The following is a 144179-nucleotide window of genomic DNA, read 5'->3' as shown; positions in this document are numbered from 1 at the left end:
CTGGTTTGGATGTATTCAATGGGGTCTTTCCTTTCACATATATGGCAGTCTTCCAAGTGTCCTATTTCAAACTTCCTCAATCTGAGAATAACCAAACGATCAACAGAACATAGAAAATAGGAAGAACAAAGATAGAGCTGGTTTTTGTTTTTTAGTTTTAGTTTTATAATGCTAACCATCTAAGTAAAAGACAAGGATGATTTACACAGTTGGCTCAGAAACCTGAGAGTCTAAGGAAAAGTTGGCTCAGAAAATACTATGATCAGAACAACGTTTGTCCTCAGAGCCATCAACTCCTCAACTCTAGAACCTTCTCTGGCTTTCTCAAGCTTCCAGTGCCCAACATCTTCATAGGTTTTACCCCACAAAAATCTAGTCTCAAGAAACGATGAAATACACAGATTTCATACTAAGATGTAAATTATCAAAAAGTGTTGAAAGCATCAGCCCTCCCATTGATATGTACATGTGATAGGGACTTAAAAGCATGTGATAAAGGGATGAAGCGGTATATCAGTAGTCAGCAGTTGGGGAGAAACTTTGGGCGTAAAGGACACTTTGATGTACACCCCAAATTATACCACATCTCTAGTAAGTAGTTTTTCCTCAAACTTTCACTTGCCTATATTAGAAAGTTAAAGGTGTTTTCTTTTGGGGTGCCAGGGTGGCTAAGTCAGTTGAGTGTCTGACTCTTGATTTTGGCTCAGGTTGTGATCTCACAGTTTGTGAGATCGAGCCCCACATCAGGCTCTGCACTGAGACTGCTTGGGATTCTCTCTCTCTCTCTCTCTCCCTCCCCTGCTCTTTTGCCTCTCAAAATAAATATAAATAGACATTTAAAAAGGTTCTTTCTCCCTCTGCCCCTTTTCCACTCATTATCTCTCAAAAAAAATGAAAAATAAAAAAAAATGTTTTGTGTTGCTCTGATTTGTTTTCTCAATTAGTCCAATGGTTTAACCTCTGTGTTTTTCAGTTTCTGCATAATGGGAAAGAAACACAGAGGCAATAATCAGATAATTCTTCTAGGTGATACCTCTGGGCTGAGATATTTGGGAGTGCATTTGTAAAGAGTTGGTAGTAAAGCAAACCAAATATATCCTCCAATTTCTTATTCTATTTTCCAAGGAAAATCTCAGCTGTACACCTGGAAATTTCCTCGAGTAAATTGGTTCCTATGACCACTCCCAGAATGCACTGGCTCCATTCACACGAGATAGCATGAACTCGTAGCCATAGGCAATTTGGGGGTAGGAAAAGTTGCTGATGAGTGCAATCTTCAGTGTAATGAGAAAAAGGGAGGAAAAAATAAAGGGAAGATTTTTCTTTAAAAAAGAGTAAGAAATCACTCTTCCTGGTGTTAAGGCCTATTGCCTATTACATACGTACAGCAATCAAGACAGATACACGTGATAAAATTACATAAAACTATACACACACACCAGCACACACAAATGGGTGTGACTATAACTTGTGAAATCTGAGTAAGCTCTGTGAATCATACTAATGCCAATTTCATGGTTTTGATAGTATACTATATTTATGCAAGACGATAACATTGGGGAAGGAGGGGTGAATACTGCATGAACTTCCTTGCACATTTTTATAACTTTGTGTGTATATATATGTATTTCAACAAAATTTTAAATGTAGGGTAAAAGCCCAACTCCAACATGGGGAGCTGCTGCCTTGCACTGTGGTGCAGTACCTACTAGTGTCCAGCAATAGGAAAGTTGGTTGTTGCAAGCATTAAGCAGGCAAGTTCCTTTAAAGAAACCCGACCTCGGACTCTCCCCAGGGACTGGACACTAGCAACAGCAGCTAGTCCCAACCTTGGACTTCTTTTCTGCTTCTGCTGATGCTTAAGATCAGAGCCAGAGTCAGTTGAATATACAGGCTGAGAATGATTTCCTTGGAGTCCTTGAAACAAGGAGCCTGGCAGAGAGAGGAAAAATAGCAGATCTCCCAGAATGCTGTGAGTGCTAAGATAATAGAATGGAAATGGGTCTTGGGGGCAGGCATCAGGGTGCTTAACTGAAAAAAAAAATCATAACATTTGGCCATTGCTCTTTTCAGAGACCAAGCAAAGAAAGAAAAGAAACAGAAGCAACCTATCTTACCAAGTTGCTTTTAAACTGCAAAATTATATGCCTGACTGTTCTACTTGCTAGTTTCCCCTCCTGTGATGTGAAGAAGGAATGAGTTTTTGCTTCACTGAAGACTCTATTTCTAAGTTGTGTCCTTAAGGTATTACATGTTAACAAAATGGTGACAGATCAGACAGCATTTTTAAATGCTGCTTCTTTTTTAACTATTTTTTTTTCTTAAGCAGAAGTACTGCTAGCAGCACCTTCAGTGTTCATTTCTTCAAAGGACTCTCTAAACATATCATATATTTATTGCATCTTTGGGAGTAATAATTTTCTTTCCAGCCTTCAAATTACTACATATTTGTTACTGCACCACTGAGGTAGGAGATCGTTTGCTATTAATTCCTTGTCTGATGTGAAACACTTAATTCTAACTGAAACCACTGCACAAGAAAATAAACAGTGGATTTCATATGCAAAGTGTCTTCTTTCCTCACTTGGAGGCAGTGGGAATCATTTTGACCATATGGTAGGTATTTAGTATCAGATGGTTCATGAGCTTCTCTACTGTCTGCCTCCCTTTTCTCCTCAAACGTTGGCACTGGCTCCTTTCCAAAGAAATGAGGTCAGCTTGCTTTCAAACAGAACTTCTACACCCTGGAAGCTCATCAGAATCCCCAGGGAGATTTTTTTTAATGTCAATTGCCAGACCACACCACTCTCAAGTCTGTCCCATGGGTAGGACACTTTAGTGGTTACTCTCTTGAATTCTGAAGCCAGACTGCTTGAGTATCACACTCAGCTTTGCTACTTAAGACTGTGAGTTGGTGGGCAACTTATTTAATCTCTGTGCCTCAGTTGCCTCAACTGCAAAATGGAGGTAATAATATTACATAAACCACAGAGTTATGGTGAGAGAATTCCTGTAAAGTAATTAAAGCAAAGCCTGGCTCACAGGAAGCACCTGTTAATGTTAGCTATTACCTTTACTGATGAGCACCACCAGTCTTAACCTCTATTAGGAAAACTAGGATTGGGGCACCTGGGTGGCTTGGTTAAGCGTCTGACTTTGGCTCATGACATGATCTTGTGGTTCATGAGTTCGATCGAGCCCCATGTCGGGCTCTGTGCTGACAGCCTGGAGCCTGCTTCAGACTCTGCCTCCCTCTCTCTCTACCCCTCCCCTGCCCCCGCTTTGTCTCTCTCTCTCTCTTGATCTCAAAAATGAACATTAGAAAATTTTAAAAATAGTAATAAGGAAGAAAGCAAAGATTTATTCTCCTAGAAGTTACTCTTAACCACTGAGTTTTTCCCTAGCCATTGCTGATTGACTTCAAGATGCTCCACAAAAAAAAATCAGCACGAGAGGGAAAATCCTGGGGCCAGTTTTTAAAGTAGACCCAAGACAAGGAAGGTTCGATATTTTGTTTTCCTTAGAATCAAAAATACCAAAAATGAGTGAAGCTTTGAAGAAACCTGATATTTTGTATTAAAAAATGTTAATGCGATGCCAAAATGGTTCAATATTCCAAACTTTATGTCTAAATATTTTTGAGCATCAACACATTACTAAAAGATCATATGAAGAAAAAAGAATCCAGCATTCAATGATTAAAGCATTAGATGTGTAACTATATATACTTGACAAACACAGCAAACACTATGATATTCTGTCTTATCCTCAAACTCAGATCTGGTAACTGTAGTTATTATGCATCTGTAAACTCACACACACATTGCATTCTGATGTTGTCTAGTCTTTAATCCTATAGGATGAGTTAATTCCATGGAAGTGCTATTTTCTTGAAACATGCCCTTTGGGCTTCACAAATTATGCACCGCTATTTGTCTCTTTAGATTGAAATCATGTTGCTGGTAAGTAGCCTCTTTAGTCTGCCTTTATATTGCAGACTGCCACATGTGGATGGTTTGTTAAAAATACAAAATAGGGAAGCCTGGGTGGCTCAGTCAGTTAAGCGTCCAACTCCTGATGTCGGCTCAGGTCATGGTCTCATGGTCTATAGGATGGAGCCCCACATCAGGCTCTGTGCTGACAGCATGGCCCCTGCTTGAGACTTTTTGTCTCCCTCTCTCTCTGCCCCTCCCCTGCTCACACTTTCCCTGTCTCTCTCAAAATAAATAAATAAACATTTTTTTTTAAATATAAAGATGTGGAGAAAACAGCATATTGAACAGGGCTTTGACAACTGTCATTTTACATGTGAGTTAATGATACACTCTTTTGTTCTTCCCATATCATCTAGCAGAGTGCTTTCCATAGAGTAGGTGGCCAACCAAGATTTTGTTGAATAATGTGAAGTGCTCTGTAGGTTCAGGAGGGTTTACACATATTTAACGTGCAATGTGTATGTAGTATTATTGCCAATGCCTTTGTTTTAATTTTTATTGCTTAAAAATTAAAGAGTGAAAAATCTCTTCTTCCCAGAGACACAAGATGAAGTCTTTTACTTACAGTAATTTTTGGAACTCTTCTGATTATTGCTTATTTTTTTCACCACTCATAAACAGCTTCTTTTTTTGATGTTCAACTACAAATCATAGCACTGTGCTTATTATTGCTGATATATAACTCTGAATGAAATATCATTTGATAAGCAAGTGTGAGTCACTAGTCTCCCTTATCAAAATCTATCCTTCTACATATTTCTAGTCTCCATTAGCCCATCAGCCATAGGTACTAAGCCAAATATATTAAATATATTGTCCTTCCATGTTAGAAATAGGAATGACACATTAGCAAAAAGTTTTAGAATTTCCAAATCAATTTTTATTGTCATTTTCAAAATATAGTGTGTTAAGAATACAACTACCTGTGTTTAAGTGAGGCTGTTAAAGAACTAGCTCCTTTGTTAAAAGGCTCTGTGTTTTCTACTTCTAGGCAAAATAGGAAGTTAACATAATGTAAAGTTACTAACACAGGATGTTATTTTAGCACAGTCCTGTATTATAATAAGGTTTTACATTTAGATCTTTGAGTTATTTAATACAGTATAGATTTCATTATCTTAAGAGAACTATTCACCAAGAAAAGGTGGTGAGAGGGAAGAAAGAAAGCATTATTACAATCAGGAGGCTAATGTGAAAGGGAATATTGTAAATGCTTTTCCTTTAAAGTAAAACTGGACATAGGCCAGACTGATTGTTGAAGGAACAACACTGCCATGATTAGGGGGGAGTTAATTGACTTGATAGGTTCTTTCCATATGTGATAGTCATGATTTTATCATTCAGTTCTTACAAATGCATCCACAGACAAATGGCTGTGATCTTCCCATGTATACAGTACAAGGAAACATGTAACTATCTGAGCCATGAGTCTCTCAATAAAAGAGTAATGTTGAAATTTACACATGGGGGCGCCTGAAGTGGCTCAGTAAGTTAGGCGACTGACTTCTGCTCAGGTCATGATCTCATGGTTCATGAGTTTGAGCCCTGCGGCAGGCTCTGTGCTGACAGCTCAGAGCCTAGAGCCTACTTCAGATTTTGTGTCTCCCTCTCTCTCCTGTCCTCTGTTCATGCTCTCTCTCTCTCTCTCAAAAATAAATAAACATTTTTTTTAAAAAAAGAAAGAAATTTATACATGGGAATGTCTTTTTTTTTTCATCTTTATTTACTTTTGAGAGAGAGTGAGTGTAAGGGGGGAGGAACAGAGACAGGGACACAGAATCCAAAGCAGGCTCCAGGCTCTGTCAGCACAGAGCCCGACATGGGGATCAAACTCATGAACTGTGAGTTCATGAACTGAGCTGCAGTCAGACACTCAACTGACTGAGCCAACCAGGCGCCCCCATGGGAAAGTCTTTTTACTCTGAAGACAATGTGTATTCATTTGACATTTGCAGATTCTAAGGCTACTAGACAATGAACTATCTAGAAAGCAATCCGGTGAGGTGACAAACTTCAGTCTCCCATGCTTTGTGAATTTCCAGTTCACACCAGTTCCATCTGCTAAGAGAATAACAGCTCCAGCTATGGCCCTGCAGATGTTGTCTCTGGAAATAGGTTTCCCTTTTAAAGATGAACCATCAGACTCCATTATAAGCTGCTCTCCTGTCATTTGCTTTGTTACACTTTTTGTGACAACAGATTGTGAGGCACCAAACATTTGAAGCAAAGCTCTGTAAAATTGCTATCATCCAGCAATAAATAATGCTCAACTGTTACATGATAACTATGGGTGGATATAAAGTTGGCTAACACTTGACAATAAGTGGAAAATCATTATTTGATATTCATTTTAACAAATGTGGTCAAGAGTGAACTCTTATTATTAGGATAGATATGAAATACAATTTTACGTGTGATTCTATTATATAGTACTTTCTAGAGGGAAAATCATAAAGGATGGCTGAATGAATGGGAATAATACTTCTTTATACTGTAGTCACTTGGGCTGGGGAGATTGGAGACTGTGAGTCTGAGTCTGTACTTTCACACTCATGGCACACACACACACACACACACAACACTGAGAAAAATAAGTAGTTCTCCTAGTCCTCTTTCTAATATACACTTTTCCCTCCTCTTAAGGATTCTAGAAGAATTTGCTTTTAGTGCTAGGAAACTAAGGTAAAGAAAGTTTAAGTAACTTGCCAAGCTAGAGAGAGGTAGTAGACTGGATTTGAACTTTAGGCTGCAAGAGTCTAAGGATAATAAGTTTAGTCACTATACCATGATGCTTCTTCACCAAGGGGCAGAGTCTCATTTTTTAAAAGTCCTAAAAATGCTGTTACAACAGCAGCCTGCAACACCAATAAACCTTGGCAGACCTTCTAGAGACGTCAGGCCAGAAATATCTTGGAAATTGAGCAGCTAAATTAGGTGGCCTTTCAGAAAAGACTATCACAGCAAAGCATGTAGCTCCTACGGTATGGACAAGCTACCAAAGATCAAAATACAATATTAGCAGTTTGAAAGTAACAAAAACAAAGCCTGGAGGTGGGGAGGTTACAACTTTGTTATTCTATAAGTTGGACTGTGCTCACGTATGTGTGTAATGTATTTTAAATACTTATTTAGAGAGCCCCACATTATAGTAGTTAAGGATATGGGATGTGGAGCCCAACAATTGTTTCATCTGTAGAATGGGGTTCATAATGTTATCTATACTTTAGGTTTTTAAGAAGATGAAATGAAAGAAAACATGTCAAACTCTTAACAGAACGACTGGAATAGAGTAAGCACTCAGTAAGTGATAGCTATGGCTATTTTTGTTATACCTATTTTTGTTAATTTTTTTGCCCAGTCTTCACATATAGTCCATCAGCTACTTGAGTGCAAAGGCTCTTATTATTCTTTGAAAGTCAATAGAATGCAATACTTAAAACTAGTCTTGAAAAACAGACTACCTTAGTGTAAGCACAGCTGAGCCACTTCCTGCCAGTGAGATCTTGCATAGGTTAATTATCTCTCTGCGTCTCAGCTTTCTCATCTATAAAATGGGTCTAAAGATAGAATCAATGTGGAGGAGCCAAGATGGAGGAAAAGCATGGAAGTTTTTCTTGCATCTCATGTCCATGAAATATATCCAGATCAATACTAAACCATACTGCATACCTAATAAACGGATTTGAGGATTAACAAAACAATCTGCACAAACTGAACCACAGAACTCAGCAGGTATGCGGCATGGGGAGGTGAACTGGGGGAGAGAGAAGCTGCAGAGGGGAAGGGAGCCATTTTTGCTTGTGGAGAGAGGACAGAGACTGGGAGAGAGTATGGGAAAAGCACCCCCCCCAAAAGCAGCTGGAGAGAAAGTGGAAAAGTGGAAACAACCACAGGGACTGAACAAAAAAGGGAGAAAGGAGAAAGAAGAGAGTTTAAATTCCATTAAGACTATAAACAAAGGGTGCGCAGAGTCTGAAACTCCGCAGGTCTATACCTGGTGGTGCTCTGGTAGGAAGGGTGAATCCCCAGGGGCAGAGTGAAGTCCGGGGTGTCTTCAGGCCACACGGGGAGAGACAGTTCCCCTGCTGGGAAGACATTTGGTAGAATCTGTGCGGCCATGCCAGCAGACACCAGAGGTCCGAGGAGACCCCAGAGAACAACCACATTCGCTGGTGCTGGAACAAGGTCGTTAAAGGTGAAGCGTGGTGTCAGATGTGTGTGGTGATTTTCCATAATCCCTGAAACACTTCTGCTACACAATTGCATGAACTTTTTCAGGGGCAAGCTGGCACCCAGCCACAGTCTCTGAGCATTGGCAACAGCACAGTCCCATGAAAGTTCCTGAATGTGGCAGGCACCCAGCCATCTCAGTGAGACTCTCTTGCAGAGGGTCAGAATGGGTGAAAAACAGTCTCTCAGTAGTGAGGGGTCAGGAAACACAGCCACATCTGAGATAAAACTCAGGAGGAAGGTGCTGCCTGGCAACCTGATGGCTTGCTCATGGACAATGTAAAAACTGGGAGTGGATGGAAGCTGGACACAAAGGATAGGGTGCAATTGTTGACAGGGGAGAGCAGAGTTCCAATACTAGAGACTGGGTCACTGGTTGACGCCATTTTCACCCCTCCCACGCATGTGCATACACACCTACAAGTGCTACAACAATCCACCCCAGTAAACTAAGCAGCACCATCTAGTCAAGAACGGAGCCATTGCATTATGCCCCACCCAAGTGGGCCAACCTCGCTCTTCAGGAAAACCACAAGTGTCTCCACCTGCTTAGTTTACAGACTATAAGGTGCTTCATGTTTGACTTCTAGGGGAAAACAATGTAATTTCAATCGTGTTTCGGTCTGTTTGCTGGTCCATTATTCAAATTTCTTTTTTTTTCTTTTCATTTCTTTTCTTTTTCATGAATATAGAAAGAGAAAAAAATTATTTTTATTGTCAGTTTTTATTAAAAATATTTTTCTTTAATTTTTTTCTACTATATTTAATTTCTTATAAATTTTTCAAATTCTAATTTACTTCCATAATTTCATTTTATTCTATTCCACTATATTCATTTTTTCAAATTTTCAAACTTTTTTCTTCCTTTTTTCCCCCGTTTTCTCTAATCTAGCAAGACCTTTTCAACACCCAGACCAAAATACACCTTTGATCTAGCACCATTTATTTGATTTATGTGTGTATGTTGTTTTTAATTTTTTAATTTTAATTTTTTACTTTATTATTTTTTCCTTCAAAATGAAGAAACAAAGGAATTCACCCTAAAATACAGAGCAGAAAGAAACAACAGCAAAGGACTTAATCAACACAGATACAAGCAAGATGTCTGAACCAGAGTTTAGAAGCATGATAATGAGAATACAAGCTGGGGTTGAAAATAGATTAGAATCCCTTTCTGCAGAGATAAAAGAAGCAAAAACTAGACAGGATGAAATAAAAAAAAAACGCTATACCTGAGATATAATCTGGAATGGGTGCCACAGCAGCAGGGATGAATGAGGCAGAACAGAGAATAATCAATATAGAGGACAAACTTGATACTGTCTGGAGGGGAAGATGGAGGCGTAGGAGGACGCTGGGCTCATTGCATCCTGCTGATCACTTAGATTCTACCCACACCTGCGTAAATAACCCAGAAAACAACCAGAACACTGGCAGAATGGATTCTCTCAAGCCAAGCATAGACAAGAGCCCCACGGAAGAGGGTAGGAAGGGCGGAGAGGTGGTGCGCACTACACGGACAGGCAGGAGGGAGCTGGGGCAGACAGGCAGCCCACCGTCAAAGCAAAGCCCCTGAGTCTGGCTTGCAAAAGCGGAGGGGCTGGACGGAGTGTATTCTCACATCAAGCAGGTCTTAACATCTGGAACGTTGTAAGTTAACAGCTCTGCTCAGAAAGTGGGAGGGCTAGAGGACAATAGGAGGGAGAGTTGTTGAGTCCCAGATGACAGAGCTCAGCTTGGTGGGGAACAAAGGTGCTCAACAGCGCCATCTCCCTCACTCATCCCCCAGCCAAAATCCCAAAGGGAACCAATACCTGTCATGGAACTTGCTTGCACCGCGCAAACACCCAATGCTGTGCTTCTGTGGATTCATCCCTCTGGCAGGTCTGACTCCCTCCTGGTGCCACAGGGCCCCTCCAGAAGTGGAGCACCGAATCAAAAGTGAGCTGAGTCTGCCCCCCCGCCCCCCGTCCCTGGGCACCTTGCCAATCCGCACCAGCTAATACACCAGATCCCCAGCACCACAAGCCTGGCAATGTGCAAATAGCACAAACAGAGGCCACGCCACACAACAGTGAATCCCGCCCCTAAGAGAGGGGAAGAGAAGGTACACACCAGTCTGACTGTGGCCCCAGCGGTGGGCTGGGGGAAGACATCAGGTCTGACTGCGGCCACACCCACCAATGCAAGTTATTCAAGACTACACAGGTGAAGTGCACTGCAGTTCTGCACCACTCCAGGGACTATCGAAAATGATGAAATGGAAGATTCCCCTCAAAAGAAACTCCAGGAAGTAGTGACAGCTAATGAACTGATCAAAAACGATTTAAACAATATAACAGAAAGTGAATTTAGAATAATAGTCATAAAATTAATCGCTGGGCTTCAAAACAGTATAGAGGACAGCAGAGAATCTATTCCTACAGAGATCAAGGGAATAAGAAACAGCCAGGAAGAGCTACAAAATGCTATTAATGAGCTGCAAAATAAAATGGAGGCGACCACAGCTCGGATTGAAGAGGCAGAGGAGAGAATAGGTGAACTAGAAAATAAAATTATGGAAAAAGAGGAAGCTGAGAAAAAGAGATAAAAAAATCCAGGAGTATTACGGGAAAATTAGAGAACTAAGTGATGCACTAAAGAGAAATAATCTATGCATAATTGGTATTCCAGAGAAGGAAGAGAGAAGGAAAAGTGTTGAAGGTGTACTTGAAGAAATAATAGCTAAGAACTTCCCTGATCTGGGGAAGGAAAAAGGCATTGAAATCCAAAAGGCACAGAGAACTCCCTTCAGACATAACTTGAATCGATCTTCTGCATCAGAGTGAAACTGGCAAAACACACGGATAAAAAGAAAATTCTGAAAGCAGCTAGGGATAAACGTGCTCTAACATAAAAAGGGAGATTGATAAGACTCGTGACGGATCTCTCTACTGAAACTTGACAGGCCAGAAAGGAATGGCAAAATCTTCAATGTGATGAACAGAAAAAATATGCAGCCGAGAATCCTTTATCCAGAAAATCTGTCATTTAGAATAGGAGAGATAAAGGTCTTCTCAAACAAACAAAAACTGAAGGAATTCATCACCCCTAAACCAGCCCTACAAGACATCCTAAGGGGGATACTGTGAGACAAGGTACCAGAGACATCATTACAACCATGAAACCTACAGACATCACAATGACCCTAAACCCATATCTTTCTATAATAACACTGAATGCAAATGGACTAAATGCTCCAACCAAAAGACATAGGGTATAAGAATGGATAAAAAAAAACAAGACCCATCTATTTGCTGTCTACAAGAGACTCATTTTAGACCTGAGGACACCTTCAGATTGAAAGTGAGGGATTAGAGAACTATTTATCATGCTACTGGAAGTCAAAAGAAAGCTGGAGTAGCCATACTTATATCAGACAAACTAGACTTTAAACTAAAGGCTGTAACAAGAGATGAAGAAGGGCATTATATAATAATTACAGGGTCTATCCATCAGGAAGAGCTAACAAGTATAAATGTCTATGCGCCAAACACAGGAGCCCCCAAATATATAAAATAATTAATCACAAGCATAAGCAACCTTATTGACAAGAATGTGGTAATTGCAGGGGATTTTAATACTCCACTTACAACAATGGATAGATCATCTAGACACAGGATCAATAAAGAAACAAGGGCCCTGAATGATACATTGGATCAGATGGACTTGACAGATATATTTAGAACTCTGCATCCCAAAGCAACAGAATATACTTTCTTCTCAAGTGCACACGGAACATTCTCCAAGATAGATCACATACTGGGTCACAAAACAGCCCTTCATAATTATACAAGAATTGAGATCATACCATGCATACTTTCAGACCACAATACTATGAAGCTTGAAACCAACCACAGGAAAAAGTCTGGAAAACCTCCAAAAACATGGAGGTTAAAGAACACCCTACTAAAGAATGAGTGGGTCAACCAGGCAATTAGAGAAGAAATTAAGAAATATATAGAAACAAACGAAAATGAAAATACAACAATTGAAATGCTTTGGGATGCAGCAAAGGCAGTCCTGAGAGGAAAATACATTGCAATCCAGGCCTATTGCAAGAAACAAGAAAAATCCCAAATACAAAATCTAACAGCACACCTAAAGGAAATAGAAACAGAGCAGCAAAGACACCCCAAACCCAGCAGAAGAAGAGAAATAATAAAGATCAGAGCAGAAATAAACAATATGTAAGATAAAAAAAAAAAAAACTCTAGAGTAGATCAATGAAACCAAGAGATGGTTTTTTGAAAAAATAAACAAAATTGATAAACTTCTAGCCAGGCTTCTCAAAAAGAAAAGGGAGAGGACCCAAATGGATAAAATCATGAATGAAAATGGAATTATGACAACCAATCCCTCAGAAATACAACCAATTATCAGGGAATACTATGAAAAATTATATACCAACAAACTGGAAAACCTGGAAGAAATGAACAAATTCCTAAACACCCATACACTCCCAAAACTCAAAAAGGAAGAAATAGAAAGTTTGAACAGACCCATAAACAGGGAAGAAACTGAATCAGTTATTCAAAAATCTCCCAACAAATAAGAGTCCAGGGCCAGATGGCTTCCTAGGAGAATTCCACCAGACACTTAAAGCAGAAATAATACCTATCCTTCTCAAGCTGTTCCAACAGGTAGAAAGAGAAGGAAAACTTCCAGACTCATTCTATGAAGCCAGTATTACGTTGATTCCTAAACCAGGCAGAGACCTAGTATAAAAGAGAACTACAGGCCAATATCCCTGATGAATATGGAGGAAAAATTCTCAATAAGATACTAGCAAATCGAATTCAACAGCTAATAAAAAGAATTATTCACCATGATCAAGTGGGATTCATTCCGGGAATGCAGGGCTTGTTCAACATTCGCAAATCATCCAACATAATACATCACATTAATAACAGAAAAGATAAGAACCGTATGATCCTGTGAATCGATGCAGAAAAAGCATTTGACACAATTCAGCATCCTTTCTTAATAAAAACCCTCGAGAAAGTCGGGATAGAAGGAACATACTTAAACATCATAAAAGCCATTTATGAAAAGCCCACAGCTAACATCATCCTCAATGGGGAAAAACTGAGAGCTTTCCCACTGAGATCAGGAACACGTCAAGGATGTCCATTCTCACCGCTGTTGTTTAACATAGTGTTGGAAGTGCTAGCATCAGCAATCAGACAACAAAAGGAAATCAAAGGCATCAAAATGGGCAAAGATGAAGTTAAGCTTTCACTTTTTTCAGATGACATGATATTATACATGGAAAATCCGATAGATTCCACCAAAAGTCTGCTAGAACTGATACATGAATTCAGCAACGTCGCAGGATACAAAATCAATGTACAGAAATCAGTTGCATTCTTATACACTAATAATGAAGCAACAGAAAGACAAATAAAGAAACTGATCCCATTCACAATTGCACCAAGAAGCATAAAATACCTAGGAATAAACCTGACCAAAGATGTAAAAGATCTGTATGCTGAAAATTATAGAAAGCTTATGAAGGATATTGAAGAAGATATAAAGAAATGGAAAAACATTCCATGCTCATGGGTTGGAAGAATAAATATTGTTAAAATGTCAATACTACCCAAAGCTATCTACACATTCAATGCAATCCCAATCAAAATTGCACCAGCATTCTTCTCAAAGCTAGAACAAGCAATCCTAAAATTCATATGTAACCACAAAAGGCCCCGAATAGCCAAGGTAATTTTGAAGAAGGAGACCAAAGCAGGAGGCATCACAATCCCAGACTTTAGCCTCTACTCCAAAGCTGTAATCATCAAGACATCATGGTATTGGCACAAAAACAGACACATAGACCAATGGAATAGAATAGAAACCCCAGAATTAAACCCACAAACGTATTGCCAACTAATCTTTGACAAAGCAGGAAAGAACATCCAATGGAAAAAAGACAGTCTCTTTAACAAATGGTGCTGGGAGAACCGGGCAGCAACATACAGAAGAATGAAACTAGACCACTTTCTTGCACCATTCACAAAAACAAACTCAAAATGGATAAAGGACCTGAATGTGAAACAGGAAACCATCAAAATCCTAGAGGAGAAAGCAGGAAAAGACCACTCTGACCTCAGCCTCAGGAATTTCTTACTTGACACATCCCCAAAGGCAAGGGAATTAAAAGCCAAAATGAACTATTGGGACCTCATGAAGATAAAAAGCTTCTGCACTGCAAAGGAAACAACCAACAAAACTAAAAGGCAACCAACGGAATGGGAAAAGATATTTGCAAATGACATACCACACAAAGGGCTAGTATCCAAAATCTATAAAGGGCTCACAAAATTCCACACCCAAAAACCAAATAATCCAGTGAAGAAATGGTCAGAAAACATGAATAGACACTTCTCTCAAGAGTACATCTGGATGGCCAACAGGCACATGAAAAGATGCTCAACGTCACTCCTCATCAGGGAAATACAAATCAAAACCACACTCAGGTATCACCTCGCGCCAGTCAGAGTGGCCAAAGTAACAAATCAGGAGACTATAGATGCTGGAGGGGATGTGGAGAAACGGGAACCCTCTTGCACTGTTGGTGGGAATGCAAATTGGTGCAGCCGCTCTGGAAAGCAGTGTGGAGGTTCCTCAAAAAATTAAAAATAGACCTACTCTATGACCCAGCAGTAGCACTGCTAGGAATTTACCCAAGGGATACAGGAGTACTGATCCATAGGGGCACTTGTACCCCAATGTTTGTAGCAACACTCTCAACAATAGCCAAATTGAGGAAAGAGCCTAAATGTCCATCAACTGATGAATGGATAAAGAAATTGTGGTTTATATACACAATGGAGTACTACTTGGCAATGAGAAAGCATGAAATATGGCCTTTTGTAGCAACGTGGATGGAACTGGAGAGTGTGATGCTAAGTGAAATAAGCCATACAGAGAAAGACAGATACCATATGTTTTCACTCTTATGTGGATCCTGAGAAACTTAACAGAAGTCCATGGGGGAGGGGAAGAAAAAAAAAGAGGTTAGAGTGGGAGAGAGACAAAGCATAAGAGACTGTTAAAAACTGAGAACAAACTGAGGGTTAATGGGGGGTGGGAGGAACGGGAGGGTGGGTGATGTGTATTGAAGAGGGCATCTTTTAGGATGAGCACTGGGTGTTTTATGGAAACCAATTTGACAATAAATTTCATATATTAAAAAAAATAGAGGACAAATTTATGAAGAATAATGAATCAGAAAATAAGAGGAAGACTAAGACAAAAGACCATGATTTAAGAATCAGAGAAATCAGTGACTCATTAAAAAGAAACAACATCACAATTATAGGGTCCCAGAAAATGAAGACAGAAAAAAAGGATAGAAAGGTGATGTGAGCAAATCATAGCAGAAAACTTTCTTAACCTGGAGAAAGACACCCACATTAAAATCCGGGAAGCACAGAGGACTCCCATTAGAGTCAACAGAAACCAAGCATCAACAAGGCATATATAGTCAAATTCACAAAATACTCAGGCAAGGAGAGAATCATGAAAGCAGCGAGAAAAAAAGTCCTTTACCTACAAGGGAAGACAGATCAGGTTTGCAGCAGACCTATCCACAGAAACTTGACAGGCCAGAAAGGAGTGGCAGGATATATTCAATGTGCTGACTCAGAAATAAATGCAGCCAAGAATTCTTTATCCAGCAAGGCTGTCATTCAAAATATAAGGAAAGATAAAAAGTTTCCCAGACAAACAAAAACTAAAGGAGTTTTTAACCACTAAACCAACCCTGCAAGAAATTTTAAGGGGGACACTCTGAGTGGAGAAAAGATGAAACAAAATAAAAAACAAAGACTAGAAAGGACCAGAGAACACCACCAGAAACTCCAACTCTACAAGCAACATAATGGCAATAAATTCATATCTTTCAGTACTTACTCTAAACGTCAATGGACTCAATGCTCCAATCAAAAGACATAGGGTAACAGAATGGATAAGAAAACAAGATGCATCTATATGCTGTTTATAAGAGACCAACTTTAGGCCTAAAGACACTTTTAGTTTGAATGTAAGGGGATGGAGAAACTTCTACTGTGCTAATGGTCAACAAAAAAGCTGGAATAGCCATATTTATATCAGACAATCTAGACTTTAAAATAAAGTGTGTAATGAGAGATGAAGAAGGGCATTATATCATAATTAAGGGGTCTATCCACCAAGAAGACCTAACAATTATAAACATTTATGCTCCAAATGTGGAAACACCCAAATATGTAAATTAATTAATCACACACATATAGAAACTCATTAATAATAATACCATAATAGTAGGGGACTTCAACACCCCACTTACAACAATGGACAGATCATGTATTAAAAAAATCAAAAAGGAAACAGTGGCTCTGAATGACACACTGGACCAGATGGACTTAACAGATATAATCAGAACATTTCATTCCAAAGCAGCGGAATAGGCATTCTTCTCCAGTACACATGGAACATTCTCCAGAATAGATCACGTTCTGTGACACAAATCAGTCCTCAACAAGTACAAAAAGATCGAGATCATACAATGCATATTTCAGACCACAATGCTATGAAACTCAAAACCAATAACAAGAAAAAATTTGGAAGCTAACAAATACTTGGAGACTAATGATCATCCTACTAAAGAATGAATGGAATAACCAAGAAGTTAAAGAGGAAATGAAAAAGTACATGGAAGCCAATGAAAATGATAACACCACAGCTCAAAACTTCTGGGACAAGCATAAGTGGTCATAAGAAGAAAGTATATAGCAATCCTGGCCTTCCTAAAGAAGGAAGAAAGGTCACAGATTCACAACCTAACCTTATGCCTTAAAGACCTGGAATAAGAACAGCAAATAAAACCCCAAACCAGCAGAAGATAGGAAATAATAAAAATTACAGCAGAAATCAATTCTATCAATATAAAATTAAAAAAAAAAAAACAGTAGAACAGTTTAATGAAACCAGAAGCTGGTTCTTTGAAAGAATGAACAAAATTGATAAACCACTACCCAGTTTGATCAAAAAGAAACAGGAAAGAAACCAAATAAATAAAATCAAGAATGAAAAAGGAGTGATCACAACTAACACAGAAGAAATAAAAATAAGAGAATATTGTGAGCAATTATATGCCAATCAAATGGGCAATTTATAAGAAATGGATAAATTCTGAGAAACATATACACTACCAAAACTGAAACAGGAAGGAATAGAAAATTTGAACAGACCCATAACCAGTAAAGAAATTGAATTAGTAATCAAAAATCTGCCAAGAGTCCAGGGCCAGATGGCTTTCCAGGGGAAATCTACCAAACCTTTAAGGAGGAGTTAACACCTATACTCTTGAAGCTTTTCCAAAAAATAGAAATGGAAGGAAAACTTCCAAACTTTCTATGAAGCCAGCATTACCTTGATTCTCAAAACCAGACAAAGACCCCACTAAAAACTAGAATTATACACCAATTTCCCTGGTGAATATGGAAACAAAAATCCTCAACAAGATATTAGCCAATCTGATCCAACAATGCATTTAAAAGATTATTCACCACGACCAAGCAGGATTTATACCTGGGATGCAGGGCTGGTTCAATATCCAAAAAAAAAAAAAAAAAAAAAAAAAAAAAAATCAATGTGATTCATCACATCAATAAAAGAAAGGATAAGAACCATATGATCCTCTCAATAGATGCAGAGAAAGCATTTGACAAAATACAGCATCCTTTCTTAATAAAAACCCTCAAGAGAGTAGGAATAGAAGGATCATACCTCGAGATCATAAAAGCCATACATGAGCGACCCAATGCTAATATTATACACAATGGGGAAAAACTGAGAGCTTTCCCCCTAAGGTCAGGAACAAGACAGGGATGTCCACTCTCACCACTGTTATTCAACATAGTATTGGAAGTCTTAGCCTCAGCATTCAGACAACACAAAGAAATAAAAGGCATCCAAATTGGCCAGGAGGAGGTCAGACATTCACTCTTCACAGATGACATGATACTCTATATAGAAAACCAAAAAGATTCCACCAAAAAAACTGCTAGAACTGATCGATGAATTCAACAAAGTCACAGGATAAAAAAATCAATGCACAGAAATCGGTTGCATTCCTACACACCAAGAATGAAGCAACAGAAAGAGAAATCAAGGAATCGATCCCATTTACAGTTGCACCAAAAACCATAAAATACCTAGGAATAAACCTAACCAAAGAAGTGAAAAATCTATACACTGTAAACTATAGAAATCTTATGAAAGAAATTGAAGAAGACACAAAAAATGGAAACATATTCCATGCTTCTGGATAGGAAGAACAAATATTGTTAAAATGCCAATACCTACCAAAGCAAACTACATATTCAATGCAATACTTATCAACATAATACCAGCATTCTTCACAGAGCTAGAGCAAAGATTCCTAAAATTTGTATGGAACCAGAAAAGACCCTGAATAGCCAAAGCAATGTTGATAAAGAAAAGCAAAGCAGGAGGCATCACAATCCCAGATTTCAAGCTATACTACAAAGCTGTAATCATCAAGACAGTATAGTACTGGCACAAGAACATACACTCAGATCAATAGAACAGAATAGAGAACCCAGAAATGGACCCACAAACATATGACCAACTGATCTTTGACAAAGCAGCAAAGAACATATAATGGAATAAAGACAGTCTTTTCAGCAATTGCTGCTTGGAAACTGGACAGCGACATGGAGAAAAAATAACCTGGACCACTTTCTTACATCATACACAAAAATAAACTCAAAATGGATGAAAGACCTCAATGTAAGACAGGAAGCCATCAAAATCCTCGAAGAGAAAGCAGGCAAAAACCTCTTTGATCTTGCCCGCAGCAACTTCATACTCAACATGTCTCTGGAGGCAAGGGAAACAAAAGCAAAAATGAACTACTGGGATCACATCAAAATAAAAAGCTTCTGCACAGAGAAGGAAACAATCAGTAACACTAAAAGGCAACCAACAGCATAGAAGATATTTGCAAACGACATATCAGATAAAGGGTTAAAATCCAAAATCTGTAAGGAACTTATCCAACTGAACACCCAAAAAACAAAGAATCCAGTGAATAAATGGGCAAAAGACATGAATAGACACTTCTCCAGAGAAGATATCCAGATGGCCAACTGACACATGAAAAAATGTTCAACATCACTCATCATCAGAGAAATACAAATTAAAACCACAATGAGTTACTACCTCACACCTGTCAGAATGGCTAACATTAATAACTCAGGCAAAAACAGATGTTGGCGAGGATGGGAAGAAAGAGGATCTCTTTTGCATTGTTGGTGGCAATGCAAGCTGGTGCAGCCACTCTGGAAGATAGTATGGAGGTTCCTCAAAAAACTACAAATAGAACTACCCTACGACCCAGCAACTGCACTGGTAGGCATATATCCATGGGATACAAGTGTGCTGTTTTGAAGGGACACATGCATCCCCATGTTTATAGCAGCACTATCAACAATAGCCAAAGTATGGAAAGAGCCCAAATGTCCATTGATGGATGAATGGATAAAGAAGAAGTGGTATATATATATATATATATATATATATATATATATATATATATATATATATAATGGAGTATTACTCGACAATCAAAAAGAGTGAAATCTTGCCATTTGCAACTATGTGGATGGAACTATAGGGTATTATGCTAAGTGAAATTAGTCACAGAAAGACAAATATCATATGACTTTACTCATATGAGGACTTTAAGATACAAAACAGATGAAAACAAAGGAAGAGAAACAAAAATAATGTAAAAACAGGGAGGGGGACAAAACATGAAAGACTCTTAAATATGGAGAACAAACAGAAGGTTACTGGAGGGGTTGTGGGAGAAGAGGTGGGATAAATGGGTAAAGGTTATTAAGGAATCTACTCCTGAAATCATTGTTGCACTATATGCTAACTTGGATGTAAATTAAAAAATGATAATAATAAAATAAATAGTAAAGATAGCATCAACCTCATAAATGTGCTGAGGATTACAGTATAAATTCCATGAGGACATATTTTTTTGTCTGTTTTCTCAATCATGTAACCCTAGTGTGCAGAACATTACCTGGCATGCAGTAAGTGCTCAATACAAATATGCTGAATGGCTATACATAATGCAATTAGAACGGATCCCATACAGATATATGAAAATTAGCTATCATTTACATCTGTACCATTGGAGCCTAGTGCAATGCTTAGCACAAGGTAGGCTTTCAAAAACTGTTTGTAGAATGAATAAAAGAAAGTTGTCCCTTGAGTCTGTGCCAGCCCTTCATCGTGAGAAATTGTAGCTACTTTCATGCCTATGGCCTCCCTCATCTGCATCAAATATTGTGTACATACCTTTAATAATTAAGAAAAATTTCTGAGAATCAAATGAAATAGAATGTCAGACATATAAGAGCTCAGAGATCCATGGTTCAAACCTTCCATTTTGCTAATTTATTCTTTATTCATTCAATATCATTTTACTGAGTACCTACTATAGGCTTGATCCTGCAATTGGTAATGAGACCTACAATGATATGCAAAATAGTTATGATCTCTTCCCTCATGGAGCTATGGATCTTACAACCTAGTCATTTCCCTTCTCTGTGTTTTTTTTTTTCCTCATTTTCAAAGTTAGGGAATTAAATGTTTGCTAAGGTCTCTTCCAGTTCAGAAATAAAATATAACATGCTGGCTAAAACCATGAGTCTTCAGATAAGCCTACTTGTATTTGAACCCCATTTCTGATACTTTTTAGATGTTTGAACATGAATTGAGTAAAGGCTCTCCAAGCCTCAGGTTTCTCATCTGCAAAATGGGAATAATAATAGTAAATATCTTGTTACTATGTCAGGTGGACTGAATAACAATATCTATATTTCATTCTGATGGTGCCTGGCATATACTAAATGCTCAACAAACAGTGGCTAATATTATTTAAGCTCTATCATTCTATGATGTACAACCCATAAGGCCCCATGTGGGAAGTTGCTCCCCATATGGCCAGCGGTATCTACAAAGGTCAAATAGGGCCAATCTGCACGTCAGACCTATTTTTCTGAAATGCCTTTGGATTTCACCTCCTTTTGATTGGCTTGAGTTGTCAAATGAAAAAATGAAAGCCCTCAGTCCCAGCAAAGCTTTCTTTCTGTGTCACATTGCTAGGCAGCATCTGTATATTGTGTCAGATTGTGATAAATTCTAAAGAGAGCAGAAAAACTGGGCAGAGAAAAGGGATAGTAAATATCTAGGGGGTTACTGAAACTTCAGTTAGGATAGTAAAGGAAAGCCTCCCTCAGAAGTTATAACACCACTAAGTGGCAACCCAGGAATGTGTGTTTATTTTCTTGAGGTTTCTAAATGTGCAATTTTCTTTCTTATGTGGTCCTGGGAAGGAAAGCCTTCTTGCGCTCACTGCCTTCTGACTGACGTTGCTATTTTGATCACATTACTCCTTGGTTTATAAAAGCCAGGTGCAGCTTCCTGACAAAGTGTTAGGAGGGACTTAAAACATCTTCAGCTGCCTTTGGAGGCCTCAGGAGGGATTGGTCCAGGCCAAATATTTGACCTGCCATCTGAAACTGAAAAAAAAAACAAAAACAAAACTACTGTGTTTTCAACTCACAGCTCCACCCAGGTTCAGGTTCTGGAGTCTGGCCTAGTCCTCCACACCACTACCCCAGTCTATGGCAAATGAGCATGACTTTCCCTGATATAACCTCACTAGAGAGTTCTTTGTGTCGAAATAGCAATTTTCTAAGCAAAATTATACTAGTGTTGATCAGTTTGTCTTATTGGCAACAATTACTGACCAAAAGAGTGGAAACATTTGTAAGTACTCCCTTTTCTCTTTCACCCCATCCCAGAACCTCCTAAGCACTCTTCCCCCACACCACACACATGCACAAATATACACACAAGCTTCATTTTGTCTCCAACACAACAAATTTAAAAATAAGAGTAGTGAAGATGGTGCGAAGTTAAGCTTGAGACTTATTCTATAAGGAAACACTACAGTAAACTGTAAAGACTTTATGTCTTTCAGAAACCCAGAGCTTGTACTTTAAAAAGTCAATGTACTGAAAAATTCACTGCACAAAAAAAGTTTGATCCTCAACAAGCATTCAGAAACTGATGCTTTCCCCAGGCCTCTCAAAACTCATGCCATGTTCAATGAGCTCAAGGTTGTGGGGATACATGAGGTAGAAGGGCATACATGGTGTAGAAGGAGGTTGGACATAGACTTCTTGGGAAGTTCAGAGATGGATTAATGCTTGAAGACAAGAGAAAGGTAGAGGCAGGCTAAAGAGGCAAATAATTGGCCCAATTTCTCAAACATGAGAGTAAATACTAGAATGAGAAGTCAGGAAAGAAACTGTATGAAAAACAACTATACAGCCAACTCTAAGATTCAAGCTTCAGCATTCTCCCTCAAAATGCATATGGTGTGTAGGCAATGTAAACTAAAAACTCAAATTAATGTGCTATGAAACAAGGGTACCTCTTTCTCCATGTTGCATTCTTTGAAAAGATTCATTTTGTGAAGCTGAGGTGGAGATTGAATTTATGTTAAATTGTGTTTTACATCTCATATATATGTATGTACTTATTTATTTACATACACACATGTGAGCATTATATATATGGAGAAACAAACAGGGCTTGGTTTGTGACTGGATTTTTTTTCTCTCTTCAGTGATCATGAAAAGTATTTTCTCTCATTGCTTGTTAATCAAGATTAGATGCTTCATTTGTAAGTACTTTAAGAAGAAGAAATATAAAAAATGTGAAATAGGACATATAAATAGGAGCCATGCAAGATCTGGACCTGTGAGTAAGGCACTGTATGATACTGAAATGTCTGTATTTAGAGTACTTGCTACCAGAGACAGAGTGTGGGGTGCTTTGCATTTGACAACTGGGGGATTATTTTCTGAGGGATTCACAAACTCTTGGGAATTGTAAATGAAAGTATTTGTGTACAGCACTGCAATGACAAAAGTTTAGCCGTTGCAACGGAGATTGTAATGGCCCACAAAACCTAAAAGATGTACCATCTGGCCCTCTACAGGAAAAGTTTGCTGTCCGTTGGCATACAGAGTCGAATAGAAAATCTCAGAATGCACTGCGGGTAACAAGGATGAATATTGTTTGTGAAATGTTTGTTTCAGTTATATGTGTGTGATACTAAGTCATGATGCAAACACATTTCTTACTATGGGGAGCAATCTAACAAATTGAAAAGCGCTTTCGTCCATTTTAATGAGCTTGGACTTCATCTTAAGAGAAGCCATTGACAGGTTTTAAGCAGAGTTGTGATTTAACCAGCACTGTATTTTAGTAAGGTCCTTCTGGCTTTAGTGTGAAGAATGTGATAGAGAGAGGCAGAGTAGATGAGAGGAGGCAAATTAGGAGACTATTTCAGTTATCCGTATGAGGGATACTATGGCCCAGACTACATTGGTGGCAATGGGAATGAGGAAAGCTCATCAGACACTTTGCAAAAAGCTTCCATGTATTAATTTGGGGACATAAAATACTTGTCTTGGTCTCTGAAACTCCATATTTTTCTGCTAAGGAAAAAAAAAAAAACATTAATGCTAGAATAGTGTTGGCAAAGCATCTCAGCACTTAGCATTGCATATTACTCAGTTGTCATCCAAAACCCTGAGAACTACATCCCATACTGAGAAAGTACTGGGTCACCAAGGCAAACTGGACGAGAAAACTTCAACAACAGGAATTTTAAAATGAGTTAGTCTTTATATTCTTTATATCAAAGCCTCCTTTGGGGAAGTTAATGAATTCATTACCAAAGACATTATGCATGTAAATGAAATCGTTCCTCCCTTTCTATATTTTCCTTTGACCTCACTTCAATGCTTAGCTCTATGTCAGGGCCCTTGCTGACTGAGAAAGACCAGATAAAGGTCCCTTGGGGGCCCATCAACACCTTTTCAATTACACCTGAGCTATGGGGCAGGCATGTGAACCAATTCCTAGGCCTCTGGTGGCCAAGTGCTCACAACTGACTCAGCCACTTTTCCCAACTAACTCTTGGATATCTCTCCTGCAATAGCTTAGGGTTTCAATTTATTTTTCAAGTATGCCTCCCCTACACACTACCACTATCACCCTGCTTTATAGCCCTCAGCCTCCCTCATCCTCAACCAACTTTCTGGTTCTAAAAAGTCACCAGGGCCTATTGTGAACATATATTGGGACTCACTCCAGCTGTGCTGACCTGTAACACACATGAATACAGCCTTGACAGATTGCTTCAAACCCAAAGGGACAGATGAATATAGGGTTACCAGACCTTCATTTCAAGGGCTGTTGTCTAGCTAGAGTGCACAGACTCTAAAAGGAGCCATGGTCCTGTCATGCATCACTATTGCAACTTGAAAGGCAGGCACCAGGTATAGAGAGCAAAGTGAGATGCCTATGAGGCTCATCAGAAACCCCCTGGCTTGAAAATCCCACTGTTACAATCATTTCTTTGGACCATGACATTGGGTTCTCAAAGATCTCAGTTAAAACTTCAATAAGATTTCAACATGGATAAATGACTTCAGACATTAGTATACATTGTTAATATTCTAGTAAGGAAGAACATATCAGGTTGGTTACCTGTCTCTTAAGAGTAGTTGAAGAGTAATAATTTCTAAGTAGACACACGTGGATTCAAAATGTGTAGCTCTGCTACTTAGTAGCTGTATGACCTTGGGCAGGTCCCATAAGCTCTCTAAGCCTCAATTTATGTGTATATAAAATGTGGATATCATCACCCACCACATCAGGTTACCATGAGGATAAAATGATATTTGTAAAAATTTCTGGCACATAATACGTGCTTAATAAAAGTTTGGCCCCCTTAAACCCTAGCAGAGAAAAGAACTCTAGAAAAGATGGGATACAGCTAAATGTTAGAGATAATTTAGAGTGGAAAAGGAAGTGGGGGAGAATTACAAGAGAGGAGAAAATTCTGGCTGGGGAGAGAGGAGGGCATACTGGAAAACCTGGGAAGCTAAGGAAAATTAAGGCTTTGAGCACCAGGGAAGTCAAGACACTGAAACAGAGAAGGAAAATAGGGAAATGTTGGGGCCACTGGCCTATTTCTCCTCACCCCTGGGCAAAAACAGCAGAGGTTACCAACAGGGCTCTGTAGACTCCCCGCAGTGCACTATCATTGAGAGACTGGGGTGGGGTTACAGCCATCAAGGCAATAATTGCATGTAACCAAGAGAATCTTATCTCACTTCTCACTCATCCTCCTCCACATCAAAAGGAGCACATGATGGAAGTGTGAGATGTGCAAGTAGGTCATTTGCCAACATAGAGGAAGGTTAGGACTTTAAAAGAACACCTCTCTGATCCCATCCTGGAGAATTGTGCTTTGCAAGTTAAGGGTCCCATCCCCTTGCAAGCAGTAACAGTGCATCCAAGATGCATCTCTTTCAGGCATATTTATACCCCAAAACCAAAATAATGAAAATGGGTGGTCCTATCTGTCCCTAGAACAGCTGTCACTTCTTATCAGACGCTGCCCTTTTAGGCAGTTTCCAGCATGGTTTCTTGACCCCACACACAGAAAAAAATCTATGACATACGAGATGAGTCACAAGTATTTGTTACCAAAATGAAGAAGTGTATTATTTTAATAATTTGCTTTGTTTTGTTTTATAAACTTGAATAGCTTTGAGGTTATCCTTATAATCTTGTCACTCTCCCACTTTTGGCTGAAGTACAGTAGTTGTCCATGTCCTTGGATATATTTGTGTCCTATGTATGAATGCCCTTCATCATGTGAGGATTTATTTTTTTTCTTACTCATTCCTTGAAGAATCTTATTTTAAGGAGGAGCTATCATTCATTTGTAAAGCCAAAAAAAAAAAAATGTAAATGGAAGAGGGTCAAAGAAGCTTCTTTTCTTTGCACTTTTGGTATGGGTTAATACAAAAGCACTCATAATGACATCCTATGACTTAATGGCCTCTAAACCAGTGACAAACCAGCCTCCTTCTGATACACTTTTATAAACATCTGTGACTCTGTGTGAACATCTGTACATACATCAGCATATGTGACTTCATGTGTCCCAGCATGTCTGTGCTCGCATTCTGATGTAACACCCATTAAACCGCAGCATCAAATACCTGGCTATTGCTATGGCTTTAGGGCTAATTCTGGGAAATGAGATGCAATCTTAATTTAATACAGGTGAGGAGAGATAACAGGAAGCTGTAGATCCAGGAAAACAGTGGATTTCCTTGAGATCTTTTTTTTTTTTTTTAATTGTCCAGAGAATAGGTCATGCTGAAGCAATTTAGCCTGTAACCATTAAAAGCACTATTTGGAAATGTTCTGCTGTGCTCCTTCTTTTACTCTACTGGGATTTTTTTCCCCTGCCAGTTGCAGCCAAAATGAATACTTAACAGCCCAAGTGCTAAGTCCCAGAGAATAATAGTTTGGGTAAAGAAAGTTTATCAGGACTTTTACTGTAGCCTTGTTATATGCAAAGTCAGAGCCTCTCCTGTTGCTTCACTTTCAAACTGGAAGGCATCAAAGGGGCACAGGTCATCCTTGTTTTAAATTCTCTTTTCCCCTGCTGACAGCCTCTACTATGTCTCACCTTTTTAAAAATTAATTCAGAGAAGTCCCACTGTGAAGTTGGCCTGAAATGGTTATTCTTAAAGAATGGTTTTATGCTCCTGTTTAAAGTACCACCCAGAAAAGTCTTTACCATTATGGATATGAATGGGTCTCTCCCCTCAGAAAATGGTATTAACTAGTGGGGGAAGGAAGGAAGGTTCTCAGGAAATGACAGGAGTCTGAATGAAGAATCTCCTCAGTTGGAGAGCTAGCAATTGTGTAGCGTAGAAACAGCAAGAGGAACCCTTTGGGCCTGAACACCAGTGACCCCACCAAGGGCTGGTTGCCTCCTTGGCCTGATAGCTACCCTACCCCCAAGCCAACCAATGCTCTCCAAGACACATTTTCACCCAACACTCAACAATTTTTCCATAATATCTTTTAATACTAAAATGCATTAAGTTTTTGAAGCAGAGAAAACACATTTAAAGGGGAAACAGAGAACCACCAGATAAAAGGAAACAATGTGGCAGATAATACCATTTAAAACATAACTGTAATAATTTAATAAAGCTGCTTTATCATCTTCATAAAATAGAGTGGTGATTCTTTTTTGTCTTTTTTTTTTTACAATGATTCAATCACTGTGAAAATGTACACAACATACAGATTAGCATATACAACAATTTCATCTTCATATAATCAGCAACAGAGACTGCTTAATGAGACATACTGTACTTGCATCCCTCTGTATTTCCACCCTGGTTTGACAGGTAAACAGTAATAGTGTCATCAGGCTCATTCCCCTCACTAGAGGAGTGAAGGCATAAGCCTTTTGCAACTAATACCTTAGCATTCAAATAGCACAAGGAGGTATTTGTTGCTGAATTTCTAGCTTGAGCTAGTCTGGCTCTTGGTCATTAAAGTCTGTATCCTAGCCTTCCTCAGCTGAACACCAGCCAGTGCCAGTAAAAATCTATTTAACCAGTCCTGTAATGGTGTTACCTGGTTTGTTTGCTAAGGTTGACAGCAACTTTCAATTAGTAACAAGGTCATCTTTAATTGCCAACACAGCTGGAGCACAATCAGCATCATCAGTTTTCCCTAATGACCTACAGTGCTTTCCAATCAAGATCAGGTTTTTGTGGGTTGTTCTTTACCAAGAGCACCTTACAATATATATTTCAGACAAGGTGGTTGATTTTCTTTTTTTTTACAAAAGCAATATGAGTTCTATTTGAAATTAATTCACTTTGCACAACAAGTGACCCACAGGCCAATTCCAGCCTCACAAGAAAACAAAAAGAGCTGCAACAACTTCATTAGGACAATGTGTTTTGCTCTGGAATATTTCATTATCAATATAAAGCCACCCAGTCCCATCCCCACCCCCACACTTCCCCTTTGAATATTACCCTGTTACATACTTAAACTAAAGAACAACATCTCAATACACTTCAGTGTCAGCAGATACAATTTGATTCATGAAATGACATCCTTAAATGTAATTTTACTGAGAAGGCAAACACTAGGACTGTATACAATAGACTTCTTAACCTCATGTATGCCAGGTTTTCAAAGTCAGTTAGGGTCTTATTATCCAGGGTAAAGAGCCAAGTGGACCAGACTTGTCAGGATGCTTGGGGAAACATTCGACACCAAAATGGTCCCCATAGAGTGAATTGGAATTCCAACCAGAACTGCTCTTATGTACAATAATAATCCTTTTCCCATCATAGATATCCAATTGAGTTATCCTCTACACCCCTGCCTCTCCCCAAACTGCCCTTTATCCTTGCAGCCACAAATGGACCACTTTTCTTTTGCTTATTAATGATATGATTGAGCTATATGAAAAGTTCAACTGAATTTCCATCATACAATCAGTTGTATGCTAAAGGAACACTATCGGGATGGTACTCTTGATGTTGCTAATTTTCAGAGTTCTAAGTTGTATTCCATTTAACATTTTTGATTCACGACCAATGGATCACCTTGTCAACAAACTAGTTTAAGTGAGCACCTTAGGTGCAATTAGCTCTATTAGGCAGGTTTACTATGGATCAGTGATACTTAAGGTGTTGTCCCTGGACCAGCAGCTTCGGCATCACATTGGAATTTTTCAATAGGCAAAGAGTCAGGACCCATCCCAGACCTACTGAAACTCTAAGTGTGGGGCCCATCAACCTGTACTTTCACAAGCCCTCAACCTTTCAGTGGGTATCTGATCCATATGAATTGCTAGGCCTCACTACCAGAGCTTCTGCTTCAGTTGGTCTGGATGAGAACAGAGAATGACCATTTCTGACAAGTTCCCAAGTGATGTTGTTTCTGCTGGTTAAAGGACTACACTTTGAGAACAACTGCCCTTCAGGAACTGTGGGATAGCTTGGTGCATTACCTATTTGGGCAATAAGGTGGGCCATAATTTATTCTACTGGCTTTAAGAGGATTAAAGGGATGGTAAATTTCATCCTGAACAGTTTCAAAGATTAATCAGTATTGAGAAAAGAAAAAAGAGATTCCACATAGCATGGTTCTCTTCTTCTTCCAATTACATGTATATAGCATATTCCCATATTTGGGGAAAAGCAATCAATGCAAAATAAAGCCTTTATATTGCATGAAGAAGTTTACCTGCCCAGGGATGTCCCCAATGCAGTTGTTAGAAAAGTAAGTCATGCCACACCAATTCCTTCCCAAAGGGGATATCAGAATAGATGGAATAGAACTCCCTAGGATTTAAGAACTTAAACTGCTCCCTCACATTTAAACGTGTAACATGTTTTGAGAGGGAAAAGAAAGAATATTTGGCCTTCTGTCCTTATGTGGCTCTTCATCAGACATGTTGAAAAGAAGAGGGGAAAAATATGAGCCAAAGGGAAATCTAGGATCTTTCACAAAATTCCTACTTGCAGGCATAGTCTGTCTGTAAAACCAGCTTACAAAGCCCTCCTAGGATGCACTTGTGCTTCCTAGGAGCACATGTATACATGAGTATGTATACATCAGACAATTGAAAAGAAAAAAAGACACTTTCTTAATGAGGGGAATTCTCTGATCATGCTTAAGAAAGGGTTTCAAAGAAAGAAAATATCTGACTACCCACTGAGAAAAAAAAAGTATTTTAATAAGGAAACAGGATTGGTCTATGGCTCAAAACTGAAATCTGAAAAAAAAAATGGAGGGGAGAAAAAAAGCAAAATCAATGCCACTGCTACTCTATTTTAAACTTGGTTGGTAAGAGGCATGACAGCCAGTGGCCTCTCTGGCTCAACAGCCATCTAACGTTTAATACTCCCACTTGCCACAATCTTTTCATCTCCTTCATTCGTACTGAGCATAGTAGGAAATACACCTTTACAAAAGCTGTCAAATCTGACTTAAAAGTGGCCTTGATGTGGTAGCTAACAACATAATATCAGGATGGATCAGGTGAAGAACAGTCTAAATTCTATAGGCAGGCATCATAACTTAAAGGGGAAAAATAAGTTTTAATGTGTTAATCAAACAGTCACTTGAAAACACAAATAAATACCTAATTTAAAATCTGCTAAAATGAAACGAATCAAAGAGAGAAAAAAGTATATGAGAGATAATGAAATGAGCCTAAATGAAGATGTTAAAGTAATTGATCTCTAGTTGTATCAGTTTCAGAGGGAAATTTGCAGCCACACCAATATTTTTGCATGAGGTAGTATTCAGCAGTGAATAAGAAATAAGGATTAATTTGTAGCTTCATTATACGTTCTTTTTCAGAAATATTCTCCCCTACCTAGCCCCACTCCCTCTTCAATACCTACTACCCTCCCTCAAAACCCTCCCTCCCATAAAATAAAATATTCCTAGTAATGTATAAAGCCAGGAACTTAGAGAAAAATAACTAAAACATTTAAAAGAGCTCACTTATCTACTTAAACTTAAGAAAATAAATCCTTTTTTGCATTTTAGTGCTCTAACCTCTAAGCCTTTTTTCTGGGTATTCTTGAATTTCAAAAAATGAAACGAATGAGAACAGAACCACAAAACTTGTTTCTCTAGAAACATCTTTTTTAAGACCAAGGCAGAGCAAAGGTGATGTATTTATTTAGCTTTAAATAATGAACTCTTAGGCTGTGAGAATACTATGTTTGCTAGTAAATATTAATAGACAATAAATGGGGGAGTTAAGAAATGTTAAACAAAAAAAGAACATGCATAACAAACTTGTTAATAACAAAAGGTGTATTCCTAGCCTATAGCAAAGAGTTAGCTAAATTTAAAGAATTTTTATTTTAGTATTTCCTGTTCACATTTTTAACTTTAAAAAAAGTATTAGTCATAAAAAGAGGAGTTCAAGTGTCCAAGTGTCTCCATTTAGAAGGCACAGTAATTGGATTTGTGATGCTGTTACTTGTTACCTACCTGTCTTTTCCAAAATGTACACTTTGTACTGCTTACTCCATTCCTATTTATAATCCTACAATATAGAGCAACATGGAGTTCTCAGTTCTAGCCCCCAACATGCTTTGCAGTCTAATTCTAATCATGATTGGAAACACTGAATCAGGAAGTATGTGTCTGAAAAGATGTTAATTTAGATCTCAAAATAGATTCAGTCTTTTTGAGTTTTAGATGATTAGAGACAGGGAATTTCTAAGCCTGGAAACTGATAACTTCAGGAGCTTCTTTCCCATTCAAGTCCTGAAAATTTTAAAAATTGATCTCATAAAACTTTTAGGACAGTATTTCTAACAAATGCAAATTACATAGCAGAATATCCATGAATGACTTTCTATGACGATCTATCACTGATCTGAATAGAAGACTGAAAGGCAGGAAAAATACCCTGCAACGTAGTGAGCAATCACTACATGGGTATCCTCCGTGAGTGAGTATCCTCTAAGTGTTCAATCTATATGTGTGGTGTTGCTCTTTGACTTGCCATCTCAGTTTTTTGCACTTTGTTTTTGTCTATAGTTTTATTTTTTTAAGAAAAAAAAACACCAACTTCTAAAAGCCTTTTGCCATCACCACACACATAGCAATTTGCAATATCAAATACAACAACAGCACAGCTAGCAAAAGGGTTCTTAAAGCAGGGGTGTCCATAGCAAAGTAGCATAACTGGAAAGTACTCAAGCTTCAGAAACAACCTTTTGGGGACTCAATTTCACATCACTGAATCAAGGAATAGTACACAATAAATGACCATTAACTTGTCTACACTACAAAACAGTGGCAAGCTTATTAAAGATGTCCAGAGCTTTCTTTTTCTTTCTTTTTTTTTTTTTGCTTTTTTTAAATGTAATCCTCCACAAACAATGGTAATTTATATTATGATTTTGACATAGAAAAATACACAAATTCAAACACTTAATACATAATACTTTTCACAACTGAATTTGTCTCTGTTTCCCCAACATCAAGGCCCCATGAACAACTCAAACCAAAGCTAATTTGCTCCAACTGAACACCCCTGCTGCTTGTTGAAACAAGAGGGATTGTCAAAGAATGATAGTCACTTATAAACAATACATTTAGGGAAAGCTCTGAAATCACAGCCACTCAAGAACCAACCATTAATGAGCAATTAAAACAATCAGCTCCTTCTTCTTCAATAACCAGTATGGATTCTCTCTCTTCTTCCCCTAGACTGCTTTAGAGAACGATATCCTTCAGACGCTTCATACCAGGAGATTCTTTGTCGCGACCCTCCTTCAGAGTGGGGTTGACCTCATGGATGACTTTCTCGCTGTCGGCTCCACGGGGCTCAGCTTCAGAGGGACGAGAAAGGCCATTGTTGACATACTGCTCCAGATCACTGGCAGGGGGCGCCAGGGTGTAAGACATGGAGGGCTTGGTGGGCAGAGGGCTCTTGAGGTGTAGGGGGGAGGTGATAGGGCTAACAGCCTCACAACCATTGCCCGCCTCCCGAATAGCGCCATTGAGCTTGGGGCTGCAGATGGTCACATCAACAGTTCTTCTGCCTTTCAGGGTGGGCCTCTCCTCAGCTGAGTGGTCACTGACATCTTTTCCAAAGGTTGCAAAAGTCCGCTTGGTGGGGCCGCAGTCGTCATAAGCCTCAACATCAGCAGCAGTAGCTTCAATGGACAGAGCTATGACATTCCTCACATGCTCAGGGGACTTGGACCTGGTGGGCATGGGGTTCCGGGGCATCCAGCACCTGTCAGAGTGGCCAAGAATCCTGCATTCTTCCCTGCAATGAAATCCTTCATTCTGATCTGTTTGGAGAAAATAAAATGTCAATTTCATCAGCTTTTCCCAGGAATCATTGTTACATCCCAGTGTTCTGTTTTCTTAGGTACCCACAGACCCTTCTGGGAAATGGCACTTCTAGATGGTCCTTTATTGCCTTTTGGGACAAGTGTGAAGAATTGGATTTTTAAAAGGCTGTAGATCTCCCCCTGTACACTCATGTCTTTTATTATTAGTTTTGTTGTTCCCACTGCTGAAAAAACTAAAAACCTAAAGGTAAACATGTTATGATGAAAAAATGTATTTAAAAAAAGTTTAGGTGCACCTGGGTGGCTCAGTTCGGTTAAGCGTGTGACTTCAGCTCAGATCATGATCTTGAAGTTCGTTAGTTCAAGCCCTACATTGGGCTCTCTGCTGTCAGCGCAGAGCCTGCTTCGGATCCTCTCCCTCTCTCTGTCCCTCCCCTTCTCACACTTTCTCGTTCTTTCTCAAAAATAAATAAACATTTAAAAAATAAAACTTAAAAAAGTTTATCCTGAGTGTCAAGGGGCTGAGAGTCAGCATTTTTATCAACTCCAGCTAAAAATCCACTCATTTGAAACTAGTTACAGCAGAAGAGGGAGTGGAGGAAGAGTAGGGAATCCAACAATCAGTATATCTGAGAAGTCTTGGCCATATTTTGAACAACAGCACTGCTAACCATACTTCCACCCTACTTGTCAATGACATGCCATGCTTAATTTTAGATTGGTATCATGCTCTCTTTGAAAACCCAATCACTTCACTTCTTTTTGACCATCAGTTCTGCCAGCCAATCTTCTCACTAAGCCATTTATATGACTTGATTTCCCATTAGAAGGAATATACTGATATCTTTTCCTTCCATTTGACCCATAAGCTTCAATTGACCTTGTCTACACATCACTCATAGATTGAACATCATTTAATTATATTCAACTAGCCATCCTTCCTTATCTTTCTTATCTGCAGTTTTATTAGGGTCATATTTCTTAAAATAAAGAAATCTTTTATGGATTACTTTAATCCTATCATAGAATATCTCAGCAGTTAGAATTCAGAATTTTTGGTGAGACTTTTTTTCTCTCTTCTCAAGTCAGGTTCATTCAGAGTTAAGGCTTTAATTTGACTCTTAGAGAAGCTTTCTACATGGGTTTCATCAAACCATAGACCCAGGGTTAATTTCTGCCTGTTCATTAGGAAATTGTTCATCTTAATGTCTGGTTATAGCCTTAACTTTCCAGATCCATTTTTATTTATGTTACATTCTTGTATGATGATGACCTAATGAAAATTTTCATCACATTGTACAATGCAACAAAATATGAGCAGTTTAACATTCACAGAAAACCTTGGGGTATAATCAGAGGAGATGGGGAGACAAGGAGAGGTTGCAAAGACAAAAAAAAACATGCCAAAAAAAGCTGAAAATATATTGCTGTGATTGCTTTTTGCTGGGGGAAGAAATCAGAAATTCAGGGCCTTGCCTGATATTAGTCTATATATAACACATCTTATACACTTGTATTTCTTGTTCGCTTCTTATTTTTAAAAAAATGGCATAGGAAAGAGGCAATGCTCTGACTCCTTTGTTAAAGGCTATCTTGGTAAAGGGGCACATACATATGAGGGGGGATCGAGAAATAATGGTTGAATTGGATGTATACCTCATCATTTGGAGAAAAAGCATTGGAAACAGCTAAACATCAAGGCCTAATCCAGGCTGAGTCCAGATTTCAACACAGCTCTGGGAGTGGCCTTTGACCTAGTTTAAACTACTGAAAAGCCAATCAGAGCTAAGACCCTTTCAGTGTACTGGGACACAATTTGCCAGTTTATCTTTAAGATGGACATTTTATGCTCCTTTAAGTGTGAAAAAGAAAATGCAGACCAGATGTGAATAAAGCAAAGCAGCCACTTCTGGAATTGCATAGAACTGGTAGAGACTATGGGCTTGCCACCATGTAGTATTGTGGCTAGGGATGGAGGTATGAGAGTAGAGAGGAATCATTTTATATCATTCAAATTAACTGCCAAGAGGCTGGCTCCAGCTGAAACAGAGGTCAGCTAACAATTCAGTAATTCCTTAAGATTCCTCTTATGTGCTTGTTTGTGACTCTATACCTTGTTACATCTTGGCCTGAGCATAGGCAAAGCAAAATGTAAAACTCTAAAATCCACACATAGTTGTGGATATTCAAACACATTGTCATGTACAGATAAATGAAGGTAGGTATCTTTAATTCAAATGTAAACATAATTAGGGATGAATTATAAATTTGCAAATTGGTCTTCCCTGATTCTGAACTTGTCCCTAAGATTTGGAAAGATAAATAAATAAATGAAATGCATAAGTTTGGAACAGGGACACAAATCTCAAGGCCACTCCTTAAATCAGATTTTGACAAAATTTTTTTTTTAAATATGGAGAAAAATAAAGCTTTTTTAATGTAGGTGGTAATATATATTTGTTTTGTCACAATATTTCATGAAGGACCTTGGTGAGAGAAACCTAAAACCTCTGGCAAAAACTTATATCTTAAATAGAAGGCATAATAGGCAGCAATGATTAAGTCATGATGGATAAGGAAGTACTTCAAATAGGAAAAGAAGAGAATTTGTTATTTTGTGCAAATGTTAGCAAAACTTTTTGCAGTGATTACTACCCTCCTCAGGAGTTAAACTGCTGTCTCTTCAGATGTAGGCAAATAACATTAGAAAGAGCCTACCCATGGTCCCAACCAAAGCAAAAAAGGAAAATGATGAAAATACCATCTCAGGCTTTGCTAAAACTTCCGAAGTTCTGGTGGAATAGAAGAGCTGAGAGGCTCTGTTGGGTTTATATACATGTCCAGCCACATGGATGTGTTTAATACTGCTGCAGCTCTTTATTGTGATTCAGACTTTAGGTGTATCAACTGAAATATTCCAATGATCAGAGACAAAACTCTAACACTAAAATAGTTCAAGGTAATAGTTACAAGAGCAATGTGTTACCCTCCTCAGAAGTGATCTGCAATCAATGAGGCAGAAAGGGAAAGTTAAAGTGAGTTCTAGTTCCTAAGAGCTCAAGTAGTTACTTCTAAGTAGAAGTAGTAATATAACCTGCAAGCAAGTAATGTGGAAATCAGAAAGGCTTCCTGGATTGTACTCATATACATCCACTTAGCTTAATCTGCATCACTCCCTGAACAAAATAACCTATGACCAAATTAGAAAAGCTCCCTGGATTGTACTTACAAACATCCATTTAGCTTAATCTGTATCACTCCATGAACAAAATAATCTACTACCATAGCAGGGACAATTTTGTAAGATATAATGAAAGGGATGGTAGTACCAATTATGAACAGATTAAGTGTTGCTAAAATTTGTTGTATGCATGTAATCAAGAAAACATAACTGTTAGGAAGTATCCCCTTCTTGACTTAACTAGTTCCTACTCATCTGAAGCACACATAATGAATTGCCCACCAAATATCCATACCTATATTTAATATTTAGGAAAAGAACCCCACTTTTGTTAGGATTTGTAATGTACCAGCTAAAAACAAACCCTGCATTTTCTGGCTTCCCTTGTAGATAGATGTAGCCACATAATTAATATTGGACCAATGTTATGAAGGCAAAATATCAAGAAAACTCCTTAAAAGTAGGAGGGGGTGATGTAACTGGGAGACCCTGTTGTCCTTATTCCTTCCTGCTTTGTCCTGTCTGGAATGGAGACATAAAGGCTGGGCCTATAGCATCCATCTTACTATCATGAAGCAACTCTGAGGATGGACGTCACGTGCCTATGGATAGCAGAATAGAAAGATACAACAACTCTGAGATATTGAAGATATTGTAGATCCATCTCACTAGTTCATACATGAACTTCTTTCATATAAGAGAAAAAATAAGCCTCCCTCTTGGCTAAGCCACTGAGTTATTTTCTTTAGAGAGAGAGGGGGGTCTTTATTACCAGCAGTTGAGCACTATTTATAACTGATACATTACCCATGTAATATATTTTAAATTTAATTTAAATTTAACTTTCTCAAGGAATCCTTGCCTGATCCATTAGACTAAGGTACATTGCATACCACCTTCTTTTATAGCACTCATTACAGCTGTTTAATATCTATATTCAAATGTTAGCTTGTAAACTCTAAATGAGCAAAGATTATATCTATTTTGTTCCATCCCATACCCAGAGAAGGTAGCAAAGGATCCAGCATAGAGCAGGTACTCAGTAACAGTTTAATTTAAATGGATGAAAAAGGCACAAGAGTGATAGCAATAAAACAAAGAATATTGATCAACACACCAGACACTGTGCTACTGATACAGCTCCTAAAAGTGGAAATTACTATTCTATTTAGTAGAAACACTATGAAAACCTACAAAGAAAACTATGTTGCTGTATCAGAAACAATAAAGTAAATTTATCACTTGAGAAACATTAAGGTCAAGTGTCATTTAGTCTCTGAATGGTTTCCTATATACTATAAGCAGGTCTTAAAGGGATGTATCATGCTTTGATGTCCAGTTGAAGATACATTTGTCATGTACCTTGGAGTTTTCAATTCTAACAATAGTTAATGGGGTCTATACTCTGCTAAGTTAACAACACAATAAGCAGAAGCATCAATTTTATGAAATGAATGTCCTGTTCAAATATCAAGCATTGTTTCTTGGCATCAAACACAACTGTTGTTAATTCCTATAAGATATAAACCAAAAATGGGACCTATAGTGAGCCTTTTAGACCAACTGCAGATACTGACTCCTCTGGAAAAACTAATTAAAATACGTATGGCAAAAATTAATGCTCTATATATGCCATGGAATTACCAAAGGAAATAATTATCCTGGAAAGAGTTCTTAAAAGCATTTTAAGGCCTTCAGAGTTCAGGAGAAAGAATATCCATCCTGTATCTGTAACTTAACAGAATACCAATGGGCTCAGTGAAAAGGAGAAGAAAGGCAGGAAGGAGAGAGGGAGGGGGGAGGAAGGAAGGAAGGAAGGAAGGAAGGAAGGAAGGAGAGCTGGAAACACTATGAAGGTTTTAAACATTCTGTTTTGGTTTTGATATGATGACATCTTAAGGACTGGGCTCCTTTTGGGTGTTTAGAACATCCAGCAAAAATTCAATAAGGGCTTAGGACTTTGCAAAATGACAACTTCCCAGAGCCATCCCAGGTTGCAATTCTGAGAGGAATTTACACTCACTTCCTAAAGGACCCAAAGTTTTGGCAAGAAAAGTTGGAACTCCATCTATAAAATATTCAAGGGCACATCAGTGAAGGCTGAGACCTTCCTAGAGATTCATGTACCAAAGACACTAAGCTATCCTGTAGCCACTGGAATGTAATAAGAAGTAAATCACAAATTACACTACAAACAATTACTTGTCTCTTTCTCACTCCCTTCTCTTTCTTTCAGAATTTTCTCCCATTTTGGTTCCTCCCTAATGCTTTCTTTTTATTCTCCTGTTCTCTAGATTCCTACTTGTTAGCAGCCCTTCCTATAGCACCATTGGTCTGACAGACAACAGGAAGAGAGGGTAAGATACCAGAACGGTGTGACTTGTATTCAAAACATCTATGTAGTATTATTTTATGGATGCCAAAGAAGAGCTATCCAAAAACCAGCCCTTGTAACAGAGAGAGAAATTTCCACATTTTTCATTCAGTGGGTACAAGCATTAAAAGTCCTTGTTAAGATAATCCATTACCAAATTGAGATCATTGGGTTTTCTTTGGTCATATAGAAAATCCATGGGGGGGCGCCTGGGTGGCTCAGTTGGTTAAGCGGCCGACTTCAGCTCAGGTCATGATCTCGCGGTCCGTGAGTTCGAGCCCCGCGTCGGACTCTGTGCTGACAGCTCAGAGCCTGGAGCCTGTTTCCGATTCTGTGTCTCCCTCTCTCTGACCCTCCCCCGTTCATGCTCTGTCTCTCTCTGTCTCAAAAATAAATAAATGTTAAAAAAAAAAAAATTAAAAAAAAAAAAAAAAAAAAAAAAAAAAAGAAAATCCATGGGGAAAGAGACCCAGGATAGGAGAGTTTTTATGGGGTAAGTCTACCAATATCTAGAGGTAGAGATACCTAGAAAGGGCAGAGTGGGGGACAGGGTATAGGAACAAAGTTCCTGAGACTGACAAAAGGATGTTGCCAAAAGACAGCAGATAGGCAAAGAAGAAAGACAGTCCTGATTAGCATAGCTTGGCATTTTCAGTATGGGTAACTAAACAGCACGAATCTGCAAAGTTGAGTTTTAGCTTGGGATGGAGAGGATGGCTGAAAAAACTGATGGACCCCAATCTTGTCCTAGACTATTTGACAGATCAGCATCAATTAGCAAGTGCCACTCAGCACTTGGCCTCTGTGATACCAAATGGCACATAAGCCTCTCTCCTCATTCACAGTCTATGCACCTAAAATTCACTTACTCCCAGTGCAACATGAAAATAGATTAAAAAGTTACCCCTTTCAGAATTCAAAGCAATTGAATTATCTTCAATGGAATCTTCAGTACTGAGCTTGTCAAAGAGACAAAGTTAAAACATATTGAAGTAGAAGTGTTTTAGAATTGAATATTTATCATAGATGATAGTGTTGCATGTACAGTCATACAATCTAAGTTGCAATTTGGGCAATCACAATAGTTCCTGGAGTTTTCATTTTTGTACTAGGATTCAATTAAATTCAACCCATAAAGAAGAGATTTCAAGATGTGTATAAATATAAATCATTTGTGGTGATGCAAGGGGAGTAGGAAATGAAGCAGAAGGCTGCCTGGAAAATTGAGACTAAGAAATAAGAGGTGCTCACAGTGACTGAGATAAGCAAAAATTGACTAAACTGGAACTTGTGAAGATGGCGGCGTAGGAGGACGCTGGGCTCACCGCGCGTCTTGCTGATCACTTAGATTCCACCTACACCTGCCTAAATAACCCAGAAAACTGCCAGAGGATTAGCAGAACGGAGTCTCCGGAGCCAAGCGCAGACGAGAGGCCCACGGAAGAGGGTAGGAAGGGCGGCGAGGCGGTGCGCGCTCCACGGACTGGCGGGAGGGAGCCGGGGCGGAGGGGCGGCTCGCCGGCCAAGCAGAGCCCCCGAGTCTGGCTGGCAAAAGCGGAGGGGCCGGACGGACTGTGATCCAACAGCAAGCGCGACTTAGCGTCTGGGAGGTCATAAGTTAACAGCTCTCCAAGTTTAAACTAGTACATGTTTGCATATGAATAGTGGTTCAACTTCTGCATCTGACTGGCTTTGGTTTATCAACAGTGGGAAACCTGACTCTTAAATGCTGGAGGCATTTTTTTTTCAATGAACTAATTTTTAAATTAAATTAAAATCAAAAACCATTATTTTGATTCACCTCCCAGATTAGAGCAACTGACAGCCTCATTAATGACTAAAAACAGCAGGTGGTGATGCCTTGGAACAGTTTGACTAGTCTAAATATCTTGGAACCTAAACCATTCCTCTTGTCCATGTATTAAAATGAGGAAGATTCTATTGTTCACATAGGTTGTGAACTCCACACAGGGTAAAAAAGGAGGGAAGAAAGCAAGTGGTCAAACATCTATTATTATCCAAGCTAAAAATAGAAAGGAGAGACTATATAAGGTTAAAGGTAAAGAAAGTGGCTTCATACAAATTGGAAAACATACCTCTGGCACTGTCTCTAAGTGTGCAAACTCATGGCTGCAAAACTGCCTAGCTGAAATCATTTAAGGCTACCAAGTTTTTCCAGGTGATAACCGCAGTGTTTGTTTACAGATATCTATTTAAAATGGCAATGTAATAAGTTATGCTTTTATTTAAAGCAAGGTACAGTGGCAATCCTGCATGACTTAGAGTCTAGGTACTAGACCACAAATTAGAAAGAACCTAAGGCTTAGCTAACTGGGATAGGAGAAGATGAATAAGTTTTTAAGGTTCTAATTTCCACCAAATTGAAAACATTTCCGTTAGACAAAGACAAGAACCTAAAGTGTCTCATTTACCATTGAAATGGATGTTACTAAAGTTTAAAAGAACTAACTTATGATAAAATGGCATCGTCTATTCAGATTTAACAGCTTGCAACTTTGTTGTTTATACTATTATAAAGAATAATGGAGAAGAACTATTATTTCTGATTACCAGGAACCCTCAAAAAACAAAATGCCTCTCATGAGGCCACCTCAAAAAGACAAAACTTTGAATGAGTTCAGCCACAAAAAGTTTGTTTTCAAATAAACTCCTTTGACCACTTCTGGATTTAGTGTCTTTCAAATTACCTCTGCCACAAGAAGGGCAGATTCCATAAGAGACTCCTAAAAACTGAGAACAAACTGAGGGTTGATGCGGGGGGGGGGGGGGGGGGGGGGGGGGGGGGGGGAGGGAGGGGAGGGTGGGTGATGGGTATTGAGGAGGGCACCTGTTGGGATGAGCACTGGGTGTTGTATGGAAACCAATTTGACAATAAATTTCATAATAAAAAAAAATTACCACATACCATCTCACAAATTCCTCCATCTACGGAGTAGATCTTAGATCTGCACATTTTTGAGTGATGTTCAGGGTTCACCATAAAACCTAAAATCCCACAATGTCCTTCTGACTTTGTCATCTGCACACAAATTTCCAGCCCCAAAGGATTTGCTCCAAAACAATTCTAGATACTGGTATCTCACTGATAATCTCTTTCGCCCAAGTTATGGGGAACTGCTTTGTATTCTCTCTACATGGCAGAAAAAATTGGTTAATGGGACTCCATTCTGCCCAGTTGCAAAAATATCTTCTCTGTATACCCTCCCTGAGCTGTGTGTAAATATCTAAAAAACAACTTTTCTGATGGCCCTAAGGGCCAGCTCAAACATTTTCCAGTCTAGAGCTTGGTGATTTTTCCACACTTGGAAATTTATTGGGGATAAGCCATGTAGGAAAAGAAACTGAAAAGACTTGCTTGTCAAAAAAAAAAAAAAAAAAACAACTGCAAGTAGATATGTCAAATGACCTTTTCTTGGCCCAAAGTAAACAGGCAATCACCCATCTAGTAAAGACTGAGACCAAAAATACCTGAGACTAAGACATAAAACTCTGGATGATCAAAAGCATCTATGATAAGAGAGGAAACACATCTCACAAGTATTTTTCCCAAAAAGTAAAGAAATAACACATGATTTTGGTATTCTTGAAATTGCTTTTTAAATTATGACTGGACTTGATTCTCAATATTTATTTCATAATAAAGGGGTTAAGGAAAAATGAACAGAAAAAAAATCTTCATAAATATTTAAATGACAAGTTTAGATTTATGTTTTCCCATCCTGATGGAGTTTATGATTCTTAGCCATCTTATGACAGGACAGAAATGATGTTAAATAGATAAGAAGACCCAAAGAAAATAATGGTTTTGACAGTTCAATGGACTTTTTTGAGTATGCGAAGAAACCCATATGATCTAGTCTGATAAAACAACTTGATTTGTTTCTCATCTCTTACCCTATTAGCAGTATGCCTACTTATCATGGCCTATGTAACTATTGTTTTATCATAAAGCAATTGGAGAAGATATTTGCAAATTAAATATCTGATTAAGGGTTAGTATCCAAACTACATAAAGAACTTAATAAACTCAACACCCAAAAAACAAACAACCCAGTTAAGAAATGGGTAGAAGACATGAATAGACATTTTCCCAAAGAAGACATTCAGATGGCCAACAGACACATGAAAAGACGTTCAACATCACTCACCATCAGGGAAATATAAATCAAAACTGCAATGAGACATCACCTCACACCTGTCAGGATGGCTAAAATTAACAACTCGGGAAACAACAGATGTTCCTGAGGATATGAAGAAAGGGGAACCCTCTTACACTGTTGGTGGGAATGCAAACTGGTGCAGCCACTCTGGAAAACAGTATGGAGGTTCCTCAAAAAGCTAAAAATAGAACTACCCTATGACCCAGCAATTGCGCTACTAGGTATTTACCCAAAAGATATAAAAATACAGATTTGAAGGAGCACATACAACCCAATGTTTATAGCAGCATTATCAACAATAGCCAAACTATATAAAGAGCCCAAATGTCCATCGACTGATGAATAGATAAAGAATGTATGGTATTTGGGCACCTGAGTGGCTCAGTCAGTTAAGCATCCAACTTTGGCTCAGGTCATGGTCTCACAGTTAGTGAGTTGCAGCCCCACATAAGGCTCTCTGCTGTCAGTGCAGAGCCTGCTTCGGATCCTATGTCTCCCTCCCTCTTTGTCCCTTCCCTGCTTGCTATCTCTCTCTCTCTCTCTCTCTCTCTCTCTCTCTCTCTCTCTCTCCCCCTCTCTCAAAAATAAGGAAACATTTAAAACCAGAATATGTGCTGTATACACACACACACACACACACACACACACACACACACATACACAGGAATATTACTCAGCCATCAAAAAGAATGAAATTGTGCCATTTGCAACGATGTGGATGGAGCTAGAGTGTATTATGCTAAGCAAAATAAGTCAGGAAAAGAAAGACAAATACCATATGATTTCACTCATATGTGGCATTTAAGAAACAAAACAGATGAATGTATGGGAAGGGAAAAAAGAGAGAGAGAGGGAGAAGCAAACCATAAGAGACTCTTAACTATAGAGAACAAACTGAGGGTTGATGGAGGAATGTGGGTGGAGGTGGGCCAAATAGATGATGGGTATTAAGGAGGGCACTTATTGTGATGAGCACTGGGTGTTATATGTAAGTGATGAATCACTAAATTCTACACTGGAAACCAATTTTATCATATATGTTAACTAACTAAAATTTAAATAAAAACTTGAAAAAAAAAACAAAGCAATTAGAAAACATTCACCTGGCAAATCACCCAAACAGAGCATATTTTTATCTAGCATACTATACCAGGGCCTGGCTTCCAGTATTCCTCCAAAGGGATCCCATTACACCAAAGTGTCCTTTGAAATGTATTTTGCTTTGTAGCTCAAGTATTCTTAATTTATTCACTGATCCTACTTGGTCTATTCCATACTGGACTATTTGTGCTTTTGGGCCATGAACTCCTAGAGAATGAAATTCTTAATTGTTCAGTGTGCTTCCTTTATATAATTTCCATCCTTCAATGCTTTCCAAGTGCTTAGAAATATAGAAATTCTTAGCGTTAACCAGTCAAGAAAGCCCCTGGCATTTATTCTCTTGATGAATAATGAATCTCTCTCCACAGGTAATTATTAATAATAATAAATTTTAAAGTAGACATTGAATATGAGACAACTAAAAGTTCCAAGAGGATCAGGAAAAAAAAATTATTTAAAAAGAGGGGGCATAGTGTTTCTATCTCAAAGCAGATGAACAGAACTGGCCTAAAAGAAATCTCTGACCAAAAGTCCCATGCCAAAATAATGCTAACAAACAACGGCTAACAGCATGAATGTTTCCATTAGTTAGGGACAACTTTTTATTCCAGTGACTGTCTTGCCAATAAAATGTAAATAATGCTTTGAAAGGAGTCCAATTATCTGGTGCAGCAATGTAGTTGAAATAACAAAAGCAATCACCTGTCCTTCGATTCCCACCTGCCCAGGCAGTGCTGAGACTGAGAATGTATAAAAATTGCTGGACATCAGAGGAAAAGGGAGACTGAGCATTGAATACCACTGAGTGCCTCTAAACCAACAAGGTTGGGGGCCTGGGTGGCTCAGTCGGTTGAGCGTCCAACTTGGGCTCAAGTCATGATCTCACAGTTTGTGAGTTCAAGCCCTGCATTGGGCTCTGTGCTGACGGTTCAGAGCCTGGAGCCTGCTTCTGATTCTGTGTCTCCCTCTCTCTCTGCCTCTCTCCCACTAGCATTCTGTCTCTCAAAAGTAAATAAACATTAAATAAAATTTAAACCAGCAAGGTAACTGGGCATGTCAGACATTAGACCTACCATCTTATAATGACATTAGCTACAAGTGAGCAAGAAGTTCAGCCTCAGAGCAGATATATTTAAAAAGAAAATGTTTACCGTTGTGACATTGTTCAAGTTAGGATACCAAATAAGAGTCTTTCATGATATTCTTATTAAAAATAAGACCTCGGTTGCAATAATCTCCTTTTATTGGTTCTTCTTCTTTGTTGACACAATAGTAATAAGGTTTTTAACGGTACCTGGCTCTATTCATATGATGATTTCTAAAATCAGGAACTTACTCATCATTGAGCTGACATTGTTCACTTCAGTAAACCCCAGATCAGCAAAGCTAAAAAGATGAGAACTTTCACAGTTAATAACAGCAGTAATTGACACATTCAATTCCCAGAGCCAGGCACACAGTGGGCATTGAAAAATACTGTTGAATGCATGGATAAATGATAAATAGCTATGCATGCATTGTTCCTACCTGGAATTAGACTACTGTATACCTGGGACAAGATGAAAACAGCTGAAAGTCACATATACAGATTCACTATATATGTGTGTGTGTGTGTATATATATATATATATATATATATATATATTCACTATATATGTATATATGTATGTATATATACATTCACTATATATGTATATATATACATTCCATTTTTCAAGTTATTAAACATTTCACCTGGTATATATATGCATGAGGCTGAAGACATTTTTAAAAGATTCTATATGAGGAAAACTAGGGAAGAAATAATCACATGAATTGCAAAACAGTATATCTAGTCTCAAAGATGCTAATTCAGGTCCAGGGGGATCTGTTCAACCTCTTTGTTGAAGTAAAGATAAAACTTTTTAACAGTAAATGCTATTCTGATAAAATGTAATTTTCAATTACTCTATGAACATCTGGTCCATGCTAACATTTCTGGAGCCCAGAAGCACACTACTTTGCAATGTCACAAAATATTCTCCATTGATAACTCCCTATTTTACCAAGAGATTAATTGAAATGAGTGTTTGGAAATCTAGTGAGGTGAGAGATGAGTCAGGGGGATAGGTAAGAGGATAAGGAAGGGATATTCACTCACTAAATCATAATTTCATTAGAAGAACTAAAGGAAATAAAATTACAAATTGCTGGTAGAATGTTGGAAGTATAAACATCTTAATACACCTGTGATTGAAACTAGAATATGCATAGTATGAAGCCTACAGAATATTTTCATGGCTAATTTATAATAGCAGTTGCATTGGCCACAGATCAAGTTCTTCAAATCCATGTTTTACACAACAAATATATTAAATGATACTCGGGTGATGAGCTACCAAATAAACAAGTTTAGTAAAATTCAGAAGGATTTAAACTTTCAGAAATAATGCAGTCATTATATTGCATTTGGATGCATTTGGATATAAAAGCAGATAGATGTTATTGCGAGTTGCTGTACATTGCTTCCATTCGGTATCAATTAGCAGGGGAGGGAAATTCAGTGTCGTAGTGAACTCTAAGTTAAGTGCACATTAGAGCAATTAGAGTCACCTTTTCAGTTGGTGAATTTATAATCAGTAATTAAAATCATAAAGTAAGAGAGATTGAGTATGATTTGAAACAAATTAGTTGAGCTTGGGACTAGTATGTATAGTTCTAGGACATGATTCCCATAAACCTCAATTTCATATCAGGACTACATATTTAAGTAAGCATAATGGTATATCCAAGTCATCACAAATGGCCATGCAAAGAAGCACGGAAGAGACAGAATCCTAGTAACCCCAGCACTACTCAATCCAGAAATAACTTTGAGATGAAGAGATTCAAACCCAGTGATAGCCCTAATTGTGCAATAAACCCATGAAGCTTTAGCACCTCTGACCTCTCTTCTGGTCAATTACTCTTCTTAGAGACTCTCTGCAGCAATTTTCCATAAGGCAAAATTCTTGGCCCTGCCAGAAGTTAATTTTACCAAATAACTCAAATTCAGAAAGAAAAGGCATTGGTTAAAATATTTGTGTGTGACCTCCCAAGCTCAGCACCAAATCACCTCAAGAACTAAATCAGGTAGTAAAATCTCTGAGTGACAACACTTAATTGTTCTCAAGGCACTTAGAGAGCTATAGAGAGATAGCATTCCAAAAAGTGCTATATGTGAGTAGAAAGTACAGGATAAAGAAGTCTCCATCACCTTCTTTTCTGGTAATCCATGACACTGAGAGCTGCATTACTGGGGACAAGCTGAGACATATTAATTCAAGGGCACTCAGATGATAAATGAATTTGTAATTCAGTCACCTGGCAACAAGGAAATTCAGCTCAGCCAGTTCATCAACAAACTGACCTGGTCTTAGGCATGTTGAGAGTGATACCAGGCTTGATAATAATCCAGAAAGTAGTAATTCCTATCATTTCTTCTTATCCCCACCCTGACCCAGCTCATGGATGTATCAGGTTGGAGCAATCAAAATATAATCCAAACGCAAGTGGCTAAACTCTGGGCTTTGCCCTTTGGGTGCAAAAGTCTTCCATAAGTTCTTTCCTTGGTTGAATATAGTGATTCTGGGTTCCCATCCCTAGGAATGGCCTCAAAGATGGGTTGCTGAAAATTAAGGGATTTGGGCCTTTCTTCTTAAAATCATGAAGCACCTTTGACATTCACACTGAGCATTCTTTTGCTACAGCAGTTAAAAGAACAAAACCCAAAGAGGCTTTTGGCAGTGTGAGGAAGCACATGGCCCAGATGTCTGGAAATATGGGGAACAAATACAATTTTTACCTTTTCCTCAAATTCTGGCAACACAATAATAGCTCACTGAACAACCCATTCCTTCTCAAGGAAAAAGTTAACAGATGCATAAAATTATCTTTATTTTAGGGGCACCTGGGTGGCTCAGTAGGTTAAGCATTCGAGTCTTGATTTCAGCTCAGGTCATGATCTCACAGTTTGTGGGTTCAAGCCCCGCTTGGGGCTCTCTTGAATCACTTGGGATTCTCTGCCTCTCTCTGGGCTTCTTCCCCACTCATGCTGCCTCTCTCTCTCAAAATAAATAAATAAACTTGAAAATTTATCTTTATTTTACAAATCCTGAAAGTCCCCATAAATCATGTGTCCATATATACACAAAGAAAGATGCTCACTAAATTCTACTCCTGAAACCAATATTGCATTGTATCTTAACTAATTTTAGATAATAAAAAAAATTAAAGAAAGATGCTGTACTAATATCAAAATTAGAAAACACAGAAAACTACAATCATGAAATCCAAGGTAAGCCAAGACAAAGGTATAAGGTACACTCTATTGGGTATATTTGGCCCAACTTTGGAGTGGTTCTAACAGGACCAGAAGAAATATTATCAGGATTAGAGTTAGTTGGACAAGGTTATTATAATCCTTATTCTCCAGAGAAATCTACTCAAACCTTAAGAATAGTTCAGCTTTGGATTTCAGGGCACATGAGTTTGAGATGCTTATCACAGTATTAATGAACCAAAGAGATCTGGGAATTTTTTTTTTTTTTTCCCTCAAGGAATCTTTGAGACTTTCAGTACAGGTCATAGTTTAGAGAAAATTTCATTTTCCCTCATGACCTTTCTAAATCAGTAGTCCTCAGAAGTGACAATAACATATTGCCCTGGAATTAATATACCTAGAACTATTCTAGTTAGAATAGTCACAAGATCAGGCATACATGGTAAATTTGCTCAGTGATTGTCTTTCTTTTTTTTTTTTTTAACCTTTATTTATTTTTGAGACAGAGAAAGACAGAGCATGAACGGGGAGGGTCAGAGAGAGGGAGACACAGAATCTGAAACAGGCTCCAGGCTCTGAGCTGTCAGCACAGAGCCTGAAGCGGGGCTCGAACTCACAGACTGCGAGATCACGACCTGAGCCGAAGTCGGACGCTTAACCGACTGAGCCCCACAGGCGCCCCAGTGATTGTCTTTCAACTACTGTGCCTCAGGATAAAATGAGAAACATGTGAATCCAGGATTGAGATAATAAAATGCTATAAAATGTTAATTGTTGAAATTGTTGCTGTTGCTTGAGGTAGCAATAACTGAGGTGACACAATTTATGTGGCTAGCCTAGAGTTGATTTGAGATATAACAATTAAGTATTATTATGGAAAGCTCAGAAGTACTGGGATATCACAAGTTAGAACCTGAGATGTAAGCAAGACTGGAATTCCCTCTGTACCTAAAGTTTAATGACTCAACCAAATTGAAAAAAACAAACTCTAGCTACTGCTGGAATGATGGAAAAAAATTAAGATATATACATGCAAATTGAATATTGAGGGGAAAAAAATGTCTGAAGGTATTGCCAAAATGGAATAGCAGAAAGTGTCTGTGTGCACACGCATGAGTGTGTAATCATCTTATATGTAGAAGAGTCTTGGAATAATGTCACACATTTGCTTTAGAATACTCTGATTATTATACAATTTGCACACCATATATATACAATACATCCCATTTGTAAGAAACACTCCCTCAGAAAAACTAAAATAGTCCACTGATACTGTTTTTCTAGAAAAATGTGACAAAAAATTAAAACAGATGTTGTTCTGGCCAGGGATAAACTGAAAATTAATTATGGCTATTTCCTGTTCTGCATTCACTTCATCTTTAAAAAGCATCCAACTAAAAGCCTTTGTGACATAAATGAAAAAGCACTTTTTTGAGCCACAAGACTAGTAACTGATACATACCAGTCTGTATGCTGTAACACACTACTAATCCTCTGAGAATTAAACAGTCTCTGTTTCAGTTATATAAATGTTTAATTTTTTCATCTTTAATATTAGTAAGGTTGCCCAGAAACTATATTATTTCTGTGGATGTCACCACTCACCAATTAGGGAAGACACCAATGCACAATCAGTAGTGAGCTCTATATATTATAGACTTTGACACTTGAGTCTGCTGGGGAGGGGATGGATTAGACAATTTAATAGACTCTACAGTGACTTTTTTTTCTATGAAAAACATTTTATTTTGTGAATTGTGCATTTTTTTTCCTTTGGATTCATTTATAAGACCAAAACAAAAGCATTTAATGATGTTTACAGTGAAATGAAATAGCTGAAGACCAGCACATAATCACCATATTTTGTTTCCTCATCTTTAAGTCTTTTAGCAGTGGGGCTTCCAACTGAGCTTGTGTCTAGCGTTTCCCAAGACACAGCCAAGCATTCTGAAGCTTCACTGAGCCTAAACACCAAGATGAATTCATAGTTCTTAATTGAAAAAGACAGGCTGTTTGCCTAGCATGTTTGCATCAGTAAAACATTTAAAATAACATTTGTGCCCAAGCCCATCTGAACATTCTGTGTTAGCTGAACTCTGCTAATGTTTTTATACCCTGGTTTCTGCCTAGCACAGTTTTAAATAGCTCCTCTTGCTAAACCATGTGTGGCTGAATTCACGAAAATAGACTCTTCTTCATACATGAGAATACCACTCCTGACATTTGCTTTGAGGTGTTTCTCATATGCACAGAATGCTACTTTGAGTCAGCCATACTTTCTTACCCTGGTCTGTCCTATGATCAATGACATATATTTGTGTGGTAGCTAGAGGGATTTGGCAATACAGCCCCACAGGCAAAATGGGAAGTTTGGTACTTTCTATCCTCAGTAAAGGGTATGCAATCTGTGGTCAGAGAACAGAGTCTCTCTCTGGGTAAATTTAACCAGCCTGATATGGAAATAAAACCCACCGCTTTGGTCTCGTTAGTGCTATGTTCTGTGCGACTCAACTGATCAATTAAATTTCATGTACTAAAGCAAAAAGGGGCATTTTTTCCTGGTGAGAAGGCATCTGCTCACTTTCTATGTGCTCAGTGCGTTTATTATTGAAGAGAATGTATACAATATATACATGTAGTCAGCTATGAGGGTGAAGTAGACTGGTTAGGTGTTAGGACACCTCAAAACTATATAGATGATACTCAGGCATGAGCACAGTATACACCTTGACAACACACTCATTACAGTAAAGTAGAACAAAGTACTTACAAACATTCTGGGTTCTTTGGGATCTGTGGCTGCAAATTACATCCAACCAACCCTTACCATGGTCAGGCATCTGAGATCCCATGGACGTCACACTGGTGTTCAGCACATCATTGACAGCAGTATCACAGTATAGGCTCCGCTGGACATCATGTTCACTGTCAGTCTGGTCGCTCTCTTCATGACCACTATCCTTCAGACTGTTGCCCTCTAAGTCCTTGAAGGTGGAGCTGCTGGGTTGAAGAAAGAATGATAATTTATAACTGTGATGAATCTGTTTTGTAAAATCTTTCAGAGGCAAGATGATATCAGCTCTGTGGTGAGGCCAACAGTGACTGGATTGTTCAAAAGAGTAGAAAGAGGAATTTTCTGTTTAAAGATAATTTCTGTTTAACACTGCAGAGAGGTTCCCACTTTTGGAGGCTGATGCAGCTAATACTTTCATTCACTTATCTTCAATGTATTACTACTACAGGCAAGGTGGAAGAAGGTACAAATCTGAAACCACCACTTCCAAAGAATATCACCATTTCAAAAGATTTTCTCTCTTCTTATAGAATCAAAGTAAAATAATAACTAATGTTTACTGAGTGATTACTATACATAAGGCACTATTCTAAATGCTTGATGTGAATTAACTTTTTTAATCATTACAACTATATGAGAGAAAGGTACCATTAATATTCCCATTTACAGATGAAAGATCAGAATCACGTGGAAGTTAAGTAACTTGCATACAACTCATGAAAATTTAGTAAGACCAAACCCAGGACAGGCAGTCTAGCTCCAGAGCCTGGACCCTTAACCACTATGTATGCTGCTTCTCCAAAGATGTCTACTAATCAACTGTAAAATGAAAGTGGCAGAAATTGAGGTAATGTAATTAAAATAGAAATCCGGATCAGAGAACTCAGGTGAGTTTTAACAGAGAAAGTCAGAGAGACAAATTCAAACACAAAGAGGAGAAGCAGGGACTGAGAAGAGAAGAGCCTTGGTGCATGCACAGTAAGATGAAAGAGAACCAGAGAGTGAGCTCTAATAATATTGTGGGTGTAGCTATGATAAGAATATGAAAACTTTCAGCTGAAGAGTTTATCGGCCAATTTTTCTTGTATTTGTTAAATCAATCCACCATACAATGCACTAAATATACTATCCATACTATCCAACATAGAGAATAATACATAATGTATATCCATAGAGGCCCCCACCTGCAATTTCTAATCTTTTGTAAGTTCTGACAGAATCTGCAGATGTGCAACACCATGCGCCATAAATTATGCATCTGAAATACCTAGTAAATGGTGAATCCATTCCCCAGTCAATGAGGAAGTAGCAAAGGCATACTCAAGGAAATGTGTTGTAATCTCGACAAGGGAGAGTGCCATGCTTTTGAATTAGGACAAGTCCCAACAGACCTATTGTATCTCTGAAAAGGGAGGTGGTGTACCACAGAGGTGTACCTCTGTGGAGATGATAGTGCAAACTTGTTTGCTGTGCTCCACCTTGAACATCCACCAGCCTGACTCTCTGAGGCTTTGATAAGAACATTCAGTATATATTATGAAGAGCTATGCAATGGACACAATAGATACATTGTCATTCTCTACATTGGTCAAAAGGAATCACAGCAGATTTTTAACATATGACCAACCTAGATATAGAATGCTTGCTGCCCTGAATATGAAAAGGTAAAGATCAAAAGGCCAATAACTGGAAAGCCATAATTATAAGAAAATGAAGAGCATGAGAGTAAAGCATTGACCTCTTTGCTAATTATTTTCAGAAAGGATCACTGAGCATCACCTGTATTAAAACTAAAATCATTAAATAGGCCAACTCACTTAGCTCCTCCAAATTATGTCATGCAGCTATGCAGCCCTGTGGACCCACCAGCATGTAGTTCTATTAAAAAACCAATCATCTTATATTTCCTTTACGGTCAAGAAGACCAACTGGAAACACAGGCTTTACAACGTGTAGCCATTTCTAGCTTTATGGCACAGATGTTGGGGCTTCCTGTAAATACTAATCCCACAGCCTAAACAGATTCAAATTTTATCTTTTAGGAAAAAAAAAAATTGGTCCTGGCCACATGGACTCCTGCATCTCATAAGAAAGGAAATGACCTGTCTGAATCATATATTCTTATAACAAATATTAATTTTTGACCTGCATCTCTGGTATCTGGAGCACATGAAAATTTCCTTAATTCACAACAAAAAATTGCTACTTTAAGCCAGAAACTTCAATCCTGAATTGAGTGCATTTCAGCAGTTGCCAAAACATGCTTAAGACATATGTTGAACAGGAATATAAGGACAATGCAATTAACCACCCCTTAGACCAAGGTTTCGCAACCTTGATACTATTGATATTTTGCTGTCTATGGCTGTCCAGCGCATTGTAGGATGTTTACCAGCATCCCTGTCTTCTACCCATTAGATGCTAGTAGTGCCTCTCCCAAGATTTACAACCAAAATGGTCTCCATACATTGCCAAATCACCCTCAGTTGACAAACACTGTTTACACTCTTTAAAACGCTATTCCTGTGGCATGTTAGATTGCCAGACTGTAGAGGAAAGAGCACTGTCATTAGAACAATCCGTACTCTGCCACTTTATCTATGGGACCCTGGGCCTGATATTTAATGTCTTTGAGACTCAATTTCTTTGTCTGCAAAAGGCATTTGCTAAAAGCTTCATCACAAGGCCATTTTCAAGACTCAATGAGATACTGTACATGAAGTACCAGGTACACACAAATGCTCAATACATGGTTACTGTTTATATGATCATTACTACATATGATGTCTTCATTGAGTTATAATTAAATATTATGTCTGTGGTCTTTTTATAGGAGTGATATAGGAAATATATATTTAGGAGAAAGCTTGGGGAAGATGGCAGAGTAGGAGGATGCTCGTCCTGCTGGCTCATCCTGCTGGCTTACCTCATCCTGCTGATCACTTAGATTCCACCCACATCTGCCTAAATAACCCAGAAAACCACCAGAAGACTAGCACAATGGACTCTCCAGAGCCAAGTGTAGAAAAGAGGCCCACAGAAGAGGGTAGGAAGGGCAGAGAGGCGGTGTGTGCTACACGAACTGGCGGGAGGGAGCTAGGGCAGTGGAGGGGCAGCCCATCAGGTAAGGCAGAGCCCCCAAAGTCTGGCTTACAAAAGCGGACAGGCCAGACTCCATGAGTTCTGACAGCCAGCTGGACTTAATATCTGGAATGTTAAGAGTCAATAGTTCTGCTCTCAGAGGGCAGGGAGGATAGGAGGATGCCTGAAGGGAGAGTTGTTGAGCCCTGAAAGACAGAGATCAGCTCAGCAGGGGAACAAAGGCACTGTCAAGCACCATTTCCCTCTCCCATCCCCCAGCCAAATTTCCAAAGGGAACCAGTTCCTGTCACCAAACTTGCTTGCACCATGCAAACTCCCAAGCTGTGCTTCTGTGGATGCATCCCTCCGATGGGCATGCCTCCCTCCCAGTGCTGCAGGGCCCATCCTGCAGAGGACCACCACGCCAATGCGAGCTAAGCCTGCCCCTCCCGCCTCTGTGCACCTTGCAGATCCACCCCGGTTAATACCCCCTTAGCCAGATCAAAATGAACAAGCACCACAAGCCTGGCAGTGTGCAAATAGCCCAGACAGGGGACACACCACTCCACAGTGAGTCCTGCCCCTGGGAGAGGGGAAGGTAAGGTACACACCAGTCTGACTGTGGCCGCAGCGATGGGGTGGGAACAGACATCTGGTCTGACTGCGGCCCTGTACACCAACACAAGTTTCTCCGGAAAGCACAGGAGAAATGTCCTACACTTTGGAGCCACCACAGGGAATACCCAAAATAATGAAATGGAAGAATTCTCCTCAAAAGAAAATCCAGGAAATGGCGACAGCTAACAAATTGATCAAAAACGATATAAGCAATATAATGGAGCAGGAATTCAGAATAATAGTCATCAAATTAATTGCTGGGCTTGATAAAAACATAGAGGACAGCAGAGAATCTATGCTACAGAGATCAAAGGACTAAAAAATAGTCATGAGAAGCTAAAAAATGCTATAAATGAGGTGCAAAATAAATGGAGTCGACGACAGCACAGATTGAAGAGGGAGAGGAGACAATAGGTGCATTAGAAGGTAAAATTATGGAAACAGAGGAAGCTGAGAAAAAGAGAGATACAAAATATCCAGGAGTATGAGGGGAGAATTAGAGAATTAAGTGATGCAATCAAGAGGCACAGAGAACTCCCTTTAGGCTTAACTTGAATCGATCTTCTGCATGACATATCATAGTCAAACTGGCAAAATACAAGGATAAACAGAAAATTCTGAAAGCAGCTAGGGATAAACATGCTCTAACATATAAAGGGAGACCAATAAGACTAGTGATGGATTTATCTACTGAAACTTGGCAGGCCAGAAAGGAATGGCAGGGTATCTTCAATGTGATAAACAGAAAAAAATGCAACTGACAATCCTTTATCCAGCAAGTCTGTCATTTAGAATAGGAGAGATAAAGGTCTTCCCAAACAAACAAAAAATGAAGGAATTCGTCACCACTAAACCAGTCCTACAAGAGATCCTAAGGGGGATCCTGTGAGACAAGGTACCAGAGACATTACTACAAGCATGAAACCTACAGACATCACAATGACTCTAAACCCATATCTTTCAATAATAACACTGAATGTAAATGGACTAAATGTGTCAACCAAAAGACATAGGGTATCAGAATGGATAAAACAACAAGACCCATCTATTTGCTGTCTACAAGAGACTCATTTTAGATCTGAGGACACCTTTAGATTGAGAGTGAGGGGATGGAGGACTATTTATCATGCTACTGGAAGCCAAAAGAAAGCTGGAGTAGCCATACTTATATCAGACAAACTAGACTTTAAATTAAAGGCTGTAACAAGAGATGAAGAAGGGCATTATATAATAATCACAGGGTCTATCCATCAGGAAGAGCTAACAATTATAAATGTCTATGCGCCGAATACCGGAGCCCCCAGATATATAAAACAATTACTCATAAACATAAGCAACCTTCTTGATAAGAATGTGGTCATTGCAGGGGACTTTAACACCCCACTTACAGAAATGGATAGATCATCTAGACACACAGTCAATAAAGAAACAAGGGCCCTGAATGACACATTGGATCAGATGGACTTGACAGATATATTTAGAACTCTGCATCCCAAAGCAACAGAATATACTTTCTTCTCGAGTGCACATGGAACATTCTCCAAGATAGATCATATACTGGGTCACAAAACAGCCCTTCATAAGTTTACAAGAATTGAAATTATACCATGCATACTTTCAGACCACAATGCTATGAAGCTTGAAATCAACCACAGGAAAAAGTCTGGAAAACCTCCAAAAGCATGGAGGTTAAAGAACACCCTACTAACGAATGAGTGGGTCAACAAGGCAATTAGAGAAGAAATTAAAAAATATATGGAAACAAATGAAAATGAAAATACAACAATCCAAATGCTTTGGGACGCAGCGAAGGCAGTCCTGAGAGGAAAATACATTGCAATCTAGGCCTATCTCAAGAAGCAAGAAAAATCCCAAATACAAAATCTAACAGCACACCTAAAGGAAATAGAAGCAGAACAGCAAAGGCAGCCTAAACCCAGCAGAAGAAGAGAAATAATAAAGATCAGAGCAGAAATAAACAATATAGAATCTAAAAAAACTGTAGAGCAGATCAACGAAACCAAGAGTTGGTTTTTTGAAAAAATAAACAAAATTGACAAACCTCTAGCCAGGCTTCTCAAAAAGAAAAGGGAGATGACCCAAATAGATAAAATCATGAATGAAAATGGAATTATGACAACCAATCCCTCAGAGATACAAACAATTATCAGGGAATACTATGAAAAATTATATGCCAACAAATTGGACAACCTGGAAGAAATGGACAAATTCCTAAACACCCACACTCTTCCAAAACTCAATCAGGAGGAAATAGAAAGCTTTAACAGACCCATAACCAGCGAAGAAATTGAATCGGTTATCAAAAATCTCCCAACAAATAAGAGTCCAGGACCAGATGGCTTCCCAGGGGAGTTCTACCAGACGTTTAAAGCAGAGATAATACCTATTCTTCTCAAGCTATTCCAAGAAATAGAAAGGGAAGGAAAACTTCCAGACTCATTCTAGGAAGCCAGTATGACTTTGATTCCTAAACCAGACAGAGACCCAGTAAAAAAAGAGAACTACAGGCCAATATCCCTGATGAATATGGATGCAAAAATTCTCAATAAGATACTAGCAAATCGAATTCAACAGCATATAAAAAGAATTATTCACCATGATCAAGTGGGATTCATTCCTGGGATGCAGGGCTGGTTCAACATTCGCAAATCGATCAACGTGATACATCACATTACCAAAAAAAGAGAGAAGAACCATACGATCCTGTCAATCGATGCAGAAAAGGCCTTTGACAAAATCCAGCACCCTTTCTTAATAAAAACCCTTGAGAAAGTCGGGATAGAAGGAACATACTTAAAGATCATAAAAGCCATTTATGAAAAGCCCACAGCTAACATCATCCTCAACGGGGAAAAACTGAGAGCTTTTTCCCTGAGATCAGGAACACGACAGGGATGCCCACTCTCACTGTTGTTGTTTAACATAGTGTTGGAAGTTCTAGCATCAGCAGTCAGACAACAAAAGGAAATCAAAGGCATCCAAATTGGCAAAGATGAAGTCAAGCTTTCGCTTTTTGCAGATGACATGATATTATACATGGAAAATCCGATAGACTCCACCAAAAGTCTGCTAGCACTGATACATGAATTCAGCAAAGTTGCAGGATACAAAATCAATGTACAGAAATCAGTTGCATTCTTATACGCTAACAATGAAGCAACAGAAAGACAAATAAAGAAACTGATCCCATTCACAATTGCACCAAGAAGCATAAAATACCTAGGAATAAATCTCACCAAAGATGTAAAAGATCTGTATGCTGAAAACTATAGAAAGCTTATGCAGGTAATTGAAGAAGATATAAAGAAATGGAAAGACATTCCCTGCTCATGGATTGGAAGAATAAATATTGTCAAAATGTCAATACTACCCAAAGCTATCTACACATTCAATGCAATCCCAATCAAAATTGCACCAGCATTCTTCTCGAAACTAGAACAAGCAATCCTAAAATTCATATGGAACCACAAAAGGCCCCGAATAGCCAAAGTAATTTTGAAGAAGAAGACCAAAGCAGGAGGCATCACAATCCCAGACTTTAGCCTCTACTACAAAGCTGTAGTCATCAAGACAGCATGGTATTGGCACAAAAACAGACACATAGACCAATGGAATAGAATAGAAACCCCAGAACTAGACCCACAAACGTATGGCCAACTCATCTTTGACAAAGCAGGAAAGAACATCCAATGGAAAAAAGACAGTCTCTTTAACAAATGGTGCTGGGAGAACTGGACAGCAACATGCAGAAGGCTGAAACTAGACCACTTTCTCACACCATTCACAAAAATAAACTCAAAATGGATAAAGGACCTGAATGTGAGACAGGAAACCATCAAAACCTTAGAGGAGAAAGCAGGAAAAGACCTCTCTGACCTCAGCCGTAGCAATCTCTTACTCGGCACATCCCCAAAGGCAAGGGAATTAAAAGCAAAAGTGAATTACTGGGACCTTATGAAGATAAAAAGCTTCTGCACAGCAAAGGAAACAACCAACAAAACTAAAAGGCAACCAACAGAATGGGAAAAGATATTTGCAAATGACATATCGGACAAAGGGCTAGTATCCAAAATCTATAAAGACCTCATCAAACTCCACACCCAAAAAACAAATAACCCAGTGAAGAAATGGGCAGAAAACATGAATAGACACTTCTCTAAAGAAGACATCCGGATGGCCAACAGGCACATGAAAAGATGTTCAACGTCGCTCCTCATCAGGGAAATACAAATCAAAACCACACTCAGATATCACCTCACGCCAGTCAGAGTGGCCAAAATGAAGAAATCAGGAGACTATAGATGCTGGAGAGGATGTGGAGAAACAGGAACCCTCTTGCACTCTTGGTGGGAATGCAAATTGGTGCAGCCGCTCTGGAAAGCAGTGTGGAGGTTCCTCAGAAAATTAAAAATAGACCTACCCTATGACCCAGCAATAGCACTGTTAGGAATTTACCCAAGGGATACAGGAGTACTGATGCATAGGGGCACTTGTACCCCAATGTTTATAGCGGCACTCTCAACAATAGCCAAATTATGGAAAGAGCCTAAATGTCCATCAACTGATGAATGGATAAAGAAATTGTGGTTTATATACACAATGGAATACTACGTGGTAATGAGAAAAAATGAAATATGGCCTTTTGTAGCAACGTGGATGGAACTGGAGAGTGTGATGCTAAGTGACATAAGCCATCCAGAGAAAGACAGATACCATATGGTTTCACTTTTATGTGGATCCTGAGAAACGTAACAGAAACCCATGGGGGAGGGGAAGGAAGAAAAAAAAAAAAAGAGGTTAGAGTGGGAGAGAGCCAAAGCATAAGAGACTGTTAAAAACTGAGAACAAACTGAGGGTTGATGGGGGGTGGGAGGGAGGGCAGGGTGGGTGATGGGTATTGAGGAGGGCACCTTTTGGGATGAGCACTGGGTGTTGTATGGAAACCAATTTGACAGTAAATTTCATATATTAAAAAATAAAAAAAAAGAAAATAAAAAAGAAAATTCTTCATGAATAAAATTATTCAAATTCTGACCCGTATTTACACCTTAATATATTGGAAATCTTTCCAAAAGACAAAATAATCTGAAAGGAAATAGGTCACATCTTCCTAGTAGATGACATCACATACCCAAGGAATGCCATGTAAGAATAAGAATGAGAAGGGAGTAAAAGTCAAAAGAGTATTGTAACTATATTTGGAGAATATAGGGATGATTCCACAGTGGTTCCTGTACCTCCTACCTGCATCACAATCACCTTGGGAATGTATGAAAACTGGAGATTCTCAAGGGAGGGAGCTAAAGACCGCATTTAACAAGCCTCCCAGGTGATCCTAATGCACATCAAAGGTCAGAAATTTCTGGTTTTATAGGGAAGTTTAATGCTAGTTTTCAACGGAAAAAATGCGAGATTTTCCTCAACTTCTTTCATCCATTCATTCAATAAACATGTACCAGCACTTGTTATAGACAAGGCATCATACTAGGAGCTGCAAAACCCCTAGAACAATTTGGGTGGGAAAGGAAAACACTATGTATGATTTAGGAACCAATGTTCATTTTCCTTTCTACACTGTTTCAGTACCTTGTTCATTTCCTGTTTTATTCTCTTTGAGCTACAGCCTCATGCCCTGCTTGATATTGCTTCAAAAGCACTTAAGGAGTGGATATAAGACAGCAACACAGAAAGCAAGCATGAGGAGAGAGAGTGTTGCAGTAGGGGCAAAGTGCAACCGCTTGCTTTCCTTACTCTCAGAAGATAGCAAGGAAACAAACAGCAGGAAGAAAGTCCATCCAGAAAAAAAAAAATCTGAACCGTCTTGGCTTGTTAATATGGAATTCTGATATAAGCCCTGGGTACACCTGCAGGTTTCAGGTGATATTATAAAACCCAAAAACTACAAAAATGTAACACCAGATTCCATGGTGCAAAGATTATGTGCCATATATTTTCCCTTTCCCTTACAGAAACAGTCTTTCCCCTTCTTAACCTTGATTTGGGCTGAGGGGAACCCCCTTGCTCTCTGTTTTTCTGTTAGTTTACCCGAGGTAAATAGATATGAGAGAGAATAAGAAGCCTGAATATAAACTGGACAAGTTAACAACTGCTAGATAATGCCAAAAATAAGGGTCCAAGGAGCATCCTTGGATAACTAGAAAGTGAATAGAGGAAAAGAAAATGGATAGGAAAAGTTCTGAAAATTCACCCAAAATTGTATTCAAAGTAATAGGACTTGATAGCAAAATTAAAACTGATAATAAGATTCAGATTTACTGGGTAGGAGATTTTTTCCAAGCATTTAAATGGATCCTCAAGAAACCACATACAGTGAAACCCCTTTCAAACATCACTGTGAGCTATTTGAACACAGTTTGCATGGTTTTATCACCTGATGTTACCACCCTCTCTTAGCATTTTCCACACATTTTACATTTAAAGTGGTTAGTTCTCACGAGATCTTCAATGTATTGAACAGAAAAAATATGCAACCGAGAATCCTTTATCCAGCAAGTCTGTCATTTAGAATAGAAGGAGAGATAAAGGTCTTCCCAAACAAACAAAAACTGAAGGAATTTGTCACCACTAAACCAGCCCTACAAGAGATCCTAAGGGGGATCCTGTGAGACAAAGTACCAGAGACATCGCTACAAGCATAAAACATACAGACATCACAATGACTCTAAACCCATATCTTTCTATAATAACACTGAATGTAAATGGATTAAATGCGCCAACCAAAAGACATAGGGTATCAGAATGGATAAAACAACAAGACCCATCTATTTGCTGTCTACAAGAGACTCATTTTAGATCTGAGGACACCTTTAGATTGAGAGTGAGGGGATGGAGAACTATTTATCATGCTACTGGAAGTCAAAAAAAAGCTGGAGTAGCCATACTTATATCAGACAAACTAGACTTTAAATTAAAGGCTGTAACAAGAGATGAAGAAGGGCATTATATAATAATTACAGGGTCTATCCATCAGGAAGAGCTAACAATTATAAATGTCTATGCGCCGAATACCGGAGCCCCCAAATATATAAAACAATTACTCACAAACATAAGCAACCTTATTGATAAGAATGTGGTAATTGCAGGGGACTTTAACACTCCACTTACAGAAATGGATAGATCATCTAGACACATGGTCAATAAAGAAACAAGGGCCCTGAATGACACATTGGATCAGATGGACTTGACAGATATATTTAGAACTCTGCATCCCAAAGCAACAGAATATACTTTCTTCTCGAGTGCACATGGAACATTCTCCAAGATAGATCATATACTGGGTCACAAAACAGCCCTTCATAAGTTTACAAGAATTGAAATTATACCATGCATACTTTCAGACCACAATGCTATGAAGCTTGAAATCAACCACAGGAAAAAGTCTGGAAAACCTCCAAAAGCATGGAGGTTAAAGAACACCCTACTAACGAATGAGCGGGTCAACCAGGCAATTAGGGAAGAAATTAAAAAATATATGGAAACAAATGAAAATGAAAATACAACAATCCAAACGCTTTGGGATGCAGCGAAGGCAGTCCTGAGGGGAAAATACATTGCAATCCAGGCCTATCTCAAGAAACAAGAAAAATCCCAAATACAAAATCTAACAGCACACCTAAAGGAACTGGAAGCAGAACAGCAAAAACACCCCAAACCCAGCAGAAGAAGAGAAATAATAAAGATCAGAACAGAAATAAACAATATAGAATCTAAAAGAACTGTAGAGCAGATCAACGAAACCAAGAGTTGGTTTTTTGAAAAAATAAACAAAATTGACAAACCTCTAGCCAGACTTCTCAAAAAGAAAAGGGAGATGACCCAAATAGATAAAATCATGAATGAAAATGGAATTATTACAACCAATCCCTCAGAGATACAAACAATTATCAGGGAATACTATGAAAAATTATATGCCAACAAATTGGACAACCTGGAAAAAATGGACAAATTCTTAAACACCCACACGCTTCCAAACCTCAATCAGGAGGAAATAGAAAGCTTGAACAGACCCATAACCAGCGAAGAAATTGAATCGGTTATCAAAAATCTCCCAACAAATAAGAGTCCAGGACCAGATGGCTTCCCAGGGGAGTTCTACCAGACGTTTAAAGCAGAGATAACACCTATCCTTCTCAAGCTATTCCAAGAAATAGAAAGGGAAGGAAAACTTCCAGACTCATTCTAGGAAGCCAGTATGACTTTGATTCCTAAACCAGACAGAGACCCAGTAAAAAAAGAGAACTACAGGCCAATATCCCTGATGAATATGGATGCAAAAATTCTCAATAAGATACTAGCAAATCGAATTCAACAGCATATAAAAAGAATTATTCACCATGATCAAGTGGGATTCATTCCTGGGATGCAGGGCTGGTTCAACATTCGCAAATCGATCAACGTGATACATCACATTAATAAAAGAAAAGAGAAAAACCATATGATCCTGTCAATCGATGCAGAAAAGGCCTTTGACAAAATCCAGCACCCTTTCCTAATAAAAACCCTTGAGAAAGTCGGGATAGAAGGAACATACTTAAAGATCATAAAAGCCTTTTATGAAAAGCCCACAGCTAACATCATCCTCAACGGGGAAAAACTGAGAGCTTTTTCCCTAAGATCAGGAACACGACAGGGATGCCCACTCTTACCGCTGTTGTTTAACATAGTGTTGGAAGTTCTAGCATCAGCAATCAGACAACAAAAGGAAATCAAAAGCATCCAAATGGGCAAAGATGAAGTCAAGCTTTCGCTTTTTGCAGATGACATGATACTATACATGCAAAATCCAACAGACTCTACCAAAAGTCTGCTAGAACTGATACATGAATTCAGCAAAGTTGCAGGATACAAAATCAATGTACAGAAATCAGTTGCATTCTTATACGCTAACAATGAAGCAACAGAAAGACAAATAAAGAAACTGATCCCATTCACAATTGCACCAAGAAGCATAAAATACCTAGGAATAAATCTCACCAAAGATGTAAAAGATCTGTATGCTGAAAACTATAGAAAGCTTATGCAGGTAATTGAAGAAGATATAAAGAAATGGAAAGACATTCCCTGCTCATGGATTGGAAGAATAAATATTGTCAAAATGTCAATACTACCCAAAGCTATCTACACATTCAATGCAATCCCAATCAAAATTGCACCAGCATTCTTCTCGAAACTAGAACAAGCAATCCTAAAATTCATATGGAACCACAAAAGGCCCCGAATAGCCAAAGTAATTTTGAAGAAGAAGACCAAAGCAGGAGGCATCACAATCCCAGACTTTAGCCTCTACTACAAAGCTGTAGTCATCAAGACAGCATGGTATTGGCACAAAAACAGACACATAGACCAATGGAATAGAATAGAAACCCCAGAACTAGACCCACAAACGTATGGCCAACTCATCTTTGACAAAGCAGGAAAGAACATCCAATGGAAAAAAGACAGTCTCTTTAACAAATGGTGCTGGGAGAACTGGACAGCAACATGCAGAAGGCTGAAACTAGACCACTTTCTCACACCATTCACAAAAATAAACTCAAAATGGATAAAGGACCTGAATGTGAGACAGGAAACCATCAAAACCCTAAAGGAGAAAGCAGGAAAAGACCTCTCTGACCTCAGCTGTAGCAATCTCTTACTCGACACATCCCCAAAGGCAAGGGAATTAAAAGCAAAAGTGAATTACTGGGACCTTATGAAGATAAAAAGCTTCTGCACAGCAAAGGAAACAACCAACAAAACTAAAAGGCAACCAACGGAATGGGAAAAGATATTTGCAAATGACATATCAGACAAAGGGCTAGTATCCAAAATCTATAAAGAGCTCACCAAACTCCATATCCGAAAAACAACCCAGTGAAGAAATGGGCAGAAAACATGAATAGACACTTCTCTAAAGAAGACATCCGGATGGCCAACAGGCACATGAAAAGATGCTCAACGTCGCTCCTCATCAGGGAAATACAAATCAAAACCACACTCAGATATCACCTCACGCCAGTCAGAGTGGCCAAAATGAAGAAATCAGGAGACTATAGATGCTGGAGAGGATGTGGAGAAACGGGAACCCTCTTGCACTGTTGGTGGGAATGCAAACTGGTGCAGCCACTCTGGAAAACAGTGTGGAGGTTCCTCAGAAAATTAAAAATAGACCTACCCTATGACCCAGCTATAGCACTGCTAGGGATTTACCCAAGGGATACAGGAGTACTGATGCATAGGGGCACTTGTACCCCAATGTTTATAGCAGCACCCTCAACAATAGCCAAATTGTGGAAAGAGCCTAAATGTCCATCAACTGATGAATGGATAAAGAAATTGTGGTTTATATACACAATGGAGTACTACATGGCAATGAGAAAGAACGAAATATGGCCCTTTGTAGCAACGTGGATGGAACTGGAGAGTGTGATGCTAAGTGACATAAGCCATCCAGAGAAAGACAGATACCATATGGTTTCACTCTTATGTGGATCATGAGAAACTTAACAGAAACCCATGGGGGAGGGGTAGGAAGAAAAAAAAAAAAAGAGGTTAGAGTGGGAGAGAGCCAAAGCATAAGAGACTGTTAAAAACTGAGAACAAACTCAGGGTTGATGGGGGGTGGGAAGGAGGGGCGGGTGGGTGATGGGTATTGAGGAGGGCACCTTTTGGGATGAGTACTGGGTGTTGTATGGAAACCAATTTGACAATAAACTTCATATATTCCAAAAAAAAAAAATAATAAAAAAATAAATAAAGTGGTTAGTTCACAGAAAAGCATAGCACACAAGATTTCCTGTATCTTTCCAGGTATTGTTCTTTGTCTACTCTCAATTGAGCCCATAAATTCCAAGGCCCTTGTAGTTTTCCAAATCCTTCAAGGTTCCAAAAACAGAACCTGGCAAAAATGCATGTGTCCCTGAGTTTTCAGATATTTCCTCTTCATCAAAGTGGTCCCTGGTAAAAAGCCACTATTCTGGGTTTCAGGCAACATCAGGAGATTTTTTCACCAAAAGCCTGTCAACCATTCCAGGCTGTGCAATTTGTGTGTATGCATGTGTAAACAAAATCATATAAGTAACTCATCCGAATCAGAGGTTCCTAGTGAGTCCCAAAGCTGCTGTAGACTAAATGTTTGAACATTAAGTTTTCATCTCATCGGTCTGCCTGTGCATTGGATATTCAGGGCTGACCTAAGACAGTGAGGGTCCCCAGAGTCTTAGCTTTTTGCTATGCTCTGAAAATCAGGCTCACGTTAATCGTTTAACCTGTTCGTAGAATTCCCAGGTATCCAGAGCTAGCCCAGGGGACCTGTAAGGATAAGTCAAGTCATCATTTTTATCAGAATTTTTAAAAAGGAGCTTTGAAATAACAGTCCTAAAACAGAAAATGAAGTATATTTCTGCTGCAAAATTAATCATTGCACAAGAAGAGGCGTTTTATTTCCTATTAACCAGATAATTTTGAATTCCTTAGCTTTTGTTTTTATTCTGTAGGCTAAGATAATATTTGAGATGGATTCCTCCAAACCCCTCAAAAACATTCCAAACTATGCTATGACTGGTAATGCTGGGCTATTCATTTTGATTAATGATAATTTACAATCATCACTCAAGGTCATAAGCAATTCGGGACCAATATAGATAAAACTAGTATGTTTTCAGGGGTTACTGTGCATCATGAATTAAATTAAATATGAATTGAAGTTGTTTGTTCAACCAGCCAGTTCATTCTTTGAATCCTACTCATTTGGTGACGTAAATTTATGGGATTAGAGCCAGAAAAATAATAGAACTTTCTCATCTTCTCTACTGTAGCTCTAACATACACTGCTTGCCTCTCTATTTTATTTATATTATTTTAACAAATACACTCAGAGTTCAATTTTAGCTGAAGAATAGCAACTAGACCATTCAAGAGGATATTTGCATGAAGCAGTAATAAAGGCATTATCTAAATAATCAGTACTGGTTTTTCAGTGCAGTAAATTCTCCAGTTTGTTTAGTTCTCCCTCCTTAGAGACTTCCTGAACCTTAGTGTCCATGGCAACAGAGGGAATCTTCCTTGGCAGTATTCAGCTCTGTATTCACATACATTTTGGTTCCATGGATAACTGAGTTATGACCAACCAATCACACAAATCTTAACTTTGAATGCTACATTTGAAACACTTCCAAATATTTTAAGAAGTAGTGAATCATGCAAAGATCTTTTCTTTCCCTCTCTCACCTACAAACTGTTTAAAAGGTAAGAAATTAGTTTATCTTCCATTAAAATATCTTTAAAATGATTCCAAAGTTTTCAAAACAACAGCAATCTTGAAATTCATTGAAAGTTCCACATTAAGGCCTCTCTTCATTTAAAGTGAAGAGCAACAGGAATTTTGATATGAACATGATTGTGAAAGTATATGTTTTCTAATATTAGATTTCAAAATCATCAACTGAAACTACATTTTAATATGATCCCAATTTTTTTTTAATTTGTGTTTATGAATACATTTTGATGTAAAGAAATATGGTAAAATGCCAACAGTGATTATTTTGGGGTTGTGGAATTACCATGATTTTTTATTTTTTAATGTTTTTCTGAATTTTTCAAATACCTTTGAAGCAGATAGGCATTCATTTTAAAATCCAAAAACAAAGGCATCATTTAAAAATTTAATCTAGGGGAATGCCGGAAGATGGTGGCGTAGGAGGACGCGGGGCTCACAGCGCGTCCTGCCGATCACTTAGATTCCACCTACACCTGCCTAAAGAACCCAGAAAACCACCAGAGGATTAGCAGAAGGGAGTCTCCGGAGTCAAGCGCAGACGAGAGGCCCACGGAAGAGGGTAGGAAGGGCGGCGAGGCGGTGCGCGCTCCACGGACTGGCGGGAGGGAGCCGGGGCGGAGGGGCGGCTCGCCGGCCAAGCAGAGCCCCCGAGTCTGGCTGGCAAAAGCGGAGGGGCCCGACAGACTGTGTTCCGACAGCAAGCGCGACTTAGCGTCTGGGAGGTCAGAAGTGAACAGCTCTGCTCGGAAAGCGGGAAGGCTGGAGGACAGAGGGAGGGAGAGCTGCTGAGCCCCCGGACGGCAGAGCTCAGCTTGGCGGGGAACAAAGGCGCCAGCGCCATCTCCCCCGCCCATCCCCCAGCCAAAATCCCAAAGGGAACCGGTTCCTGCCAGGGAACTTGCTCGCTCCGCGCAAACACCCAACTCTGTGCTTCTGCGGAGCCAAACCTCCGGCAGCGGATCTGACTCCCTCCCGCTGCCACAGGGCTCCTCCTGAAGTGGATCACCTAAGGAGAAGCGAGCTAAGCCTGCCCCTCCACCCCCCGTGCACCTTGCCTACCCACCCCAGCTAATACGCCAGATCCCCAGCAACACAAGCCTGGCAGTGTGCAAGTAGCCCAGACGGGACACGCCACCCCACAGTGAATCCCGCCCCTAGGAGAGGGGAAGAGAAGGCACACACCAGTCTGACTGTGGCCCCAGCAGTGGGCTGGGGGCAGACATCGGGTCGGACTGCGGCCCCGCCCACTAACTCCAGTTATACACCACAGCACAGGGGAAGTGCCCTGCAGGTCCTCACCACGCCAGGGACTCTCCAAAATGACCAAACGGAAGAATTCCCCTCAGAAGAATCTCCAGGAAATAACAACAGCTAATGAACTGATCAAAAAGGATTTAAATAATATAACAGAAAGTGAATTTAGAATAATAGTCATAAAATTAATCGCTGGGCTTGAAAACAGTATACAGGACAGCAGAGAATCTCTTGCCACAAAGATCGAGGGACTAAGGAACAGTCACGAGGAGTTGAAAAACGCTTTAAACGAATTGCAAAACAAAATGGAATCCACGATGGCTCGGCTTGAAGAGGCAGAGGAGAGAATAGGTGAACTAGAAGATAAAGTTATGGAGAAAGAGGAAGCTGAAAGAAAGAGAGATAAAAAAATCCAGGAGTATGAGGGGAAAATTAGAGAACTAAGTGATACACTAAAAAAAAATAATATACGCATAATTGGTATCCCAGAGGAGGAAGAGAGAGGGAAGGGTGCTGAAGGGGTACTTGAACAAATTATAGCTGAGAACTTCCCTGAACTGGGGAAGGAAAAAGGCATTGAAATCCAAGAGGCACAGAGAACTCCCTTCAGACGTAACTTGAATCGATCTTCTGCACGACATATCATAGTGAAACTGGCAAAATACAAGGATAAAGAGAAAATTCTGAAAGCAGCAAGGGATAAACGTGCCCTCACATATAAAGGGAGACCTATAAGACTCGTGACTGATCTCTCCTTTGAAACTTGGCAGGCCAGAAAGGCTTGGCACGATATCTACAGTGTGCTAAACAGAAAAAATATGCAGCCGAGAATCCTTTATCCAGCAAGTCTGTCATTTAGAATAGAAGGAGAGATAAAGGTCTTCCCAAACAAACAAAAACTGAAGGAATTTGTCACCACGAAACCAGCCCTACAAGAGATCCTAAGGGGGATCCTGTGAGACAAAGTACCAGAGACATCACTACAAGCATAAAACATACAGACATCACAATGACTCTAAACCCATATCTTTCTATAATAACACTGAATGTAAATGGATTAAATGCGCCAACTAAAAGACATAGGGTATCAGAATGGATAAAAAAACAAGACCCATCTATTTGCTGTCTACAAGAGACTCATTTTAGATCTGAGGACACCTTTAGATTGAGAGTGAGGGGATGGAGAACTATTTATCATGCTCCTGGAAGCCAAAAGAAAGCTGGAGTAGCCATACTTATATCAGACAAACTAGACTTTAAATTAAAGGCTGTAACAAGAGATGAAGAAGGGCATTATATAATAATCACAGGGTCTATCCACCAGGAAGAGCTAACTATTATAAATGTCTATGCGCCAAATACCCGAGCCCCCAGATATATAAAACAATTACTCATAAACATAAGCAACCTCATTGATAAGAATGTGGTAATTGCAGGGGACTTTAACACCCCACTTACAGAAATGGATAGATCATCTAGACACACAGTCAATAAAGAAACAAGGGCCCTGAATGATACATTGGATCAGATGGACTTGACAGATATATTTAGAACTCTGCATCCCAAAGCAACAGAATATACTTTCTTCTCGAGTGCACATGGAACATTCTCCAAGATAGATCATATACTGGGTCACAAAACAGCCCTTCATAAGTTTACAAGAATTGAAATTATACCATGCATACTTTCAGACCACAATGCTATGAAGCTTGAAATCAACCACAGGAAAAAGTCTGGAAAACCTCCAAAAGCATGGAGGTTAAAGAACACCCTACTAACGAATGAGTGGGTCAACCAGGCAATTAGAGAAGAAATTAAAACATATATGGAAACAAACGAAAATGAAAATACAACAATCCAAACGCTCTGGGATGCAGCGAAGGCAGTCCTGAGAGGAAAATACATTGCAATCCAGGCCTATCTCAAGAAACAAGAAAAATCCCAAATACAAAATCTAACAGCACACCTAAAGGAAATAGAAGCAAAACAGCAAAGGCAGCCTAAACCCAGCAGAAGAAGAGAAATAATAAAGATCAGAGCAGAAATAAACAATATAGAATCTAAAAAAACTGTAGAGCAGATCAACGAAACCAAGAGTTGGTTTTTTGAAAAAATAAACAAAATTGACAAACCTCTAGCCAGGCTTCTTAAAAAGAAAAGGGAGATGACCCAAATAGATAAAATCATGAATGAAAATGGAATGATTACAACCAATCCCTCAGAGATACAAACAATTATCAGGGAATACTATGAAAAATTATATGCCAGCAAATTGGACAACCTGGAAGAAATGGACAAATTCCTAAACACCCACACTCTTCCAAAACTCAATCAGGAGGAAATAGAAAGCTTGAACAGACCCATAACCAGCGAAGAAATTGAATCGGTTATCAAAAATCTCCCAACAAATAAGAGTCCAGGACCAGATGGCTTCCCAGGGGAGTTCTACCAGACGTTTAAAGCAGAGATAACACCTATCCTTCTCAAGCTATTCCAAGAAATAGAAAGGGAAGGAAAACTTCCAGACTCATTCTATGAAGCCAGTATTACTTTGATTCCTAAACCAGACAGAGACCCAGTAAAAAAAGAGAACTACAGGCCAATATCCCTGATGAATATGGATGCAAAAATTCTTAATAAGATACTAGCAAATCGAATTCAACAGCATATAAAAAGAATTATTCACCATGATCAAGTGGGATTCATTCCTGGGATGCAGGGCTGGTTCAACATTCGCAAATCGATCAACGTGATACATCACATTAACAAAAAAAAAGAGAAGAACCATACGATCCTGTCAATCGATGCAGAAAAGGCCTTTGACAAAATCCAGCACCCTTTCTTAATAAAAACCCTTGAGAAAGTCGGGATAGAAGGAACATACTTAAAGATCATAAAGGCCATTTATGAAAAGCCCACAGCTAACATCATCCTCAACGGGGAAAAACTGAGAGCTTTTTCCCTGAGATCAGGAACACGACAGGGATGCCCACTGTCACCGCTGCTGTTTAATATAGTGCTGGAAGTTCTAGCATCAGCAATCAGACAACAAAAGGAAATCAAAGGCATCAACATTGGGAAAGATGAAGTCAAGCTTTCGCTTTTTGCAGATGACATGATATTATACATGGAAAATCCGATAGACTCCACCAAAAGTCTGCTAGAACTGATACATGAATTCAGCAAAGTTGCAGGATACAAAATCAATGTGCAGAAATCAGTTGCATTCTTATACACTAACAATGAAGCAACAGAAAGACAAATGAAGAAACTGATCCCATTCACAATTGCACCAAGAAGCATAAAATACCTAGGAATAAATCTAACCAAAGATGTAAAAGATCTGTATGCTGAAAACTATAGAAAGCTTATGCAGGTAATTGAAGAAGATATAAAGAAATGGAAAGACATTCCCTGCTCATGGATTGGAAGAATAAATATTGTCAAAATGTCAATACTACCCAAAGCTATCTACACATTCAATGCAATCCCAATCAAAATTGCACCAGCATTCTTCTCGAAACTAGAACAAGCAATCCTAAAATTCATATGGAACCACAAAAGGCCCCGAATAGCCAAAGTAATTTTGAAGAAGAAGACCAAAGCAGGAGGCATCACAATCCCAGACTTTAACCTCTACTACAAAGCTGTCATCATCAAGACAGCATGGTATTGGCATAAAAACAGACACATAGACCAATGGAATAGAATAGAAACCCCAGAACTAGACCCACAAACGTATGGCCAACTCATCTTTGACAAAGCAGGAAAGAACATCCAATGGAAAAAAGACAGTCTCTTTAACAAATGGTGCTGGGAGAACTGGACAGCAACATGCAGAAGGTTGAAACTAGACCACTTTCTCACACCATTCACAAAAATAAACTCAAAATGGATAAAGGACCTGAATGTGAGACAGGAAACCATCAAAACCTTAGAGGAGAAAGCAGGAAAAGACCTCTCTGACCTCAGCCGTAGCAATCTCTTACTCGGCACATCCCCAAAGGCAAGGGAATTAAAAGCAAAAGTGAATTACTGGGACCTTATGAAGATAAAAAGCTTCTGCACAGCAAAGGAAACAACCAACAAAACTAAAAGGCAACCAACGGAATGGGAAAAGATATTTGCAAATGACACATCGGACAAAGGGCTAGTATCCAAAATCTATAAAGAGCTCATCAAACTCCACACCCGAAAAACAAATAACCCAGTGAAGAAATGGGCAGAAAACATGAATAGACACTTCTCTAAAGAAGACATCCGGATGGCCAACAGGCACATGAAAAGATGTTCAACGTCGCTCCTTATCAGGGAAATACAAATCAAAACCACACTCAGATATCACCTCACGCCAGTCAGAGTGGCCAAAATGAAGAAATCAGGAGACTATAGATGCTGGAGAGGATGTGGAGAAACAGGAACCCTCTTGCACTGTTGGTGGGAATGCAAATTGGTGCAGCCGCTCTGGAAAGCAGTGTGGAGGTTCCTCAGAAAATTAAAAATAGACCTACCCTATGACCCAGCAATAGCACTGCTAGGAATTTACCCAAGGGATACAGGAGTACTGATGCATAGGGGCACCTGTACCCCAATGTTTATAGCGGCACTCTCAACAATAGCCAAATTATGGAAAGAGCCTAAATGTCCATCAACTGATGAATGGATAAAGAAATTGTGGTTTATATACACAATGGAATACTACGTGGCAATGAGAAAAAATGAAATATGGCCTTTTGTAGCAACATGGATGGAACTGGAGAGTGTGATGCTAAGTGAAATAAGCCATACAGAGAAAGACAGATACCATATGGTTTCACTCTTATGTGGATCCTGAGAAACATAACAGAAACCCATGGGGGAGGGGAAGGGAAAAAAAAAAAAAAAAAGAGGTTAGAGTGGGAGAGAGCCAAAGCATTAGAGACTGTTAAAAACTGAGAACAAACTGAGGGTTGATGGGGGGTGGGAGGGAGGGCAGGGTGGGTGATGGGTATTGAGGAGGGCACCTTTTGGGATGAGCACTGGGTGTTGTATGGAAACCAATTTGACAGTAAATTTCATATATTAAAAAATAAAATAAAATAAAATAAAAAAAAAAATAAAAATAAAAATAAAAATAAAAATTTAATCTATTTTTCTCTATATATTAAATCAAGCTTAGTTGTTGAAAGAGGCAAGCGAATCAACATACCTTTTGATTAAATGGGCTCGGCTGTTCACATAGTTGGAGTCAAAGGAATAGTTTTCAGTCTGCAATGGGGAAAAAAAGATTAAAAATGTTACATAGATGATTCATGGAAAGAGCCAAACTGTCCTACTTATGAGGAATTTTTCTACTGGATGAGAGGCAATGAATGAATCAGAAACCAAGGCCATAGCCAGGTAACACCCTGAGGAATGCCTGCTGCCTGCTTAGGGCTCTGAGGGCTCTGTAGAAGCAGCCCTCACTTACAGACCAAGATGAACTTTACTCAAACATCCCCTATAATATGGATGGCTACTGACCATGCAACCACTTAGAGGAAGATACAACATGACCTACAATCTTTACAGAAACTAATTGTTTTCCATTCCCAGTGGATATAATTCTGTGCCTATCAAATTGACTGGAAGTTCAAAGGTATTTTTATTACTAGTACATAATTAACATGTTAAAATATATATTCCATAGATATGGAAATGCAGACAAGCTAATCCCCTACTGTGGATTTAAACTCTGCACTTCCTTTTGTTTTAAGTCATTTTGCTCAGCATTGGTTATGCAGGAAGGCCTTCGTTTTATCACAGATATAAAGGCAAACAACTATTATGCCTGAAACTGGATGAAGGGCAGTCCACAGGGAGTGCCAAAGCCTTTCATGTGAAACATGAAGCTTGCAAGCAAACCCTGTCTCAGCTCCTATCATTAAAACACCACTTCCTAATCTGGTTACAGTAGACTGCCTGAGCAACAGCTTTACAAAAACAAATGCAAAATACCTGCCAGATGAATGAGATGGGAAAACAGTTCATGAGCACCGAAAGGGAGCAGCCTTAGAAGGTGGGAATGCAGGGAAAAGTTGACACTGAAGTAACTGAAAGTTCTAGTACAGTGGATCTTACTCCCAACACTGAAGTTTTGTTCTGACTGAGCCATCGTACATACTGGAAAATGCATAAACACATCTCCACCCTCCTGCTCTTCTACCAGAAATCATTTCCATCCCCACCATTCCCATCATTCCTTAGGACCTTCTGAAATGACTTCAACTAAAAGTGCCTGGAAAAGGAAACACAATAGCTGTCTAGCTACCAAAATACCAGATTCCTTTCAGATGACTACCTGTCAGACATTAACTGTGCTAGGCTCTTAGACACAACTTTTGGTTGCAAGGAACTGAAAGTTTAGTAGAGGAGAACAGGATAGGTGATAGTAGATGCAACTACCACATGAGCATCAAACAGCCAACAGTTAGGGTAGAGACCCTAAGTATCTACAGTAGGTGGGGATGGGGGGTGGTAAGTAGGCAGGAAAAAGGAGGAGAGAATATTGAGAAGGAATCTAAATCCCATCATTGTTTTTACTTACTCAGGCATGCTCATGCCCTCTGCATGCCCCTCATTTGAAGATGGGCTCTATAATATCTATTCACACTACTTTTATGTACAGGTTAAAATCCACTTTAACATAAATCACAAGTGATTTTTGGTTCTGTTGTAAGGAATGGAGTGGGAGAGTAAAAAATAAAAAGGATCAGTTCATTTCTAATTTGTTCATAAAAATAGAACTACCTATGAGCCAGCAATTGCACTACTAGGTATTTATCCAAGGGATACAGGTATACTGTTTTGAAGGGACACATGCACCCCAATGTTTATACCAGAACTATCAACAATAGCCACAGTATGGAAAGAGCTCAAATGTCCATCAATGGATGAATGGATAAAGAAGATGTGGTATATATATACAATGGAGTATTACTCAGCAATCAAAAAGAATGAAATTTTGCCATTTGCAACTGCATGATGGAACTAGAGGGTATTATGCTAAGTGAAATTGGTCAGTCAGAGAAAGACAAATATCATATGATTTCTCTCATATGAGGACTTTAAGATACAGAACAGATGAACACAAGGGAAGGGAAGCAAAAATAATATAAAAACAGGGAGGAGGACAAAACATAAGAGACTCTTAAATATGGAGAACAAACAGAGGGTTACTGGAGGGGTTGTGGGAGGGGGGATGAGCTAAATGGGTAAGGGGCATTAAGGAATCTACTCCTGAAATCATTGTTGCACTATGTGCTAACTAATTTGGATGTAAATTAAAAATATAAAATAAAATAAAACGGATGCTGAAATTGTTACAAATATAACTACAGGAAGAAGAGGCAAACTTGAAGCTACATTGGGAATACAATGCTAGAAGTATTGCTGGAAGAGGTTATCCATCAGTCAGTCAACCAACAAGCATTTCTTGAATTAATTTATTATATCAACATAATAAACACACAATATGCTGTGTAAATGTGCTCTTCTATGATATTCAATACATATTCTATTAACAAGTAGAAGTTCCCCACCTGCCAAAAACACCATGCTATCCAATTAAAACAGGAAACTGATTAAGTACTAAGGAGTTCAATGTCTAGTTTCACCATGAAACCTTAGGTAAATTACTTAATTTATGCATGCCTCACTTTCCTCCTATGTAAAATAAGGATAATAGAACATGAATCCAAAGGGGAAGTTCAACTGAATTTATCATGACTCATGGTAGACATGGTGGGAAATCCTTTATCCCCTGCTTTCTACAGAACCCACAACCCCAAATAGGATCGAGAATTTGACCTCACTCAGGCAATAAAAGAGTAGCATGAACACATTTCATTTCAGTTTCCAAACTTACTTAAATCATTTTTTCAAGAAAGTTAATAGACACACAGAAGCAAAAGAAGGAAAATGTGATGATACTGGCTTTGCAAAAAAAAAGCATTGAGGAGCATCCCAAGATACTGTCATGTTAAAGAAGCCAGTTTTCAAGTAGAATATTTTGCATAGCTTTGCATATGAGGCATCCAACCTGTGTGCAATGTGCATGGAATATGGAGCTCTTTGGAGACCTGACCTCCAGCCATTGTGCCAGAACTTTATGTATGGGCAAATAAACAAAACCATACAAATTCTATCCCTGGTGACTGTACTACTTCTTGATCCTAATGGAATAATATATCTCACCATGAGAATCCCACTCACAGGCAATGAGTTAAAAGAAGAAATAAGTCTAGAAAGCTTGCTTATGGAGACTTTATCAGTGCTCTGTCCTCTCTGGGATACAGATTGGTTAACCCGGGCAAACATGCCAGCCATGATCTGCCACTGTAGGTAGGAGAGTATCACTGAAGCTTATATCACCTTCCTATCTTTCTTTCTCCCCCCCCCTTTTTTTTTTTTACTCTAAAAGACTAAACCACTCATTTTTGTGGGTCCAAGTGTAAATATTCCATTCCCCAAACTGGCACAAACCATAATAGGCAGGTGTCCCATGCTGCACCCCCATCAAATTAGAAGCACTAGTCATAAGGTAGATTCCTAGAACCAATTTTCCCATAGTGGATAGGGCTATGCTGAGTCATCCACTGTCTTTTTGTTTTTATATTCAGTCTCAGGTCTCTGTGAAGCCACTTAATTGGAGTTTGGAAACAACCTATGAAACAGAATTATTCTAAATGATAGGACACACTATTCTGGCCCCATTAATACTGCATTCCAAACAACTGAGGTAATTTGCTATCAATAGCCAATTATGAGTCTATGTATATTGACATCAAGTGTTCTTGCTCATAGTGATTCAAGGTATGTACTCAAACCCAACTCCTGTGCATTGAAAGCGTATATTTTTTTCCACACTTCAGATGGAGTAAAGAGTGAGACTCAGACCACCCTGAAGAAAGAAATAATATTTTCTTAATGAATAGCTTGCATGTCTTAAGCCAGTGGTTCTCAGCCCTAATGCATATTAGAATCAACTAGGGAATTTGGGTTTGTTTTTTTTTTTTTTTTTAATACTGTTGCCAAAGTCCCACTCCAAGAGATTCTGAGGTAACTGGCCTGGAGTGGGGCCCAGGCATTGGTATTTGTTTAAAACTTTCCAGGTACTTCTAATGTACATCCAGAGGAGAGAACTGTCCTGAGCAAAGGACCGACCACAGGCTTTGACCCGGTGTGCTGTGTTTTCTAATGCAAGCCCAGCTATTTAGAAGATGGCATCCCTTCTGTCAGATTATTTGCCAAGGCCATCTCAATATAGACTAAATAATTAGAGCAGAAATACACGTTTTAAGAAATGATAAAAGAGCTTTTCTTTTTTGCATGAATGTATTGGCTTCTGGTTAGCCTTATTTAATCAAAATTTGCTTGACATTATTCCAATCCCCTCTCTAAGTATTCTAAATGGCAAATAACATGAAACATTTGAGAGGGGAAATTTTCTCTAAATGTCACATTAATTTCACTAGGAAATGTCCCCATGTCTAATGAGACAGCAAAGTTAACACAGGAACGCAGTAAAAAGACAAGAACAACATTTGCTTCTGGAAAACCTAATTTTAACATAAAAAAATGGGTCTGCAACAAACTCTTATTTCTAGTGTCAATGGAAAATAAGAGTCACTTTCCTATCATTTAACATATTTATCCCAAATCCTTTCCTTAATTAGAAGTGTTTATCCTAGAAACTCATTGAGAACAGACTTGTCACTTGGCTTAGGTTTAATAAAACCTTGATTTTCTGAAAACCTAAAGAATAAATACTTCTAGGTAGCTGAGTTTTTTAGACAGCTTAGGGCTTTCCTCTGTAAGGACTAAAACACTGATTTAAAATCCTAACCATTCTACCTTGTTTCTGAAGGGAATCATATAGTTGTTTATTGGTTGCTTAGGAGCACCTTTCTAAACATAAATCACTGCACCATGCAGGCTTTGCCTGTACACTCACTGACCCCAAAGTGCTGTGGTTTTTGAGTTCTTGTCTTTAATTTTTAACATATGTCCTTCACCACGTTGCTATCAAACACTCAGTATTGTTACTTCTCCGTGCTATCAATATATCAAAAACAGCTCCTCTTCCATTTTGAGTTTGATACTTCTACTCTACTGTGTTCTTAGAAGCTAATTATATTTGGCTAGAAAATAAGACTTAAGGTCTGGGTGGAGAGCTGAAATGTTGTTTTAGAAGGGAAATTACATGATTTTTAATACAGAGACTTTGTGTAATGTTTTGGTTCTTGTTGCTTTTTGGTTTCTTTACCTGCTTTGGAGCCTTCTCTGATGACTACTTTCTATTCTGAGCTCCCTCCCGGATATGCAGATTTTCCAGTGAGACTTTGGGGTAGGTGGTATGCTATTATGTCTCTATGTTAATAAGTCTGGAACATCAGAAGTCAAATGTTTCCATTTTGTCAGGCCTCCAAGGTACAAGAATGCCCTACTTTAATTATCATTTTGCATTACTTTTACAGTTCACTGAATTTTACCCTTTTCTCTGAAAGAGTGACTGTGACTCTCTCAGCACCACATTTATCACCAGGAGAGACTTCAACCCGAAGGAGAAAGAAATCCAATAAATGCAGATATCTAGGACTAGAATCTTTGCCCAGTATCACAAATCCACAGGTCACTACACAAAGCTAAAAAAGGTTGCAAACACTGAGATTAAAACAGAGATTCCTCAAACTTTAAGGTCTTCATTTGAAAATGAATAGCCATTTAAAAATGCACTTTAAAAGTCCCATCAAACTGAAAAGCATTCTAATTGCAATTTGTTACCTATTATTTTGTTTTTTTAACTCTTAATCATTTTAGCAATACAAACAGGAAAACTGGAATCTCAAATCAGATGCACAGCAAAGTGGTTTTAAAATGCTAGTCCTTTTTTTTTAACTGCTGATGTCTAATAATGATAATTGTGCTTATTGATCAATGATGAAAAGACCCATGACCTTTTCTAAAACTGATTGCTATTTTAGATGTTCAAATGACATCTCTTCTCATGGGCATTTTTAGGAAATGAATTGCAAATGGCTTTTTCCTACTTCCTATGCCCAACACATAAAATGAAAATGTAAATTCTATATAAAAATAAAATGCCAATATGCCTCCAGCTAGAATGTATATTCAAATACTCATCCATCCAGACCTCAGCATCTGAAGCAGGAATTAGTGAAGATGGAATAAAATGCACCATTCCTAGAGCTGCCATCACTAGAAAGCTCATATTTACCCTGAACTGGAAAACAAGCCAAGCCAAGTAAGCTCCCAGTAACTATGACTACACATATCTCAGGCCTTATTCTCATTCTCTCCCCCACCCCCATCTCCCTCCTTCCCTCCCTCCCTCCCCCATCTTACACACACACACACACACACACACACACACACTCATACATATCCACTTTGACTGTAGTGATCAATACAGTTTAGAGGGATGACCTGGGTTCTCTCCCTATGTTTGTCACTGACTCACTGATGGTATTGAATAAATCACTTAATCTCTCTTGAAGTCTTAAGTTATCTGTCTATAAAATGAAAATAATAAACTAAATGATGTCAGTATTCCCTTTAAGCTACAAAAATTCTAGGATTCTAAAACAAAAGGTTCTTATTCATTCATTCATTCATTCATTCATTCATCCATTCAATAAACATACACCTGCAAGGAGGTCACAAACTAATGGACTTCTTACCAGGGATGGTTAAAACGTCAGCCATTCAGAAAAACATGAAAAATACACACATACACACACACACACACACACACACACACACACACACACACAGAGTGGCACGTGCTCTCCTGCAGATACATGCATATACTTATACACAGGCTGCTAGAATTCAGCTTTGAAAATTACACTGCTACTTCATAGAGATAAATAGTACCATAACGGCTTGATGAACATAGGTGACTTACACGGGAGGATTTGGACTTTATTTTTCTTACACATATAAACTCACATCATAAATAAAGGCAACCTCTCTCTTCTATGAAATGGGTTATAAAATTCTTAAATTTTTTAGAAATAGTGCATGTATATGTTCCTTTAGCTCCATTTCCACAGCCTTCACCTTGTGACACCATTTTCTCATCAGTATTTGCCTTTTGATCTAGCCCATTCTGCAAAACGCTATGTGGATAATCTTCCTCAACCACTGTTTTCATCACAGCACTTCTCTTTCCAACGGCTCAAGAAACCCTTTCCAGGGGATTCTTGATGGGTTTAGCATTAAATCTAAACTAAATCTTTAACTGAATGGTTATAAAATATAAGTCCTCTACTTCCCCCATATCTAATTTCTCTCATTTTTAATATATCCACATCACTGGTCATCCCACATTGCTTAGCATTTTCTCAGCACTGTGTACAGACTATGCAATGTAGTTATGCATTTCCTTAGGTTCTATGATTATTTCATGTGTAGTATGTAAGTCAATTCATTTTCCAACTGGACTGGAAGCTCTCTTTTGAGTTCTTTTTTTTTAAGTCTATTTATTTATTTTGAGTGGGGGAGAGAATGAGCAGGGGAGGGGCAGATAGAAAGGGAAAGGGAGAATCCCAAGCAGGCTCCATGCTGCGAGCGCAGAGTCCCATGTGGGGCTCAATCTCATGATTCGTGAGATCATGACCTGGGCTGAAATCAAGAGTCAGACACTCAATCCACTGAGCCACCCAGGCATCCCTCTCTTTTGAGTTCTCAGTGCCACAATGTTGGACACTTACCAAGTATACATATAATGCATCAATGAATGAACAGAGAAGAGATGGAAGAGGCTAATAATGAGGCTACTTATTACAATTAAAGCAGATGACCAATTCTATTAGGCCAAGTGGTCCTGCTTCTTCAGAAAGCATCCATTCTACACACTGCTTTCTGTGGTTACAATTTGTTCTCTGTCTTAACTCCCAACTAGTGCCTTATAAATATACAGTAGTCTAGATAGAACTGCCAGGGATAAGCTGACACAGTTTGGTGCTTTCTACCCTTCTATCTTTTTTAATGTTTTATTTATTTTTTGAGAGAGAGAGTGCAAGCAGGGAAGGGGCACAGAGAGAGAGACAGAGTATCCGAAGTGGGCTCTGCACTGACAGGCTGACAGCAGTGAGCCCAACACAGGGCTCAAACCCACAAACCATGAGATCATGACCTGAGCCAAAGTCAGACATTCAACTGACTGAGTCACCCAGGTGCCGCAGCAACTCTTCCCTTCTAAATCTATCAGTCCTACCACATCTCTGGGAATGACAGAAGTGACACATGATAGTGCTTCCAAAACACTTTGGATACTTTAGATGAAATTTCTGTAAGAAGATAATGCTTTGCCACATTACAAATCTCTGAGTCACAGATTGATGCTGCAGCAGCTACTTTTCTACATGTGAAAGAGAACCCTAGGATTCCAGTGGCTTTCAAGACAAGGCTAGCTATGGGAAACACAGGCCATGTGGTTAACATCCAACAAGTCAAGTTGAAAGAGTTCCCCTCTTGGTGGCCTTTCATCATCACTCCTAAAATTTCACTGGCACTATCAATGTGGTCAGACTACCTATAGGTGACAAAGGCAGCCTAGGGAAGGTGCTTTTCTCTGCCTTCATCTTTGATTGGGTCAAAGAGGTGCCTTTAGAAGAGCAGCCCAGTTGCAAATTTTACTACAAAGACTTCCTTGAGAAATACAGCAGTTTTCTGCAGAAAACTGCAGGAATCCATGCAATTCAGAGGCAAAGAGCCTGCTGAAAGACCAGGCTAAGTGCCATACCATTAAATAGATGAGCACAGGTTTCTGAATAAGACTCTGGGATCTTTTTCTAAGTGTTTTGTGGGCTACTGTGTACTATAAAATAGTATGTGCTTGTAAACAGCTCTCAGGAACAAGTTAATACCTATTCTAGGTACAAATGCTCTCAGGAACCAGTTAATGGCTATTCTAGGTACAAATGAAAAATCAACAAGATCTCAGTGTGAGTAAAAGTAGCTGAAAAGTGAATAAGATGAATCCAATCATGTGAACCATGCTATCTCATCCCACATAAACAAAATTCAACCTGAGAAGTAAATAGCTATCAATCACATTCACCACTGGAACAAATGCTGAAGTCCAATCACCATCTCCAAATATGTAACTACAGCATATTAAAGCTATTTTGCAGGCACAGAGTGCCTTTCATCCCCAAATATCCAAGTACTTTACAAGCAGGTGCTGTAATTCCCCCTTTAAACAGCCAAGAAAAACAAACACACAGGTTAAGTGCTACAGCCATGTTAAATACCAACTCAGCTAGACCATGCCACAAAAACAAGAACAATAAGAAATTTTCCCAGGAGTGCTCTTCTTGGCATTACCAACTACTGAGACAGAAAGCAAACACAAGATGGTAACACCAAGGAAGTCACTGCTTTATACCTATTTTCCTCAAAATGACTTTCTTAGTTACTTTAAGTGAGTGAGTCAGGAGAGTATAGTCTAGCAGTTAGACAAAGATAAATTTGGCACACACTAACTGAAGATACTTCTCCAGTCCCAGCTGGACAGCCCAGTCACATAGTCCAAGGGATCCAGGAAAGAGCCACTTTCATTCCTAGACTTTAGTGACTCTCTGACAACCATCTTTACAAAGTGACCTAACATAACTAGTGATGACTTCATGGGGTAGCTCTAATTTCAGAAATTATGACTTGGTAAATCTGGTCCAACTGACAATAAGAAACCAATATAAGACCTCCTACAAGCCTGGGGATCCACAGTATGAGCTCTCCTGAATACAACATGCGTTTGAGCCCTTCTGGCCCAGAGAGGCCCAGCATACCCTTGGGACCTGAACTGGTCCATTCCTTTCTGCTAAATTCTAGTTTATTGGTGCCTCAATTCTCTGTTACTGAGCAGCTATGGAGCCCTAACTTCCTGCAGAGTGCAATTTCTATTGTCAGCTGACAAGACTTAAAATATTTGGAGGGAAAAAACAGTGGGTGGCCCTGTGCATATGAGCCAAACAATACCCCCAAATCCAGTTCCAACCCCAGTCTCATTGTTTATACTATACATCACTTAAAACCCAGTTGCCTCCACAAGCTTATTTAAAATTGAAGGAGTGAGCCTTTGGCATACCATTCTAAATTCATTTCCTTGTAGGAGCTTGTTACTCGAGCTTGTAATATTTGATCATGCTGACAAAAAACAGTCAAGTAATATACCATCTTAGAAACAGTGAATGTGTTAGCCTTTAATATTGATGTTTTCTAATTAGATTCAATACAATAGATCATTTTCTTGTTTCTGGTCAATGAAATTCGCCACAGTTCTCTCTTGGTGCAGCTATTTTGATTACTGCCATGGCAAACAAAGGGGCGTCTCAGTTTAGTGTAATGTGTAGTGTCAAAGATGTGCACACACAGCATCCACTTATATTTACTGTCACAAAAATATAAACAGGTTATTTATTTCTGATCTTTTAAGTACTAATTTCAAATTTAATGAGGCATAATAAATATTTCTCAAAATCAGACTCCATGGTTGCTTAACATTGGCAGCCCTTTAATTATGTCTGTAGTTTAAATAAAGGACATTAGGCACTGGAGGAAATCCACAGTAGCCTCCAGTTTTGAGCAACTTAAACAAGCATTGCAGCAAATCAGAGCTGGAAGCAAGATAGAGATCACATTTTAGTATCACTTCATGAACAATAAATGAGAAGCAATACGAAGAGTATTCATGAAAGTAATGGAAAAGTTTACTCATTCTCTAAAAGCCCCTACCTGTCCTCCCACGTCCTAATAGACTTTCTCATTTTATGCAGGGTGTGAGGTAAGGTCAGATTAGAATTTGACCTGATTTCAAAACAGAGATTAATCAAAAGGCTACTATCTGACATAAAGTGCTGGGAACCAAGCATAGTAAAGCCATAATTACACCTCACGAAGTGGCTCATGTTATCAGCAGCTTGAAATTGTCAGACTATTAGAAATATGTAATGCAGTTATGCAATGCACCAACAGAACAATTACTAAAGCATCTTGCACTTACATGGAACTTACTATCAGAAAGAGTTCTAGAATAAATGCTTAACAGGCTGTTATAAAAAGGGATCATTTTCTCAAACAGCTGAAACAAAATAGTCATGTTGCACTGGTAACAGTAAATAAAAAGGGTTTCAGGAGAGAGAAAAATTACTAAACCTTAGAGAAGCCATAAGGGAAATAAATATTTTTAGACAGGCAGAAAATAGACACCCAAGTTGGAACTGGGGCTGAAGGTAGCTACATTTTCTACAGAGCTCATGGCACAGAATTGAAGAATTTTGCTTCTTATCCAGCCAGCAAGACTTCCATGAGGTGCTTAATGACTGTGATGGAGCAGATGCCTTCTATTAATATCATCCTGTAAAAAGAATTAGCATTTGGAAATGGACATAATACACAAAAACTTACCATTTCTTTTCTCCTTTTTTTTTTTTACCTTTTAACCAACATTAACTACCTAATTCTCCGCTACTATTATGAGCTAAATAAATATTATTAACTCCACTAACAGCAAAACAGAACAGGTTAAGAAATTTGCCTTCTGCTAGAGAGAAGCAGTGTCACAACTGCAGCTAGAATTCAAGACGTTTTATTCTACATCCTGCACTGACACCACTAGGCCAAATCTCATTAGAATTCTAGAAAATGCAATGAAATACAACTAATTAGGACTGGCTAACTGGGTGTACCATTTGAGAGGGGAAAAATCATCTAGCCTGCTTAAACATGACAGGTTCAAGGGTGGTAAACACAACTAGAGCAATTTCCTCCTGCAGGAAGATTTACATATAATGAGGGGAAATTCAGTGAAATCCCTATCAAGATTCCAATGGCATTTTTTTTTACAGAATCAGGAAAAAATCCTAAAATTTATATGGAATCACAAAACACCCCAAGTAGCCAAAAAAGTCCTGAGAAAGAAGGACAAAGCAGGAGGCATCATACTTCCTGACTTCAATGTATACTGTGAAGCTATAGTAATCAAAACAGTATGGTACAGGCATAAAAACAGAGAAATAGACCAATGGAAGAAAACTGAGAGCTCAGAAACAAAGACAAGTATAAAAGGTCAACTAATATTTGACAAGGAAGCAAAGAATACCCAATAGGAAAAAATATTTTCAATAAATGGTGCTGGAATAATTAAACATTAACATGTAAAAACTGAAACTGGACCCATATCTTACACCACTCACAAAAATTAACTCAAAATGAATAAAAGCCTTACATATGAGACTTGAAACTATGAAACACTTTCTATGAAGAAAACATAGAAACAAAGCTCTTTGACATGGGTCTTGTTAATGATTTTTTGAATATGACATCTAAAGCATAAGCAACAAAATAAAAAACAAGTGGGACCAGATCAAGTTAAAAAGCTTCTGCGAAGAAAAAAAAGACATCAAGAAAGTGAAAAAAAACCTCATGGAGTGGGAAAAATATTTGAAAACCATATATCTGATAACAAATTAATGTCTAAAATATATACAGAACTCATAAACCTCAATATCAAAAATACAAATAATACAATTAAATAATGAGCAAAGGACCTGAATACACATTTCTCCAAATAAAATATATGAAAGGCCAACAGGTATATGAAAAGATACTCAACATCATTAGTCATTAGGTAAATGCAAGTTAAAACGACAATGAGATATCGCCTCATGCCTGTTAGGATGTCCATCATCAAAAAGGCAAGAGATAATAAATGCTGGCATGGATGTGGAGAAAGGGGAACCATTGTGCACTGTTGGTGGAATTGTAAATTAGTACACAGCCACTATGGAAAACAGTATTGAGGATTCTCAAAAAAATTAAAAATAGAACTACAATATGATCCTGCAATTCCACTTCTGGGAATATATCCAAAGGTAATAAAAATTAACTTGAAAAGATCTCTGTACCCCCATGTTCAAAGAAACATTATTTACAATAGCCAAGACATGGAAACAACCTAAGTGTCCATCAATTAATAAATGGATGAGGACGTTGTTTTATACACATATACACACACAATGGAATATTATTCAGGCATAAAAAAAAGCAAGGAAATCCTCCCATTTGTGACAATATGGTTGGACCTTAAAGGCATTATGTTCACTGAAATAAGTCACAGAAGAACAAATACTATGTGATCTCACTTATATATGGAACTAAACAGCACAACACCAAATTCACAGAAATAAAGATCAGACTCAAAGTTACCAGAGGCAGAGGGTGGGGGAGGGGAAATTGGAGGAAGGCATTCAAAAGATACACAAGATACACAAGATGAATAAATACTAGGGATGCGATGTATAACATGATAACTGTAACACTGCTGCAGATTATATAGGAAAGTTAAGAGAGTAAATCCTATAAGTTCTCATCACAAGGAGAAAATGTGTTTTTCTTTATTTTCTTTTTTATTATATCTATATGAGAAGATGAATGTTAACTGAACCTCTTACGGTAATCATTTCACAATATGTGTGAGTCAAACCATCATGCTGTATGCCTAAAGTTATAGTGATGTATGTCGATTATTTCTTATTAAAACTGGAAAATTAAAAAAGAAAAAAATGGGAAGCAGCATTTCACTCTCCCTCTACCATCATACCCCCAGCAGCAAAAACCAGGAACAATCCCAAACTTAACCTGTCAAAAAAAATAATAAACTAACACTGTCAGAAATATAATACCATACGCTACCAGGCAGTTATACCTCTTTAACCTATGCAATTGATTTCTACCTTCCCTTCCCTACCCTGTTTTCAGTTTCCTCCCTCCCCAGCTTCCTCCTGGTCTTTCAAATACTCTTAGACATCTCTTTCTCCATTTATTCTTACATATACACGCACCCTTTTATCAAAGAAAACTGGCACACTCACTCTTCATCCTGGCCTTCTCAAGAATGGTTCTACTTGATAACAAAGAAACATTTTGTTTGAGGTTAAAGTACAAAGAGGTGTGGGCAGTCATGTCTGAATCCACACACACATGCACACACACACACACACACACACACACACACACACACACACACACATTATACATAACTTTGGTGAGGGAAAGAACGTTGTACCTTTGTGTTTTGATATTAGAAAGCCCTTGTTCCTGGTAGACCTCACTTCAGTTAGGGTCACAAATTACCCTGGCAAATGTTTTTGCAGTGGTTATAAGCTTAGAAAACATCACAGAATATTCAAAGGGAATCCCTAGAAAGCCTTCAAATACAGAGCCCTCAAAGTGAAAATAGAAAAAGTTCTTACCAGCTATGTGACCTTGAAGAAATCACTGAAACTCAATTTCCTAATCTATAAAATGGAAATAACATCTGTCCTAAGTATCTTACAGAATTATTTTTAGTATCAAATAAACTAATATGTGTACAGGTACTTTCTAAGACTGTGTATTAATAGACAAATGATAGGTCTTCTGATCATCAGGTCATAAATTTGATTTACTTTGCATATTTATTTCCATTTCCAACTAAATTCCCATTGAACATTATGAACAGTTTTCTTTGGAGTTCCCTACTAGGACATTTTATCTCATTTCCGCCCCCCCATCTGTTCTACCAAAAAAAGAAATAATGCAGTGAACAGTCTTGGATTTGGCATGAGAGATAAAAAATATATATGGACCTAACTTTTCTAATTGCTGATTTAATAGGAATAGAAGGAGCCCAGCCTCCAACAGCAGACACCTTAGCTGGTCCGTGTGTGTGTGTGTGTGTGTGTGTGTGTGTGTGTGTGTATAAGAGAGACAGAAAATTCAGCTTAAATACAGTTGAAATGACCTCACACCATCTGAAATTATGTGAAAATCAAGATTTGAGACATTTTAAAAGCCTTAATTTCCCTTCACCTCATTTCCTTCCTTTGTTATGACTGAACTATCATGGAATCTCTGTTCTTAAATAAAGAGGGGGGTCATGGGGGGAGAGAGAGACAAAGGAAGAAAGAAAAACCTCATTCCAGGGTTAAGTAAAACAAATTAGCATGCATAATTCAGAGCTGTCAGCTGGAAATGAGCCATTCAAAAACTAGTGTAGTGTGTGACTAGAATAATAGGGATAAAGGATGGGAGCAGCTTGACCAAGGCTTTCTAAGATCCAGAGCAAAAAGAGAGATTCCAACTCAGGACTGCCTTGGACCCTGACTGTGGGCCCACTCTACCACTCCTTAGGGCTGTGCTATCCAATGGGATAGACACATGTAGCTATTTAAATTTAAGTTAACAAAAATAAAATTAAAAATTTAGCTCCTCACAGTAGCCACATTTCACATGCTCAGTAGGCAAATGTGGCTAGTGGCTACCATATTAGACAGCACAGATATAGAACATTTCCATCATCACATAAAGTTCTATTGGACAGTGCTGCCTTAGAGCAAGTCTGTTGGCCTGTGACTTAGGACTCTCCAGTTCTAAAATGTGAGGCACTTGGTGACCTAAGGAAATATAAGTACACTTATCTTTATCATATCATATAACACATTGTATTGTCTATTTGTCACCACCACTAGGCTGGAAACTCCTTAAGGGTAAAGACCACATCTTTAGTGTATATATCCTCAGTGCCTGTCACTGTTCCTGGCACAAAGCAGGTGCTCATGCACTGTGTGTTAATTGAATAACAGTGGATATTAGACATGTCCATGAGATAGAGAGAGCTCACTCATGTTTTTCATACATTGATTCAGATATGTAAGATTTGCAAAGCTCTTTTTAAAAAGGCCACTGTGCTTCCTAGACTTGTATTTATTTCAATATTTCTCAAGAATTTAGACAGTAGGGAGAAATGGCTTAGTAAAAAACTAACTTTCTGTCTTCCCATCTTTCTATTCCCATCTCTTTCATTTATCCAGAGTACGATATAAACCTAAAAAATTAAAATACATGTTTATTGATATTAAGACACCAGTATGTAATATATATTATATTGAACATGATGCAATCCACACCTTTAAAGGGGATGTTTACAACTGAACTGAATGAGAAACACCTATAGAGCTGTGTATCTCAGTGGCCCAATTTAAAAAATCATTTTCTGGGGCACCTGGGTGGCTCACTTGGTTAAGCATCCAACTTCAGCTCAGTTCATGATCTCACAGTTTGTGAGTTCGAGCCCCGCATCAGGCTCTGTGCTGACAGTGCAGAGCCTGGAACCTGCTTCAGATTCTGTGTCTGCCTCTCCCCCACTCATACTTGTCTTTCTCTTTCAAAAATAAAATAAACGTTAAAAAATTTTAAAAAATAAAAAAAATATTTTCTTAAATAGTACCTTGTATTGCTGTGGCAATTGTTTTTCACAGAGCCCTCACTTACACCCTCTCCCAATAACTACAGCAGACTTAAGAACTATATAAGTAAGTTATCATTTCCCCTTTTAAACAGATGTAAAAACTGAGGCCCAGAGAGTTTTTGAATTCAAGATCAAATAGCCAAGTGTTGGCAGAGTCATAGCAAGAAACTAAGACTCCTGCTTCTTGAACCAGGGGACCTTCCACCCAGTCTAACTTTACAGGCATCAGGAAATGGAAGCCCAATTGGCTGACTTACTGCTTTTGCTTTCAATCTATAATCTCTTCTGAGATCCATCCTTTATAAATTAAAAAAAAATCCTTTTATGCAATATTAATTACTTCTTCAGATCATGAGAGAGATTTCAGTTGCTTTACTGCAAAATGTGGTCATTTGCAAAGGTTGTTCAAATTATTAGTGCAATCTGACAATGCTATGCTGTCCACTGCAAGCTTTGAAAAATTTCCTTTTGAATTTATTACCATCACAAAAGCATATACCCACAGAGCATTAAAACTCAAAAAGACCTTTGGGAGTCTCTCTCTCTCTCTCTATTTCTCTCTCTCTCTCTCTCTCTCCCTCTCTCTCTCTCCCCCCCCCCCCCCCCCCCCGTCTCACACACACACACACACACTATTTGGAAGACCAGAAAATGAGCCAGGGAACCTCACAACTACCCCCAAGAAATACAACTGGTTAATACACAGGCATGGGTTTAGAACTCAGCTCTTCTGACATCCAAGCCAGGTCTCATCTTTTTCAACTTTCCCAGCTCCTTCCTATTATTTCTCCTAAGAAGTCCCCAAAGAATAAAACTAAATGCTTTAAGTTCTGTCAACTAGATTTTTCACAGGAAGAAAAAGTGAAACTTAATGTAAATGATGTTTGTAAATCACTTCTTACCAATATCTTATCATTAAGAAAAGTAAGTGTTCCTCAGTATACTGTAGAAAGAGAATGTATGATCCACCCAAGGAAACAGACTGTCTTTAGCTGAGTGATCCAAAGAAAGTCGAATGATAAAGCTCTGTGAAATATAGTCTCATTCTAGCAAATGACTTGCTTTCTTGCCACTTAAATTACTCATCTATAATTGCTAGAGATAAACTGCATTCAAAATACAGTATCTGGTATTAGTCTTGCCCACTGGGGATTGTTTGATCATAGGGAAATTATCCAAAAGGTAAATTTGCTCATTTTACTGCCTCAGTGGAAATTGCCATTAGACTATGGAGTGGGGCTAGAATGATGGCAAATATTGCTTCCTTCTAAGGGGGCTTTTCTCTACTCTAAATAGGATTGAGGAGCTAAATCTAAGCCCCTGCCTCTATCACTAACATCTAAATAGGAAAGAAGGAATCTGCTCTCCCCACTTCCTCAAAGCATTATTCTCAGGTTTACTGGTTTTCCCGTGTTGGAATCACATGTTTGCAGTTCAGACATCACTAATTCATACTTAGTGATCATTCAGATAGAGCTTGGCTGCTGTATCTATTTTTTTTTAAAGTTTTGCTGGGCAAATTAAGGTGCAAACAAGATTACAGGAGAAATGTTTAAACTACTTAAGAGAATAAATTGTTTTTAAGCACTTTGGAAGCAATTTAGAAACAATAAATATGTTAATTGCACATATTTCTTACTTATTCATTAAAGCAGGTCCAAGGACTTCTACTTGGCAAAACATCCTGGCAAGGGCTTTGTTAGTCTACTTCTTATTACTCTATGAACTTGAAAGTAATAATATTGCATTTCTTTTCTATCTATAATTCTGACTGGCCTACCCTCAAGTTAGTCTCAATCAGATTTGACTGTACTATGTAAAAGCTGAGTAAAATGACAAAGCCATCAGTTACAGGTCAAGACATAAAAGTCACAGAAAACCCTGCACTATGTTTAAAACCATTCTTTGCACAAACTATAGGTAACCAGTAATGAAAACTAGTAGATGGGAGCAATGAGAAGAGGTAGAATGAAAAGCAAAAAAAGATCATTCAGAACCCTCCCCACAATTGAAAAGATTTGATTCATGCTCCCTGGTTGTCCATGACTGCCTGTTGCAGAACAAATGACAGCTAGTATAGCTCAGGGCCGAAATTGTTTAATTCAGTTCAACAGATACTGTTAAGACTATGTGCCAGGCCCTATGGTAGATGCTAGGGATATGGAGATGAATTAGATTTCTTCTCCTGCCCTCAAGGATCTCACATTTCTAGTGTTAGGGACAAGCAAGTGAAGACACAAATATAATGTGGCATTGCAATGCTATGTCAATGGTATATATGTGTGGAGCACAGAGGACAGAGGAACCATGAAGGCCCCTCTGGGTAGCACCTACCATCAGAACTGCCTTTAGACACATGAGATCTAAGGGGGGATGGAAGTAGGGAAAACATTTGTTTGGGGGTAATAGTTTGCTTCTCTCTAGCACTAATTCCTTGTTTTGCAAGTTATGTATGAGTGTCAGGGGAGCGAGAGAGAGAATAAGCCATGCTTAATAAAATCGAACAACTTCCCTACAGCCACAAATCCAGCTTGATTTGGGTTGGCTCTTCTGTAAAGTTTGGAAGATAAGTTACATGCAGAACAAGTGCTAGAAAAATCAATGTCCAAATGGGAAGCTAATTAAACCACAGAGACTGATTTTTGAGCCAGTAAAGGTTTTCTCCAGTGGTCAGATGTTCATTACTTCCAAATTCTTTTTTCAGCCATTGCATAAAGATGAATCCTAAGCAAGTCAACTCTAGCTTGGATAGCTTCTTACAACTTCCCCTAGTCCACTTAGAGGTAAAAAAGGAAGATCGAGTTCTTTCCTGCAGCAGCCTATAGGTGGAGACCTTCATTTTCCTCAGCACCTCAGACCACTCACTCTCAGCCCTACAAAAAGAGATTACCATAAAATTTACATGCTTGATGGGGAGGAAAGCAGACACTTATTCTCCTTTCATAGAGTCTAAAGATGTGGATTTAATGCTTGTTCCATTCTTCTTCTTCTGATCACCTGACACTGTGACTTTTCTCCAGAAGCTGAAAGTTCTTGGGTAACCCTCCTGGCTTCCAGATGCTGCCTGAGCCCTAGTCTCTCCCTATCGCTTACTGGCTAACTGTATGCCATCCCTAGAAGCCTGATCCTATACAGAGCCCAAAGGGAGAAGAAACAAGGGAAATCTTGGCTTGTTCAGAAACATTGTCTCTGCTCTAAGAACAATGTTTCTATGTCTTCTAACAGGGCATGGATGACTCTGAAGCCAGACTCTTCTGTCTATTACAGCCCTTGAGCCAACAAAGTACACATTGTGTTTCTGTGCAAAGACGACTTTTATCTCTTGCCTCACAAACTTTTCTTCCCTGTGCTTTAAAAAATAAATAAGGCATGGGAAGATAGAGAATAAATAAAGGTATGAGTGACCTCTCCCAATGTGTTCTAAAAATAATGAAGATACAATGGCAGTCAACCATTTCATAAAATTTGCTTTTAGAAATTTTATTTTCATAAGTTAATATTTCTTCTGTCATTTGAGCTTATTATTATGAAAAGTGCTTTTTGGAAAAAGAATCTATAATACCAGAAAAATCTCAAAATTTCCTATCACATGTTCATCTTTTCAATATTCCTAAGAGGAAAACAAGCCACATCCAAGGCTTTTCAAAGATATTAACTTTTTCCTAACTCCACACAAAGCACACCACTACAAAGCTGCAAAGGGGTCAAGAAGATGGAAGGCAGCATACTAGCCATAAGTCCATCCTTTCTACAATCTTGCCTCTGGCAGTGGTGATTATCTGTTCATTAATGATGAGAAGATTAAATACAGAACATTCTACAAGGGGTAAAGAAATGTTCCTAATCACTCAATGATCCATCAGGTATTGACCTTACACCTGAGAACCGATTTTCCATGCTGCATATGTGAAAGGTTTTGTGCTAGTCAAATAATTAGCTGGTCTTGGATTCAAACAGTATACAGGAATACCTTTTTTTTTATTGTGCTTCACTTCATTGCCCTTCACAGACACTGAATTTTTTACAAATTGAAGGTTTTTGCCAAACCTGCATCACACTAGTCTATCACAGCTATTTTCCCAACAGCATTTGGTCGCTGAATGTCTCTGTGTGACATTTTGATAATTCTCACAGTTTTTAAGGCTTTTTTATTATTATTGTATTTATTATGGTTGATCAGTGATCTCTGATATTACTATTCTAATTGTTTTTGGACACCACGAACTGCACACATATAAGATAGCGAATGTAATTGATAAATGTGTATGTTCTGACTCCTCCACCAACCTGCCATTCCCCCATATTTCCCTCTCTCCTCGGGCCTCCTATCTCCTGAGACACAACAATATTGAAATTGGATCAATGAATAACCTCACAATGGCCTTTCAGTATTCAAGTGAAAGGAAGAGTCACACATCTCTCACTTCAAATCAAAACTTAGAAATGATTAAGCTTAGTGAGAAAGACATATAGAAATCTGAGATAGGCTGAAAGCTAGGCCTCTTGCAACAGTTAGCCAAGGAAATTAAAATTGTTACTCCAGTGAACACATGAATGATAAGAAAGTAAAAGAGCCTTACTGTTGATATGAAGAAAGTTTTAGTGGTCTGGATAGCTCAAACCAGCCACAACATTTCCTTAAGCCAAAGCCTAATCCAGTGAAAGGCCCTAAGTCTCTTTAATTCTATGAAGACTGAGAGGGGTGAGGAAGCTACAAAAGAAAGCAGAGGTTGGTTCTGAGGTTAAGGGAAAGAAGCCGTCTCCTTAACATAAAAGTGCAAGGAGAAGCAGCAAGTGCTGATGTAGAAGCTGCAGCAAGTTAGCCAGAAGATCTAACTAAGATAACTTATGAAGGTGACTACACTAAACAACAGATTTTCATAACAGCCTTCTATTGGAAGAAGATGCCATCTAAGACTTTCATAGCTAGAGAGAAGAATTCAATGCCTGGCTTCAAAGCTTCAAAGTTCATGCTGACTCTTGTTAGGGACTAATACAGCTGGTGACTAAGTTGAAGCCAATGCTCATTTACCATTCTGAAAACCCTAAGGCCCTTATTAGTTATGCTAAATCTACTCTGTCTGTGCTCTATAAATGGAACAACAAAGCCTGGATGACAGCACACCTGTTTACAGCATAGCTTACTGTATAATTGAAGCCCACTGTTGAGACCTACTGCTCAGAAAAAAGAGATTCCTTTCAAAATATTACTACTCATTGACAATGTACCAGGTCAACCAACAGCTCTGATGGAGATATACAATGAGATTAATGTTGCTTTCATGCCTTCTAACACCACGTCCATTCTGCAGCCCATGAATCAAGGATTCATTTCAAATTTCAACTCTTATTATCTAAGAAATACATTTTGTAAGGTTATAGCTGCCATAGATAATGATTCCTCTGTGAATCTGGGCAAAGTAAATTGAAAAACTTCTGGAGGGGTGCCTGGGTGGCTCAGTCGGTTAAGCATCAAACTCTTGATTTCAGCTCAGGTCATGATCTCATGGTACATGATTTCAAGCCCCACATCAGGCTCCACGCTGACAGCATGGAGCCTCCTTGAATTCTCTCTACCTCTTTCTCTGCCCCATCCCTGCTCACATGTGCGTGCTCTCAAAATATGTACATACATACATACATACATAAAATAAAATAAACTTAAAAATTAAGTTTAAAAAAAGAAAGAAAATCTTCTTGAAAGTATTCACCATTCTTGATGCCATTAAGAACATTCACAATTCATGGGAAAAGATCAAAATATAAACACTAACAGATTTTGGAAGAAGCTGATTCCAGCCCTCATAGATGACTTTGAAGGGTTCAAGACTTCAGCAAAGGAAGAAACTGCAGGAGTGGTAGAAATAACAAGAGAATTAGAATTAGAGGTAGAACCTGAAGATGAGACTGAATTGCTGCAATCTCATGATAAAACTTGCTTTTTATGGATTAAAAGTTGCCCCTTATAGATGAGCAAAGAAAGTGGTTTCTTGAGATGCAATCTATTCCTGGTAAAGACACTGCGAAGACTATTGAAATGACAACAAAAGATTTAGAATATGACATAAACATAGTCGATAAAGCAGCAGCAGAATTCAAGAGAATTGATCCAATTTTGAAAGGAGTTCTACTGTGGGTAAAAGGCTATCAAACAGCATTGCATGCTGCAGAGAAATCATCTGTGAAGGGACGAGTTACTTGATGTGGGAAACTTCATTGTCTTATTTTCAGAAATTGCTACAGGGGCCCCTGGGTGGCTCAGTCAGTTTAGTGTCTGACTCCCGATTTCAGCTCAGGTCATGATCTCACAGTTTGTGAGATTGTTTAGGTCATGATTTCATGGTTCATGAGATCGAGCCCCGAGTCATCAGGCTCTGCGCTGACAGTGTGGAGCCTGCTTGGGATTCTCTCTCTCCCTCTTTCTCTCTGGCCCTCCCCAGTGCTTGTGTGCACATGCACTCTATTCCTCTCAAAATAAATAAACTTCAAAAAAAGAAATTGCCACAGCCACCTCCTTCAGCAGTCTCCACCCTGATCAGTCAGTAGCAGCCATCAATACAGAGGCAAGACTCTCCACCAGCAAAAAAATTATGACTCACTCAAACGCCAAATAATGGTTAGCATTTTTTAGCAATAAGATATTTTTAATTGAGTTATATACGTTGTCCTACATAATACTGTTACATACTTGACATACATATTGACATCCTTTATTGTGCTGGTCTGGAAGTAAACTCACAATACCTCTGAGGTATGCCTGCATATTTTTATGCAGACTAATTCACAATCCAAACACTAAAAAGAAGAAGGTTTGATGCTTCTGTGATGTTTTAGTCTCTTCATTTCAACACATTTGCCCAGCACAGCCCAATGATAATGTTGGCTTCATGAAACTTTTTTTTAATGTTTATTTTGTATTTATTTTATTTTTTATTATTTTTTTTAAATTCACATCCAAGTTACTTAGCATATAGTGCAACAATGATTTCAGTAGTAGATTCCTTAATGCCCCTTACCCATTTAGCCCATCCCCCTCCCACAACCCCTAAAGTAACCCTCTGTTTGTTCTCCATATTTAAGAGTCTCTTATGTTTTGTCCCCCTCCCTGTTTTTATATTATTTTTGCTTTCCTTACCTTATGTTCATATGTTTTATATCTTAAAATTCTCAAATGAGTGAAGTCATGAGATATTTGTCTTTCTCTGACTGACTAATTTCGCTTAGCATAATACCCTCTAGTTCCATCCACATAGTTCCAAATGGCAAGATTTCATTTGCTTTGATTCCCAAGTAATACTCCATTGTGTGTGTGTATATATATATATATATATATATATATATATATATATATATATACCACATCTTCTTTATCCATTCATCCATTGATGGACATTTGGGCTCTTTCCATACTTTGGCTATTGTTGATAGCACTGCTATAAACTTTGGGGTGTATGTGCCCCTTCGAAACACATGCAACTGACTTTTTGCATCCATCATAATTAATCAATATAAATGTTGTTGCACAAGTGATGTGGTCTCTAGGCCCTTTACCAGTTTCTTAACCTTCTCTGAAACTTACTCCAGTCTGTCAGTGTGCTACTTGAAATAAGGCATTCAGAATTTAATATAATACTCCAGATGTCTCTGAGCAGCAAAGAGTTCAGAGGGGTTAATACATTCCATAATCAGGAAGCTATATTTCATTAATGAAGCCTAATATTATATTTGTTTTAGCAGTTCATTACCTCAACTTTCTTCCCTCATAACATTTCTGTCCTTCCCAAAGATTCCTCCATTTGGCATTACCAGTTCCACTCCACATTAGCATTGGCATTGGGCTGGAATTCCCAAAAAGACCACCAGATAGACATGAAGAACCACTGAAGGAAGAGTAGATCCAAAAAGTAACAGTCCTCCAAAACAAGACATTCCACTTAAAAGGAAAGGGAACAAGCCAGCTAACAGCATTAACAATGCACCCAGATACAGAGGACACTTGAGGACTGCCAGAGATCGTGGTATGGAGAAGAATATCACAGATGTGCCTAGTGCACTCTTTGTTTGTAAACAACTAATTATTCCTGCTCACCAAAGTGATACTACATCATACATTAAGGCAGAAATCAGCACAAATGACCAAACTATTGTCTACTTGAACAATAAACTCAAAGTAAAAAAAAAAAAAAAAAAAAAAAAGCTAAATTGTGTTCCCCAGATGTCAATTTGAAAGTCATGCCTTCTTTTGCTCTTCTATCCTCCCCCCACCAACCTCTCTGCACTATTAGAAGTTTTGTAAATATATTCAATTATTCTAAAAGATGCCAAAACTCTCATTTCAACTTGTTTCCCAGTTAATGTACCATATCACAGAATGAATTGCTATTACAAGAAACTAAAAATAAAAATGTTTCAGAGTATATAATTGTCTTGTCTTGTTGGACTTTTTAGGGAGCCAAAGTACCAGTTCAAGGCTATTAGCCCTTGGTTTATAGGAGACTAATATAATATATTTCCTTATTAAAATACTTTGCTATCAATGGTTCAAAAATAAAATGATGCATTTTATCCTACAATCTTTCATTTTAGGGGGTTTTGGAGCTTTGGAAGCACAATGAAAGGAGAACAAACAAATAGGAACTCTTCTCTAAAAATTAGCCATTAACGTCACGAATGCTTCCCCTTCTTTTGAGTCAGTTTTCTAGCAGGCCCGCAATTCACCACATGAAACAGTCATTTATTTGTTTCTCAGAAAAAAAGATAGCCATATATGTCTGTGTGTTTAAAATAAAATGTCAGTAATTAGCTGGGTTTGAAGCAAAAGGTATCTACATGCAATTATGGCAATAGGACATTTGAAATCACAAATTCATGGATCCCTTGACACAAACTCAACCAAATGAGACTTACTGTTTTGTAACCATGTCATCATGGTCCTTCCCACAGAATCCAATGAGACTAAATTTTGTTCAGTGGTCTCTCTGTGGCCTTTATCCTAAAAGAATTAGTATATGTGTACTGTCCTCCATGCATGGTACATGTTAGTACCTTGTACTGCTTTTCATCACACTTATCATGATTACAAGTCATTATCTGTGTAATAATTTTTCACTGTCTATCCTCAGCACCATACTCTTGGCTCCATAAGGATAGGAGCAATGTCTGTTTTCCTTTTAAATGTGTATCTCATGCCTGGTAAGATACAAAGGTAGGTGGAGTAGGCACTAATGAATGAACTATCAGCCTGGATGGAGAAGAGTCTGTGTGTGAAATGGTAAGGAATATAATTATATCACATTGACACCTTACCTAACCATCCTATTTAAATATGCAAAATCTCTCCAATACTCACAATCCCCCTTTTCTACCTTATTTTTCTTATAGCATTTATATTCTAAAATACTACATATTTCACTAATTTTTTTCATTATTTCTTTCCACCTACTAGAATGTTAACTCCATGATGTTAGAAATTTGTGTGTTTGGGGTGCCTGGGTGGTTCAGTCGGTTAAGCATCCAACTTTGGTTCATGATTCGTGAGTTCGAGTCCCACACTGGGCTCTCTGCTGTCAGCAAAGAGCCTGCTTTGGATCCTCTGTCCCCCTCTCTCTCTGCTCCTCCCCTTCTTATTCTTTCTCTCCCTCTCTCTCTCCCTCTCACTCTCAAAATAAATAAATAAACTTAAGGAAAAAAATTTTCTGTCTATTTTGTTCACTGCTCTTCCTGGAACCATGAAAACAATACTTGACATGAAGTTGGTATTCAATAACTATTTGTTGAATGAATTAATGTTTTTTTATGGACTAGGCAAAGCTACACAAAAAAAATAAATACCACAAGTATAATACTCCTAAATTTTGTAAGCATACACCAGAAAAAAATGGGCCTAGAATAGCCCTAAGGTTTCAAATTTGGTCCTGTTTTACTAGGACAGGGATACCCAGAGGACCCCACCCACCTTCATCTCCCATGTGTCCTGTGTAGCCTCCAAGCAGTACCAAGTCACTTCAGACAACACAAAGCCTTTCTTATAAAATAGAGGGTGCCTATGTGGCACTCTACTGTTAAGTGTCCGACTTCAGCTCAGGTCATGATCTCTGTGTCGCGCTCTGTACTGACAGCTGACAGGCTCAGCTGGAGCCTGCTTTGGATTCTGTGTCTCCCTCTCTTTCTCTTTGTCCCTCCCCCACTCATGCTCTGTCATGCTCTGTCACTCTTTGTCTTTCAAAAATGAATAAATGTTAATTTTTTTTTTTAATAGAAAAGGAACCTGCTTTTTCCTGATCATGAGATTCCAGTGTGACATGGGAAGGAAGTGTTATGGACATTTCTAAGGTATTAGCCTAATGACCTCTACTAAAGACTTTTTACTAGAATTGTCCTCAAACTCGAATTTTATAGGTGAGCCAAAATACTAGCCTCTGACAGAATTCTCATTTGCCAAGGAAGTAGAGAAGCAAGAAAGAACGGGCATTTCTAGTCATTGGGCTTTTGGGCTATGAACAAGGTATCTGGAATGGTAAAGTACTAGAAGCCTATCACTCTTCTGGGAAACTCTGTGCTAGCTGGTATAGAAGAAAGTGTATCAGAGAGACTTAGGTTCAAGTCCTGATTATGTGTGCCTCAGGATAATTACTTAACCTTTATATACTTTGGTTTCATTTGTAGAACCAGGATAATACCGTTTCTAGTCTCACAGGGCTATGAGGATTAAGTTAGCTAATATATGAAAAGTGTTGAGTCCAGGATCTGACATAGATCTGATGTCCAGTTAATGTCCTCAATTCCCTTCCCTCTTTGTATCACTTCTCTGTTTTATGGAAGAAACAGGGAAAATCGATTTGCTATTCAAAACCATTATGAAAAATCTCAAATTATTTTTGTGGACAATGGTATCCTCTGAAAGGATGATCTCATTGAAGAAAACCAGTTTCATGTTTAACTTTTCCCTTTCTCTTTGCACTATAATAAAGAAAACATCTTAATATGTTGAAATGCACAGAGAAGAAACTTGGACTTTTACCCTTTACTTTTTTTTTGGGGGGGGTAAGATATAGACAAAGAACTCTTCAGAGCTAGCCCCTTTATTTCTTGAAAAAAGAACAAAACTGCCACCAAGCAATGTTAGATGGTCCCCAAGGCATTAAAAAAAAAGTCCTGCAACAGAACTAAAACTTAGAAAAACCTCAGAGGACCAGAAACCCAAGGGAGGAAAACTCACAACTTCCTTGTGATGGAAAAATAAGAAAAGAAAACCAATACAATGAGCAGGCTAGAAAGCAAGGCAAGAAAGTTGTAGATGAGCATAAACAAAGGAAGACTCTGCCCAAAGTAGAAGCCAGAGGGATGGTCCCTTGGGAGCTCTCAGAGGTGACTAGAAGAAAGCAGCAACCTTAGGAAACTATTTAGCTCCTCTTTTTAACTACATTTTTTTTAATGTGGCTTGTGGTTAGTGACTCTTAAACCTCCAAAAGTAGGAGAAGACCCCGTAAAAGTAAGGGTTTCTCTAGGGGAGCCACCTTTGGAGGCTGGATAGTTGTTATTGATTTAAAAATTAGCTTTCTTAGAAGAGGGAGACAAACTTTTTTTTTTAACTTTACCTCTCCCCTTTTGATAATGCTTATGCAATACCTTGGGGAAAGGGGGCCAAATAACAGTTATTAATTACCCTAATTAACCCAATTCATAAGACATATTTGTATGACTGTCATGACAACTGCTTTGACTAACTTGCCAAGAATAGCTTAGCTGCCCATTCAAATAAATCCCTGATAATTACCAGTCTCATTTACTGGGCTTCTGTGATAATAATTAGTGCTACTATGCAAAAGGTCGCACTAAACAATTTATGAATGATGCATTTTGCATGGTGATTATGTGAGTCACAGGCAATGTACAGAATGTTCACCATTATTCTATTAATGTGAAACAGGGTGGCTAGATTTGAAGCAGTGACTGACTCTACAGTATTTATTGCTAAAATGAGCAATAGGAGGAAAGTGGAAACTGTACTATGAAATAAGGCATGTAAGGAATAGTAGGGTACACTATAATTGACTATTTCTCTGAAACCCTAATCCTTAAGTTATGATCACAAGTCTTGGATTCAAAAAAAATGAAATATGGAATAGTTGAGTTATGGACGTAAAATACTCTGGTAGGAGTGTTTGTGAGGATCAGAGAATGCTGCATTATACACAGTAGGGGACTGTGTTAGGGAATAATACAGTCTATATCCAGATGTGCATGTTAAGCCTTATGCAGTAAGGAAAAGCCTCAGAAAAGAAAAGAAACATCCCCTTGACAACTGGTGATGAACTTGGTCCAGTAAATAAGCAGGGCATTTCAGTTGAAAGATCAATGCTGCATTATTCTAATGCAACAGTGCTATGGTTTATATGTTGGAATAATAATATACTTTTGAAAAATGAGTTCTGAATGTTGCTGTCATTTTTCCATACCAGTAAAATCTCTTTACATTACACAATTAGAATAGGAAATACAGATGTCATCACTCTCAGTTTTAGAAACACTATATGTTTGACAAGTTAGAAAAGAGTGGGTAAATTGCAAAAGCACTGGTCCTGTCACTTCTTTCTATTTTGCCTTACTTTTGGTTCCCTCCATTCCAGGGATTTAAAAAAAAATGGAACAATATTTTGGTGTGAAGATAAAAAACATAAACCAAATTCTTGTTTTTTTCTTAATTCTTATATCAAATCATTTTATTTATTACCTAGGTCTTTTTCTAAACTGCATTTCTTTTGAGATCACTATTTGTCATTTCAAGCTTCAGACTATGCTATGAGTACTGTTCACAGCCAATTAGAAATTTGGCATTAATGAGGCACTCTGGTAGAGTTTGCAGAGAGAGATACAAAACACATCCATTTGTTGCCAGTAAACTTGGATTTTTTTATGGCAGCAAATACAAAGGTTCATTTCTGGTGAGCAATTACTGAGATGCTACAATAAAGCACCTGAAACACTTCCTGGCACATGGTAAGTGTTCAAGGAATGAAAAGTTGTACAAAGAAGAAATTAGACAATATTTACACTAATGTGAGACACAAGATTGTGATTCTGCCACAAAGTTGAGAGTCTCGAGAGCATTAAGATCACAATTGGTAATGTCCCTCCCTTCTATTGCTTGTGGGAATCCATGACTCACACCCTTTTGCATTACTTTTGGTTCCCTCCTTTCCAGGGATGAATAAAATTGCACCATATTTTAGTATCAAAAGAAAAAAAATAGAGATAGACTCTAGTCTGTATGTAATGTCCATGCATGTTATAGAATAGTCTACATATGAATTTTTATTACATTATCCATGCGTGATGGGTATCTATTAGAATTCACACGATTTCTAATATCATACTAGCTACATATAAAAGCAGGACTGAGTGTGTTAAAAGTCATGAGAGTTTTTATCACAATTCTTCCAATACCTGCAGTGGAACCTGGTAAAATGGCCACTTCCTACACAATTGTCCTTCCTAATGTTTTTTCCATTATGGAACAGAGTGGTGACAATAATGACATTATAAGTATCAAGCTGCTTTCTAAGGTGTTTTAAATATGCCAAATAATAAACTGTTACTAGGAAAGTAGTATAACCAACACTTACCTTTCAAGTACATAGTTCATCTTATATACTGCCCTTCTCTATTCCCAGCCTTGTAGACTGTGAACTCCTTGAGGGCAAGGATTATGCCCCACTCACTTTTGTAAACACTGCAATATCTAGCACAGACTCTGGTATACAGGTGCTCCATATTGTACAGCTGAATGGAACTGAACCTGTGAGCAGATATGGCTGCCTAAGGCACTGAAGTGTGCAGTCAGAGCTTATGGAGAGCTGTACATTATAGAATGTGCAGGAGAAGTGAATCTGCAAGTGTATAATTAACAACCCAACGATTGCTGACAAGAAAGATAATTCAATACTATGCAGCACCAAACACAACTTAACAAGCAGCAACCCATGTAAGGGAACCTAATACTCTACACATTGTGGAGAACAAAATCCTGCTAGGCAGTGAGGTGTAAGGGAATCTAATCTGCTATGAATGGAAAACAGCCCAATAGGGTTTGATGTGATTGGAAATCCAATGTACTGAAATAGAAGGAAACCCAATGCAAAATAATAGGGAAGAGGGAATAAGTGTTAGTGATTAACCATACTGGTTACTGGAAGTTTCCTTTGTTCCAAAGACACAAAACCAAGCCAGATAAGTATTCAGCCCAGGATTGCAAGTCTATTGAAGAAAGGGCAGGAATGACCTTGGCTATACAAACACTTTTTTTAAGTTATTCATTTATAGCACACAAACCAAGGAGTAGCCTGGGCCTCACTCCCAATCTTGCTCCCATCGTAGAGAAGCCATCCAAGAGAAAGCAAGCTGGCAGAGCCACTTGCTCCATCAGAAACAATTACTGTGTTAAATGCCCTTTGTGTTTAGAGTATTAGTGCTTTGCTGGCATGGAAAGTAAGAACACTGCTACTGGGTTCACAAGTTAACATGCAATCTACCCACGTGGGTCTTTGAAATAAGGGGGCACCACAGTGCCCCAAAGGGAAAGGTTGAAAAGTATTTTATTGGGAAATCACTCTGCTTTTTAAATAACCTGTTCTTCAACACAGCTCTTTTCCAAACTTGCTAACAGTAAGGAAATTCACATGAAAAATGGCCTTTCAGAGCCATCACTGTTATTTATGAAGAGCTATAACTGTGCCTGATGCTTTACAATAGGCAGAATATGCTAAACCTTAACTGTTCCTCATGTGTAGTTATCATTATGAGACTAGCTGGTTATAAAGAGTCCTGCATTCATATTAGCATGCTAGCCAGTATAACTACCACCGGCCAAGCAATTCTTTGTGGCACCAGAATTGTTCGAGCAAACCAGAACAAAAGTCAGGTTAAGACATCAGAAGGAGATTGGCAGTAGGAGCAGACAAATGTAAAGTGCGTGGGCTTTTTTCAGAAGATCATACTAAACTGCACACCTCCTCACTCCATGCAGCTGGTCCCTGGTTGTCTTTTCTGACTATGTCACTGACACAAACAAGTCTCCACTTTCATCAGCACTGCCATGCCAAGACATCTTTGGAAGAGCTTAAACTAGCTTTCCTCTGCCTCTCATGCATCAGGCACAGGACTGTCACAGCCATATGCAGATTGCTGTCTATGGCCAGTGATGTTGGAGGCAGGCAAGCCGCAGCTGGATTCTCTGACCTTGGGCAGAGTGAACAGAGCACACAGTTAAGAGGAGACAATCCTCTTTGGACTTCAGCAAGGAGCAAATTCAATGAAGAAGTCAGATTGGGGAAGAAGATGAATCTACTCCTGGCCACGTCATCCTCATTATTAGAACATGTCAGAAGCAGGGCAGCTGCTATGAGGACAACAGCCCAGGGAAAGCAAAAAGAAGAGGAGCCCTGACGGTCTACCTTGCTATTGGCAAAATGAGTCCTTCCCAAACGAGTCACGCAGGGTACTAGCAATTCTGAGATCTGTCACAGTCTCTCTCTCTCTCTCCCCCTCTCTCTCTCTCTCTTTCATACACACACACACACACACACACACACACACACACACTTTCCTCTGAGATCTCACAAAGGCAATCTCACACACACACACACACACACACACACACACACACACTTTCCTCCCAGATCTCAGGAAGCAATCCATTTCTCTTTTTCATCTAGACAGTAGCTTTTGCCCACCTTTAAAAAATAGGGGGGGAATGGTTGCCCTTGATAGAAATACTACAAAGAGAAAAGGACAAGATACATTCCTGTCTCCTAGGAATGTAAAGATGAAGAGAGAAAGACAATGAAATTTCTGTGGCCTGAGGAATAAAGGCTGCATTTTCGTGCATCTGCACGCCCTCTGGTGACTATCAGGCAGAACTTCACAGAAAAAAATGGAGAAAGTGAAAACAGAAGCGGAGATGGGAAGCAGCAAATAGGGATTGAATGAGTCCTTTCTTCTCTGGGCCTGCTGTCTGTTTATGCAGAGGGATGAGGAAGAGGAGGAATTCCTTGTCTTCTCTATCAAGAGCAGTCAAAAAAGAAGATAAAATCATAAATATTGCCCTGAAATTACTGATTCCACACCGAGAATGTGACTAGATAAGCTTTGCATGCAGCACAACCAACTGTCTTACAGAGTTTGTCTGCACACCACCCATTATCATGTGGGGGTGCTGCAAAGACATGAAAAGCCATTCATCAGAGACTGTGAGAATGGACTTGAGCTGCAAACCATCCATCTGAAGCTGGCTGCAGGCTGCTTCTTTCTTTACTTTGAAATCAATTCTTTCCATGGCTGCTTTTCTGAAATGAATTTGCTCTCTGCAAAATTCACAAGAGACTCTGTGAACTTCTGCCACCACCCTCCTGCCTCAGCCCCTTCTACTTTTCTAACCAATGGATAGTTGTGGGATTCAAGGCTTCAGGACTTCAGCACTCAGTTTCAAACCACATGGGGGAGGGAGCAAGGTCTCCCTGAGATTAGGCCAGTGGTTTAATTTCAGATCCATACTTCGCCAGTCACAGCAAGTGAGGTTTTTCCACTCCTGCTCTGATTCCACTGGTACTCTCACTACTGCTCCGCTAAGCTCTTTCCCACATCAGGGTCTTCTCACATGCTGTTCTCAGCTCCGAACGATCACCCCACCCCACAGCTTTTAACATCACTAACTTCTGCTCACTCTTCAAGTGTCAATTCAAATATGACTTCCATAATCCCCTACACTAGATCAAGTTCCCCCATTTGTCTCTTGTATAATAATATAATCATTTCTTTCACAAGACTGATTTTATATTAAGGTTTTGTCTCCCCACTCCATGGAGGCAGGGACTATGTCAGTTTTGTTCACCACTGTTTAACCAGTATCTAGAACAATACCAAGAAGACACTGGTAAGGCAAAGTATATAATGAAATATGTAAATATATTCATACCAAAGAAAATTAAACAATTCAACAAAAGGATTTGTTAATGTTGGCAGAAGCCGTAAGAAAGCATTTTGGAACACTTCCCCCAAAGTCTCTGTTCTTTGGTTCTTATTCCTCCCAAACACCCAGATATACTTAGTTCCTTCAAGAAATGCTGGCAGAAATCTTATTCCACAGCCTGATTTCTGCTTCAATCACCTTTAATTTTGTTTTCAAATTCCAAATCAAAACCTGTTCCTTACTACAACTTACACTGCAAGTGCTTGTGCTATCCTTATTTAATTTTGCAAACCAAGAAGTTGATAAAACATTATATTGATAACATAATTTCATTGTATTCTGCAAACAGGCCATCAGCTGATACTTAACTAATAAATATTGAACTTTATGTATTCTCATTTGATCTTATAGTCACATATGGTATTTACAAACTCCATTATTCAGTAATAAATGAGCCCAGAATTATTTGATCCATCTCTGACCTTTCAGATTCTAAGCAATCTTTTTTTTTTCTCACTTTGAAATATTACCTATAAGGCCTTTTACCAAACTTCACTCTGTGTGCAATATATAAGGTACATGGACAAATATAAATGTTATTTTTAAATTCTTCTTCCTACTAATAGGTGAGTAAACATGACCTATTACCTAGTCTGCAAATGTTTAACATTGGTAGGAAAATGCCAAAAAGTTTTAGTTTAGTGGAATTTCACATATCTGACTGATGGGTTAATTCAATCCACCAACAGAGACATTTTAAAGTCTTCTGTATGGCATACATCTACCATCACAAAAGCCAGCAAAATCTGACAAAATGAAACCAGCTAAGACCAGTGAGTGATACATATCCAAGTTTCTTGTGATAATTGAAAATAGATTTTTTGTTGTTGCTGCTCACTGATAGGGAAATTAAATTTGATTTGGGGTTAATGCTTACTTGATGTGATATGAAGGGAAATTTCTCCCCTCGGTTCTTTACTTGCATGAAGAAAAACAACATCCCATGCAACATTTTAGGCAGACTGCCAAGGTTGTGCGGCTCAATGTTAATGGTACACTTCTCTCTGCTATATTATTATCAATTACTGAATTACCTTCAATCTGAACAAGAAAGCAAGAACAAAGGGGAGAAATCTGTTTCATACAGGGAAACATTTTAAAATTACTTTCAAAATAACTGTCCACCTGAAATGAATCATTAAATAAGCTTTGTATTTTGCACATTTCACAATGGTTAGGATGATGTAATACGGGCAATTACACACAAGCAACTAGAAACTTGTTGTCCAAAATAGCTACAGCACAGCTGAGGTTTACTCTGGGCCGGTGGTTTATAGCAAAGCAACAACCTTCCCTATGCACAAAAGCTGCTACAAATTCAAAGGAAACCTGAGATGTATTTGGATATCATTTTAATTGTACGTGCATGGATTAAAACTTTATAATCTAAGGGGGGGATCAGTTTGTACTCAAATGAACAGAAAGTGATTGTTACTCAGTTGCTGACTCCATAGAGAACAATATCTAGTTATTAAAAAAAAAAAAACCTGATTAGGAAATAGTGGCACCCAGGTACCTATTATTTTGTTGGCAGCAGTGATTCACTTACAGTGACACCACATTTGCCAGGGTTCACACATTTCATTCAAGTTAAATATTATAATAGAGAATCAAGTTTTTGTTCTTCCTTCCCACCACCCCCCCAACCAGCCTCCTGACATTTTCCCTAAAGCCCCCAAAAGTATAAATTGGTCCCTAAGTGGCCAAAGTGGAATTGGAGCCTTTGCCCTAGGCCACTATATTCCATCCCCAAATTGAAAAAAGAGTGTAAAATATGCCTAAGAGACACCAGGAACTGGTTTCCTGGGTGGAAGGAACGCATGTCTGGACAGAGCACAGTCCTGGGAACCTGAGCTCAAAATTTCCTCACCATGAACTGGCTATTTAAAATTCATTTGTAAGTCACTTACATGAAAGAAAAAAGAAAAAGCAGTGGCCCTGAAACAGAGCCCAGGTCTGCAGAAGCAGCAGGTCACAGGAGAAGAAAGGCTTGGGGCAGTATTTATTAAAGTGCAGGTCACAAACCTAAGCCAGTGGTCCATGAAATTGCCATCTCCAGAGCTTCCTAGCTAATGGAAATGCCCAGTACAGACTCACAAAGGAGAAAGGTTGAAAAATGCCAGATTAAGGCCTAAATTGATATCCACTGATTCTAGAAAGAAAACACAAAGGTGTAACATCAGAAAAAGGCTTTTTACTCTCCTGCCAGCACATCTAGCTAACTCTGATTCATGTAGGACCTCATCCAACTTCACAGTGGAACTACATACGAGTATCATAGTAAAGAACAATGAAAAACCTTGAGGGAACCATAATAAAAAGTAAATATTGCATGTAAAAGGAACTTCATATAACTAAAAGCAAAAATGTATGCTGGGGTGGGTGGAATTTATTTGTAATAATTAAACAGAGACAAATAGAAGTTTTCCTTAATTTTGAAATTGGATTGTGTTGCCCTCTGCAGTACATTGTTAACGTAGATGAGAATCTGATTTCCTCCTTCCAGATAGAGAGTATAAATTATATGTCTTCCCTGGCATAAGGAGATTATAACAACAGCTACTTAATATTTATTGAAGACTTATTTTGCATCAGATGCTGAATACTCACATTGAATCTTCACAAGAATCTATGAGGTAGGTAGTATTATTCTAATTTTCAAATGAGGAAGCTGAGGCACAGAGAATAACTTCCCTAAAGTCACTTGGCTAAAGACTGGTATACTTAGAATTCTAAAAGATAGTCTGCATCCAGAATCCAAACTCTTTTTTTAATAAACTTTTTTAATGTTTATTTACTTTTGAGAGAGAGACAGAGCGCGAGTGGAGGAGGGCAGAGAGAGATTGGGACACACAGATTTTGAAGCAGGCTCGAGGCTCTGAGCTGTCAGCACAGAGCTGATGCAGGGCTCGAACTCACAAACCGTTAGATCACAACCTGAGCTGAAGTCGGATGCTTAACTGACTGAGCCACCCAGGTGCCCCCAGGATCTAAGCTCTTACTAGTATCCTGTCCTTTTTTTTTTTTTTTTTTTTTTTTTTTTTTTTTGGAAGAGAGAGAATGTGTGTGCACCTAAGCAAGTAGTGGAGGGGTAAAGGGAAAGGGAGAGAGAGAATCTTGAGTGGGCTCCACGTCCAGCGTGGAGCCCAACATGGGGCTGGATGTCAAGAACTTGAGATCATGACCTAAGATGAAATCAAGAGTCAGACACTTAGCCAACAGAGCCACCCAGGCATCTCTGTCCTGTTCTTTCTATGCCTAGCTGTAGAAGTCCAAGTCCTGCTTTTTACTTGCCCAGCCACCCAATTGAAAACCATGCCTGGGAAAACAAGAAGGGCTAGATTCAAAATATAGCTGCAAATGTTAAGAGTTAGATTCAAAATATAGCTGCAAATGTTAAGTTCTCCTACATACTCTACCATCATTATCCGGCTAGAAAATGTAATGGCCTTTTGTAGCAATGTGGATGGAACTGGAGAGTGTTATGCTAAGTGGAATAAGTCATACAGAAAAAGACAGATACCATATGTTTTCACTCTTATGTGGATCCTGAGAAACTTAACAGAAGACCATGGGGGAGGGGAAGGAAAAAAAAAGTTAGAGTGGGAGGGAGCCAAACCATAAGAGACTCTTAAAAACTGAGAATAAACTGAGGGTTGATGGGGGGGTGGGAGGGAGGGGAAAGTGGGTGATGGGCATTGAGGAGGGCACCTGTTGGGATGAGCACTGGGTGTTGTATGGAAACCAATTTGACAATAAATTTCATATTTAAAAAAAGAAAAAGAAAAAAAAGAAAATGTAATGGAAAAAAGAGCCCAGTCAAATTAACAGCAAAACTATGAAACAGCTGGATATAAGGTTAACAAGAAATGTAAGGAGAACTATATAAATTTACTGATGACATTAGAACAAAATGTGACAAATGGAGACATGTCATGTTCCTAGATAAAAAGACTAAGTATTGGGGTGCCTGGGTGGCTCAGTCAGTTAAGGGGCCAACTCTTCAGTTCAGCTCAGGTCATGATCTCACAGTCAGATTGACTTCCGCATCAGCCTACTTGGGATTCTCTATCTCCCTCTCTCCCTCTGTCCTTCCCCCCTTCTCTCTCAAAAATAAATAAATAAATAATTTTTAAAAAGACTAAATACTATATGCATGTCAACCCTTCCTAAATTTATTTATGTTTGTCACAATTCCAGGAAAAATACCAACATTTTAAAAACTTAACATTGACTACCAAGTTTATCTAAAAGAACACAGAAAAACTAAAACTTTTTGTGAAAAGACAAATAAGGAGAAATAAATCCTACCACCTGTTAAAATCCATTATAAACCATCAATGATTAAGTCAGCATGGTACTGATACAAAAGTGAACAGATCAGTGGGAAAAAATAAATACCTCAAAAAAGTTCCTAGTCTATATAAAAATTTAATACATGATGGTTTTAAGAAGGACCAGAAAACAGTTAGGAAGGAAGAAAAATAATAAATGGTACAAAATCAACCAATTAACTATCGAGAAAAATATATTTTTACATCGTCACTTCCAATCATATGCCAAAATAAATTCTTAAGGAATTAAAAACATAACAAAAAATTCATAAAGATACTGGAAAAAATGTGAGATAGATATGTATATATACATATACACAATTTTTAAATTTTTGTATATAATAATTCCTTCCAAAACTCTCTAAGTAAAAAATAAGCAAAAATTGCATTAAAAGTCATACAAGACACACTGAAAAAAAGTCTTTGCAACAAATGAAGGGAGATTTTTTTTCAAACAAATACAAATTTAAACTAAAATTAAAGATAACAACCATATTATCCTGTCAATCGATGCAGAAAAAGCATTTGACACAATTCAGCATCCTTTCTTAATAAAAACCCTCAAGAAAGTCGGGATAGAAGGAACATACTTAAACATCACCAAAGCCGTCTATGAAAAGCCCACAGCTAATATCATCCTCAATGGGGAAAAACTGAGACCTTTCCCCCTGAGATCAGGAACACGACAGGGATGTCCACTCTCACTGCTATTGCTTACCATAGTGTTGGAAGTTCCAGCATCAGCAATCAGACAATAAAAGGAAATCAAAGGCATCAAAATTGGCAAAGATGAAGTCAAGCTTTCACTTTTTTGCAGATAACATAATATCATACATGGAAAACCAAATAGACTCCACCAAAAGTCTGCTAGAACTGATACATGAATTTAGCAAAGTCACAGGATACAAAATTAATGTACAGAAATCAGTTGCATTCTTATACACCAATAAGAATGCAACAGAAGGACAAATAAAGAAACTGATCCCATTCACAATTGCACCAAGAAGCCTAAAATACCTAGGAATAAACCTAACCAAAGATGTAAAAGATCTGTATGCTGAAAACTATAGAAAGCTTATGAAGGAAATTGAAGAAGATACAAAGAAATAGAAAAACATTTCATGCTCATGGATTAGAAGAATAAATATGGTTAAAATGTCAATACTACCCAAAGCTACCTACACATTCAATGCAATCCCAATCAAAATTGCACCAGCATTCTTCCCGAAGCTAGAACAAGCAATCCTAAAATTTGTATGGAACCACAAAAGACCTCGAATAGCCAAAGTAATATTGAAGAAGAAAACCAAAGTGGGAGGCATCACAATCCCAGACTTTAGCCTCTACTACAAAGCTGTAATCATCAAGACAGCATGGTATTGACACAAAAACAGACACATCGACCAATGGAATAGAATAGAGACTCCAGAATTGGACCCACAAATGTATGGCCAACTAATCTTTGACAGAGGAGGAAAGAGTGTCTAATTGGAAAAAGACAGTCTCTTTAACAAATGGTGCTGGGAGAACTGGACAGCAACATGCAGAGGAATGAAACTAGACCACTTTCCTACACCATTCACAAAAATAAACTCAAAATGGATGAAGGACCTGAATGTGAGACAGGAAACCATCAAAACCCTAGAGGAGAAAGCAGGAAACAACCTCTCTGACCTCAGCCACAGCAATTTCTTACTTGACACATCTCCAAAGGCAAGGGAGTTAAAAGCAAAAATGAACTATTGGGACCTCATGAAGATGAAAAGCTTCTGCACTGCAAAGGAAACAATAAACAAAACTAAAAGGCAATGGACAGAATGGGAAAAGATATTTGCAAATAACATATCAGATAAAAGGCTAGTATCCAAAATTCAAAAAGAACTCATCAAACTCCACACCCAAAAAACAAATAATCTAGTGGAGAAATGGGCAGAAGACATGAATAGACACTTTTCTAAAGAAGACATCCAGATGGCCAACAGGCACATGAAAAAATGTTCAACGTCACTCCTCATCAGGGAAATACAAATCAAAACCACACTGAAATACCACCTCACACCAGTCACAGTGACTAAAATGAACAAATCAGGAGACTATAGATGCTGAAGAGGATGTGGAGAAATGGGAACCCTCTTGCACTGTTGGTGGGAATGCAAACTGGTGCAGCCGCTCTGGAAAACAGTGTGGAGGTTCCTCAAAAGATTAAAAATAGATCTACCCTATGACCCAGCACTGCTAGGAATTTACCCAAGTGATACAGGAGTGCTGATGCATAGGGGCACTTGTACCCCAATGTTTATAGCAGCACTTTCAACAATAGCCAAATTATGGCAAGAGCCTAAATGTCCATCAAGTGATGAATGGATAACGATGATGTGGTTTATATATACAATGGAATACTACTTGGCAATGAGAAAGAATGAAATCTGGCCATTTGTAGCAATGTGGATGGAACTGGAGAGTATTATGCTAAGTGAAATAAGTCAGGCAGAGAAAGAAAGATACCATATGTTTTCACTCATATGTGGACCCTGAGAAACTTAAAAGAAAACCATGGGGGAAAGAAGAGGGAAAAAAAGTTACAGAGAGGGAAGGAGGCAAACCATAAGAGACTCTTAAATACTGAGAACAAACTGAGGGTTGATGGGGGATGGGGGAGAGGGGAAACTGGGTGATGGGCATTGAGGAGGGCACCTGGTGGGATGAGCACTAGGTGTTGTATGGAAACCAATTTGACAATAAATTATATATATAAAAGAAACTAAAATTAGATAATCTGGGGTGCCTGGGTGGCTCATTCGGTTAAGTGTCTGATGTAGGCTCAGGTCATTATCTCACAGTTCGTGGGTTCGAGCCCCACATGGGCTCTGTGCTGACACAGAGCCTGGAGCCTGCTTCGAATTTTGTGTTTCCCTGTCTTTTTGTCCCTCCCCCACTCATGCTCTGTCTCTTGGTCTCTCTCAAACATAAACATTTACAAAATTTAAATAAATAAATAAATAAAATTATATAATCCATTTTCATCTATGGAACTAATAATTCTCCCTCCCACCCCTGTTCCCTATCCTCTCATTTGCCATTTTTCCAACAGGTATGCATTCCAATTAATTTCCTATTTATCCCTTCATACAATCTCATGCATATATAAAACAAAATATATGTTGTCTTTTTCTCTCCTTTTTAACCCAGTATGCCTACATAGTTTACTGAATCTTCTTTTTGTTTAGTCAACAATATGTTTAGAGATTCTTCCATATCAATATATAAAACACTCATTTTTAAAAATATATTTTTTAAATGACATACTCATTGTTTCCATTTTTGTTGTATTAAATAATACAGCAGTGAAAACCCTTGTATTTACATCATTCTGTACATGGTCAAGCATATCTATGGGATGAATACTCTACAAATGGAATTGCTGGGTCAAAGGGCATATGCATTTGCAGTTTTGAGGAACATTATCAAATTTCCCTCCACGGGACTGGTGTCAATTTATACACCCACGAACAATGTATGACTGCCTGTTTCCCTGTGGCATCACCAGACTATATTTAAAATTATAATAATTCTTTGTGAGTACAGTAAAATGGGCTCTTATACAATGTTGGTGGAACTATACATTGTTACTTTTCTAGGGAAAATATACATCAGAAGGCCTAAAACATGTAAAACTTCAGTTAAAACAATTTCACTTCTAGGGAATTTATTCTAACGAAACAATCAGAGATCATAACAAGATTTATGTATAAGGATATCATAGTGTTATTTATAATAAGTCCAAATTTAAATAACTTAAAAGGTCAACATTAGAGACTGAGTAAAATAAATTCTACCTATAAAACAGAATACATTCAACAACCAAAAACCAGCTTGCTTAGAAATATTTTCTAATGATATAGAAAAACTCTTATGATAAAATGTAAATATAGAAAAATAGTCAGAATTATCCCAACTAAAATGATCCTTAAAACAGTAAAAATATGAAAGTTTTTTTTATTAATTCAGTAACTTTTATTGGGTATTTATTTTGTGCCAAGCACTGAAAAGAAAGTTAATGGTGGTTGCCCCTAAGTGGTAGAATTATGGATGATTTTCCAACTACTTCAAATATTTCTGCTCTTTTCCATTTTTTTCACAATGGAAACAAATTGATTTTATAATAAGTAACCAATAAAAACAATAATAGAAGATAATAGGGCTCTGCCTACTTTTCCCTCATAGAGCAACAGGTTTCTTAATAATTGTAAAGTAAAAGTCAGATAGTATACTGCATTCAGGACATTTACAGATGTGTCTTCAAAGATGCCAACCCACTAAGATCATTTATTGCAGGGGGCTTTTGGGTATGTATATCTCCCTAGGTGGCTCAGTCTCCCTCATAATGGCACTAGTAAACAAGAACATCTCAGCCACAACATCAGTTCTGTTCTTGGGTCCTAAGCAACAGCAGCCATGGAGAGATGAAGGTAGGGAGAACTCCAAGGTCTTCAGGCCCATTCAGGGTCCATAAGCAAGTTCAGAATCAGACTTTCACATACATCGTATGCAGTAGCATGTGTTTCGCAGGGCCTTCCTCAGAGCCAGTACCAAACCCCACTGACTGTCAACTGCCAATAGGATCAGAATTCAATAAACAAAATTCCTTGATTTTAATCTTCTTATCACTTTCCGGAGTTTTATACTCACTTAAGAGGTGATATGAATTTGCATAGTATTACATTTTATTTTTTCAGACAGAATACTGTGCTTTACCACATTAACGTCTTTCAAACTCTGGCTTAAAATCAATTAAGTATTTTAATTCCCTGGAAATTCTTTTCTAATCCAAACAATTTCTTCTTTAAGATATATACAAAGGGACAATGTGAATTTCAAGTTGCTTCATAACCAAATTTTAGGCATTCTCAATATTTCTTTAAATGAGGACTTTTACATTAAAGAAGTAAGATAGAAAAGAGGAGGGTTGGGAAGAAGGTAGTGTTTTTTCCTTAATCTCCCTTAATTTTTAGTCCCTTCTGTGTGCGCGCACACAGACACACACACACATGCGCAGCATATTTATTTCTATCAAATAGTCCATGTTATAACATGAAAAACATATAATTCGAGCTGAAACTCATCTAATTAAATGATTACAGATATAAGAAATACAATCAATCCTACCAGAGGCGATAGTCTCTATTCATTTATCCATGAGACAGACTACCGAATTAGGCCGTAGGTGTTTTCCCATAGCAGGCAAACACTTCATCTACAATCAGGATGACATTGTACAGATAACATTCTCTTCTATTAACTATGAGGTACGGGGGTGAAGCATCTGTTTGTTTGCATAATAAGAATTTCCTTTGCAATATCTAAATAGTTCTGGTATCTACACAGGACCACTGAACAAACATTTTGCATTTTAGTGCAGTACTTACTATAAGAGAAGTTTACACAGCCATCAATTAAACTGAATTAAATTCCTGTCCCAGAGGATTCTACTTTTTTATTTATGCAGTACAAAGTTAGGCTACTATATGGGCAGTCAATCAAATAAATGTGCCTTTCTTAAAAAGATTGAATAAAAAAACATTTAAAAAGCAAAAAAAAAAAGAAGAAGAAAGGAAAAGAAAAGTTGAACTCATTCCATTTTGTTGAAAAAAAATAGTGCATTTAGTCAAGGCTAGATGTGAAATTTGAGCATCTCAGTGAGGATCAACTCATTAAATCCCTCTTTTTTTTGTTCCACATTGTTGGGGCTATTGTGTGCCTCAGGTTCAAGAAGCCCAAATATGAAATCAAATATTGAAGGATATTAAAAAGGTCCTCCTTAAAATTGGCTATTTGGTCCTGAAAAGGAAACTGAAAAAAATATACTTTGCCAAAAGTGACCATTAGAGAAAGCCTATATCATTTTCATAGTATTAAAAATCTGTACAGATCATAGCTAAATGTTACTATTTTAAAATCTCTCATTCTAAAAATAAAATTTGTGAGCCAGATGTCTAACACTGGTGAGATAAATCTCCTTTTACAAGAGTATACATAATGGCAAGAAAAGTGAAGAAGGAAAAATTATTTTTCATAACATTATTTCTCATATTTAAAAGGCAAACTGTAAAGAAAAGGGTAATTTTTAAATGTGAACATTTACAACGTCGCTCCTTATCAGGGAAATACAAATCAAAACCACACTCAGATATCACCTCACGCCAGTCAGAGTGGCCAAAATGAACAAATCGGGAGACTATAGATGCTGGAGAGGATGTGGAGAAACAGGAACCCTCTTGCACTGTTGGTGGGAATGCAAATTGGTACAGCCGCTCTGGAAAGCAGTGTGGAGGTTCCTCAAAAAATTAAAAATAGACCTACCCTATGACCCAGCAATAGCACTGCTAGGAATTTACCCAAGGGATACAGGAGTACTGATGCATAGGGGCACTTGTACCCCAATGTTTATAGCAGCACTCTCAACAATAGCCAAATTATGGAAAGAGCCAGATGTCCATCAACTGATGAATGGATAAAGAAATTGTGGTTTATATACACAATGGAGTACTACGTGGCAATGAGAAAGAACGAAATATGGCCCTTTGTAGCAACGTGGATGGAACTGGAGAGTGTGATGCTAAGTGAAATAAGCCATACAGAGAAAGACAGATACCATATGTTTTCACTCTTGTGTGGATCCTGAGAAACTTAACAGAAACCCATGGGGGAGGGGAAGGGAAAAAAAAAGGAGGTTAGAGTGGGAGAGAGCCAAAGCATAAGAGACTCTTAAAAACTGAGAACAAACTGAGGGTTGATGGGGGGTGGGAGGGAGGGGAGGGTGGGTGATGGGTATTGAGGAGGGCACCTTTTGGGACGAGCACTGGGTGTTGTATGGAAACCAATTTGACAATAAACTTCATATATTGAAAATAAAATAAAATGTAAAAAAAAATGTGAACATTTATCTGAGAGAAACATCCAAAAAAGAAAAAATAAAAATTTAGAAGGTATGACCTGATTCAAAAATGAAAATAAAGAATATAATTGATATGTCCTGCTTCAAAATAAGTTATATTTTATGCCACCTCTTTGGTCCTTAATATTTACTGTGTAGTCTAGTAGTTACCTCTTAAGTAATTGCTTTTCTGATCTCAGAAATAATGCATGTTCAATATAGAAAATTTGGGAAATTAGAAAAGCGTGTTTCAAAAGTAAAAATCACCTGATTTCCTGAATCCTGTGAAAAGTATTAATGCTTTGGTAATATTCCTTCCAGTATTTTTTTCTACACACACATGTATTTTCAAATAAGTGTAATCAACGTGTACATGCTGTTTCATTTGCGATATTTTCAATTAATGTATGTTATGCAAAGAGTGTTTTCTCGCATCATCAAATATTCCTCAAAATATTATTTTAATGTCTTCACAGTATTCTAGCAATGCACATATATGCATTTGAAGTTTTGAGGGACATTATCAAATTTTCCTCCACGGGACTGGTGCCAATTTATACACCCATGAACAATGTATGAGACTGCCTGTTTCCCTATGGCTTCACCAGACTATATTTAAAATTATAATAATGCTTTGTATATTAAGGATATTTTCAATATTTTAGCTCTATAAGTTGTACTGAAATTAACATCCTTGAACATGAATTTCTAGGCAAATCTAAAATTATTTCCTTAGTATAACTCCCAGAAAAAGAAACACTAGTTATTATAGGGGTTTTAATGTGCATTTGCAAATTGCCCCCAAGAAAGATTATGTCAATTTCAATTCTATCAACTATATTCCATGTAACAGTGTGTGATAACCATACCAATGTGGAGTATAATTTTTAAAATTTTCCTAGTTCTATAAGTAAAAATAAGACATTTTGCATATCAAATTGTTGTCTGTGGTTCCCCCAAGGTAATGGATTAATAGGGAGAGAGTTGTGGAGACTTTAGCTTCTATTTTATATGCTCCTGTATTGTTTGACTTTTTAATAAGTATATATAGTGTTTGTAATTAAAAGTTAATAATGGCATTCCATTGTTATTATTGACTTACTAAGATTGAAATACTTTTCTATCTACCGGCCATTTGTACAGCTTCTTTATGAATTATCTGTGTCTTTTGCACAATTTTTATATTGTGGTATTTGTCTTATTTATTGATTTATAAGAGCTCTTTATATATTAAAAGCATTGTTTAAATGTCCCTTTATCCAAGATGTCTTCCCTGACCTTTCTAGAGAGCACTCATTTCTGACAGAAACATGTACCCTTTACCCTTCCTTATTTTTCTCCATATCATCACCTAACATATTATATATTTATTTGTTTATCACTTGTCTGTGTGCATAAAATTATAAACTCAATGAAGACAGGGACTTTGTTTTGCTCACTCTTATATCCCCAGCACCTTGAATACTGACTAGCACATAGTAAACACTATATAAACATTTGTAGAAGTAATAAATACAGGTTCTTTTCTATATAAACTTAAAACATGTCCTCAGCTTACAGTTTATTTTTTCATTTGGCTTATTATTTTTTAGACATACAGACATTTCCAAATTTTAATAGAGCTGCTGGTATTTTTCTTTGTGTTTATTTCCATTGCTTTTATCCTCTGAAGTCCTGTGCAATTGACTTTACTGAGTTTTCATCTTAAAATTTTAACTCTTTAATCCATGTGGAATTTATTTTGTCATATAGTGGGAAATAAAAACTTATTTTTTCCAATAATCAATCACATAGCACCATTTAGCCAATAATCCTTACTTTTCCCATTGTTTTTTTAAAATGTATTTAACTTCTCATCTTGTGTCCTCAACAATAACATAAGCTATGAGTAGGTACCATATATTTTCTCTATCCCTCAGAGCTGAGTTCAGAGCTGGTCAGTAAAGGATGATCTACAAATATTTGGTAGATGTATGAATGGATGAATGTTTTCAAGCCAAAATATTTGTTTGAAATGAACCTAACTACTAAATGGAAAGTCCATTCACTAAAGTCTAGAGGCAAACCATCATAGAGCAGTAGGATTCATCTAAAATAAATGAATACCTTTTAAGATCAGGGCATAACAACCACTGTAGAAACTCTTAAGTCACAAATCTTAATAACACTGACACCAAACAAAAGGAATTGTATAGAATTGGCCCTGCCTTCAAGGAGCCCCTGAAAAATACTCTTTATGAGCTTAAAAGCAAAACAAAGCTTCCCAAGGGCTCCCCAACTGACCTCCCCTTCCCCAGAAATAGCAATTTATTCCCTGCAAGAAATAGATTGCTTTGTTACAGACAGTGCCCCAAATCCTGCTGAATGCCATCTGCCAGTCTCCAACATGTGTTGACTTTAATAGTTTAGTAATTCTGGAATCAAATCTACTTTAAAAGAAAATCTACCTCATTTTTGACTCTCAGGCAAAACATCCACGTGCCCTATATATATATATATATATATATATATATTCTGTAGGTCTCAGCTTCCCATGGCCTGAGATTAAAAATAGCAACAACAAAAATACATGTTTTTTATTGAATTCTGGCTCTTTGCTGATTATCCAAAGCAAACAGCAAAATGAGCAAAGCCATGGTGAACTGCCCCTCATGCCAACAAATGCCACAAAGAGAATGACAATCAGTAAAATATGTTGTTAAGCATGAATAGTAGCTAAAATATTTATCTCTTGCAAGGTATTAAAATGAGAAAACTTTCAAAATGGAAACTTCAAGCACTTGCATTAGAAGTTGCATAATTTGGTTAGACTGATCTTAGAATGAAATAAAGAGCTGCTTATTTCCATAATGTTGGTCTTAAACAGTATGAAAGTTTAGATAATTTATCATGATAAACAAAACAGTTCTCAAGGGTACCTAACTCAAAAGGAGATCTTGGTGACTTTCAGGTCTGTGAAATTTTAGGTAGCGTGATAATCAACGTAATTTATATTTAAGTGAAGTTGTGTTCCTCTGAAAGTTTTCTAGTTTTCCAGGAAAGGGGAGTGTATCTGCTACACATCCCTAGAACAAGTACAGACCAACTGAAGCAAGGTTAGTATACTCAATACTGTCTTTACGGCAGAACTCACATTGGACAGGAAGACCTATTTGAATGGGGAGGCTACTGAATTTTGACACACACACAACTCACATTAGACACAGAATATGTTACCGTCATTTAAAAGCTAGAGGCTTATACTTATTGTGTCTCCTGTCATAGCTAAGTCCCTTACCCTCAATACCACCTACCGAGCAGCTGTTATGATCACATGGACTCAAACCTTAATGCAGTCAGCTGTATGAATGAAGCCCTTCGACCCAATGCTATAAAATTCACAGAATTACAGTCAGAGCGGCAAAAGAACTTGGAAATATCCTGACCCAATCTCCTCACACAATTGTTCCAGGGTTGATGCAGTTTGGCATCTGTTTGGATTTTTCATAATTCTCCATGTCTTGAAGTTTCCTTAGTAATAATAGATTTCAATAAACTAAAGCTCTTCTTTTATGAGGTTTTTAATTCTGTTTCATCTGTTTTGCTAGTGACCTCCTCCCTTGTCACAGAATTACAGATTTCTAGATTGTTATATTTGGGAATACAGTGATTTGGGTGAGTCATACATTAGAGATAACTGTCCTGATAGAGCTTGCTAGGCTCAGTGGGTGAGGAGAGACAGACAATGCAAATGTCACACATTCTTTGATCCCATACCTGCAAAAATGGCTCCATGCACAGCCACAAAACTTTACAGTTCTGGATTTTTCCCACCTTCCAATGTCTCTTCTTGAGGATACCAGATGATCAAATATGCAAAGACTGAATCCCCTGATGCCATTCCAACAGTGCCCAGCACCATGTTATTATGGCTTACTAGTTTTATAAAATTTTGCTTTCTCAGGTCACTCTACAAAGTATATTTTTTGCAAAGCAGTTTAACTTTCTTCCCATTTCAGACATTTCCTTATTGTATTTCTTACTGCAACAAAGCATGTGTTTTTTTTCCCTTTCTAAAAAAATTACCAGTAGAGGCAAAATTTAAAAAGTGACCTAGAGGTATAAGGACATACATCCCATTAGCAAGCTCACAAGCCACACAGAAAATTGGTGTTTCGTATGTAGCATTTGAGATTTGTTTCTAAAGAGCCATAGCTATCAAATTTTTGTTCAATTTTAAAAAATCAGGCAAAATCCCATGAAAAAGCCCTTATTTAATGCTAATGCCATGATGTGCTCCCCTAAGGTCTTAGAAACAAACATTGCCATTAGCATATGCCATCACTCGAAAGTCTATACTTGAGAAAATGGAAATGCACTAATTAAAGAAATGACCAGTATGGCAAAATCATAGCCAATGCCAGTCCTCTGAGTGCAGTGTACCTGTGTCCTGTGTCCTCACCATGGGCCTCTGTGCCTGTCAGCACAGAGGAGGAAATCAGTCTTCCAACAAGCCATTCACCATTACCTATAGCCAGATGCCTCTGCTTGTACCTGCATTTTCAGAGCCCCACATCCCTCAAACATGTCAAGTTTCAAATATGAATGTTAGCTTACAGACATCTTTAGTTGTAAAATTTTTTTTAAAAAGTTGCTTAAAGGTTAAGCCAACCCCTGTGAATACAGGCTGATCCCTGTTCATACATCTCACTTAGAAAAGATATCGTGTCATAGCTAAGTACCTGTACACATAAGCAGCCCAAATAAGATTTCCTCAAGCCAAATGAACTAAAGAGGAAGAAGAGGAGGGTTTGAAACAAAATTGTGTTCAAAGGCACAAAAAGAGAAACTGAGCCTCAGAAAATAATTTCCAAAGAATTGAAATTCCCCATAAAATTTTCTTAAACTGGGTTACATGCACAGCAATGATTATTTGGCTGTTTCCTACTCAGAGTTCTCAATTATAAATAGTCCCCAGGAGATCTGTTGCTGGGCTATATCAAATTGGGGTGCTCTGGCCTATAAAGGCTCCATCACCACAGAGATGGAATAAGGGGATGAGAGAAGCAGATCATTCTCTCTCTGTCTCTCTCTCTCTCTCTCTTATACACACACACACACACACACACACACACACACACACTCCCCTAAAGGGAGAGGGAGAGTCTGGTCTTTGGATTGAATTTATCTTCCTGCCAGCTTACACAGAGAATTCATTTTGTTCAGAAGAGCAAACTACACATTCTGAGAAGAGGTGCCCCTCATGCTCTGGAGATCAGATTAAGAAATGAAAATAATCCAGAAAGCAAAGACCACCAAGACCAGTGGTAGTGGCAGTGACGGAGAGCACCTTGCCCCAAAACAGCAGCCAGATGGGGCCCAGTGGGAGAAGTCGAAAACTGGCCACTCTGGCACTCAGAGACTTAATGCAGGATCCGAAGACTATGCACATCAAGGCAGCACTTAAGAGTCTGACATGAAGATATCCTGATGCTAGTGCATGAACACTGAGCTCAAGGAGAATGCAGACTTCACACCTGGCTTCTTGCCTGCTTCAATCCCAAACTGTCTGCTCAAAACTCAAGGTAGCTACCTCTAATACCTGTCCATCAATCTAACTCTCGCTCTCATTTTGTTCTTTCTGAAAAGTAATATTCTACCTCCCCCAAAACTGAATTTAAAGGAAGTATCAGAGAGTTCTTTCATTTGCTAAAGTAGTTCCCAGTCTCTACTCAATCTGGGAGACACTTACTGACTTGGGGAGTTTTCAGAACCTGGATCAGCAAAGTAAGAGCCATCTCTTTCACAAGTGAGCTCAGGAATCTAAGACAAGAAGTACCAACAACATTCCTGATAGGCTTCAGTCCCTCCAGCCACAGAATGACAAAGAGTGGAGGGAGATGAATAGGATGGGAAGGGGGTAGCTGTAATCTTTAGTTTTTGTTTTTTGTTTTTTGTTTTTTTTTAATCTGGAACAAATAGGAAATGTAGCATTTTTTTAAAGACACAGAGGAACATTTTTTTTTAATTTTTAATTTTATTTTTGAGAGATAGATACAGAGCACAAGTGAGAAAGGAACACAGAGAGAGGGAGAGACAGAATGCGAAGCAGGCTGTAGGTTCTGAGCTGTCAGCACAGAGCCCAACTCAGGGCTCAAACCCAGGAACTGGGATCATGACCTGAGCCAAAGTCAGACGCTTAACTGACTGAGGCACCCAGGCATCCCAAAATGTAACATTTGTTAAATCTAGGTGATACGTATCTGTCTTCTCTGGACTCCACATATTTTAAATATTACGTGGTGACATTTTTTTTTAATTAAGTGAAATTCAACCAGGAAAGCCAAACAGTGAGAATTCAAGAGAATAATGAATTGGCCCACCTTTCAAAGATTTTGTAAACCTTGCCAATGTGAGGAATCTCACTTTAAGTAAACAAGATAGGTGAAAAATCTAGACTTAACAAAGGAAATCTCAGTCAGGAGTTGTTTATTCACATTACATGGGGGCTCTTTCTTTTATGAAAGAGTCCACCATAGGATTTCTATAAATATGGAATGCCATCCCTGTCGTTAAAACAGGGTCTAATTTACAAAGCACTCGCTGCTGCACAGCTTTTCAGGAACACAACTACCATTCAAAGGTACATCCACAGGTCCTCTTGTGACATCCAATCTGTTCTGTGACAGAATGCACTTTGAAGCAGCACTTTGAAGCTGCTGTCAAGATAAATAGAGTCAGGTTTGACCCCAAATGTTGTGTGCTTAGTTGAGTCATTTGACCTCTCTGTAACTCCATTTTCATGATTAGAGTGAAAATACTGGTTCCTTTTCACATCTCTTCCAGGAGTTCTGTGGAGCTGTGTGGTTCTAGCCAATATTTTCAAGCAAAATGCTGAATGACATAACAAATGAGATGTCTGCATGGGAACCCAAGTTCCCGGAGTTGGCAGAGCTGTTCTCCAGGCAGCTGCAGTACTTTCCTCACCATTCCCTGGGGTGACACATGGAGGCGCTAGCAGCCTGGGTACACCCACTGTTAGTGGAGTGACCCTCACCATGCAGCCCACACAAAAACTACTCGTAACTACACAACAGCTAAAAAGGAAATGTAACTTGAAGAACATTTCCTTCTACAAACAACTGATCCACTGGGACTTTCATTTCAAGCCTCTCAATTGTTCGAAGTAAATGAGGCTCACATTAAAGGCCAGCCAGTCACACATCAAGAAATTAAGCCTCCTCTCAGTAGGGGAAAATGGCCGCTCCAGAGCCAGCCTCCCACCTCTCACACACAGGCCTCTTGTACAAATGGTTTCATTTACCCACATCTGAGACACTTGATCCAGCCAAGCTTGGTCTCCCCTATGCCCTGGAAGCTGAGATACACAAGCAGAGGGTTCAGCATCTGAAATTCCAAACAGCCACCTCAGATCCACTGCAGCACCATAACTGAAAGACTCCAGCTTTGCCAGGAGGTGGCTTCACCCTTTTTTAACCCTCTAATTCCTAACAAGCAATTCTCCACAAACCTACCTTCAGCCTCTGGGCACAGTATACCAAAATCACAGCAAAGACTGGGGCGAAGATAGGGAATGAGAGGTCTGCTGCTTTTCAGGCCTTATAAGTCTGACTGACAATCAAAAGAAAAACCAGGTAGGGCCACCAGGACCCAAAACAAGTGGTCCTCAAAAAGAAGAATTCCAAGGCCTCAGAGCCCTCTATGGAAAATGTCCTGCCTCCAGTCCTCTAGGGAGAGAAATCTCAGGATCATTAGCAAGTACTCTGGCTGAGCTCAACTTTAGTGAAGGTGTATGGGGAGAGACATGATCTCTAAGGTAACCAGTTAATTGCCAATAAGGAATGATAATAATAAATTAGCAAATACTGATGTAAACTAACTCAGTTCTGCAGCAGTTGCATGGAGACAACAGTGGAATGGTTTATTCTGGAACACATCTTACAAACAGATCCTCACTGGGAAACACACTGCCTCTGCTAGATCTGAATGAGCCAATAAGATACAATGTAGGCAGTGGATGGCCCTAGAATGTCTCCTAGTAGAAGCAGAGCCTTTGATTTTTAAAGAAAACTGGCTTGAGTACACTTGAAAAGATGTGGGCTGTTTTCCATTGTTTCCTTCTGCAACCTGAGGGCTACTTTAGACCCTTTAGAGATAAGATTTAGATGGTTCCAAGACACTGTCGTTTCAAGGAAAGTAAAATAAAAGGTGCTCACTGAACAACTTGTTGCTTTGTTTTAATTGCAGGTGGTGTTTTCTGTCATTTCCTTGCTATCCAAACCAGCCTCATCATACATACCAATTTCCTAATGATTTCTAAATCTGACATCTGATAGGTTTGTGGCTGCTGTTTTAGTTCCTTAACCCAGAGTTCTACTCAAATCCCTGCAAATCCCTAATTTTAAAACTCTGTTTTAGGGACCAAAGCATACTGAGCTATTTCTTTCTTCTTATTTTTCTTCAAAGCCTAACTGATGTTTTAGTTTCATTATTTGCACTAAGATAACATGCACTAAGACTTCCTATAAGATAACTGGAAGCATTCAATTTAGTCTGCCACATACATCCTTAGTCTGCAAACTCTTCCACTGCTACTCATGAAACTGTTCAGTGTTATAGTAGAGCACACACACCCTTAGGATGTCTCATATTGAAGATGCTACAGTTTCCTAGTGAATGGTAGAAAAACAGAGAGAACTCAAGATTGAGTTCGAAACCAAAATCTAAATTCCTATGCACATATGACTAGAATTCTGGAAGCTTTTGCCAAACTACCACTCTCTTGGAGTTGTCAGCCCAGAAATATTCAACATTAGAAAACCAAAGTTTTAAAATACCTCACCAAAGAGACTGGGTGTCTGGGCCATTTGACCACCACCACCCCAAAGGCAGGGAGGTCCCACCAAAGTCTCCATTTAGCAGTAAAAGAAATGAGTTGCATTTTCTTCCTCCAGCAATGACCATGGCTTGGGTGACAAAAAGGGTAATGCAGGGATGCTGGTGTACTTTCACTTTCCAGCATCCAAAGGTGCTCAATAGGCATGCCTCCATTCCATAAGATTGGAAGAAAAAATATTTGCCATAATAAGGAGAACCTAAAAATGCTGGAATATTTTTAGAAAAAAATCTTAGCAGATTGGCAAACCTATTATTATTCTCTCTCCTCCATTCTTTTTCAATTTCTTTTCCCTCTTTCCACTCTCCTCCCACCACCATGCATTCACTTATGCATATACTAAATCTATGGACTAATTATACCAGGGTGCCAAGAAATTCAAATCTCACCTTTCAATTTAAGATATTTATGGGCTACCTGATATCACTAATTCTACAAAAGTCTTCTGTAAACAGCAAAGGCATCCTCCATTTTCGCTCTTCAAATTTGTGTCCAAAACCACAAAATCCACATAGCTGATTTCCTGACCAACATCAGAAGACCAGTAAACAATAATATGCTATTCTAGGCAAGATGGTCTCTGTGATACTAAAGGCTGAGTTCCAATTCCCTAGACCAGTACTCCGTTCCCTTTACCTTACCTACTAATCACTGCACTTAACATCATGTTCCCCTTGGTTTCGAGAACCAACAATACAGATGTGTATTACAGAGAGCCAACAGATGTGGCTAGGTTTGCACACTGATGTAAAAGTTACGCTCAAGTCAGCACCAAACCTCAGGAGTTCAACAGTAAGTCTACCTATAAATGATGGCAGGGCTGCCAAGGAAGAAGAAGGGGAGTACTAAGAAGTCTACGAAGTAACACATGGTTAGAAACTCTCTTGTATTACATGCAGGGAAATCACTGGGTGATCTTAGCTCCCCAACCAGACTGAACTCTCTGAGGGCAGGTGCTGCATCTTATATTTATTTGGGATCCCCATGGTACCCGCCACACAGCTGAGCACATAGTGTATTTTCTAATAATTCTTACTGGTTTATTTGATTTAATGCCATGGTGATAAGGTGTGATGGAGTGCTTGCTGCAAGGGAAGAAGTTTTGACTCCTCTACAATGTCATCCATAAGCCTTGTAACTGACTGCAGCTAATGAAGGGAGTAGGTTTGTCACAAGGTAGCCCAGCAGAGAAACCTAATGTGCACTGCTTTGGTCCCAATCTGGAGAGTAATAATGTAATATATGCTCAGAAAAGATATGTTATCCTGAATTGAATTGACCTGTTTACTTGTCTGTCTCCCTGTAAACTCCCCAGGGTCAAAAATCAAGTGTTGTATTTTTGTATCCTGGACAAGTAGCACAGTGTCTAATACATTCTAAGTGTACAACAAATGTTCCTGGGTTTAATTAATGAAAAAATAAAATAAGGGTTTAATGGAATAATGTAAAGAAAAATGTAAGTGACATAAGATTTAATACAGAAATTTCTGTAGAATCTCATATTTTTCACATCTTAGCACTTATTCTGTGCTATAATTGCTTAATAAATCGTGGTTTCTTGGATGGATTAATTAATTAATTGGAAAACATAAAGAGAAGATAGGAAATATATCAGGATATTACTATCCTAGGAATGGAGACTATCCCATTGAACCCAATAGTAGCATAAATCATTCTATACTGCAAATCAACTATTGGTTTGCTTGTCCTGTCTGTTAGAATGTGCATTCCCTGAGACAATAGAACATCTTTTTCATATCTATAACACCAGAGCCTAGAGCAAAAAAAGTAGACCTTCAACAAATATTAGTTGAATGTATGCATCAATCATTCTCACTCTTCAGGAGATTTCACTGTACCTAAGTATTCTACCTAGTCCACATTCAGGGTCTTCAGGTATGGAAAGAAAAGGAGAAGTGTTATTTTCCCCATGCATAACTTTGTGGCAGATCCAAGTTAAATGGCCTGATTCATGCTTAGCTGTGAGAGGGTCTCTCCTCTTTCTGAAAGGGTTTGTCAGTTGAACTTTCTAGGACTGCTTATTAGAAATACACACTTAACCTCACTGTGTCTAGTACACACTGCCTTGGCCCTTGACTAGTCCCACATATTACATCTGTATGATTTTGTTAAATAAGGAGAGCATGTGGCTTTGTGAGTTGGGGATAGGATCAGAATTCAGACTTTCAATGGCTTTTTGAAATAATTGAAGCAATATTTTGTTTCATTCTGCCCATAGGAGAATCAAAAAAAGCACCAAGATCTTAGTGCATACACCATCATATGTCTCCTGCCCCCTCTAAGTATCTCATAACACCAGGGCTCATATTTCTCTAGTGCCTTGAATTGATTACATAAAAAATCACCAAGCCCTCAGATGATTATTCCTTTGTCTATCTCCACAAGCAATAGCAGTCAGCACCTGCACCCACAACCTTGCCATCTTTTACCTTCATCATTTAATGTCCAATATGAATAATCCAACCACACCAGTTTGTAGGTGTTATCTATATAAAGCCAACTGAAATTCCTCTTTAGTTACAGTGTCTATGGGGTCATGCTCAGGTGTGCAGGCCATTATAAATGATTTTCCAATTATTGTCTAATTAATACATCTATGATTCAAGGAACACCTATGTGTCAATATCTTATATTACACAATGTCATATTACTCCTTGGACCAATGTTGTATGGTAGATATTCCTGTTTTGTAGATGAGGAAAGAGACAGATTCCACACCAGATTCAAAATCATGTTCTACCTGATTCCACTACATAGCACTACCTCTCCCTCTCTATTGCTGAACTCCACAAGTAGTCCTTCAAAAAGTATAGACTTCTAGTTCCTAGTAGTATATACTGAAATTCATAATTATAATTGATCCTATACAGCATGATACTGGATTTTCAATAAATCCTTATTTATAGACTTATATATTGAAAATATTGGTGCTTTGTTGCTTACAGAATATCAGTTTCTCATTAAAAGCACTGCTGTTTGGTCCAATTAATTCTGATGAGAATTATTCTTCAGGAAACCAGGAAAAACAATTGATTCAAGAAGTCCTAAGACCCTTTGCCCTATGAAATTGATACAAATACTATGAGGCCATTTTATATGCATCATAGCTTAAGTATATCAGGCTGAATTATTTCCCAGGCAGGAAGGTGTCACTGAAACAGAACTTGCCAGAGAGTCATAGAGCCCTGCTATCTAGTCTCTCCTCTCTCTCTCTCCCTTTCCCTGTCTCTCTCTCCTGCTCTGTGACTCTTTAACATCTCTCTTACCATCTCTGGACTTCTGTTTCACCATCTACTGATGAGCAATCTATCAAGATAACTATTTACAAGGATCAAAGGAGACAATGGTCATACAGGTGCTTCAAAAAATGTGGAAGTGTTCTTCAAATATACAGTATTCCTTTCATTAGTGGCCTGGAACGGGACATATACCTCCAAGTGCATAAAATTTCCAACCAAAAAGGAACTTAAGCAATTCATGGAAAAATGAAATCAACTTAAGAACTTTTAGCCCTCCACCCAGCCAGCCAGCCACCCACCATCATCCATGTTATCACCCTACTACCCTGAGATATTCCAATAGCCAGCAAACGCTGGACTACATAATGTTTTAAAAATGCTTACATTTGAAAACATTCATACCTGGTAAAGGAAAACAGAGCTAATTCAAATCATAGTTAATTTCTGAAATTTTCATTATTAGTGACCATTTCTACTTCCTCATTTGTCAAATGTCACTATAAGAACTACCAAGAAATGGCAGTGTTTTTAAAAATTATTTTGTCTCCCTTTAAGTAGCCCATCCATATTCTTGGCAAAGCATGTATATGGCCAAATAAAAAGCAAAAGGGGGCTTCAGGAGGCTGAATCACTCTCATACTGGGAACTTGCCCCTTGAGCATTCTAAGGTTCACTTACCTTTAACAATACTTGTTGATTCTTTCTCAACCACTTTAACTGAAATGCTACTGCCACTGGCTGGCAAACATATTGTATTTGCAACAGGTGGAGCAAATTCGTATTATGCCAGAATACCATACAGAGATTTCAAATGCTCAGACCCCTGGAGCTCCCATTCCCAACATCCACCCCTACAAAGGCTCCATATGTTGGGTTACCCTTTGCCCCAAGAGAGCCTGGTAGCAAACCCTGACCACAGAAATGGGCTTAGGCAGAGAAGTTCTCTCCACCTGTGCCAGGGAACTCTCCAGCATAAAGGCCTATTCTGTCAGCAAGCAGCAAGGAAAAAGATCTGGGAGGACCTCACAGAGCCGCTTGGCTGCACTCACCTCAGGCAGAGGCACACCATTGATGATCAAGTCTGGCTGCTGGGGGCCTTGGCTGTTGAAAGAGTGATGATAGATGTGGTTGGCGCTGGTATTGCGGGTATTCTGGTTCTCCACATTCAGGAAAGTACTCTCAGAGCGGCGGCAGCCCAGGGGCAGTGTCTGCTGGTGGTAGTCGAAATAGTTGAGGGAAGAGGTCAGGGAGGAGCAACTGACAACATTCATTTTGTCTGTCTCCTCCACATCCCGGGGTACCAGACGAATGTCATTCTTACTGATTTTTTTCTTCTTGCTTGATTTCTTTTGATGCCCATAGGAGTACTCAGCGATTCTATATTACAAAAAAGGCAACATATATTGCTAATGCCCTCCAGAACCATGTGTTAATAAATATTAAGCACCCCACAGAGTTGCACCCAATCTCTGCTCCAGCTTCTTATTCCAGTGCATTACATCATTGGGTTTCTCCCTGTGCTTTTTACATGTGAAAAAAACTAAGGGCCATACAGTTTTCATATAAAACAGACCAACCTCCCACTCTTCCACCCCCCAAAATGTTTCCATACTTTGGATGTGGAATTCCTCATTGTGAGTGGCTATTTAGCAAGGGAAGTGGGCAGGGAAAGTTGAGCCTATGAGAAAGAAAGCATGAAAATGCTCAAATCTGGAGCTCCCCTAGATCCCAAAGGAACCCCTGGGTGAAATAAGAAGGAAGTCTTAATTTAACAGAAGAGGAGATAGAAGGAAATAAGAACTCACCCCCTTTCCAGTGCCTCTAGGCATTTTCCATGTGGGGAACACTCTCAATCAGATTTCTCTTTGATTCACCTGATCAGTTTTGGACTGGGGTAGGAGATCAGACACCATCCTTTGACGTATCCTCAGCTTTTCTCCTCCACACCCTCCATCCCCCTGCCATAGCCCTGCTCCCTTCTACTCCCTTCCCTGACCCCTCCTCTCCTGGAGAAATCTGATAGCCAAACCCATTTGAATGAGGGGAAATGCTTTTTACCTCTCTCCCCTCAGGCTCACTTTCTCCTCTACCTTTTTGTCTTGCTCCTTGCTAATGGGAGAAACCGAGATGCAATGCAGACACTTGCTGTTTTGTCCTTTTATAAAACAGCCGAGGAGACAAGTGATGGTTAAACAATTACTGCAAAGGAATTTAAAGGTTAGTGCATTCAGCATCCTTCTCCATTCAGGTGTACCTACAAGCAGCTGCACTGCAACTGGAACACAAAGAGCTCAATTTAATTAACACTGACACAGACCCAGCAACGTGCACCAAAGACACCAAGCATTAAGACACTTAAACAGAATACACTAAAATGTAGCCAGATTCTCAAAGTTATTTATTACTTTGCACATAATGATTCACCTTATTGTTTCAAAATTCCATTTATGGGCAATAATCAGCAAAACAATAGGGTTAATAAATAATATGGGGTTGATCTTCACAAGGGAAACTGTGTCTGCATTCTCTCTCAACAAAGCTAATTATTGAATACAAAAGGAGCCCAATTCAGCAGCAATTGCAGATCACCTCACAAGTCTCATAAATGAATGCATTTGGGGAAGAGGCTCAGGAGAGGCTGAGAACAGGAGACCTCTGCCTAATACATGGCAACACAAAGTCTTGAACTTTAGGTTTCTGAAAAGTCTGAGCATACAGGAAGAATGCATATTTCCAGAGGCAAATTCTTACTCTGTCCCTGGGATCTTCTAGAGCAGTTGCATTCCCCTCGCCCTTTTTAGCTCAGTGCTCAGGCAAACCTTCAGTGATAGCAAGCTGATGCTACTGGAGTTTGAGAGCAAATAAAATCCCAAAGACCCCAGGACTAGGGTTTATTTTCTTTACTAATCTGTTTACAGAATCAATGGGAAGTTTTAATGATTTTGTTTACCCATGATGGGTAAGTTTGGCAATGCCCCATCCGATTACTTGGCTGAGGCATTCACTGCGCAGCCCCTTCTGTATTGGCCAATTATTTAATTAAACTGTACTTCATTAATCCCAAACCATCACAGGGAACAGAGCTCTTTACAAAATACACATGTGAGCGAAGTTGGAGAGAACTGAGATTTTCTTTTTTCTTTCTTTCTTTTTTTTTTTTTTTTAATTTCAAATGCTCTCCTCCCTGTTTAATGATCTCCCTGGCAAGCTCTCAGAAAGAGCTTTCACTTCTAGTCATACATTACCAGGAAGTGGCAAAGCCTTCACTATCTTTATTTCAAGATCATTTCTTTTTCATTAAGAAAAGGGTCTTATACATTTAATTTATGCTAAGGAAATGGCTTAAAAAGAGAGTCCACTCTCTCATTATCTCCATATAAATAAAATTTTACAGACCCCGGATTTTTCTCCTATAAAAATCGCCACTGACAATCACAGGTTTCAAAGGTAAGAGCAATATTAATTTCCATTTCTCCCATCTGAAATGACTCAGAGCTGAAGGAAAGAAAAGTCATGGCCATTTCACTAGTAACAGGATTAAAGCATTTATGAGGCATTGCAGCTGCTCTTTTATGGCACCTGATTGATATTCATGTGTGGTTAGCATTTGTCTACTAACTTGTGTAATGCAGAGAATAGTAAAAGGGAAACAATAATTGCATGGCTGTTACATATTCAGGGGGCTCTGATTCACACAAGTGTGCATTTCAGATGGTGTCAAACACAAATTGGATCTATAGGAACATATTTTGACTGATTAACATGCAAGCACAGATGGCACAAAAGACACACTGGATGTTTAGGTGTGTTGAAAGCACACACACCTTGGTTAGAAATAGCAGTGTCATTCATTTTCAGGAAACTAAAGAAACTTCTTTTTTTTTTTTTTTTTCAACCATTTCGATGAGACACTGCTGGAAAAACATTACATGTATTATCCTAAATTTACTCTAGAAGTACTTATATTTTTTTGTTCTCTCCAATTGTAAGGAAGGGCTTCAACAAGACCCTCTGATATGTTTTTCAGGAAATTTTCTTAATACTACTTGTCATTCCAGTTTCTGTCTTTCTATTCTCATATTCTCTCTCTCTCTCATACACACACACACACACACACACACACACACACACACACACACACACCCTGCATACAGTTCAAGAGAAACTGTAACACAATAAATAGCCCATAGTGACATCCACTGGTAGGGACCAGACCTTAGTGCTACAGCAGAGTCCCACATTAGAGAAAAGCACCATCAGCTCCAGAAGACTGCCATTTTTACCACAACATCTGGAGGCAAAGTCCTACCCCCCATTAGGATATTAGATCTCTACCCCACCAACCAACCAGATATTTGAAAACATAAATGACTGGTAGAATTTCACCTTATATAGCCAGATGTTTGGGGAATAGATAAAAAATAAGCCAATAACACACTTTTAGAAAACACTAGGCACCTGCTTCCCCACACATTCTTGTTCTCTCTTCCCTCAACTCTCTATTTCCTACCTTAGACACTCACTCACCGGCTGTCTTCAGTTCATCCTTACAACAGGACAGGGCAACTGCCAGCACTTCCTCTCCTTTCAATATCTGTCCTCAAAACACTGTGGCCCTGAAATCAAGTCGTGGAACTTGGTGGTTCTGCTGTAAATTAACTCTCTCTCTCTCTCTTTTTCCCTGCCATAACTTCATGGAGACAGCTGTGCAAATTTTAAAAAATGAAAATTGCTTTTCTGCTTATCATCATTGTGTGACAGAATCCACTGGAACAGTAAATGATTGTCTTCCAGCAAACTGTCAGATCAAAAGAATTGATAAACTTGGACTGCCACAAACTTTCCCCCCTCCAAAAAGAAGCACAGCATGTACAGAGCATGCATTTAAGTAGGAAACAAAAGCACTGGTATTTTCACACAGAGGCACAGATATACCTTATTCATCCAAGACAAAGGAAAGAAAAAAATTTGGCTCTACCTGCAGTTGTAGGTCCGGATCTCTTTGTTGTCTCGCTTGCACTTGATTGCCACGAAGATCATAGTGACAAAGAGGATGCCCGCAATGGAGCCCAGGGCGATAATGAAAATGAGGGACAAGTTCACAGAGCCCATTGACTCTTGGGCGTCAAGAGCAGGGGACAGGTAGATTAATAGGAGTGCAGAGGCGGAGAGAGACGTCTTGCCATGGTCGTGGGCCACCACAATAAGCTCATAAGAAGCCTTTGAGCTCTCACTAAAGGTGCGAGTGGTTCTGACTTCACCATTGACCTGATCTATTTCAAAGAAGCCACGGTCGCCCTCGGTCATGTCGTAGGTGACCCGGCCGTTCTCGCCCTCATCGTAGTCGTCTGCTTTGACGACCGTCACCAGGTAGCCTATGCCAGAGTTGCGGGGGATGTAGACCTCTGCAGTGCCATTTATCAGGGGTGGGGCCGTGATGACCGGAGTATTATCATTGACGTCGAGGATGATGACCCGAACGGTGGCGTTGCTCTGCAGCGAGGGCAGGCCGCCATCCTTGGCCAGCACCTTGAATTCGAATGTCTTGGTCTGCTCGTGGTTGAAGGATCGAAGCGCGTAGATGTCACCGGAGTTGGGGTTGATAGAGACATAGGTGAAGACAGGCATGTCCCGCACCTGCGATGGCACGATCTGGTAGGAGACACTGCCATTGAGACCCAGGTCTGGGTCTCGGGCAGACACAGAAAGCAGGTAGGCGCCGGGCGTGTTGTTCTCCTGCACAATGACCTGGTAGTAAGGCTTGGAGAAGTGCGGGTGGTTGTCATTCTCGTCAGTTATTCGAACTGTAAAGGACTTAGCACTCTGCAGCATGGGCACACCGCCGTCACGCGCCTGGATCGTGAGGTTGTACTGGTCATGCTGCTCACGGTCCAGCCGTCCATCCACCAGGATAGTAGAGAAGCTCTCATACTCCTGAAGCCGAAAGGGCACGTTGCCCAGCAAACGGCACTGCACGCGCCCATTGAGGCCAGAGTCCCGATCAGACACCCGCACCAGCGCAATCACGTAGCCTGGAGGGGCACTCTCGCTCACCTCCACCAGCTCGCTGTTAACTGACAGCAGGTTGATGACCGGTGGGTTGTCATTGGTGTCCAGAACGCTGACGGTCACCTTGCAGTGTGCCGGGATGGAGTTGGGTCCTAAGTCCTTGGCCTGCACGTCCAGTTCGTACACGTGGCCCTCTTCATAGTCTAGGGCACCGGTGACTGTGACCAGGCCACTGTGCGGATCGATCTGGAAAAGCTCGCGCGTGCGGTCATTGACATAGCCGTAGAAGGAGTAGACCACCTGTCCATTGGTGCCCTCGTCTGGGTCGCTGGCATTGAGGCGGATGACCGGTGTATTGGGAGGTGAGTTCTCTGGCACGCTCACTGCATAGGTGGACTCGCCAAACACCGGGTTGTTGTCATTGGAATCGGTCACCTTGATGCTGAGGCCAACAGTGCCCAGGTGCGGTGGGTCGCCGCCGTCGAGCGCAGTGATGTGAAAGCTGTAGTGCGACTGCATCTCTCGATCCAGACTCTTCTCCACTACAAGTTCCGCAAATCGTGAGCCATCGCCACGCGTCTTGATCTCCAGGCCAAACAGCTCATTAGGCGTGAGCTCATACGTCTGCACGCCAAAGCTGCCGGAGTCCGGGTCATAGGCGCTGTCCAGCGGGATGCGCGTGCCCGGACTAGCCGCCTCTGAGATCTCCAGCTCAATTTGTGCCGCTGGAAAGCTGGGCGCATTGTCGTTCAGATCCTTGATCTCCACCTTAATCACACATATCTCCATTGAGCTGGACATGACCTCAAGCGATATGATGCACTTGGGGCTCTGGCGGCACAGCAGGTCGCGGTCGATCTTCTGCTTGGTGACAAGCAGGCCCGAACTGGGGTTAATATCCACCAGGTGCGGAGCTGAGTTGGACACCACACGAAAGGCAGAGGTCTGCCGTGGATCCAGAGCGAAACCCGCCTCACGAGCGTCCTTGGCCACGTTGGCGATCACCGTCCCGGCGCGCTGTTCCTCTTCTACCGAGTACTTGAGGTTAATGAGGGCGGCTGCCTGTGTCCACAGTACGGCCAACAGCAGCAGCACGGGCAGCAGGAGAGACTCCATGGCTGCGCGGGGCTCTGCCTGGCCTCGCCTCTCCACACCCCTCCGAGGCCGACGCCGCCGGCGCTCCAGCTTCCCGCAGACTCGGGCCGCCTGTTGCGCGCGCCCCGGGGCCCCGGAGGCCGCGGGAGGCGTCCCGCCCAGGGCGGCCCCGCGGCGCGGGGGAGACACCCGCGCCGGCTCCAATGCTGAGGTTGCAGCAGACTCGGAGGGGGCTGGCGGGGGGCCCGGGGGCTCTGGGGGGCCGAGGAAGCGCCGCGCGGCCCCGAGCCCCCTCCCTCCAGCCCGGCTACTCAGTTTTCCCCCTTCAAAGTTAGCCAGGCGCGACTGGCTGAGGCGGCGCAGGGCTGAGGGTCGGACGCCTTCTGAGCTGCCTGGCCGACGGGAGGCTGAGTCTGGACCGCACCTGGGGCTAAGACAGGGAGGTCGGTGGGGGTGCAGCCTCTCAGACACTGCCCAACCCGCCTTGGAGCACCAGCACGGAGGCTGGCGAACGCATTGTGTGTGCACCTGGCATGCGCAAGGACCTCCCCCCCCCGCCCCCCCCCCCCCGCGCTCCTGGCTCACTGCGGAGAGAGAACCCGCCTGGAACGCGCCCTCCGAGGTCCAGGGGGGGCACGCTGGTTTTTTCGAGGTCTGTTGGGGAGAAAGGATGATCAAAGATGGGAGTTAGAATTGCTGTCAAGCGCTGGAGGCGCCCGGGTAACCAGCTGAAAGGGATGGCAGTTCAAGGGCTGGCAGAAGGGGGAGGGGAGAGAAGGAGGCTGCTGAGACAAGACAGCGCTCCCTCTCGCTGAGGCTGGCTTCAGAAGACTCGGGGCGGGGGGCACGTCTGTCCAGGCTTGGAGATAGGTGCAGAGTCCCCTCCACAGAGCAGTTGGACTGAGGGCGTTTGCGTCTCAGAAATCAAAATTACCAACGCAGCCCGGGCCTCCACGTCAAGTTTGTGAAAACGGGGCGATGGGGATTTGTCCAAGAATATCAAAGTCCCATTCTTTCCAATGGCCCGGGGGAGGGCAGGGAATGGCGAAGAGGGAAGGGAAATCGACAACAGTACCGGCAAGGAGAGGCGGGGCCGCTGCCGCGGGTACCGGGGGCTTCACCTCCTCCCTTGGTCTAGGCTGGGGTGTAGGTCTGCGGGCCGTTGTCGCCGCCGCCGCGGTGGGAGGAAACCCTCCTAGCCCAGTCGAAGGTCGCTAAGGTCCACCTCAGCAGCTGCCACGGTCGAGGGTTTTGTCGCCGCCAAAGTTTACTTGCGAAAGCGTCTTGATTCCATCTTCCCAAAGAGGCGCTGGCCTCTCTGCGTTTGGGCTCCCTCCCTCCCGGACGCTCTCGCACTCGGGAGGTCTGTCTTGCTCTCTGTGAATGCGTGAGAGAGAGGAAGACTGAGTGTGTGGTGCGGGGAGTGTGAATGTAGGAGTGTAAGTGAGCAGGGGTGGGAGATTTCCGATCTCCTATGAAGGCGCTCAGCTGGAATGCCGCCGAGCGCAACGCGCCAAGGGCCCGCACCAGGCTAGGGACGCGAGTGCCACTGCCCTCCGGGCAAGTCCGGCATGGTGTGCTGGAGCTGTGCTGCCGTCTGCGCCCTCTGGTCCGTCTCCCCCTACGCCCGCCACCGCCGCTGCTGCTTCTGCTGCTGCTCCTCCCGTTGCCGCAAACTACTGGCGGTGGAGTCTGGAGAGAGCGGGTGAGAGTCGGGCTGCGGTGCTGGGCTACGCCAGGCTCTGGCCAATCAGCGCGCCGCCCAGCGGGCTCCGGGCTTGGGGCGGGGCCAAAGCACGGGGGGCGGGGCTGGGCAGGGCCAGCCGGAAACTTACACACCCGCAGAACCAAGTGGTACCCCCGCCCGCCGACCGGGCGCGGGAGTCTGTGGAGGCCCCGCGGGCGAGCAGGCGGGGGCAAGAGGACTGGGTGGAGTGGGGAGGAGGGCGTGCTGGTGATGAGACTGAGCATTCCCGGGAACTGCGCGCCTCTCTTGTTTGTAGATTGCAGAAAAGATGAGGATTTGATTCTCTAGGCATGTTCAGTTCCCTCACATTTGTTCATATCTTGAATATAATATTCATATTCATATTCTTTCTCTCTCTTCACCACCCTCCCCCCTCCCTCTTTGTCTCTTCACCCTGGGTTTTGTCTGTCTGCTTCTCTGTCTTCCTCGCCTCTCTTTCTCTGGTAGTGGAAGGAAAAAGGAAAGGAGAACGAGCCCCCGAGGTGGTGGTCATTCATCCGGCTCTTGGCGGGTGAATCTTCACTTCAGCTGAGAACCGCGGCGGCCATCCTCCCGGACCGTCACCTCCATCCCTCCTTCCCCGGCAAACGCTGCAATTATTCCCCCAGAGCAGGGCCTTTGGCCCGGTTCGGTTCGCTCTTGTCTGCTGCTTGTTAATCAAATGGGATCTTTGTCGCAGGGACTGAGACGGGAGGGGGCAGGACAAATTTCGTCGCTCCTCACCCCACCCTTTTGGAGAATTTAGCTCCCTATAAATAAACTGTACGTTGGAGAAGAGCGGGTGGAGCGGACGCTGCCGTGCCTTGCCTTGCCCGGAGAGCCCCAGCCCTGCGGGAGCTGCGAGGCGGGAGCTCAGTCCCGATAGGTGGCCGGCCGCTGGATCCGGCTCTGGTGTGGGGGGCTCCCTAGCCTTCCCAGCGGTCTCAGTCCCAGGGGACTGCCAGCTCTCTCAGGCTGTGGTGGCAAAGGCTGCGGCCTGTACCAGTGCTGGGAAGATGAAGGCCAGCATGGCTGGGGCTGACATCAAACTCAGTGTGCCTTCCGAACTAAGGCGCCCTGAGGACAACGGGGGAATCCACCCCACCCTGTTCTGTGGCTCTTAATTAAGATCACCAGCAGGAAGAAACAAAAACACGCCGTGGAACAAGTCGGGATTTTTTTTCATCATAGAGTGGGGGTTGCGGGGACCAGCTTCTGAATTCACAATACTTGGAAGAGTAAACCTACTTTCTGAGTGAGTCGTCTTGGATATTTGGGAGTCTTGGGTGAGCAAACTTATAATTAGTCCAGCGACATTGGCCTGAGCTTGTGGGTTTAAAATGAGACTCACTTTTGCCCTTTAAAAAAACATTAAACGAGAAAGGGGGAAGTGGAATTTGGGAACATAATAGGTTTTCTCAAAATGCCATCTTTCAGAGAGCAACCGAGCTTCTTTTAAAAAACACTTCTCCTTCCCAGAGGAGCTGGTTTAGCAGCCTTTACCTTGGCGGCAGGAAGGAGAAGACACCTTTCTCCTACAAAAAGGAATTATTTCAGGAGTGAGGTTACAATCCCCTGAACGTACCTCTGAAACCAAGGGGAGGGCGCTGGGAGCCTGATCCAATTTGGCCATGGGGATCCTTTCATATTAGGATGCCAATCAGCCCAAAACATTAGGAAGAAAATCGAAGTGTCTTCAATGAGTATCATTTAGTCTTGGTCATTTAGAGGTACGGGTGGACAGGGGCGCCTGGGTGGCTCAGTGGGTTAAGCATCCGACTTGGGCTCAGGTCATGATCTCACGGTCTGTGAGTTCGAGCCCCGCGTAGGGCTCTGTGCTGGCAGCTCAGAGCCTGGAGCCTGCTTCGGATTCTGTGTCTTCCTTTCTCTAACCCTCCCCCCCTTCATGCTCTATCTCTCTCTGTCTCAAAAATAAATAAACATTTTTCTTAGGATCCACATAAGAGTGAAACCATATGGTATCTGTCTTTCTCTGTATGGCTTATTTCACTTAGCATCACACTCTCCAGTTCCATCCATGTTGCTACAAAAGGCCATATTTCATTTTTTCTCATTTAAAAAAAATTAGAGGTACGGGTGGACAGCAGAGTGGTGGCTGGAGGGAATCCAGTGGTCCTCCCGTTTTTCTGCACAACTGGTTTGAGAAATGGGCAAGTAGTGGACGAGAGTGACAACATGGCAGGCAGCGTGGGCGCACCTCAGCGCTCCACAAAGAGAAGGGTCTCATTTGATTTATCACAGTTATTTACCTTTGATGTCAGCCAGTGGGAATGAAGTGAATCTTTGTCTAAATAAAAATGCCTAAAAAGGCATTTGAAATGGGTTTGCTATCTGATCACGGGATGTGAACTCGGTGTTTGGCAGCTTTCTAAAATATTGCTTGCACTATTTAAACAGAACAATTAGCAGCATGCTAAAATGTTTGCATGCTATGCTTAGAAGCTTTTAGCTGTAAACTTTAAGGCGATCTGTTCCCCTTTAAGTTAAAAAAGGATGATGCTGCTTCCTTGTGGCGCAGGCTGTCAGGAACCCGCTGATCAATAAAAGTAAACTGGCGCCTCCACCGCTTGATCGAGTGGGAGCAAAGAGTCTGAGAGGTAGTCTTGGCCATTAACAATCCCCCAGGTAACAAGAAGTGGAAGAATTACTTAAGTAAAATGATTAACATTGCCGTGGCATCTATAAAGATGCACACAACAAGATAAGAAGGCTGTGAACCTCTTACCTTGGGGAGTGCTAATAGAATGTCTATATTATGCTGTCTTTTAAAGATAAATAGGGGAATTCAATTCACATACAATGTCATTACCTTTATAATTGCAATCACATTGTAAAGACATGTTCTGCATTTGCAAAGACAAACATGCTCTTCCCTAAGGAGATCAGGTTCCCTGCTTCCTGCTCGCTGTTCACACTTGAGGCACCTCTCCTTTCCAGGCAGAGCACTCCAAGTACTTCCAGCTATACCAAATGGCTTTTATGGAAGCCAGGCTATGAGAGAGGCACAGGAGTGTATCTTTGCTTTCCATCTTTACCATCACCCCCAAGCTCAAATTGATAGTTACACCTCCCCTCCAAAAAAATAGTTCTTCCATCTTCCCAGTCTGTTTCTACAGATAATCCTAACAACGTTTGCTCTGATAATGTGTTTTTTTTTTTTAATAAGCACACTTGATTATTATACTCCAATAATGCTATTGACTAAATGAGTGCCTGAAAACACCTTCATGATCAGGAATTTATTAATTAAATTAATAAAACCATTCTGGGGGAAAAAAACGTTCTGTATGAGGATAATAAAAACAAAAAGAAAGTTCTCTCAGTCTTAGCTTAATTTCAATCCTGAAGGAGCCCCACCACTCAGCCTCTTTAGAGACACAAGAGGGACATCTAGTGACCATCCTCAGTATTTTTGACCCAACTCTTGCTGAGAAACAGTGGGCCCTGGATACCAATTACAGTGCTGTGCAGCCTGCACCAGCTCTCTGGGCCAAGGCAACTCTTTGGGTCGCTGAGGCCAGAGTTAAAATTAGTAAGATTTTTGTGTCTTTAAAATTTCAGCCACACCACTGAAACAATGCTGAAATAGCAATGGAAGAAGACCAAAATGGGGATATCGTTACATTTAAATTGAGCCAGTGTGTGTGGATAATTCTTGCTGTCCTGATATCAATAAGGATAGAGTAAAAGGTTTTGTTCAAAAAAGTTAAAATTTATAATAAATACTCATATACCAATATATGAAGACTGTAGCACTGACAAGCTTAAGGGAGCTTTTCATGATGTGTTTTTAAAATGTTTGTTTCAAGCTCCAAAGAGATTAGCCTTCACATAACTCCATTTTCTCTTTTTTCCCCCAAACTCCTCACCCCAACCTTCTGCCTTTGCTGCAAAAATGTACATCATCTACTAGCTTGGCTTTTGTTGCATCTCATGGACATCCCATTCTACCCAACCAATTTGGCCAGCTACCTGATGAAGTTCTCATAGGAAGAAAACCTTTATTTAAAAAAATAGCCAAAGTCAAAGTTTCTTCATCCTGCATATCTGGTCTCTTTACTTGGGTTACAACCCCTAGAGTAGAGAAAATCAAAAATGAAAATGGAGGAAACAGCACAATACTGGAAAGTGTCATTATTAAAGTCATCTTCTCATTTAATCTTTAAGATATCCCTGGGAGGTAAAGAGACTTTGCAGATGTGGAAGCAGAGTTGCAGAGCAGAGCAGTGATTTGCCAAGATGATCTCATTACACAAAACTCAACCACATCCCTTATGAAATCAACAAATGTTGGCTGTGTGCCCAGCATTGTGTTAGGGACTGAGAATTTTTTTAATGGTCCTTGCCCTTGTAAAGTTTTAAATTCAGTTGATTAATTTAATAGCAGCATGCAATTCTATATACTATGGATTTTTCTAGAAGAGGAACTAGAATGAGGTATATCATGTTGATGGCTTCCTAAAAATCTGTTCCCTTCTGCTCAGTGATTGTCCAATTTCTGGTTAGTACCCCCACCCCACTACACACACACATAAGCCCACACACACACATGCGCCCATACACATATGTGTTCCAGGCATCACAAGGACAGTCATTAAAAGCAACAACCAGAGATGTAGACCTGCTGGGCAGGGGTGGATGCAGTTTCCACCATACTGGATACTGTTTCTGACCCTTCCGAAATACCAAGAAGACCAGGTAAGGGGGTCAAGAAAAGTCTTTGAAGTCTCTTGCACTTTTTCTTCCCTCTTCCTCCAAGCTCCATTCCCATTCCCACCCTGTGACATAGGATCACAGTGGCACCCAGGGAGTTGTAGCAGAAAAACAAAGAGAAAGTACTCTTTAAGTGCTAAAATTGTTCACTATGGCCCTGTCACCTGCCTTTTCCAAGAAACATAGGAGAAGTAGGGAACAGTGGTGAAAAAGGGACAGAAAGCTATTAATCACTCCAACTCTTGCCATTTTGACAAGGCCAGCATCCCTGAAGAAATTATGTCCAAGCCTGCTCCATATTTATCTCCTCTCTCTAGAAATGGATCTTCCCACAGGGCCAAACCCCTGCTGCTAAAAAACTCATAACTATCCCTAAATAAACACACATCATGGGGACCATTTATTTAGCAAAGGCTAAATCAGCAGATACATTTCAATAAATGACACCACTCTCTAATACCTTCTATACTACCCTGCAGTGACTACTTGTGATGTTTTGACAGCACCATTTGGGCTCCCAGCATTATTGCCTCA

At 39.4% G+C, this 144179-nt stretch overlaps 1 protein-coding gene across 2 annotated transcripts; it reads right to left on the bottom strand.

Moving 5' to 3' along the window:
- Nucleotides 1-28086: 28086 nt before the first annotated feature.
- On the bottom strand, nucleotides 28087-137206 carry PCDH19 (protocadherin 19). Of its 2 annotated transcripts, none has more exons than XM_081793998.1 (5): nucleotides 135060-137206; nucleotides 131131-131458; nucleotides 73483-73541; nucleotides 51077-51249; nucleotides 28087-33109 (listed from the first exon to the last, which is right to left on the bottom strand). In XM_081793998.1, exons 1-5 carry the CDS (start codon nucleotides 137204-137206, stop codon nucleotides 32526-32528), a joined length of 3291 nt encoding a protein of 1096 aa, XP_081650124.1. In that variant the 3' UTR covers nucleotides 28087-32525. The 2 variants fall into 2 exon arrangements, with proteins under 2 accessions (XP_081650124.1, XP_081650125.1); XM_081793999.1 differs by having other exon boundaries at nucleotides 51077-51246.
- Nucleotides 137207-144179: the final 6973 nt, after the last annotated feature.

This window comes from Panthera onca, chromosome X (genome assembly GCF_046562875.1).
Source record: "Panthera onca isolate mPanOnc1 chromosome X, mPanOnc1 haplotype 2, whole genome shotgun sequence".
NCBI classification, from domain to species: Eukaryota; Metazoa; Chordata; class Mammalia; order Carnivora; family Felidae; genus Panthera; species Panthera onca.
The sequence above is the reverse complement of the archived record's forward strand: the minus strand, read 5'-3'. Positions and strand labels throughout refer to the sequence as shown.

Excerpts from the sequence above, each read along its gene's own strand:
- PCDH19 (XM_081793998.1), bottom strand. The coding sequence starts at position 137,206 with ATGGAGTCTCTCCTGCTGCCCGTGCTGCTGCTGTTGGCCGTACTGTGG. Across the intron at positions 131,459-135,059 it reads ATCCGGACCTACAACTGCAG|AATCGCTGAGTACTCCTATG; the intron begins GTAGAGCCAAAT and ends TTTGTAATATAG. Across the intron at positions 51,250-73,482 it reads CGAGCCCATTTAATCAAAAG|CAGCTCCACCTTCAAGGACT; the intron begins GTATGTTGATTC and ends TCTTCAACCCAG.